The sequence below is a fragment of the Podarcis melisellensis genome, assembly GCF_964234715.1.
Source record: "Podarcis melisellensis genome assembly, chromosome: 1".
Classification (NCBI taxonomy): Eukaryota; Metazoa; Chordata; class Lepidosauria; order Squamata; family Lacertidae; genus Podarcis; species Podarcis melisellensis.
In genome coordinates, this window is record NC_138528.1 from 101,328,217 (window position 1) to 101,472,395 (window position 144,179).

Sequence of the window (144,179 nt, forward strand, 5' to 3'; positions counted from 1 at the left end):
ATGGAAATTATTTCAATGTCGGCATGTGAGATGCCATTTCCCGTACTATAAAATTTCCAAAAAGAATTATGCATGAGGCTGTGTTAGTGGCAGCAGGCTAAGTGTCACTGTAGTTTCAATGAGTTCATCATTATCCTCATCAATCGCTTTAGTCTCTCCCACTAAAATGTTTTATTCAGGCTATTTTTACACTATGTTAAATTAAGTGCCAGAAAATATAATAGCCCTTTCTCAAAAGCTTGCCCCATGCCCTTTGATTCTCAGATTGGACACTGCGATATAGATAATTAGAGATCCCTTTGTGCATTTCAGAGGCATTTTAAATTCAGAAGGAAGTCCAGCTATAAAGCCACAGGAAATCTTCCGATTAATGTGTGCAGAGGAAAAGAGAGAAGCTATGGCACTATTAACGACAACGAAAAGGCAACAATGCACTTCCCCACTGAGATATATATATATATTCCTTACGAACAGTGCCTCCTAATGCCAGATGAAGACTGACATCCATCCTCTACAGAGGGCAAATATTATTAGCACTGTTTATGGATATAATCAATGAAAAAAGCATTCATCAATTTGAAATGTTGCTGCTGTGCATTGCCATATCATCTCTCCCTTATTCCCAGACAAAATATGCTTGTGCCCTTCTGCCTTGTAAGAAAAGGACAGTGAGAAAAGGAGGTGTAAAACTTTGGATGCAGTCCAAACTGTTTCCATTTCCAAAATTGATTAGAAAGAAATACATTTTAAAAAATTCAGGGGGGGGGGCTATTGACAAGTAACCTTAGCTTACAAAAACAAAGACACTAAATCCAAAGGAGTCCATTCCATGTACAGAATCAGCTTCTGTTTCAGGAACAAGAGGCTTCCGTGGAGAAATCTCCATGATCTAAACTCCTCTTTCAAAAAGAGAAGCAAGCACCTGATGTTTGTTGGACACAGCCATTGGATCCAACTCCTTGATTTCGTGGTTTTAATTTTAAGGTTGTTTTATTCATATAGCATGATCAGTGTGGACACATGCAAGTGAGCCCCCTGCATGACTTAAAGATGTGTGCATAAACACAGGATGGGGAAGAACAACTTTCCTTTCCAGCTGCTGACCTCCATGCAGAATGCTTCTCACAAAGGTCCCCTGACATTTATGTTTGTGTGGGTTTAGTAGAAAAGGCTGCAGGAGAGGCCTTTAAAAGTCCCAGTGCATGTACAAGCACATTGTATGAAGCCTGGCCTCTGATTTCACAACGTTCAGGGCCCTGCAGGCAGAGGCAGGCAGTCACCTGAGGCAGCAGATAATTGATGGTGTGGAGGCAGTGATGGCAGCCTCAAGCCTTTTCTCTTGGCCTCCACTGGCCATTCCCCTCAGTCAGAGGACAGAGCTGGGTCTGTCCATGTCCCCTGAAGTAGCCTGTGAGTGAGCATGCTATTCCATTAGCAGTGTTGAACTGGATTTGATTACCAGCTAGATGGCTCCTCCTGAATAAGGAATGCGAGGAGAACCACCATCTTGCCTTTTGTTTCAGGAAGTAAAGTAAGGGGAAGGGTCATTATCCAGCCATAGAGCAACTTCTTGGTATGCAGAAGGTCCTTGCTTCCATCCCTGGCATCTCTAGGTAGGATTGGATATCCTGGAGGGATGGGGCCAGTCAGTGTTGACAGTACTGATTTGGATGGGCCAATGGTCTAAGTCACTGTAAGATGGTTTCCTATGTTTGTCTTGTGAATGTTGAGCTTGTAATTTTGCCTTCTGGCCTTTAGTGATGGTAATGAAAATGTTTTACCTAGAGATTGGTTTTTAAAAAATATGCCTACTGGTAGTAATTTTGATACAGATAAGCAATGCACATACATTTGCAGTGTATTTATTTTAAATAAATAAACACTGCCAAGCTCGGCATTGTGGAATATTGTTTTATAACTCTGTGTGGCTTTAAAGCTCCAGAATGCCTGCTGACGTCTCATAAATAGTAAGTTTGCCCCGTCTAGCTCAATCATAAACCAGTAATGGAAGTGGTGATAATTTCCAAAGATGTCTATGAAGCAGAACAAGAGGTCATTCCTAGACTCTTGAAAGCAGAAAGTTTATCATAATTAGTTTTGGCTTTGCCATACACAGCTACTGTAATTTGGCAAAAGAAGGAATATTTTTGCACTTGGTTAATGAGTTCACATTGGCAGAAGCTCAAGTTCGTAAAAATATTTCTCATCCAAAATGTATTCTACTAATGAGCATTTGTCTCCTGGGATGGTTTCTATTGTGTGGAAAAAATGGTCCATGAAACTCTGTCAGTAGCCAGCATCAACTGAACCTCTTCTTGTGCCGGTAATAAAGCATGAGTAACCCACTTTGTCTGTGAACTTATAAAGGAACTAAGTTTTGAAACAAAGTTAGCACTCAGATTCTCAACAGTCCTTGACCTTCAATAATTCAGAGTGATGATCATTTTCATTGAATGCTTTGGATACCATGCCATGGGGGCAACCTTCAGTGAAGTGTGAAGATACAGCTATATAGTGTTAAATATCAGGTGGAAAAGATAGAATGGACAACTGGTAAAGGGGAATGGAAAGGAGTATTCTGGATTAGAATTTAGCTGGATGGTGGGAAAGGAGCACTCCTTTAGGATGTGATGATAGACTGCAAGAAAAATGTCCCATGTGTAATATGCAGAGCTTCAACCTGAAAGCTTTGCTTTTATTGATGAGCGGCTTAGAAATACTTGTTCTGCAGGGGTTACTTTAATTGGGATAAAACATTTGGATTTTTATTCTCCAAAGCTGTCTAGAAAACCAAATTAATCATCAATGCATTCCTGAAGAAGAGCCTCACTAAGTTTAGAACATAAATTGCATGCTGCAGATTTTGCACGTCTTTCATTATTTCCGTGGCAGTCTTTCTGCACTTTGCCTTCTCTACTTGGCCGTTTCTTGCAAGTCAGAATTGAACTCAAGTTCTTCCTGTTTCCCGTACAAGCTGCCAATGGAGAGTGCTGATTGATTGGCCCTTGTGGCAATCTCTCTCTCTCTCTCTCTCTCTCTCTCTCTCTCTCTCTCTCTCTCTCTCTCTCTCTCTCTCACACACACACACACACACACACACACACACACACACACTCCTTGCAGCATTGTAAGAGAAAGAAAGATTGCCTTTAAAACAAAAAGTTCTGAGGTGAAAACATAGCTGGATCAACAAGTCCAGCAAGAAAAGCAAACACACACATTAGATTCAGAGCCTGGCACATGTGTCATTAGAGAAAAAAGATGGAAGAAAGCAGAATTCTGCAGGTATGTAGATTGTACACACCCATAGCTACTTTGAGATATTTTACCCTCTAATTATTTTAACACCACAGGAAAACCACCGTATTCCACAAGGCCTTAAGAAGGATATATCAAAAAGTTGCTGCTTCTGCAATAGTAATTTTAAAAACAGGGAGGCGTTTTTAATTCTAAGATGAAACTTTACCTGAAGTGGAGGATTGTGTTAGATTTTGCCTCTGGCTGTTAAAAGAAAATGTTCCTATGGTGCCAGTCCATTGCTTTCTGGATCTTAAAGATGAAGGGACATGGAGGCTCTGTTTATGACTTGGCTAGAAAGAAAAAATGTAATACACGTAACTTGATTTGGCTTTGATAGATACATTTATGGGGCCACCACAGTGCATCCTGGCTATAATTGACACAATCAAAACCCAGTAATAAATTGCGACACCCGCTGTGTTCATGGCTAGTTGTTGCATTGTCCTATTGGCCCGTACGCAGTCCCACATGACTGCAGCCAATATGATACTTTTCCCAGGTGACTTCAGCCAATAGGGCTGCTTTGTTTGTGGGATAGTAGCATTTATTAATGGGGGTATGGTCTTACATAGATTGTTAAAGAGAGAAGTACCAACATCTATAAACATACCCCTTAATTGGTAATATATTTTCCACACTTCATTGTACACCAGTATTTATAACCTTTCTTTCTTCCTCTGCTTCACCATGTCCCCACTATCTGGAAAAGACACAAACCATCTTTCAGCACTGCCTAGCTGTAGGAGGCTCAGGTCTGGATTTCAGTAAGGTCATCCATTTTTGTCTTTTACAGGACAAATGATTTCATCAGGCACAGAGTAGGAGCCAGTTTTCTGTCTTTGCTATCTGACACATCTACAGACTTCTTCATATTAGGGCTAAAGATGGCCAAGTAGTGAAGGCAAAGTGCAAAAATACTGCCATGGAAATAATGAAAGGCATGCCAAATCTTCAGCAGGCGATTTATGCTCTGAATCGAATGAAGCTCTTCTTCAGGAATGCATTGGTAATGAATTTTGTTCTCCAGACAGCCTTGGAGAGTAAAAAATCCTAATGCTTTATCCAAATTAAAGCAACTCTACCAGAACAAGCGTTTCAATGCCACTCATCAATAAAAGCAAAGCGTTCAGGTTGAAAGTATGTGCATTACACAGGAGACATTTTTCTTGCTGTGGATCTTCACATCCTAATGGGAGCATTCCTTTTTGGGTGGCAATCAGCCAACTAGCCAGGAGTGCCAATATTACAGGAGTGTTCAGTATTAGTACTCTTTCCTCATGCTGTTGCATCATATGTTCCCAAAACACAGTGGGTCCCTCTGGACTGCTGTGTGTTTTCTTTTGCTGCCATTGCAATGTTAGTGGTGGACCACATCATTCCAATTTATTGGTGGTTCTGAGATGCTTCTCCGTTGTCATGGCCTTATTGTCATCTACAGGGGTGCTCTTTGCACCATGGAGCAACAGAACCAAGGCGAAACATCTGGAATATTTGTTGTATGAAAAAGACATGATTTCAGCAGGAAGTTACTGGGATAGACACAGAAATGAAGCAGTATGTCTGTGCTGAAACTTTTGCAGATGCAAACAAGTATGCATTGAAAGTGGGATTGCCTATAAACCCTGCAGTGCCATGGGGAGCACAAACGGTCATGAATCCACAATAAAAAGGGTCTCTGGAGGTGCCTCTTGTCCCCATCCTCCTATTGCAAGACATGCTTTGCTGTTCATTGCTTTGCTAGCATTTCACAGCCTCACTTATGCTGAAAAGCGCATTAGTTATAAAACTGAAAAAGATACTGTTTGGCTGATGGAAAAGTAAGTACCTGAAAAATAGGCATCCAGCGTGATTCTTTTGGGCCAGAGAAACGTGACTGAATAAAATAAATAATTCTAAGTCATGTGAAAGTCTTTAAAAATAAAATTGTCAGCAGCAGATGGTTAGAGACTTCCATGTGGCTCACGACTCACTGATTTCAAGCCAGCATCTTCTCCCCTGGCTCTTCTGGCTTATGCAGCCCCATGGAGTGATGGGCCAGATGAAATAGATTATCTTGACTGAGCTTGAGATAAAACTAACGTGGGCCTTTTGGCAATGGGGTTGCGAATAAACATTTTTAATTGCTGAGCTGAAAGCAAACTTTCCATGGTGCCCATCATAAAATGCTCTATTCTGAGAGCCACTTCAGACTTGACAACACTTCAGCACAAAAGCACTTCTGTGTAGGGATTGAACAAATTTAGACACGACTTGCCATCCTATTTTTGTTTTTTGTTCGTTGCTTGTTTTTTTTTTTTTAAATACTGCTGTGAACAATGAAAATCACCAAGAGGTTTTTATGGAAATCAACAGAAGCCACACAATAACCTTCATTAAAGTTTCCTGAGTAACCATCTGTAAAAAGGTTACCCTGCAATGATGATATTGTAGATGCTGTGAAGTCTTGATTGCCCGTAGCTTCCCAATGCCATGTACCTCCTTGTCCTGATCCATTTGGGTTCTCACAGACCCCCTGGAACTGTGCGCACACACAACTCATCAATAAAAGCTAAAATCCCACCTATCAGTGGTTTGGCATGTGGCAGCCAATAGGTGGAATTCTTTGAACTCTTTAAAAAGGGGCATTGAATGTGTGTGGTTCTGCCACGCAGACATCAACTTTGTGTAGTGACCCTAGCTAGACAGTGCATATGTAAAGATGTATGTCAGCATATGCAATTGCCAAGTGATAATCTACATGTGGGACATATTATATTTTTCTATAGAGAAGTGCCTCCTTTGTGGTAACTTTGACCCATCAGTCCTTGGGCTCACTCCAGAATGAATGCAATTAATTTGCTCTTTTTTATTTTATTGTATTTGCAGCAGGGCTGGAGCAATCACAGTGGTAGAGAGGTAAAAATTTAACCTTTCCTTCCCTACTGTGGTTCTAATGAAAATAATCTCAGTGAAGCTGGTATTTGCACTGGAAGGGAAGCCTCCATTGATGCCAGTGTAGAAGCCAGCTTCAGGGAGATGGCTTTCATCAGGATCACAGTGGGGTAGGGATGGGGAGAGAGTTTAACTCTCCTTCTCCTTCTGCTGTGGTGCCACTACTCCCCCCCCCCCTTGCAGCTGCTATTAACTTTTTAAATACACACATTAATTGCATTTATGGGGTTAACATTTCGTCTAGGTTGGCTCTGAGAAATATTTTGCAGCTAGTGACATTTTGGCTGTGGCACTCCTTTTTAGAAAATAGGAAAATCAATTAACACGGGAAGCTGTCCTATATTGAGTGGGACCTTTGTTTAATCTCACTCTGTACCGTCTACACCAGGGGTCAGCAAACTTTTTCAGCAGAGGGCTGGTCCACTGTCCCTCAGACCATGTGGAGGGCTGGACTAGATTTTGAAAAAAAATATATGAACGTATTCCTATGCCCCACAAATAACCCAGAGATGCATTTTAAAATAAAAGGACACATTCTACTCATGTAAAAACACGCTGATTCCCGGACCGTTGGTGAGCCGGATTTAGAAGGCAATTGGGCCAGATCCGGCCCCTGGGCCTTAGTTTGCCTACCCATGGTCTACACTGATGGGTTCCTAGACAGGAAGTCTTTCCTAGTCCTACTTGGAGATGTCAGGGGTTGAACTTGGGACCTTCTGCATTCAAAGGCAGATGCTCCACCAATGAGCTGCATTTCTTTCCAAAGGACCATGCAGGAGCAGAAACACCATTTCTCATTTGAAGGAGATTCCCCACCAGTATAGTGGGTGCTTAATTTGAAGTGAGCTGGTGTCCATGCATTATCCTCCACCTGTCAACAGATGTATTGCCTTCCCTGGGAGCATTCTCTTCCATTCTTCTATCTTTCTATCCGTCAGTCAGTCAGTCATTTTCCTCGCCAGTTTGAACTTGCCTGCAGGAGGGACATCATCTCCTGCAATAAAACAGAGGGCCTGGCATTTCAAAGCATGCTCATTTAAGCATGAATATTTAAAGTAGTGTCATGAAAAATCAGTGTGATGTCATGGAGTGCATGTGGCAAAGAAATTAGTTTGTGCCTTTTGTGAAAGAGACTTGGGTTGCCTCCTGGAAATGGCAAAAAATAATAATCAAAAAATCATGCATTTGCAAAAGTACAGTGCTTCTACTTAGCCCCTGGTCGCTTATCCACCACTTTCCTTGCAGATATTATGTGCCTCACACTCTCTGTGCATCAGTAAAAATGCAAATGATTTCCAACCATCTGGCTCACACAGTGTTCCTGTAGTAATTGCTCAAATTGCCCATCCCTTACTGGGCATGCATATATATATATATATATATATATATATATATATATATGCAGGTTTTGGTGTCCTCGGGTGTCTTCCCGTGTAAAAGTTGGGGTGTCTAGGCGACGTTTCGACGAGGTCTCACTCGTCATCTTCAGGCTGGTGCTTTCGGCTTCTTGTTACTGGAACAGAGCAGGATCTCAGTGTTTGAGTTCCTATAAATACTGTTGAGGGGGTGTGGTGTATAGCCTCCAATGTTCTGGGCAGAGAGGAAGTTCCCAGGCTAGTGTGCCTTTTCTTCTTTTGTTCCTTAATTACTTGAGGGATATCTTGAGTGATTTCTTGAGTGATATCCTGAGTACCACTTAGGTGGGTCATTAGGTGTGGATTAGTTGCTAAAGTCTTTGTGTCTTGACCTCTTGAACTTTGTGAAGAGTTTTTCTGAGAAGATGGCTGTACTGCACTTAGTTGTGCTCTTAGTTGTGCTCAGAGCACAACTAAGTGCAGTACAGCCATCTTCTCAGAAAAACTCTTCACAAAGTTCAAGAGGTCAAGACACAAAGACTTTAGCAACTAATCCACACCTAATGACCCACCTAAGTGGTACTCAGGATATCACTCAAGAAATCACTCAAGATATCCCTCAAGTAATTAAGGAACAAAAGAAGAAAAGGCACACTAGCCTGGGAACTTCCTCTCTGCCCAGAACATTGGAGGCTATACACCACACCCCCTCAACAGTATTTATAGGAACTCAAACACTGAGATCCTGCTCTGTTCCAGTAACAAGAAGCCGAAAGCACCAGCCTGAAGATGACGAGTGAGACCTCGTCGAAACGTCGCCTAGACACCCCAACTTTTACACGGGAAGACACCCGAGGACACCAAAACCTGCATTCCTGTACCCGTGAAAATCTACGAAAGCATATATATATATATATATATATATGCAGGTTTTGGTGTCCTCGGGTGTCTTCCCGTGTAAAAGTTGGGGTGTCTAGGCGACGTTTCGACGAGGTCTCACTCGTCATCTTCAGGCTGGTGCTTTCGGCTTCTTGTTACTGGAACAGAGCCGAAAGCACCAGCCTGAAGATGACGAGTGAGACCTCGTCGAAACGTCGCCTAGACACCCCAACTTTTACACGGGAAGACACCCGAGGACACCAAAACCTGCATTCCTGTACCCGTGAAAATCTACGAAAGCATATATATATATATATATATATACTTGTAAATGACTTTTCCATTTATGTTATAAACCTCAGAAGCTTTCTATGGACTGGTTTTACTTTTCCAATGTTTATTCATACAGAGAACTCAGACTTCTAACTCTTGCATATACAAATACATGTCATTATGTAGCGCAAGCAGTTTTACCATCTCTGTTCCAGCAGGGCAACCAAACCTTAGTTTAATAGAGACTCCGTCCCACTTTATTATACTTCTATGTACAATTATTACATCTTCTTAATTTCTAAGCACAATCTTGCGGCTCATGATACTGTTCCAAGTCTTTCCTACCTTCTCCTCTGGCTGCCACTGTCATTACTTCATCAAAATACACTTAAGTCATTTTTCTCCCAGTGATCAATACTGCTCTCCTCTCACTCTGCTCTATAAGAGCACCTGCAGAATAATATGTGAGATTATGGGTGGTATTCAACCAACAATATAACAATGTCAGTAGGGCTTTTTCCCCAGCCAGAACTCACTGGAACTGGCACCTCTCAGAGGGGCACCATTGCCATTATAAGAGAATAAGGGAGGCATTTGTGGTGAGTTCTGGCACTTCTTTTTCTAGAAAAAAAGCACTGAGTAGGCACCTGGCAAGCTTCACTTGGGAGAGAATTCCAGAGGTGGTGTTCCACCACCAAGAGACTTCAGGCAGCTGTTGTTGTTGTTTAGTCATTTAGTCGTGTCCGACTCTTCGTGACCCCATGGACCAGAGCACACCAGGCACTCCTGTCTTCCACTGCCTCCCGCAGTTTGGTCAAACTCATGCTGGTAGCTTCGAGAACACTATCCAACCATCTCCTCCTCTGTCGTCCCCTTCTTGTGCCCTCCATCTTTCCCAACATCAGGGTCTTTTCCAGGGAGTCTTCTCTTCTCATGAGGTGGCCAAAGTATTGGAGCCTCAGCTTCAGGATCTGTCCTTCCAGTGAGCACTCAGGGCTGATTTCCTTCAGAATGGATAGGTTTGATCTTCTTGCAGTCCATGGGACTCTCCTCCAGCACCATAATTCAAAAGCATCAATTCTTCGGCGATCAGCCTTCTTTATGGTCCAGCGCTCACTTCCATACATCACTACTGGGAAAACCATAGCTTTAACTGTAGGGACCTTTGCTGGCAAGGTGATGTCTCTGCTTTTTAAGATGCTGTCCTACAGCCCTATAGGTGAGGACAAAGTTAAACAAATGAGCAAATGGATGGTGGCTTATGATCTCGCAGTATTCTGGGTTTTGTTGCCCCTATGGAATATGAAAGACGTTTCTGTTGCTTAAAACAATTATTCTTCCTACACGTGCCATTCTTTCTAACTGGTGGACCACAGTGAGAAAGACAAGCTAGGTAGTTTTTTTTGGGGGGGGGAAGGACATAGGAGATGCACATTCAAGAAATATATATTATGAAGGAAATAACTTTTGGGAGGCCAATGCCCAACTGAAGACGATGACAAGATAATTATAGTATCGGGCGGTATGAAGTAATGGCATAGACTGTGCAAGCAGCACAGGATCCAGTCTTGGAAGGTTTTACATTTCAGCAGGGTTAAAAGCCAATTTGAAACGAAACTTGACAGACAGTGTACAATAAGGAAAGACACTTCATGGTAAGATATTTGAACTCCAGGGCAGTTCTGATGTCTAATGGGATGCATAAAAGTAGGAAGAGATATTGGATATCCATGCAGGATACACAAGAAGCCGGCAATTAGTGCCATGCCTATGAAGGAACTCTGGGATTTGCCTTCCTTGATCTGCACCCTTCTCCAGGCACATTCGCTTTTTAAAAACAGAGGAAGCTACCTTATACCAGGTCAGATGATCAATATTGACTAATCTGATTGTAGGAATAAGCTGATAATTCTAAATTAAGTATGTGCCAATTTTACTTCCTTTTAAAGTCCATTCCATCCTGTTTCTACATTATTCTATGATCCTTCTTTTTTAAAAAAATGTGCCCCAAAATCTTTAAAATATGCTTACGATGTGATGCGAGGACTACCTTTGAATTTTTTTTTTTTAAAAAGCAGATAATAGAAGCTAGGAGGGCTAACAAGCATGGCTACTTCTGCTTGGGCTGAAAATAGGGCCACGATTAAGGTAAAGGGACCCCTCACCATTAAGTCTAGCCCCGGAAGACTCTGGGGTTGCGGTGCTCATCTCGCTTTATTGGCTGAGGAAGCCGGCGTTTGTCTGCAGACAGCTTCTGGGTCCTGTGGCCAGCATGACTAAGCCGCTTCTGGCGAACTAGAGCAGTGCATGGAAATGCCGTTTACTTTCCCGCTGGAGCGGTACCTGTTTATCTACTTGCACTTTGACGTGCTTTCGAACTGCTAGGTTGGCAGGAACAGGGACTGAGCAACGGGAGCTCAGCCCATCGCAGGGATTTGAACCGCTGACCTTCTGATTGGCAAGTTCTAGGCTCTGTGGTTTAGACCACAGTGCCACCCACACCCCGAGGGCCAGAATTACCCAGGGAGAAATGAGGCAGGATCACTTGTTATCCCATCCAGGGACATTTTACAGAAGAAAAATGGCTGCCCCAATGGACCTGTAGTGCTTTCTAGCAGTTCCAAATGGCTGTTACCTGTAATAGAAAAGAAAGGAAAATGCTTAAAAGGCAGCTCTAGATTTTTTTTTTAGAGTGTAGTTTCAAAATAGGATCATATTCCTGTCCACATTTTAATCCACTTCAGAATGCAGATCAACTGAATCCTCCTATCTGAATGGAAGTGGCTCGCCTAGATTTCAGTCAGAAGTCTATCACCTTTTGACTGGTTCTTCTCCATTAGAGATTGAACCTGAGACCATCATGTGCAAAGTATTTATGTTATCACCGAGCTATATCTCCTTCCCACTTATGAAATGGGCTGATGTCCTCAAAATGCATATCTATAGTACTTCATACATGCACACACATCCCTAATGGAGATCTCTGAACCCAGCCCATAAAATTCAGACAGAAACAAGAAAGTTTTGTGCAGCAACTCCTACAAAGGACTTTTATTTATTTCTAATATTTTAGCCGCCTCCTTTTTACTATAAACAAGCCAACACTGCCAGGCGACTATGGAATAGATTGTTTTATTATTGTCGTATTACCTTTTGGCAATGGTTAAGGCAGCAGCATAGTCTGAAAAGGTCAGCAGCATTCAACGTATTGTAAAACAGATAATAATAATTTTAAAATTTACCTGAAAAGGAGTAATATTTTGTGCCTTGTGAACCTCTCTGGGAAGTTACAGGTAGGTAGCCATGTTGGTCTGCTGTAGTCGAAACAAAATTAAAAAGTTAGTTGGTCTCTAGGGTGCTACTGGAAAGATTTTTTTTATTCTCTCTGGGAAGGTAATTCAGGACTGCGGCACCACTACAAAGAAGGCTCTGTCCCCAGTTGCCAACAGCCTTATCTCCAAAGGTGTAGTTACCTGGGACAGGGTCCCTGAAGATGATCTCAACATTTGGGCAGATCACAGATGAGAATTATAACCCGTCACCTAGTTTATTCAGAAATAAGTTTCATAGATTTTTTTAAATGAATATTTATTGAGATTTCAAAAATAATACATTATAAAAAACAAAAAGAAAAAATAACAAAAATACTAAATAAAAACAATTAGAAACACATAAAATTTCCATTTACTTATTTTCTTTTAACTTATTTCCCAGACCTCCTCTCACCTCCCCTTTTTGTATTCCAATTCAAATTTTTAGCTCAGCAAATCCTCACCATTAGTTATTACTTATTTCTAAAACCCTGATTTTCATAGTCTCTTAAAGCATTACAGCTGGAAACCACTTAATTTCTATCCAACATCATTCTAACATTCATTAATTTTACAATATTTCTGTAAATAGTCCTTAAATTTCTTCCAATCTTCTTCCGCCGACTCTTCTCCCTGGTCTCGGATTCTGCCGGTCATTTCTGCCAGTCCCATATAGTCTATCACCTTCATCTGCCATTCTTCCAGAGTGGGTAGATCTTGTGTCTTCCAGTATTTTGCAAGAAGTATTCTTGCTGCCGTTGTAGCATACATAAAAAAAGTTCTATCCTTCTTTGGCACCAATTGGCCGACCATGCCCAGGAGAAAGGCCTCTGGTTTCTTCAAGAAGGTATATTTAAATACCTTTTTCATTTCATTATATATCATTTCCCAGAAAGCCTTAATCCTTGGGCACGTCCACCAAAGGTGAAAGAATGTTCCTTCAGTTTCTTTACATTTCCAACATTTATTATCGGGATTTTATTGAGACATGTTTCAAGTAAATGTGCTTAGGATTCCAACCTTAAGCATGATTTGTATTAAATCAGTTTTATTGCAATTGAAAAACTGTAACTTCCACAGAGAGCAACATGACTGTCTGTGTGTTTCTGTCTGCCATCGGTATATTCAAACCCATCATTATGCCTGTATTCTAGTGAAGCATCTTTGGAATTTTTCTAGCCTTAGGCGGGCTATCTTTGAGCTCCCTTAATTGATCTTTAACCTTTGTCTGCCGCTCTGCGATTGGAAGTGCATTTTGTTTGAATATAACACGCATGGATAATTTTCACCAGGACCAAAGATAGTCAAATTACAGATTGCCTGAAGTTAGGGAAGCCATGAGATCTCTCGTAAAAAAACCACCATCATTAATCATGGAGATGAGGTAATAGTTTTATCAATGAAAAAGCAAGGGACCCTCATCCACTCTTGCTTTCCAGATTTATGGATCCTTCAGAGCTGTAAGGTACCAATGCAATCCTGTACTGGCCTAGTCATGTGCTGGCAAATAGGAATGTGCATTAGCTGCCAGGCCCAGAGCTCTGTTCTAGTTGCAGAAGTGCAAACAGGTTGATGGATCAGGTTTGTTTGTGGATACCCAAGGGTCATAGCTTTGTGGTGGAACATCAGCCTTGCATGCAGAAGGTCTCAGGTTCAATCCCCGCCATCATCAAATCGAGAGAGAACTCTGCCTGAAACTCTGGATAGCTGCTGCCACTGAGTGTATGGCAGCTTCCTGTGTTCCCCAAATGTTTAAACCAAGGTTTCCCAAACTTGGGTCTTCAGCTGTTTTAGGACTACAACTCCCATCATCCCTAGCTGGCAGGATCAGTGGTCAGGGATGATGGGAATTGTAGTCCAAAAACAGCTGGGACCCAAGTTTGAGAAACCCTGGTTTACAATAATAACTCTAAAGCCAGTCTTCTATGGAATTGGTTTCTCCTGTGTGAGGGGAGTGTACTGGAAATGCATAGCTTGCATGCTGTTAACAAAAATACATGCAGAGACGAGAGCAATAGGAATGGTGGAGAATGAGATTTGGTCAGTGTTTAAAAGTGAACTTACCTCATTCTCACTTTCTGAAACAATATGTTAACTGAAACACAGCCACCCCCTGAAATTTATGCTTCTCTGAATTTTGTAACCCAGTTCTCTGGCCAAGTAATGTGTACACAAATGCATATACAAGTGAAACTTGGAAAATTAGAATATCGTGGAAAAGTTCATTTATTTCAGTAATTCAACTTAAAAGGTGAGATAGACCAGCTGATGACATGGCTCCCCAAATCTCTGTATTGCTTAAAACAACAAAAAAATATTGTCTTGGGGAAATGGCTTTGCAAAGAAGGGTATATTATGTGAAAATTGCACAAAACACACATTTTCACAAGGCCTTCTACTGTAAAAAGTAATAATTTGCAAGCTGGTGTGGAAATGTGGAGAATTGACCTTAAGATTGCAGAAATGAGAAACTGAGAAGAATACAAAAATTGACAAATTTGCCCATCCCTAGGGAGTAGGTAGATACTCATATTCATTAATATGAGTGAGTGAGTGAGTGAGTGAATACCCCTATTCATTAATTAATTAAGAATATGGATAGCCTACATCTCCCTGATCCCAGGGCATGGGTTCCAAGTACAAATTACAAATTCACATTAAAACAGAGTAATAAATCTCACACAATCAGCAACACCATCCAAAACCAGAGACCAGAATAACCAGTGGCGTAGCGTGGGGGGTGCAGGGGGGGCCGGCCGCACCGGGCGCAACATCTGGGGTTAGGGTTAGGGGGCGCAAATCCACGGGTTAGGGAGCGCAAATCCACGGGTTAGGGGGCGCAAATTACTTGCCTTGCCCTGGGTGCTGACAACCCACGCTACGCCACTGAGAATAACCTACCAGCAGGTAACTAACTGCCGAGTGGGATGCAAACAACACCTGAACATTTCTTGCCACCTGAGATTCCAATATGCTAAAACGCTTCCTTGGGCCCTCAATTCATACAGGTGAGGTTGCATGCATCCAGTATTCACCACTGATTTTAATTTACGTAAGTGATGGGGAGAAAAATGTAGGTTCTGTTATTTCAGTGTTACTCCATGGTTCCTGTTTATTTCTCTACCGAAAGCAAAAATATTTTTAATGAAAGAAAATGAGCTAACTGAAACCAAAAGCTAAATATAAAAACAGTGCAGGGACCACTCAGAAGTTCTTACATCTTTTTCTCATCTGCGGTATAGATAGGAAGGTTCCATAAGTTACGCATATGAACTTAGATGCATTAAATGACTGCATCTAACCTTCCCTTGTTTTTTTTGTAGTTTCTTTTGTTGACTGACCATTTAAAAAAGAGAGAAATAATAACAAATGAGCTGAGGTCTCTTTGCTAGATGATTAATGGAAGGTTCATTGCATGCTTGCTTCATGTTTTGTACAATAAGGACGTTGAAATGTCATTTCTTCTTCTGGAACCTTTAAGTGCATCGCAATTACATTACATTTGCTTGGCTCTGCCGATAGCCTTTGAAGTGGAAGCGAAGAGGAAGGTAGCAGTAGACACTGCAGTCGATAGCATCTGTGATACACCAGACAGCTCAATAGCTCTGTGTTCTGCCTTTTGCATGTCTTCAATATTCCCATTGTTACGGTTTTGCTGGTAAATGCAAGGAGATAATACAAATGGAAGACGGCATTTTTTTAAAAAAACCAAAACAAAACCCAAAGCCATGGAGATATGATACAACTTTGCATCTGGCCATGACAAATGAAAGATATAATCCTGTGTCATGAATAATGGAATGATTACTTCCCAAAATTATACCCTCTGTCCCAGAGATGTGTGATTGCATGGCAATTCTAAATTAAAATAAAATAGTGCTTCTGTAGCCTTCCCAACCTCTGTGGAATGCATTAGGGCTTCCCCAGAGGTCCATTTTTGTTATGCATTCATGGTTATATGTGCTATCAGGTATATGTGGTATCAGATATCATTATGTGTGTTTGTACCTGAAAAGGTTTTGAGGAGGACATACTGCTTTGTTTCAGATTAGAGCAAGTTTCATAGCTTCCTGCTGAAATCCTGTAACTTTTCATAGAATCCTAGAGTAGAAAGGGGCTCATGGGTCATCTAGTCCAACCCCTCCAGTGCTGGAATCTCAGCTACAGCATCCGTGACCGATGGCCATCCAACCTCTGCTTAAAAATCTCCAAGGAAGGAGAGTCCATACCCTCTCAAGGGAGGCTATTCCACTGTTGAACAGCTCTTATGTTCTAACTGCATCTGAAGTGTCAGAGGTTTTCCATTCCTGATGCAGAATCCTGGTCTTCTCTATCTTGGCTTCTTATGATTTCTGTGGGTCAATGTGTGACTTCAGCTTCTGTAATGGGACGTCATCTTAGTACACCCCTGTAGTCCCTGCACATCCTGTGCACCCTAAGAATCTGCTCCACGGGGTATGGGGACCCTCCAGAGCAGATTTAGGGGACACATGGGAGGCTGCAGAGGAAGGAGAACAGTCTCGCACAAATGTTGCATTCTTCTTTCCATAATCTGTTCAGGAAGATGACAGGGAATCTACAAACCCTGCTGTGCTCACGGTTTTATGGAGAAAAACTATGGCTTTCCTTTTTTAACAACAACAACAACAACAACAACCCTCAGTATATTAAATGAGATTCACACTCAGTGCCAATTCCCCACTTTAACAGTCAACAGAGTTTACACAATGCTTTCTTGATGCTGTGAATATTCCATACCTTCTGACCTTGCAGTGACACATCTCTAACTTGCGTGGCCTCCATCCAGCATTCCTTGTATAAGCACATTATCCCACTGCAATTTCTGTGTCCTTCTAGTTGCTAGTACTGCACAAAAGCAGTTAATGAGGCCACATATTCTGCCAGACAAGCAATCTGGGTCCCAGTCCAGGTACGCATGTGAATACATTTAAGCATATGACTAAACCAGGGATTCCATGCGGAAATTGAGATGCAGTTTTTGTTATTGTGCATGGGTAAATGTGAAATATGTGGTTGAAGAGAGACACAAGTTTGCTAGCCCCTGTCCTAATTTAATGTACATTATTCCCCATCCCTAGCAGGGCATTTGCAAAAAAACCTTAGGTTCCATTAATTTGCCTTACTATCAATATCCCTTAGATGTATTGTTATGCTGATGCCAATTCAGTGTGTGCTGAGAACTCCAGAGACACAGTGTGTAGCCAGGTTCCTTTGGAGGCTTGCGTTATGTTGGCGGTTTATGGTCTATTTACATGCAAGTAAATGATATGATGGGACGCGGGTGGTGCTGTGGGTTAAACCACAGAGCCTAGGACTTGCCGATCAGAAGGTCGGTGGTTCGATTCCCTGTGATAGGGTGAGCTCCCGTTGCTCGGTCCCTGCTCATGCCAACCTAGCAGTTCAAAAGCACGTCAAAGTGCAAGTAGATAAATAGGTATCACTCCGGCGGGAAGGTAAACGGCGTTTCCGTGTGCTGCTCTGGTTCACCAGAAGCGGCTTAGTCATGCTGGCCAAATGACCCGGAAGCTGTACACTGGCTCCCTCAGCCAATAAAGCGAGATGAGTGCCACAACCCCAGAGTCGGCCACGACTGGACCTAATGGTCAGGGGTCCCTTTATCTTTATGACTAAGTGAAAGGTTCAGAGCATTAACACTCCGATATATCCTATTAGATTTTCAGGGGGCAGAGGCAGAATGTCCTGTTTCGCTGCTTGAGGAGAAACTGCCGCCTTGCCTTCCCCTGCCCTGCCACTGCTACCGCTACTGCCATATCTGCTGCCGCTGCCACTGCTTCTCCACCCGCCCTGCCACCGCTGCCAATTTGGGCCAATATCAGCACCACTTCTTCACTGGTGTTCTGAGGGCTCCTCTAGATGACCTGTTTATTGAGCATTCATGCTTGCACAAAGCTCACCGGGAGGTTAGACGATGTCAGCTTCTTATTGGGCGTTTGTTCTGATTTATTTGTGGGGCAGTTAGAAGCCTCCTTCCAGATTTGCTTGCACAGTGTTTATACGTTGTCATCTTTCCCATTGATCATTTATTCATCCCACATTTCCCCATGCATTTCCAGGTTACTTTCTGAACAGCCAAAAGTCCAATTCTTTTAAAAACTGTGTTTGTTGTGGTAGCTTGAGAGAGAGCGTTAATCAAATTTAATTGTGCTGATCTAAAGTTCCCATATGCACTTGAATCTTTCACGTGAAATACTGGCAGTCTGGAGGCAACCTGGATGCCAGCTTAGCTTACTGTGCCCTCAAAGGAGAAAAGGACAAACCATTTCCCTCCTGCTTCTTCTTTTTTTACCCATTAAACAAAGGTATCATCTGAGCAGATAACTTTGCTCAGGGGCAGTAAATGTGATTCCATCCAGATGTTGCTAAACTACTATTTCCCTGGCTATTGGCCATGGTGGCTGAGGGCAATGGAAGTTGGAGCCCAACATCTGGAGGGCACCATATTGGCTACACCTTGCTAAACCTGGATCTTTTACAGTCGAATCCTTGAGGAATCAGTCAGACCAACAAACCCCCCTCTCATTAGTATAACCAGATCCTTCATTATGTTGTGCTGAAAGGGAATAACTGCATGGCATTTTCAGGTGGCAAGTGAGCCTAAGTTAAAATAAATGACTGTCTGCTGTCAACTGCATTATGAATACTAGTTAGCTCAGTTGGTTAGAGCATGGTGCTGATAATGCCAAGGTTGTGAGTTTGATCCCATATGGGCCAACTGCATAAGGTTGGATGAAATGACTCTCAGGGCCTGTTCCAACTCTTTGATTCTGTGCCAACAAAGAAACTATTTACTTCTTGTGATACCTGATGTAAAGGCTAGAAAAAACACTAGAACGATGACTGAAAAGAAACTTGAGTTGTTCTTTTTCTGCTCAACAGTAATAAATCTTTCCATTTTTTGATGAGATAATATGTTGCTTTATTATTTCTTCCTGTAGTTCTTAGAGCCAAAACCTATTAATCACAATTAATGTTTTGCACCCATAATTATAAAACCATTCATCCCAGGTTTTGCGGAAGCATATCACGAACAATAATTAGGAAATTAATTAATAGAATGTGCTTAGCAATATCTAGCAGCCTTGGCTCCCTGTGCTATTTCCTGAGTTTGTTTGCACATACATGCACTCTTCCAAGATGGGAATAAATAGTGATTTGGGTCTGATAGGTAGCATAGGATGTTGAGCTGTCACTCACGGATACTGGAGTCATAATGTGATTTACTGTTACGGCGCGCTTTCTTCCGAAGCTCTCTGGAGTTGATAAATATTACCATGACCTTAAACATTCCTTGAATTGCTACGCCTCGTCCTTTGCATTCAAAACTGAAATAACTGTTTATAAAGTGTGACATACTTTTAACACGTTTGTAAACTTCCCTTCCTCCTCATCCATTTTAACCGATCCCTTCTTTAGCAGAAATTTGACTATTGCTCCTCTGGAAGTGTGATGTACTTTATGAATCCATCTCAGGCTGCATACATGCCAGAACTTCAAAGCACATTCGAAGCACATTTCTTCCCTCAAATCACTATGGGCACTGTAGTTTGTTATGAGCTGCTGGGAATTATAATTCTGTGAGGTGTAAACCCAGAGCTCTTTCAGGGGAGTGTGCACCTCAGATGTGTTTTAAAGGTATAGTACAGGCATAGGCAAACTCGGCCCTCCAGATGCTTTGGGATTACAACTCCCATCATCCCTAGCTAACAGGACCAGTGGTCAGGGGTGATGGGAATTGTAGTCTCAAAATACACAGAGGGCTGAGTTTGCCTGTGCCTGGTATAGTGTGTATGCAGTCTGAATCCAGCTTCTGGCCTGGTTTGGTGAAGGAACCTGTTCTGAGTGCCCTGGTACTATACTTGCTTTGGGAGAAAGTGAGAAGGACTGGGTTTTTCTTTTGGTTCATTCTGCTTGAATGTCATACCTAGTCCTGACCTGGTACTGGATTCAGAGGCCTTAGAGGATGAACCCAAGTCCCTGCAGGCTAAGCACCTAGGAGAGCAGTAAGCCCCCCTGGAACTGGCACAGAGAGGCTTTCTATGAAGAGACTCGCTGAAAAACCCTTAGTGCTTTCTAAGGAGGCGGCCAAGCCACCCTCCAGCCCGCAAGAATGCTGCTGCCAGAAAGACTGGCTCCAGACCAAAGAGCAATGACTTCTACAAACCCAACCTGGTTTGTAGTGGTCTCCTTGAGAGCAAGCAATCCCTGAGACACCTTCATCACCAGCAGCTGTAGCTGTGATCTAGGGGGGCAGAGTATATAAGGCTTCCCTCGGGAGTCTTTTAGTTTGTGGGAAAATATATACCGTAGATTCCGGCATATAAGATGACTTTTTAACCCTGGAAAATCCTCTAAAAAGTCGGGGGTCGTCTTATACACCGGATATGGGTTCGCTGGGCAGCAGCAGTGGGTGGCGGGCTCTGCTCCGCGCTGGGAGGAAGCTGCCCAGTGAAGCCGGCTGGGCAGCTTCCTCCCGGCGCGGAGCCTGCCGCCCACTGCCCAGCAAAGCTGCTGTGTATAAGACTGGGCATATAAGTTGACCCCCCCCCCAAATTGGCAGTTGCCAATTTGGGAGGTCGTCTTATACACCCAGTCGCCTAATACGCCAGAATCTACGGTAGGTGATATATATAAATGATATATATAGGTGATAAATAAACAGTGGTACCTCGGGTTAAGAACTTAATTTGTTCCAGAGGTCTGTTCTTAACCTGAGGTACCACTTTAGTTAATGGAGCCTTCCGCTGCCACCGCGCCGCCGTCATGCGATTTCTGTTCTCATCCTGAAGCAAAGTTCTTAAACCGAAGGTAATATTTCTGGGTTAGCGGAGTCTGTAACTTGAAACGTCTGTAACCTGAAGCGTCTGTAACCCAAGGTACCACTGTACAGCCTTATCTGGCTGTTGTGTGATAGCCACTTTGCCTTGTATGTTCTGGACCTAGGCTGATTCCCAGTGTTTGAATTTGGCTTGCTTGAAGTAAGCTGACCGGTTGCCCTTGCTTTCCTTCGTAAGTGATCTGGATCAGAGGCTTAGAACTCCTGGGACTGAGATCCTATCCCCTGAGGGTATCTGCTAGAGCCTGACATAGAATCAAATCGGTTCATTATGTCCCGCCCCCGCCCCCGTAATGTTCAAGTTCCCTTATGACATTGTGTTGTATTTGTATCGCATTTTTATGCTATACAGTTGTACCTTGGAAGTCGAACAGAATCTATTCCGGAAGTCCATTTGACTTCCAAAACGTTCAGAAACCAGGAAGCTCCTTCAGCCAATCGGAAGCTGTGGAAGCCCCATCGGACTTTCGGGTTCCAAAGAACGTTCACAAACTGGAACACTCACTTCCAGGTTTGCAGCGTTCAGGAGCCAAAACATCCGAATACCAAGGCGTTTGGGATCCAAGGTACAACTGTATATTAATTGTCCAGGGTGGATTTAGGTCAGAAAGGAATATTTAAACAAAATGAACAAGCTACCCAACCTCTACAAAATAGCAGAATCACTCTCAGGGTGGATCCAGACACAGGAAACCCCCCCCCCCGCTACAAATAAGTCAGAAATTAGATCTTTATAACAAAACAAAAAAAATCTCGATGGGAAATAGTGTTTGAAAATTTCCTGCTCTCTGGCGCCATCTGTTGTTGCATGTTTATAGCGCATTCAAACCACTGTTCCTTTACTAATGTAGTTGTCCTCAACCCAAGTGGCAAGCTGGAACCATGGTCAACTGTCATGAAAATGACTGGAAGGTCTAGAACAGGGGTGGGGAAACTATGACCGTCCAGATATTGCTCGACTAGAACTCTTCTCATCCATGCCTATTGGCTATAGGGATGGGGGAGAAATTTGATTTTGTTCTCATTTAAAGGCAAATCTATCAGATGCACACTTTCTGAAACATTAAGCAAATTGAAGCATGACATATATTAGGGGACAGGGTGCATAAAAGTAAATATATTAGTCAAAACCACATACATTGAAACGGTTAATTTTCACCCCAGGGAACAGTGTCAGGTGGGAGAAGGAGAATGGAGGTCTGTCAAAAAGAGGGAGTAGCTTGTTCCTTAGAATTTCATCTTCCATCTGCCATTATACAGCTATAAAATTATCAGGTTTGGAGTCAGCAGCCCTCTTACAATACATAGCACATCAGGAGAAGGTCTCAGTGGTAGTGGTCGGAAGTGTAGTTTATTTTTAATTTTATTATTGTGTTTATTCCTTGGCTCCAAAGAGCTCAAGGTGGCCTATATTATTCTTATCCTTGCAAGAACCTTGTAAATTGCATTTGGTTAAGTGACAGTGACTAACCCAAGGCTACCAAGCGAGTGTCTTTCTGAGTGGGGATTTGAATCCAGGTCCGAGTTCAACACCAGCCACTACATCCTATCGGCTACCTCATTTTCACTCCTCCTTATGCTTCTCCAGTGTGCCAGTGTGGTGTAGTGGTTAAGAGCGGTGGACTCATAATCTGGTGAACCGGGTTCGCTTTCCTGCTCCTCCACATGCAGCTGCTGGGTGACCTTGGGCTAGTCACACTTCTCTGAAGTCTCTCAGCGCCGCTCACCTCACAGAGTGTTTGTTGTGGGGGAGGAAGGGAAAGGAGAATGTTAGCCGCTTTGAGACTCCTTAGGGTAGTGATAAAGCGGGATATCAAATCCAAACTCCTCTTCTTCTTCTTCTCCTCCCTTGAATAGCACTATAAAGCTGCTGTTCTGTGTTGATTGGATCCCTGAATATATACTCCAACCTTGTGTTACAGGTCCTGCATGATGTTAATAATAATTATGATATAATGGTTAAGAGCTCATAAAATAGGAATTTTTACCCTGTTTTACTAGCCCTAAAAACAACAGTGATGTTTCATTTTGCTCGTGAAATAAAGAGGGCTCAAAAAGTCCTCAACTTTGCCTGGGCTTGATGGTGTTCTTTTTGTTAACATTTTTTAAGACACCCACATTATGGTTGGGAACAGTTTATGATGATTCACATAGCCAATTCCACATGCCACGACAAATGAACAATAATTTGTGCATACTTGGTGTGTGAAGCTCTTATTGGCATTTAACCTTGTTAATCAAAGCTAACTGGTGGGTCCTTTGGCATAATAACGGCTTTTCTGGAAATCAGATATGGTGAGCCAGTGGCTCATATGTGGGGCAGGAGAATGGCAAAATCCGCACCAGATGTTTATGTTCCATTAATTTCACAAGTGCTGGTCCCAGTCCAGTCAGCATTGGGTAGAATTAGCTCATCTGGTGAAAAGCTGGGGCTGTGTTCACTGGTCTGCTATAGGTGATCTAGAGCCAGCGATAGATGTGCTTCATTTTTCCTGCCTAAGTTAACATAGTAAATGGCTCAAGTTGAAACTATTGAGCTGTGAAATATGATTCACCACTGCCTATCCCTTTCTGTCTCATGGCATAATTATTCTTTCCATTTAAAGACCATTTAAAGGTGAAATTAAGAAAACAAAGATGTAATCCTCGACGAACTTCGCCTAATGAGATCTTTACAGCCTTTCTGAAGCTCCTCATTAATTTGCACCAATCACAGATTCCAGTTCTGCAAAATACTTTCCTCCCACGGACTGTAGTGATCCTCGCTTAGAAATATTTTACATTGTCCCAGCGTTTTCTGGCATGTTTCCAGAGCTGCTTCTTTTTGTGTATTCTATAATCAATGGAGGAAAACAGAAGGAATTAAGTGCATTTCCCCAAAACAAAACAAATAAGTCCTGTGTGGGCATTCAGAAGAACTCACAAAATAAACAATTTTTTTAAAATGGAAGCTTAGAGCATGACATGCAGTGAAGAATATTCTGTTTTCTTTAAAAAAAATTATTTCTTAGCTTCACTCTTCCCAAAAATTCTTATACTAAGTCAAAGACTGCAATCGGTTGGATTAAGTTAGGCTGCAATCCTAACTCTTTCTCCTCAGAAAGAAGTTCCATTTGATTCAGTGGGGCTTACTCCCAGGTAAATGAGGTTAGGATTGCATGGGCAGTCATTAATAGGTGTACTCCATTGTTTTTAAAAGTAATTAACACCATAAGAAGCAATATATAATCCTCAACACTTAATACACATTCATTCTAGATGAGAGATTTCCAGCCAGCGATGCACTCATAATTTTAGACTGAATTAAATGATCGTAATGTTATTGCTTCACTTACTTCAAAAGGTCTTACTCTGGTGGTGTGCACCAGCCACAATATTTGACTTGCATCTGTAGCTTTGGGAAGCAACCTGATCTGTTTCAGAGCCACACTGTTTATTTCCAATTTGTGTTGGGCCAGACTCAGCCCCACTTGTCATTACCGGGACATCCTCTTTTTCCAGCTGCTGCTGCTGCCCGAGTTGATTTAAACTATTCTTTGTTTAGCAGCCACCACAGTATTGAGGATTTTACAAAGGACATTTCATTAAAACTTCAAACAGGATGAATGGAGTTGCCGCACTCACCTCATAGGAAGAGCCAGTTTGGCCAACAGAACTTTGCCGTTTTCCATTTGCATGCACTGTCCCTGTTTGATGGGAAATTAATCCAATCGTCTCTTTGAAAACTTGAAAAATGTCAAAGCATAAAAAAGTCAGAAACGGCAAGTGCAAGCCATAAAAAGTTTAAATCTGGCATGAGCATTACAGATGATGGCAATAGCAGTTCCTGCTGCTAATGATTCGATCCACTGTTGTATAAGCAAAACTCTTCTTTTGAAAGAGGTGCACTGAAGCCCCTGAAAGGCATCTTGTGAGGCAAGGGGGGGGGTTAGCAAGCCCTGAAATGTATGGTGGGGGGGGTGCAGTGGCACAATAACAGTGTTTCTGATCACAGGGGGGGTTCCAAGTGCACTTTGCATGCACAGGGATGTTGCTCCCCCCCCCCATTGCCTGGTTTCAGCTGTCAAGTGTTCTCTCTGAACATCTGAAAAAAGAGTGTTAAAGTTGGTTGGAACTGCAACACTTTAAATATTTTGTTTATTTAGTGTCAACACCAAACTGTGGCTGGAATGAGTCCTTGATGCTTGCCTGGATCAAGAACAGACAGATGTATGTGTGGAGACCTCTTAGTTTTGCAAAGCTGGAATGTAGTCTACTATAAAAGGGTAAGAGTCCTAGCCATTGCTCTACTCACTTTCATCTTTCTGGTCTCTCTTCTGCATTTGTCTCTTGCCATTCCCACAACCCCTAGAAGGCTGTCCATGAAGGAATGTGGTTCTTGGACTGAAAAGGTTCCTCACCCCAGTTTAAGACTTTAAAGGACATAATCAGCACGTTGAATTGAACCCAAAACCAAATTGGAAGCCAATGGATGTGGTCTAATGCATGATCTAACCTGCTAGACCCATGTAAAACCATGTCAATTAATGCATTAAAAAAATTGCATTGAGCATGGGAAAATTCTGAATATAGCAGACTTTTACTTCAAGTGAACCAAGACTGAACAACAAGCACTGTGCCAAAGATCTGCACTTGTTTTGTGTCCAATTTAATTAACATTTATGGAGTATGAAGTAAACAATGAGCAAGACTTACCCCTAAATTCCCCTTGCCTGTTGGCTCCACTGTTCTGCCACATGCTGGAGATCTGTAACTTCATTTGTGAGAGGAAACTAGAGAAATCCCTGCAGCCTAGTTGTGAAACCTGGCTGGCTTCCTGTCTTGATTTATTCCACAGCCAATGAATTGTTCACACTCGTCTACACTGTCTGGATTGAATTACATATTGCTAAATATGCATAGCTGAAAACTCTGGTTATTTAGGGCTGCCTTTAGTGAATATTTTTAGTGTCTGGAGAACACGTAACTACTGTATCCTAGTCACAAGAAATGTGGAAAGATAGGTGTCAGGATTCAAAACCCACCTAGGAGTTATTTCAGGAGATAGGCCAATGGTAGTAAAAAAATCAAATACTATGCTAAATAATTGATATTTTGATAGCATTCAGTGGTCTCCTAAATCTGTTGCTTCAGCCCACCCGCCACCCCTGCAGCCTGCCTTTCATCCTCGGTGTGCAGTAACGACATCTATCTATCTATCTATCTATCTATCTATCTATCTATCTATCTATCTACCTATCTATCTATCTATCATCTATCTATCTATCTCTGAATCCTGGACTGGCAAACTATCTCTGGGCCCAGCTGAATGTGATAGCAAACACTCCATTTGTTGCTGCTTTTCTTGAAACACACCTGAATCTCATTGGGACTGTAGTGTCGAGGTTCAATAACCTTTTTGCCATGGCTTTGCCAAAAAATCCAACCCCCTTCCAACATTCCTAGTATTAGTCCTGAGAGAGAAGCTTCCATTGGTGTCCCTTCTTGCTTCTGTTACTGTTTAAAAAAGGCAGGGGAGAGAGAGAAGATCACGTGATGCATTCAGGCTATATACACACTATCCCTTTAAGGCACATTCTCAGCCAGGAGCAGGTGAGGGAGAGCTTCATGGAGGCCCCTCCAGTGGTGGGGAGGGGGGTTGCTGCTTCTGTAGGGCATCCGGTCATAGCTGTCAAGTGTCCCTTATTTGAAGGGACAGTCCCTTATTCCAGCGCCATGTCCCGCTGCTGTCCCTTATTGATGGATGTCCCTTAAATGTCCCTTAAATGATGCTTCTTAAATTTCAAAGGAAGCAGCTCCTCTCCCTCCCTCCTTGCCGGCCAGGGAGGAGGAAGGCTCCAGCTGTGTTGCTCACCCAATAAGAAGTCTAAGAACAACTGGGGGGTGGAGCTTGCATGCCTTGTGTGTGGCTAGTTAATGCAAGCTGAGGGGTTTTTTGAATGCTGGATGCCATTTTGTTGCACGTGCTGCTGCTGCAAACTTTGCAGTGCAAAGCCAGGCCGGGGAGCCATCTTAAGTTGAGGCTGCATAGGCCTTGTGGTGCATGTGATTCAGATTCTATTAAGCTGAACCTCTGGTTACAAAGTTGGTGGGACAGTGTTCTCGAAGCTACCAGCATGAGTTTGACCAGACTGCAGGAGGACAGGAAGACTGGAGTGCCCAGAACAGGTGATGCTGCAGGTCCCTTATTTTGGCTGGTGGTCCCTTATTTTCAAGGCTGGTGGTCCCTTATTTTCAAATCTGTAAGTTGACAGCTATGCATCTGGTCAGAATTTGGCACTCCCTGAAGCACTGAAGCAATGGTTCCTGATGGACCCTGACCCTGTTTTGAAGAATCACAGTACAGTGGTACCTTGGGTTAAGTACTTAATTCGTTCTGAAGGTCCGTTCTTAACCTGAAACTGTTCTTAACCTGAAGCACCACTTTAGCTAATGGGGCCTCCCACTGCTGCCGCACCGCAGGAGCACGATTTCTGTTCTTATCCTGAAGCAAAGTTCTTAACCTGAAGCACTATTTCTGGGTTAGCGGAGTCTGTAACCTGAAGCATATGTAACCTGAGGAACCACTGTATTCGTTTTAGGTTGCCCAGGTGATATCTATCATTCATGGAGGTCAATCACAGGTCAATCATGAAAGCATCTGCAGATGTCTGGGACGAGGACCAAAGAGATACAGTGGGTGAGGGAAGTAATGTGTCTTACTATTGGGGGGCGGGAGGACTGAGAGGGCAAAAACCATACTCTGACTGTAAGGGGGCAACAGGTGGAGCTGCCCATAGGAGAGCAGCAGAGGATGGGAGGTTAAGGTAGCATAGGAATAGGGGAAGGAAATGGCAGAAGGAAGGCATCCCACTTGTTTCCTAAGATGTGGGACCCAATCACAGGTGGCCTGTCACATAAGGAAAGTTGGGCCTTTGGGGGCATATTTTGCCACAAACCTTCAGTGGCAATGGTGGTTTCTTTTCCAGCTACTGGAAAAAGCAGCCCAGTCCTGTGTTCAGGTTTGCTGCCTGCATTCTAGCAGCATTTTGTTGTCGTGGTGCTGTTGGGAGAGGGTTTGGGTTCTAAAGCTCTTTTTGGAGTGCGGGAAACAGAAACGCTTTGGTGACTGGGGAAGTCTGGCAGGCATCAGAGTGAACTCCTAGGGACCAAGGTCCCTTCAGCTCCCCCCAAATATTTGAGGGGGCTGCCCCCCAAAGTTAATGGGCATTGCCATCATTCAAATGCCGTGCATGTGCCATGTCCTGTGATCGATTATGCGGGGAGGGGCTTGCTTGCTCCCCCCAACATATTTTATTGAAGTTGGCCCTCCTGGTGGCAGGGGGTTCCACAGACGCCCCAGAAGGATCTGGGAAACATTCCATGGATTCTGTGTGACATGTAACCCCAAAGCGATGGGCACAAGGGGTGATCTCTCGTGACCTGTGGAGGAACCCCCAGGTGGGTCGAAGGGCTGCGTGGCGAAGCCAAGGCTGCTTCTCCTCCTTTCTTCGGCTCTCTCTCGCTCTCTCCCTCCGCCTTGCAACGCGGGCGACCAGCCCTGCAGCTCGTCTCAACCCCTCTGATCAGCCAAGCCACGCTAATTGGCTAGCCAATGGCGAGGCAGCCCAAGAATTTAGCGCGGCTTCCGGCGCTCTCATTGGCTGGCGGGAGTGTCGGGGAGGCTGAGCGTTCCAGAGCAGGACTGCAGTGCACGCCGCCAGCCTCGCTCGCTGCATTGTGCGCTCGTGGGATGGGGCGGCTGGCCCGAGGCGGGCGGCTGGCCACGCAAGCGGTGAGTAGCCCGGGTTCCCCCCACCTTGATGACTGTTTTTAAATAGGGGGGAAAGGAGGGTCCCCGTGTGGAGGAGGAGGCACAGCGCTGCGCGCGAGAGGCGCGGAGTCTCAGGCGAGGCTTTTGTTGTGCGTTGCTCGCTGCAAGCGCTGGGGATCTGCAGCAACAGATGAAATGTTTGGGGAATTGATCGGCGCGCTTTGCAAGTGCACGATCACGAGCGCGCTAGTTTCCCCCCTTCCTGGGTCTGGTCTTCCCTCCTCGTCGGCGAGAGTGTCATGGTCAGTCCATCGCCCCCAAGGATCAAGAGCTGGCGAGCTTTCAGAGGGCAGGAAATAAAATAGGCGCTTCGCTGGGGGGAAGTTTCCGAGCTGGAGATAATACAGACGGATTCGAGACGGGAGGCTTACCTACGAAATACAGATGTATTTCTTTGCTAAATGAAGTGGACTTAAAAAAACAAACAAGCCTCTCCCCCGCACCCCCACCCCCAGTGACCGCAGAATACTTTGCAGCCTGGTGGTTGATCCCCACAGATGAAATACTTAAAATAAATATCTACGTGGATCTTCGCTGTTTTGTGGTATTCGAATTAAAGCTACATCCTAGTTTTAAATATTACAGCAGAAACTCTATTAAGAGGAACAAACCAGGCCTTGTAGTTGAATATCTAGAACAGCTCCGTTGAGATGCTTAGGTTAAAGTTGATTCAGTTCTATTGATTTTTGGTCAGACCGTTTAGCGTGTTAAGTGTGAATAAATGGGATGCATTTGGTGGTATACTGAGGATGCAGAACTCCTTTTTATTTAACAGGCTCAAGAGTTTACATTTTTTGAGGCTCCTTTTCTACTAATGTGACATACACACAAAGTTAATAGGCCTGCCTTAAGTACTCAAATGTTATGTAAATGCATTTTGCTGTGAATTCCAATAGTTGCTTCTCATAGTTGCAAAGCATTTTGTCTGTAGAGTGATGCTCTTTTCATTGGATGGACATGTGTCTAGAACTGCTAAAAATTGATAGGTAAAGCCGGTACTTGCTGAGAAAATCTCTTAAGGGAAGATGGAAGTCCAAGTCTAAGTTTAATCTTATGCATGTTTGCCCAGGAGAAAACCCATGGGACTTAACTCCCAGGAAATCATGCAAATTGCAATCACTGGCTGTAATCTTTTGCACACTTACTTGGGAGTAAGTACCATTGAACACATTGGGACTTACTTTTGAATAAACATACAAAGCTGTTAGATCATAAGTACATTTACTAGTGGTCTGTATTGGTAATACAAGCGGAGTGATTCACACATTTATTTTAATGTGGTAGTCTAGATAATGTTGCACATTCTAGCCTGAATGCCGTCTTGCCACTTAAAAATGAAAAAATTATTTCAGTCCTGAGATTTGCTTGCTTGTTTGTTTTTGTAAAAAGAAAATATATTGTGAACTTCAAAAGGTTTTCCTTTGGAATTGTTCATTTACCATAAAAACTTTCATAACTTTAATGACTCAAGAAAAATTGCAATTACTTTAATTCATCTAAGTCTGTCATTTTGGGCATTTGCTAGAATGACTGTTTTTGAAGTGATTCTTTGATTTCAAAATTGGTCTCGTTGACTGACTTCTGAGTTAACATGCATAGCATCAAGTAATTCCACATGTGTGTTGTGAGAGCCAGTGTGGTGGTGGTGTGAGAGTGTCGGAGTAAGACCTGGGAGACAAGGGTTCAAATCCCCACTCAGCTATGAAACTAACTGGGTGTGGCCAGCCATACCTACCTCACAGGGTTGATGTGGGGATTGATTGAAGAAGAGGCAAAAAAGGTGGGATAGATAGGCAATAAATAAATAAAACCGTTTAATAAGTACAACATCAAATAATTTACACATGGATGAAAAGGGGCGAAGATGCTTTGAACTGGTCTTCCATAAATGCATGATGCTTATAAATTACCTGATGTGTTTCAGGAAAAACAAGAGTAGGGCAAAGAATATTGATGTGTCGTGGCTTGGTAAGGTAACTAGAGGGTTATATCTTCAATAAATATTCCCACTTCTTACCTTTCTCTTTTCTTTTTAAAAATCTGTCTCATTCCATTTTGCGAGTTTGAATAAGCTATTTCGAGATTTATTATTATAGATAGAACGTCTACAGCTTGTGATCTCAAGCTGTAACATTCATTGAATGTGATGCATATCCAAGATTTGAAGTCAAACGATGAGATGTGATTTAAAGGATATTAATCTTTCTTAAATTCACTTTAAGTCCAGGTGGTATGGCTTGACAGGTTTGTGGATTGCTGCCACAGTTGGCAGCAAGATATGTAGCCTTAAAGTCGAGGCAAGTTAAACGTGAGGAAATTATTGTGTGATCGACTTTGTTTTTTTGTAAGAATCCTGACGTCCATCTATCATAGATGGTTACAAAAAATGGCTTATAGGAGCAAAGCTAGATCCAAAAAGGTGGCCGAGAGATGGAGCTAATTATCTACAGTGCACACTGGGACAACTTACACACATAAGATGCATTTCTGCATATGGAGGGGTACCAATGGGAACCTTTTTGTTGCTACCGCACTTGGGAGTTGGGCACCCTAGAAATCATCCAAACATCTACAACTAGATCACACTCCCATTGTAAGGATTTTGAATTGTTTCCACATGAGGAAATATTGGTTGATTATTTCGAACAAATATTTCTTTTTCTCTTTTAAAATTTATATCCCACCCATCTGGCTGGGTTTCCCCTGCCACTCTGGGCGGCTTACAACATATATAAAAACACAACAAAACATCAAACATTGAAAAACAAAATATCCTATATAAGCAACCAACCAACCAATAAATAAATAAATAAATCAGCAGAAATCAATAATAACAGTGACGACAACAACAAAAATAGTAATAAACAGTTTACAGTTATACCCAAATTAAAATAACCACCAACTCCACCTAAACATTTAACCAACACCAACCCGACAAAAACAAAACAGAGGAACCAAAATTAGAACCGTTTAAAACAATTTAAACATTTTAGCAAGTTGCCCCAAACCAAGAGTTGTTCCAGCAATGTCCCAGTGGCCTCCCAAGAGCCTCTTTTAGCCGTTCAGGGTGAGTCTGGGCCCCCTCCCTAGACCAGGTGGAAATGGGCCTTGCAGCAGGGAGCAGGTCTTCCTTCTAGCACTCATGGCAGCAGCAATGGTTATTTATCGAAACAAATTTCTCTGCCCTACTTAGTGTAGTTACTTGGATATATGTGCACGTAAATACAAATATTCAAATAGGAATAATGAAGCAAAAGTGGTTAGCTGTTGATCAGTATGTATTTGGCAGTGCAGTCTGGTCTGCATGTGCTTGGAAGTTATTCCCACGGGGTTCAGTGGGGCTCAGTCCTAGGCAAGTTGCATAGGACCACCCCTTGTTAAAATCAGTGGCATTTATAACTGCTTTCTGTCCTTTTCCGTGTACAAGACTAGGGTTTTTTCTTTAAAAATCATGCCAAGAGATGGGGGTCGTCTTATACATGGGTCGTGCATAGGGTGGATGTTTGATTGGTTGCTGCCACGGCTGTTAGCGGCTATTGTGCGTGTGATTGGTTTCTGTGTTAAATGGATGGTGTTGATTGGCTGAAGCTGCGGCAATTGGGCGTGCGATTGGCAGCTTCTACCGGCGAGGGGACGGACGAGGCAGATTTTGCGCTGGGTGCAGGTGAGCGATTTTCTGCAATCCCCTCCCAAAGCTCAACAACTCCGTGCCATCTCCCCTCCATTTTCTTAAATTTGAGTCCCCCAAAATAGGGGGCGTCTTATACATGGGGGGATCTTGTACACGGAAAAGTATGGTAACTATGGCTGGAAGGGTGATACCCATTTGTTTTTAGTGTCTACAATTCATTTTAGAGCTTTCTTGAAGAAATACATTTATGCTGTCCATTTCTAGCAAACTATATTTAGTTTCTGGAACTGTTTTCATAGAATAATGGAGTTGTAGAGTTGAAAGGGACCACGAGGGTCATCTAGTCCAACCCATTGCGATGCAGGAATCTTTTGTCCTACGTGAGGCTTGAACCCACGACCCTGAAATTCAGAGTCTCCTGCTCTACCGACTAAGCCATCTTTTATTTATTTTATTATCACGCTGCTGGAGAACCATTAATCCAGTGTCAAGAGTCCAGTAACACCGATAGCGCTGTAGAATCAAGTGTGGGGGTGTGGCCATGCTTGTTACTGTCTATGATTACTGAATATGTGATATTGAATTCGATGATGATTCTGATAGAACTGGATAATCCCTGAGAATATGCTTCAGTACCTAAAATTATTATTTTGACTGTGTGTTAGGTTTACTGGTTTCATAGCTTACATAGTAGCTTTATTTTCTCAAATAAAATCAACCTTCTATGAATCAAGTCTCTGTGTGTGAATATGGCACTAAGATTATATCTAGTGGTAGCCTTGCACCAGCAGAAAGCACTTCTACTTGGACAAGGCAGGGCACCCAATATTTTCTGGCCTCTGCAATGACTACATCCTCTACGGACCCATGAAAAGTTGTTCTAGAGCACTGGGAGATCTGCCAGGAGAGAATGAGAGAACTGTGATAAGAGGGGATTGGTGTAAATTGAATGTCTCACCTCACACAAGTAAAAGTGCTTTACACTAGCACAAATACAGCAAATACACAAATACAGATTTCTTTCTGTGACACATAATTGAAATCAATGAGCATTATTCCACTGGGTAGGATTTATGCAACATGTTCACAAAGCCATCCGTCCTCCATTTTCGGTATTTGCAGTGTAAATGGGAAATGGAACAGGATTCTTCTGGAGTTGATAAGCTATAGCTTACACAGATGACATGCAAAGTTGAACTATTAGCTTCTATATGCACTTTTCAATAATTAAATGGTTAGACTGGTAAGAAGGAAATACTAAACTCATTTAATTGTGCATGCGCATACACACACACAGTATGTGCAACTGTTGTACATGTATATTGTTCAGGGTACTCATTGCATGTCCAATATGTGGAGGAAAGAACATTTCTATAAAGCTATGGCTTTGTGCAGTTTCTATGGGCTTTTAAGATAAAAGACCTATAAGCTTTGTTGATATATCCTAAGCATGATAACAATGGTTCCTCCAGTCCCATATTGAAAACTGGCTCATAACCAATAAATACTTTTTTATGTCTGTGTTAAGTTCGGTTCTTAGGAAATGCTGCTGTCATAACTCTCAGTCTAGCAAATGTATGTGGTAATAGGTTGCTGCGGGTACATTTATTACAAAGTCTGCAGTAATGGTTTAAGAGTACTGTATCCAGCATGGGATAATATATGCACAATCCCAAGCATTTCTTAATAGAATCTCTCTCAAATGCTACCAGCTTGTGTCTTAGGTACTGGCCTGGTTCATTAAACTATAGGCTTCTGTGTTCTCCTCCCCTGCCAGTACAGCTGTGAGGAGTTCAGAAGCTTCTGCTTCCTTTATAGATTAACCACAGTTTACCTTTACTGCTGAACCCTAAACCGTGGTCAGTCTTAATTGTGTTTAGTGACAAGCCAGCTTTATAAAATATGGTTTGAAGTTGGCTGGTTTCCACAGAGTCCTTAAAATGTAACACTAAACCATAGCTGGCCATTATATGTATGAACCGCAACAAGGAAGATTTTGAAAGCGTTTGTTTCCTTTTTAGTTTAACCATACTTTGCATCATTGAATCCAGAAAACTATGGTTTATGAAGCTGGCTTGTTTCAATAAACTGTAGTTAAGAGTACCCACAGTTCAGGTTTGGATGCAATGCTAAATAGTGGATAATTTAAAAAGGGATGGAAAACTTACGATTGCCTTGTGGCAGTGGAAGAGAGGGGAGCGTATGAGCCGCAGGCTCATTCATGTAATGGTAAGCCATATTTATTGTTGCTTCCAAAGCAGGCTTGTGGAGTGACAAGCCTAGTCTTGGTAGTAACTCTATGCCTGCACTTGACCCTGTAGGAAGTTCCTGAAATGCGTGAACAACCATTGAATGGATATATGTGCATTTGGCAAAGCAATCAGATGACTGCATTTGTTGCATGTGTAGCAGCATTCCTCATGTGTCAGTTTAGAAATTGCTTGGGTTGCTGATTCCCCGTGGCTTCCTTCCATAGGGAGGCCTTTAAATATTTGAATTTAATACACATGGAATGAGCAAATCCTGTGGGATGCAACAACACTCAACTTCAATGAATAGCAGTTGCATACAACTTTTGATTTGATAAGCCTAAATTAATCAGCATAGTTTTGGGGTGGTTTGTGTTTTATCCAATGCTTTTTCCCGCAACAAGAAAAAAGCACTATAGCATTTGTGTGTTGATTCTTAAACACTTACATTTCAAAAATATATATGCATTTCAGTCTTTATGCTGCAGATCTAAAGGGAGCTTTCAAATAGATCTAAATCAGTGAGACAGTTTTCTTTATCATAAAATTAAGAGTAAATAGATGTCGACCATAATTGTTCTATTTAGAACGCATTCTTAGCACTATTGTTAAAATCCTTGGCACGGGTGCAGACTAAAGCTTTGATTGTGCTCAACAAGTTTACATATGTTGTTCCCTTTCATGTGGCAAACACTTTGAATCAGTTGAGTAATCTTGTAGTTGTGTTTCAGAGCTGCAGGAATGTTTACCATTAGTGAAAATTTATTCCATCCTGCTGCATAAATGCTTGGAACTAAAACATTCGGTACGTTACGCTACTTCACCCAAGCGTTCTAATGCTATAAGTAACCTTTGGGATGCCTAAACAGAAATATTGTATTGTTCCCGTATCCCAGCCAAAATATTATTTGATCATTTGGGACAGTGGTAAAATCCTGTCTTATGAACAATACTCCCTTGAGCTATATGAGATGAGAGTGGGTGTAATGCCTTGCATTTGCTTGGAGGGGAGGGAAATAAGGCACAAGCTCATGTCAGCAATGGATTGTGCAATTTGTCTACTTTTATCCTTGAAGCTGTTTCCAGGCACCAGTAGGCTAGCCTGGACCACCCCTGTGGGAGACCTGCACGGGGCTGGAAAATTTGGAGATGAAAGCAATACATACTTTAAAAGCATTAAATTCCTCCTTGATTCCACTGTTATCTGTAAAGTGAGCAAAGGAGATCAGTTACAAAAGAGAGAAACTTGATAATCAAACAAAGGTACTCCTTTTTCTCACTTGTTTGGGAAAAATGTTTACCTCGTAATGTTACCTTTCCTATTAATTCCCTTTTCAAACATAATCTTCCTATGTTGGTGTCATTTTATTTGTTTTCTCTCTCTCTTTCCTGCATGTAATGTTCCTGTAGAACAACTGTTCCATTGCATATCTTCTGAGAACTCCACTATCCTGAGTTGCACCTCATTGGTTTTCTGGAGCATCCAGTTACCTAAATGAGCATTATCAAGTGCCAGTTAATTGTGTGGCTTGCAACTGAGGCTAATGGCTGCATTACCTAAATAGTAAACCAGCACAGAATTTCTATCTTGGTGAAAATAAGGTAGGTAAGTAGCGGGGAGCAAAGGTGCTTAAGGATACATTCTTTATACAGTAATTGACTTTTTAAAATCCTTTGAAATTTATGTGGTACGACAAGGTAAAGATTAATAAAATGTTTAAAAACCATATTGTCAGAAAAGCAATATTTATGGTCTGGACAAAATATAAAGACTTATTAGAAAGCAAGACACCGAGATGGTTATCACCAATGGAGGCTAAGGCCCGGAAAAGACTCAATATGGAGGCATGTTGGCCGAAATATTGGGAAATAATAGAAAGAATTGGAGATAATTGGAGGTTGCAGAGCTTGGGGAAATTAAAGAATAAGGTGCAAGATTGGTTACATTACGCTCAAATTCAAGAGGTTTTTAAATTAGATAAAAAGATAGGATTCCAGGTGGAGAAGTCGAAATTAGAGACAGAGCTGTTGGAACCAAAGACTAAGGTGCTTTCGAGAATGTATAACTTGCTGCTTAAATGGAATACACAGGATGAGACTGTTAAATCAGCCATGATAAAATGGGCTCAGGATATTGGGCATAACATCGTGTTTGAGGACTGGGAAAGGTTATGGACCACCGGAATAAAATTCACGGCATGTAATGCCTTGAAGGAGAATATTATGAAAATGATATACAGGTGGTACATGACCCCAGTTAAGCTTGCAAAAATATATCATCTTTCTGACAATAAATGCTGGAAATGTAGAGAGGCTGAGGGGACATTCTTCCATCTCTGGTGGACATGCCCAAAAGTGAGGGCCTTCTGGGAAACGATTTATAATGAACTAAAAAAGGTATTTAAATATACCTTCGCTAAGAAACCGGAGGCCTTCCTCTTGGGCATTGTCGGCCAGAAAGTGTTAAAGAAGGACAGAAGTTTCTTTATGTATGCGACAACAGCAGCAAGAATACTTATCGCAAAGTATTGGAAGACACAAGACTTGCCAACACTGGAGGAGTGGCAGACGCAATTGATGGACTATATGGAACTGGCTGAAATGACTGGCAGAATCCGAGACTTGGGAGAAGAAACAATGGAAGAGGACTGGAAGAAGGTTTAAGGACTATTTACAAAAACAATATAAGTTGTATGAATGTTAAATAGCTGCACGATTTAGAAAATATCAGCTCCAGCAAACAGAACTCGCAAAATAGAAAACTAAGTTATAAGTAAGAAAAGGTTGAATTTTAAGGTAACACTATGTTTAAATTTAAGGTATGAGCAATTGAAAAAATTGGGAAAGTACAAAATAAGGTATGAAACAAGGTAATAATTTGCTGATATTTTTTATTATAAATAATGCAGGGTAAAGGAGATGTGAGGAAGTCCAGTTAGTTATACAAAAAATTTTATTGAAAGGTTGGTTTCTCTTTCTTTTTCTCTCTATTTTTTTATTTTTCTCTTTCTATATTGATCTTTGGGGTATTTGTTCTGGCTTTTTTATGTATTATTTCTTGGTGAAGGGTTTTTTATGTATATTGTTTACTATATATTTGAAAACTTAATAAAATATTATCATAAAAAATAATAATAAAATCCTTTGAAATTTAGTGTACCTTCCTAAATATTTTTTCAGTTGTTCTGTATTCTCCAGCCAAGCCTTCAGTATGGGACAATTGCACCTTAGTTCATGGCTTTGTAATGTTTTTCTCTCTGCTCTTGAATAGCACAGAACAAGATAATTGGTTGATACTGGTAGCACTGATTTCCTCCTCCTGTGTGAAGAATTTCTCCCTCTTATTTTTATACCCAGTGTCAGCTCCTTCAAATTAATTCATTCTGTCTCCTGCGCTGGGTTGAGCTTAGCTTATATAGAGATGAACTTAAATTAAAACTATTGAGTTGAGGTGTAAGACATAACACAATGGTCCTGAGCACAGTTGTTTGGAAGGGTCGTTAATTACAACAGAATTCAGTTCCAAAACCCTCCAGTCCAGATTGCAAATACTTTAGGCGCCATATTTATTACGGATCTGAGGTTAATTTGAATTTATCTGTACCTATCCATCTTTTTGGGGGAAACTACATGGTAGTTTGGGGACAGTATAATCCTTTGTCTCTGTTTCCAAGATAGTGAATCAGGATCTTGAAGGCTTTGAAAACCTATACAAGTCTTCAAGCAGTGGTTGCTGGAGCCTTTAATGACATATGACTGAAAAGGGGTTGAGATTAAGAGAGTTTAGCAGCAAAATGTCAGTCCAGGCAATAAGATCATAGATGGAATTCTAAGGTTTGATAACCAGTGACATACATGCCTTCTCATGACTCAAAGGACAATATTTATTTACATTCTCTATATTTGAACCACGCTTGTCTTCTAGTTATATGCAATGTTCTCCTGGGCATGTTTCCTTTAAGTCAGGGATGCAGAACTAGGGTTGTTGGACTACAACTTCCATCAGCCCCAGCCAGCATGGCCCATGATGAAGGATGTTGGGAATTGTAGTCAAGCAACATCTGGAGGACCATGGGTTTCTGAGCTCTTATTGAAGTGAATTTTTTTTAGGGGGAAATTTCAGTTGGAGGATTTGCGAGATGCCATTATCTTGCCACTAGATCTTTGCTTCAGGGCTGCATATTTGAGGTTAAAAATATTTTGGAGTAGAAATGATATGTAGTTGAAAAGAAAATTTACGGAACCAGGGGTGGAGGGAAGTCACAGGATTCGGAGAATCCCCATTTTATGGATTTGATATTGTTTTTGTGTATATTTTTCTGCGTTTGTTGTTGTATATATTATTTTTTCTGTTTTTGTTATTTTTGTTGAAATTTTAATAATATATATATTTTTAAAGGACTGCATATGGTTGCACTGCCGCAAGAGTAATAAGATACAGAGGGTAGTGCTGAATACGTACGTCTTGCAGGTGTCATTGAAAAGTTGATAATACAGCCACATTTGCTCATCCCAGATAATTTTGTCCTGGCATTGACATCAAGGGCAGCACTTGGAATGACAGGCTCCTCTTGGAGCAGGAAGCTCATTATGCTTTAGGCTTTACACTCCTGAAACTGGCACAGAATTTATATGACATCACATAGCTGGCAAGATAGTAGCTCTGCTCCACAGGCTGTATGGAAACACAGCCTGTGTACAAATAATTCATGTAAGGGCTCCTTTTTTTTTCAGCCGAAGAGGGAATATTAACTTTTATCAACCGGTAGTAGGGTGTCATCTTGGAAAACAGAGTCATATGTTTTCCTGTAGCCCTTTTCCATTTGTGAGGCGAGTTTTTTCCCCCCCCTTCCTAGAGAAGCAAATCTTTGTCTCTTTCATTTTTTTTTTTAAATAGTGGAACTGCTCCAGAACTAAATGGAATGTGGTTTTGAAGAACTATACCATTGGTAGCCCTTTTTGGATGAAGAACATGAGCAGGTTGGAAAAGAGCTCAGTGTCCCAAGTGACCCTTTCCATAAATCAGCAGGAGCTTTGTCGTAGATATCAATTTGTGGTAAATCTCAATGGGCCATGTGAATTAGACCTCAGTATATGAGCTGCAGTGATTTCCTTGCGGCCATAAAATTTGTCCTTTTTTTCATCTGGAGGGCAAAAAGGGATAGACAGAAAATAAAGCTCTTCTCCTTTATTTTGGAGCTAAGACAAGCTAAAGACAACTTGGGTTTGGCTTTTCTGGTTTCGGTTCTTAAATACTTGTTCGAATCTCAGTGTTCCTTGTTTTGTATTCTCTCCCCCCCCCCCAATTCTCCTTCCATGGCTACAACTGTTTTGTTAACTAGGTTCAAATCCTTGCTTGCCTATGAGGCTCACTTGTTGCGGCTAATCGCTATCAACATTTAGTCCAGGCAAAACAGAACTACGGCTAGTGGATAGGCCATTTGACTCTGGTTTGAGTTTACAGTTTGTCCTGGAAGGGGGTTGCATCCCCCCTGAACAGGGGTGAGCCGCCCATGAGGCTAGGTGAGGCTGTTAGCCTCGGGTGGTGGATCCCTCTCCCTGCCCCTGCTATTGTTCTGCTGCCAGCCCTGCTGGGGCTTTGCCCTCAATGCTGGTGCAGCGCTGTTGCCTTCACGGTCCTCACCTCTGTTGCTGCGTCATGGTGATAGCATGGGCACAGCCTCAGGCAAGACTGCAGTTGTGGGACCAGTGGCAATATGGGTGGGGCAGTGGAAGAAAGCCCAGATCTGTGGAGGGGGGGAGTTGGCATGGAGGAAGGGGCATAATCATGGTGTTTTGCCCATAGCAGCAAAATGTCCTGATCCAGCCATGCCCCTGAATTTATAGTTTGGGAGTACCTTCACATGGTACTCTTGTTAGATGCATCAGTGGTGCTGGGTTCCTTTTTCCAGCTTCAGCTGGCTCACTCACCAAGACCCTTCCTTGCTGTCATCATGTATGTCCTTGAAACCTCCAGAATTGATTTGGGTGGGTCAACCCTTAAATTGTTCAGAAACTTCAGCTGGTGCAAAGTGCCGCAGGTAGGTTGCTGATGGGTGATAGCCAGTTTTGTGAGTTCTACCCCAGCTGCTGATCTGTTTCTGTGGTCAACTCAGGCTGCTGATCTTAACCCTTTAAAGCCCTCAACACTTTGGGACCTGTATGCCTCGAGGACCACTGTCTTCCATATGAGCCTCCAAACCCAATTCAGTGATTGTCTGGGACTTATTAATGAGTAAGCCCCATTGGACATGAGTATCATGCCTGATATATTGTATTCTGTTGGAAGCCACACAAAGTGGCTGGGGCGCCCCAGTCAGATGGGCGGGGTACAAGTAAGAAATTAGTAGTATTCTTACTACTACTACTACTATTAGTAAATAGACATAGAATTGCAGTGTTGCATTTCTGTGCTGCTTGACTTTTTTAAATAGTGTTCTTATTCCACATCCATAGCATTTGTCTTGTTATCTCACTCTTTGCTTGCTGTGTTGCTCTTTATTTATTTATTTTTTTTATTATTATTTTTATAAAGAAACATTTCAGAGCACCAGTAGAGAGCAGTTTTATGCAACAGGCTAGACCTCTGCAGATGTGTATTTCCCCAGCTCTCCCCAGCTGTAGCAGAAAGAGGGCACATGACCAGCCTTTGGAGCAACTGCACCGAAACCTGCCCTCTAATTAATCCCCGGTACCTTTAACACTGTGGTCTAATTTGGTAAGAAGTTCAAAGGGATACAGTTTCACCTCTTGGCTCCTGGGCTGTAACTAGATAGCCTTATAGACAACATTGTTGAAACATGTATCTTGTGTCCATGTGTAAACTGAAGAGCGCTGCAGACCATGATCTAACTGTGAGGAACCTCCTTTGTGACAAGGAAACATGCCAACATTAAGACATCAGCACTACTTAAGTTTAGTTCTGATTTTCACATGATGTTGCTGATGGAGGTGGTGGTGGTGTTGATGATGATGATAGTAAGAATAATAATAAAATTGGAACTTAATGTAGCATTATGTACACAGGAAATGAGGTCTGCTCATGTATTTAAACTCCCCCCTTCCTTCCTCCTGTTCCTCCTAAAACCTCCCTGTGGTTCCCCTAATCTCCAGAACAGTTTTAGGGGGAGGAGAATCCCAAATGTGAGCAGAACTCATTCCATGCACACAGCAACTTAGTTGAATCCCATCCAGTGTGCCTTCTAGAATGCATAGGCTTACACTAGAATAAAGCTTTGTTCTTTAGACAGCTATTCCCTAGAAAGAGTTATGTTTTGCTTGAAACTGTGTTGGGACTTCTCTATAAATGCTGTTTTATGCAGCTGTGGGTTTTTCATGTTTGCATCTCTTTCTACTGTACTGCGGTTACTCCGTACTGGTGGTTTCTTAAATGTCAGATCTGCATTACGTATGGGTAGCGTGAGTGCATCTTCTTTGCTTTTAATGTGATGTTTGCATTATGCATGATACTACTGAAGAATAACATGGAGGACAGTGAGATAAATGAACAGAGCTCTTGTTCCATCTCCTCTGTAGCATTTTAACCCTATTGGAGGTGTTGTTTTGAATCTGCCCACTGTTGGGTCAGAATGTTTGCACTCTGAAAATGCAGTGATGTTAAATAAAGGAGTACAGTACATTGGATGGTGAAGCAGACTTCTGAGAGGGTTTATTTAGGCAAAAAGCCCACTGAATTCAATGAGGCTTGCTTCTTAAGTGTGCATTGGATTGTATTCTAAATTACTGGCAATTGGAGAGAGCCTATATCACTTGATGGGGCTCATTGGGGTTCCATTAAGGCCTGTCCACAGTGCTGAAAATCACCTTATGGAAATGAAATAATATTTTAATAAAATGTTTTGGCTGGATACTGCAAGAACCAGTAGGGATTCAGAAGCTGGTACATATGTGAGAGTTATGAATGTTACTGATGTATGTCTCACTGAAATGCTTTTGATGTCGTAAGGAATAAGTAATTTAACAGGTGCCAAAGATGTATAATTAGGAGACATCTATTTTGTCAGTGTTCACAGTGAGCCAATTGCCACTTCTGCATTTGTAGGATTTTAAATACACAGAGCTGTGATATTGACTGGACAGATCCTCTTATGGTCATTATTGGCATTAACCCCCAATTTTCAGTTACAGATAGGTAGCCGTGTTGGTCTGCCATAGTCAAAACAAAAAAAATTCCTTCCAGTAGCACCTTAAAGACCAACTAAGTTATTTCTTGGTATGAGCTTTCGTGTGCATGCACACTTTTTCAGATACCTGAAGAAGTGTGCATGCACACGAAAGCTCATACCAAGAAATAACCCCAATTTTCAGACATTCACCTGATAGGCTTTCTCATGGGTGTCCACAGCCTTTGCATTTTAGGTGTTCACTGTAACACAAATGAAATATGAACATATTTTCTGCCCTTCAGCTGAGTTTGTGAGAGTATCTAGTTTCAGGTACCTAGGCTCGGCCAGTACTGTGCTTTCCTTGTCAGGACTTAGTCCTGTGGAACATTTGAAGTAAAAAGATAAAATAAAACTGCAAAACCTCGTTTCTCTTATCACTGTGTGACCAAAACCAACCCCCCCCAACTTGGAAAAAGGGGCATATTCAGTGCAAGCTTAAATATTGGTGCAAGGTACTCTAATGGGCCCTCTCAACCTTGAAGAGATCACGATGTAGATACCAATAATTATTTAATGGTGTCTTTAATAATGTCTTTCTTGACGCTCTGGGCAAAATGGGAATTGGGGTGATGGTGTTTGGCAATTTGATGGTGTTGGGGAAACAATCATATATCTGCTCTCACCATCCTCTTGCAACTGGTTCATAGTGTATCTATGTACATCACAGCCTTCACTCTCACTCTGCTCAGAAAATCATAGTGGGGGAGTTGGGATACAGTAGACACCCCTAGCAGAAAGAATTCTCAACACATTTGCCAAGTTTCCAATTCTTGGGATTCGTCGTGGGCAGTCCATGGCGCTTAAACTTCTAAGCTGGCTTTTTTGGTAGTTCTTCTGCCTTGAAACAAGTCAACTGGCAAGGTAGATTTTCTTTATGCAGATGGAGCATAGTTGCCTCCAGGAGAAACACGCTGTATATTTGCTGAGCTTTTATAACTTGGACAAAAACAAAACTCATGATGTTTCACACTGGTTAATTATTACTTGGCACCCTTCATCTTCAAATACCTTTATGAATGTTCATGAATAATCACAGAAGGTGGTATTTATTATTGCCATGTAGCACATCAGACTATAAAGACATTGATTTATTTCTTTAATTTCTCTCTCCAGACTACGAATGATAATCGAGATTAGATTTGAGAGGTTGATGTCTTGTCTGATCTCCCCCACCCCGTAGAAGTCTTGGCTACATAGTCTTGCTCTGTACTAGACTCCTAATGGGGTTATTTCTGGCTGGGTGAGGATAAATTTATTGTGATGGATGGAACTATAAATTATCCGTTTGCCCTCATTTACAAATTAATGGCTTGGGTCCCGAAATAAAAGTGGAAAGTCAAATTAAGTGGAGTCGGTCATCACCATGTCTGAGACCTGTTCAGCTTCTTTGCTTCTCTCCAGTTCCTCTTTCATTACCTTCCTCAGCAGTCCAACATGCCTCTGCAAGTATTGCAAAGTAAGCAGACAGGACAGTTAGTTAACTAAGAAGGAAGGTTTATGGTGGCAGAATCGTTCTCAGTTCTAAGGTTCTCTTAGTGAAGGAGTGATCTGGATAGCGGTGGCCTGATAATAACCAAACAAAAAGCTAGCCACACTTTGCCTTTTAAATAGTTGCTTACCTAGCTTGCCCAATCGGCTGTAGGTACTAACTGTTGAAGGGCAATGCAAGGAAGCAGAACATGCCACTATATTAACTGAAGTGGCTAATCTAGCCGACTGAAAGGTCATTCTGTCTTTTGGACAGTAGAAATCGGTACAGCTCCAATCTTCTTATGATTTTTAAAGAGTATCATCCCACCTCACTCTCAGAGAGCTACTAAATATTTCTTGCACTGTTTGAAAGTAATACTCCCTCTTAGAGAAGTTAGACTGGCTCCTTCCTTGCTATCTTCCTGCTGGCAGGTAAAGGCCTTTCTATTCCAACAGGGCTTTGGGGACTGATTGTTTTTGAGGACAGAGCAGGTGCTGTGATTTTTAAAAAATGATTATTGGATTTTTAAACATTAAAACAACACTAATTGAATTATAATAATTATTGCTTTCCCCCATGTTCTTAGCTGGTTCTGTTTTATCTGTGTAAGCTTCCTTGAGTCCCGAACTGGAAAGTGGCAGGGTATAAATAAATATAATAACAATACAGTTGAAAGTTTTTCTTTTGGGCTTTATTCTGCAGAATGCGGTATGAATAAGCGCAGTGACGCCCTGGATGATAGGTCTTCAGTTGGGCCCCCTGCTGCGCACTCTAAACAGCAGGGCTCCCACCAAAACAAACAAGCTTTTCATCATAGTAAAATGTCCTAGTGTTTTGACAGCTTTGTCTGGACATCACATTACACTGTACTGAAAATGGAAGCGTTTGAGCCAATGAGAGTGCAGGGGTGGTGTTCAGTTATTGACCCGGCACTTCATAGTTTACATTTTCAGTTAGGTGGATCCCCTGAACTCTTTCTGACTCAAGACATCGGATGGGCATGAAGCTTCTCTTGTCATCGCTTGATGTGCATCACACATTATGCAAATCCTTTAGCGCTTACTGGTTCCATGCTCTGCATCTTACAGAATCTCTGAGTCTTTTGAAAGTAGTACTTAATGCAGGTGGATCTCTGTTCAGCTTTATGGAAGTCAAAAACAAGTCACAAATAGTTGTCATGGGACTAGGCCCTTCCTTAACAAACCTTTAGTTGCTGGAAGGTTGATACATTTTGCAGAACTAAAGGTGTGGGGAAAGGATAAGATTGTGAGTTCGTATTTCTCTCACTCCCTCACACACACTTATTTAGGGTTATTTTTCCCAAACAAAAAGTATGTATATCCCACTTTTTAATCAGTCTTCAAGGTTACCAACAGCAAATAGTGATCATAAAAAGGAAATATGAAAGTGGTGAAGAATAACAGTGCCCCAGACCAGAAATTAGCTGGACTGGTCTCTGCTCTCCAACTTAGATCAGTGAATTTCCCAAAGTCACATTAAAAGAAGAATTGGGTTTTGCCATGCTCTAGAAAGCAGATGGTGATTGATTGATTGTTAAATATGATAGAACTTACTTCTGACCAGACAAGGAGTAACCCATTGATTATTTTGCCCTCTTTGGAATTGGTGTGTAACATCTCAGCTCTGTCCTTAGACATTGCTACACGAGGAGCACGCAAGCGCGAATGGCCAGCTCTTTATGCAATAAAGTATATTTCTCTATTCTCCAGGCTCCTGTTTTACCCAGACAATGTTCCAAAAGCAAGCTTTGGTTCAGTACAAGTGGCAACCCATGCTTGGCAGCCGTTCCTGAATTCTTCTGCCTATAGTGGGAATGTGTGTAGTTCAGTTGCAACCTGCCTTCAAGTCAAGTGTGGCTGAAGGGCAGGTTTGGTAGCTCCTGACATCTTCTGGTGTCCCAGGGTAGGTGAGGGGAAACAATGGATCTCCCTATTAACAGTTCACGATAGGTGCCAGAAATGCCACCTGTCCACATGAAATGGGTGGGGTTAGCCGCACTGTGTTTATCCTTTTTTACTACCTCAGTTAAGATGAAGCAAAGGAGATGTGTACTCTTGCAGTGGGGAGAGTGAGAACACATTCTTTTGAGGCAGTAAGAGAAGCACATGGAAGCTCTGAAAATACATAAGGGAGATTGGCTCTGAAGGTGCGTTTCCTGAGTTTAATTCCTCTTCTCATCACCATCTCCTTTGGTAAGAGGCAGCCTCCCTCTTAAAGGATTGTACGAGACTGGTGGTTCATCACAGGTGATCTTAGGATGCAGGGATGGCCTCACAGGGATGGTGCCCTGTGTTGGCAGAATGAGATGTGAGCATACACGCACCCATCCCTGTCTGTTTCACCCCTTTCTACTGCTGTCAACAAATGAGTAAGATAAAAATCTTACTAATGAAATTTTGGAGTAGGATAAGGGAGTTGTGCATGCACTGTCAGGACAATTGTCATCATAGGCCGGCTTGAGAGGTGGAGGCAGACCACCTGTTTATCTCCTCTCTGTTCATTTGGCATGTATAGGAAACAATAAGAACTCTCAGAATAGAGTGGGATGGTTGTTCTTTGTGTCTGTGTGTGTGTGTGTTAACAGCTCCTTCTGTTGTCCTGTGTGGTAGCCAACATTTCTCTAGAAATGTTCCCCCAAAGTGTAGTAAGCAGAACAGAATTCTAATTAAGGACATTGCATATTTGCACAGTCAGTTAATTGTTCAGAGAATATTTTTGAAAAAGAGTTTTAATTTAAATAGCTTCTGCTGTTGGCAAATCTGTTTGCTTATGTTTGTGTGTGTGTGTGTGTGTGTGTGTGTTTAATGGTAAAATAATAATGTCTCCAATTTAACAATAATGTCCTGGGAACCTAAAATAGAAATGTTTGTTTACAGTGTATTTATGCAGTTTGTTTATGAGAAGGTCACACTGCTCTGTAACTTGTTCTGATTGTTTCCAGATTTCTGTGTTGTAATAAATTGTATACTATGTTGAACTAAATATTCCCCCCCTGCAATACAGAGTTGTATCCAGTTCAGCCATTTAAGAATGCCCAAATTTAGGATGCTTTGGAAATGTTTATTTCTTTTAGCCTATTTGAAACCAAGGGCATTCAATGTGCAAGACTGTGATAAACAGACCAATAATAGAGGAACTGGTGGGGCTTCAGATGTTGCTGGACTACAACTCCCAGCATTCCCAGCAGCATGGCCAATAGGGATGCTGGGAGTTTTGGTCCTACAGCATATGGAGCCCCACAGATTCCCCATCCTTGAAATATACCAAGAAAGCTTGCTAGCAAAGGGGTTCCCAGGTTTGCCGGTAGAGTCCTATAATCTGTGGCTGTGAGGTGTTCCCACTTGGCTTTTAATTAGAATTTCATCACTTTCCTCAGAGCTATTGTAATGACTGGTTACAGTGCAAGAAGATTTACGGGCATAAACGTAAGGCATAAAGTTCAACAGCCAAAAATTGCAATAAGGAATGTAGAGTGTAAACTCTTTTTTCCCCTTATCAGCAAGTGCAATTAAGACAGATGATTTCCATAGTTGTAAGCATCCTACAAAACCTGTCTGTTACTAATGTTAAACTTGGCTACTCTGAAAGTGCTAATCTTGAATTTCTTGATGGTCTGAACTCTTGCCCTCCACCTCTGCCCAAGAGAGCTATATTTGGTCCTAGCAGATTATTTCTTGCACAGCTTACCTTCTGCATTTGCTGTTTTTATTGAAGTAATATTGGTCAAGAAATCAGTCAAACTTTGAAATTTTAGAGGAAGCACTTTTGATTAAATGTTATTGGGAGGGAAATGCCCCCAGAGCTAGGAGATGATAGGAGCAGAAATATGGCTGATCTGACAGATATGTTCACTATTCATGCTTGTGTATTCAGAACAATGGAACTGGCACCGGATAAAGACATGGGGAGGAAATGGAGTCTAGGATGGTGCTCATCTGACATGGCTAATGTAGTTTTAGCCTTCAGTGAATAGAACCATAATTTCCAGGTCGTGGGAAGGAACCCTTCCACTTGGTTTTGCTCTAGTCAGACTTCAGCTGTAGTTCTCTGTCCGGTTCTGGGAGACACACTTGAAAAAGGATACAGGCATAATGGAATGGGTTTAGGGAAGGGCAGAGAAGGTCAGTAGTATGGAAAACAAGACTTCTGAAGGAACTGGGTATATATAGCCTAGAGAAGAGAAAACTGAGGAAAGGCGCTTTAAGAGCACTCTTCAAATAAAGGGTTGCTGATACAATAAAGGCCAAAGCCTTGTTCTTTACTGCTTCAGCAGACAGGATTAGAGCTTGCTGGCTTTAGCTGAAAGAGGTCAGACTTTGGTTGAGCACCAAGAAATCTACTTGATGGTAAGAACAGTTTGGAACCAATTCCTAGTGGGTTTGCACACTGTCCCTTGCTGCAGGTCTTTGGGTGATAGCGTGCTCTGACAGTTGGGCAAAATTGTTCCCTCCAGCCTGTGTTTCCCAGTTTAGCCTGAATTTGTTGATTTGGCCCCTGTTTTCTGACTTGCAGTTGCACTCGTTGACTTGCCCAATGGAAATTACCAATATGGATGCCAGCAGGGATTGGCAAGAGAGAAGTAGGTGGCAGCATATGCCATGCTTGAGCTGTGTTCATTCTGTCTGCAAAGCTGCCCTTAAATGGAAAGCTTAAGCTTGTTTATGTAGGAAACCTACTCTTCTGTGCGTGGATGGGGAGGTGGGCTGCTTGAGTACCCTGGGATTCTCCCCTGTTCTCCCTACGGGTCCATCCAGCTCAGCATTCAGTGTTTGGGGTCGGCTGATGTTTGTGTAGGGTCCAATTCCATGCTGCATTCCACGTTCTGTTTCTGCCTGCGTTGAGGTACTTTCTCGTTTTCTCAAAATAATTTGTATGTCGCTAGAAGCAGTTGAGTGTGTGGCCCATGCCAAAGACTTGCAGTGTTTTGCGAGCCTTTGGTATTATATTGCATGCTCTTTCTCTCTTAAGTTAAATTCATCAAAAAGAAAAAAGTAGTTTTATAGTAGTCAAGTCTGAAAGCTATTAGTCAACTCTGAAATTTGCTAATCTTGTCTGCCGTCAGAAACTAAACAACCAGCGATACTGATTTTCTGATTTCCTTCCTTTTTTTCTGGCGCACAGTCGTAAATGGGTGAATTTATCCAATGAAATGCCACTAAACCCAAAGCTGTCTTGGGATGGAGGGCAAGTATATGAAAATAGCCCGAAATCAGCGAAAAGTTTATAGCAAAAAGACACTGGCCCAATCCAGACCTGCTTAGTTTCAGCCCCTCTGTTGCCTCATCTGCCTCCAGGCTGTGCCTTGTTTGCTAATAATTATTTGCAAGGGAGTCCTTTTTCAGTGTATCTTGTGTGATTTTGGGTTTTTTTAAATGTGTGTTTGTTTGTTTTCATTGTGTATCTGAGCTGCATAGAATTCAGGGGAAGGTAGGGTATTTATTATTATTATTGTTGTTGTTGTTGTTGTTGTTGTTGTTTTGTTGTTGTTGTTGTTAGAATATTCTTTTATGGGAAAGGCCCAGTAATGGAGTACTGGTGAATCCATGCTTTCTAGCTCTCGTCCTTCCCCACAACAATATTTAACATATTTTCCTACATGCAGTGGGGATTAGATTAGAAAATGGGGAGCGGTTCTATACTCATCTCATACTTGACAATAAGATAGAAGCACTTCAGTGTATAAGCCCCCAAAGAAAAGGTATGACATATATAGTGCCTAAGTAATTTTTGGAACTTTGTGTAGTGAACAATTTGTGACTGTACTTCAGTGGGTGGATTTGGAAGTCATGCACCCTGCCTCAGATTTTTCAGGTCTTTGCAAGTGAACAGAAGCAGTTGAAGAGAGGGTCTGTTGTTGTTTTGTTTCCTGCCAAACCTAAGACTGAAAAAAAATATAGGTAAAGGTAAAGAAAATACATACAGATGTTTGAGAAACATGCCAGTGTGCTGATTTGCCATTTAAAAGCTGTTCTGGAAATCTGTGAACCAAACACTTTAGCAATATGATTGTTCCTCTGTCTTTGAACATGGGCCTTGTGAAGGGGTAAGTGTTTAAATCTGTACCCTGCATTATTTATTTATTAACAAAGCACCCTAAAAATGGTTTATACCACATAAAGCAAGATAAACCAACATTAAAACAACATTCGCAAGCAGAGCAATCAATAAAAGCTGCAGATCGCTCAGCATTTTTTGAATGTCAGAACGCCTAAAAAAAGGAGCAGCCTGATGAATCTCCGCTTGGAGGGGATTTCCACACAGAAGGTATTCTAACATTTGGGATGGAGGGATTTAAATGTGACTTTATATTTCTGCCTTCCCCTTGTTGGTATTTTCCTTTCTTGGTGTTTTCACGTGCCTTTAGGCTGTTCCAGCAAAACCCTTTTTCATTGTACGCTGTGCTGAGATTATTGACGGCCATTGTGGAGCAGTGGTGGTTGAGGTTTCTACGCAATATGGGAGGCAGTGGGTTGAGGGGATAGAAAATGGCACCCAGTTATCCTGCTAGAGCATGGCTGTGCTGACAGCCTCTCTTTCCACCACTCTAAGCCAGCATTCAACACTCCCATTGTTGTAGGCGTGTTTTGCGACAGGGAATTTCATAAACGCGAGCAGTTTCTGAGCTCTGGGCGCAGTACTGCGCCGAAGATTTCAGGTTAAAATTGCCACTGTTACTCGGAAGTAAATCCCAGCTGAGTTCAATGGGGCTTCCTCCCAATTAAAATGTGCATGGATTGGGGACTTGAAAACTTTCTTTTCTTTTAACCGCAACATGTTTTGTTTAGGTTTTAGTTGCCTTGTTTAATGTACTTTTAATGTACGATGTCCTTTTAATTTAATTTTATTTATGATGGTTTAAGCAGTGCATGTTAAAGTGTTGTCTATCTCAGACTCTGCTTAAAATCAAAACAAATTTTGGAGTGGGATCATTGAAGGACACTTAAGTCTTAGGTTTGCGAACTGGACACTCAAGGTGGATGTCTCTGTCATCAGTTGTGTAGGCCTTTAATATGTGTTAATTGTGGTGCCAAAAAGATATATTTATATGAAGGAAAGGGAGTGTAAGGGGAATCCAGTGCTTGTCTGCAGAGTGGAAGGAAAGGAGGACCTTTTTCTGCCTTCCCACTTCCAGCCGCTCTCTAAAGAATGGAGAAGAGACCCTCTTAAGTATTTTAGCGGGGAGGGGAAGCATGGCTTTGTTTTTTGCAGTCTTCAGATGAAAACTAGACCATGTGATAAATGAACATAAGATTTTAGCTGCAGTTCATTCATTTTCAGCTTTGTATTCTTGTTATTAAAAAGTGCGGCTAGACATTCGGTTGCTGCGCCCATAACCTAGGTTTAAGGTGCCATTTAGCTCCTAGCTTTCATAGCTCAGTTTCTAACACTGCTCTAACCAATGATGCTGTTGGCATGCAGCAAAGCCAGTTACTGCTCTGGTTCAGTGTGCCAGCAAGTACCTATGCCGGGTAAACTCACCCACATACCTCTCAGTATTTTTGGTAAATGCTCTGCGGGGAAAATAGAGGTTAGCAGGGGCATCACTGCACAGGTTGTGCTATATAAATGTGTGAAGCAAGCATGGCTCTTGGTGCAGCAATTTAGCAGGTATAAGATGCAGAATTATCGCAGAGGAATGATGCAAAACTTCTTTTAATGAAAAAAATCGTTACCTCATTGACTCCCTTTTGCATGTCAGTACATTTGTCCTAGGGCACTTACCTGAAACATGTCAAGCTTGAAATCTGAGCCTAAGGACAATGCTCATAGAGGAAGTTAACAAATTATAGGCCTTGATCTGTTGGGACAAATGACATTCTGGTTTTCATTTTCTCTCCAGATCTCTTTGCAGTGGGCTGTTGTTTGATCCTGAAGCTTATTTCTAATAGGCAGCAGGGACAGGTTTGATCTTTTCTCCACCTTCGGTAGCTGCTTGTAATGTGTTGCAAACCACGAGGACCTGATAATTGCCAAATTTGTGTTATAACTAGTGCCACCTTGGAGAAAAATGTAATTCTAGGTATATCGCACAGTATGAACACTAACATTGCTTAGTGGCGGAGAACGTGGTGGACAGACCATAGGGTCCAGTGGGTGCCTTGTGCAAGTATCGTTAATGCGTTTGGTTCAGAGACATTTTGGTGGCCGTTCTCATAACCACATATCTGCCAAGCAGCTGCTTAGTGGTAGTAGGGCAGGGGGAATTTCGGAGTAGAGAAGTGGAGGGAGGGCTGCTTAACCCCATCCTGCCCGCTGCTTTACCCCACCCTGGGTTGGTTTATTTCTGCTGTTTTTAGCCCACGCTTCGTTAAAACCATTAACTGGGTGGGTGGGTTCTGGACCCATACATGCACCACTGCAAGGCAAAGTGGTTGAACGCAGGAAGTCTCGGCTTCCATGACTTATGAAGGCAAGTTACAGATAGGTAGCCATGTTGGTCTGCCATAGTCAAAACAAAAAAAATTCCTTCCAGTAGCACCTTAAAGACCAACTAAGTTAGTTCTTGGTATGAGCTTTCGTGTGCATGCACACTTCTTCAGATACACTGAAACAGAAGTTTCCAGACCCTTCTATATAGTGAGAAGGTGGGGAGGGGTATTACTCAGAAGGGTGGTGGGAATGGGTGATTGGCAGATAGCTGTGATGAGCCTGTTGACGACTCTTAACGACTGCAATAGGTCTTACAAGAAAAAGCAAGGGGTGAGAAGGTGAAAAGTGGCTTTGTCATGTATAATGAGATAAGAATCCAATGTCTTTGTTCAGGCCAGGTTTCTCCATGGTTTTAAGTTTGGTGATAACTAGAGGTGTTCTGTTATTTTCTTTTTTGGGTCCTCAACAGGCTCATCACAGCTATCTGCCAATCACCCATTCCCACCACCCTTCTGAGTAATACCCCTCCCCACCTTCTCACTATATAGAAGGGTCTGGAAACTTCTGTTTCAGTGTATCTGAAGAAGTGTGCATGCACACAAAAGCTCATACCAAGAACTAACTTAGTTGGTCTTTAAGGTGCTACTGGAAGGAATTTTTTTTGTTATGAAGGCAAGTATCTTATTTGCAGACATGTCAAGGATTATTATTTTTTACACATTTCAGAATATGTCATCAAAAAATATTGTTGAACAAAGACAGCATGCTCACCAGCTGTAGGCTCCCCCACCCCCCATATTTTGCAAAACTGTGTTGTGAAAGCAGGTAGTGCAAATTTGCTAAATTGTGCTCCAGACTGAATATAGTTGTTCTCTTTGCAACCCATTTTCTGCATCTAATGTGGCCCTGCAGTACAACCCAAATTGCTTACGTGTGTATTTGAGTTGAGAGTATTGGGTTGAGGCTTCATTTCAAGAACTAACATGCATTTAAGTTGGCGTTTGTGTTCAAATAGGTGCTATCATGTTCAATATTTCAGTGCCTTGATCTAGCTTGAAGGAATGTCGGCTTAAACTCATTCTTCCATGCTTCCAGAGGCAGCACCAGAAAGATCAGCTCAGCTGAAGCTGCCATTGCTGGCTGGCTGCGTCAGGATGTTGTTTTAAAGGTTTCTGAATCAGTGAGTATGGGCTCCTCTCTCCCCACCTGCTCTTTTTGCTCCAGGGCTGTGTTAACAAATATAAAATATTCATTTGATTCTTGCTTTCTGGAAATGAAGCTCCCAAATTATTAATGTGATAAGACCAGGGGTACAGTCAAAAAAGGTTATATATATATATATATATATATATATATATATATATATATATATATGCAGGTTTTGGTGTCCTCGGGTGTCTTCCCGTGTAAAAGTTGGGGTGTCTAGGCGACGTTTCGACGAGGTCTCACTCGTCATCTTCAGGCTGGTGCTTTCGGCTTCTTGTTACTGGAACAGAGCAGGATCTCAGTGTTTGAGTTCCTATAAATACTGTTGAGGGGGTGTGGTGTATAGCCTCCAATGTTCTGGGCAGAGAGGAAGTTCCCAGGCTAGTGTGCCTTTTCTTCTTTTGTTCCTTAATTACTTGAGGGATATCTTGAGTGATTTCTTGAGTGATATCCTGAGTACCACTTAGGTGGGTCATTAGGTGTGGATTAGTTGCTAAAGTCTTTGTGTCTTGACCTCTTGAACTTTGTGAAGAGTTTTTCTGAGAAGATGGCTGTACTACACTTAGTTGTGCTCTGGCTTGGCTTCGTGTATAGGGGCGAGCTGTGGTTTTGTGGCCTGTGTCAGCCAGATCTGTGTAGGGATTGCAGGGGGGTGCAGCATCCGGAGGTGCCACCATGGTTTGGCTACTGGATGGTGTCTGTAATTTATCTGTGGAGAGGGTCTGGGTTTGGGTCTGGTGTGGTTGATTGGTGATGGCGTTCTGTGTGCCTCTGGATCTGGTGTCAGTTTTTGTGGGGAGGGCTAATTTCCAGATGTCTGGCAAGCGGGATGTGTCGTCACGCTTGTTCATGTTGTGAGGGTGTTTCTCTATCTCGATGGCTTCCATGATTATTCTCTTGTGGTGATGTTCCATGTTAAAGAGCAATTTGGAATCTGCAAAATTAATTTCGTGTCCTGTTTCTTTCATGTGTTGGAAAAGAGAGGAAGTTTTTTCTTCTTTTTTGACGGCATTCTTGTGTTCTGCGATACGTGCATTTATTCGTCTGTTTGTTTGTCCAATGTACGTGGCTGGGCAGACTTTGCAGGGTATTTCATAGACCCCTTGGTTTTCCAACTGGATTTTATCCTTGGGGTTTCTGAGGATATTGGCTATTTTTTGGTTGGTGCAAAAGGCTGTTTTGATATTGTGTTTATGGAGGATTTTGCTAATTTTATCTGTAGTGCCCTTGATATAAGGAAGGAGGGCCATGCCATTGTTTTCTTCTGTGTCTTGGTTTTTGGGGGGTGTTTCTTTTTGGATTAGCTTCGTAACTCTGTTTTGCTGGTATCCATTGGCAATTAACACATTTGAGAGATTCTGTAACTCAGTTGTCAAGTGGTCTTTGTCAGCCAGGCGTTTGGTTCTGGAGATGAGAGTCTTGGCTACGGAGTTTATTTGTGCAGGGTGGTGGTGTGATTGTGCATGTAAGTAGCGGTTGGTGTGTGTTTTTTTCCGGATGCTGCACCCCCCTGCAATCCCTACACAGATCTGGCTGACACAGGCCACAAAACCACAGCTCGCCCCTATACACGAAGCCAAGCCAGAGCACAACTAAGTGTAGTACAGCCATCTTCTCAGAAAAACTCTTCACAAAGTTCAAGAGGTCAAGACACAAAGACTTTAGCAACTAATCCACACCTAATGACCCACCTAAGTGGTACTCAGGATATCACTCAAGAAATCACTCAAGATATCCCTCAAGTAATTAAGGAACAAAAGAAGAAAAGGCACACTAGCCTGGGAACTTCCTCTCTGCCCAGAACATTGGAGGCTATACACCACACCCCCTCAACAGTATTTATAGGAACTCAAACACTGAGATCCTGCTCTGTTCCAGTAACAAGAAGCCGAAAGCACCAGCCTGAAGATGACGAGTGAGACCTCGTCGAAACGTCGCCTAGACACCCCAACTTTTACACGGGAAGACACCCGAGGACACCAAAACCTGCATTCCTGTACCCGTGAAAATCTACGAAAGCAAATATATATATATATATATATATATATATATATATATATATATATATATATGCAGGTTTTGGTGTCCTCGGGTGTCTTCCCGTGTAAAAGTTGGGGTGTCTAGGCGACGTTTCGACGAGGTCTCACTCGTCATCTTCAGGCTGGTGCTTTCGGCTTCTTGTTACTGGAACAGAGCAAGATCTCAGTGTTTGAGTTCCTATAAATACTGTTGAGGGGGTGTGGTGTATAGCCTCCAATGTTCTGGGCAGAGAGGAAGTTCCCAGGCTAGTGTGCCTTTTCTTCTTTTGTTCCTTAATTACTTGAGGGATATCTTGAGTGATTTCTTGAGTGATATCCTGAGTACCACTTAGGTGGGTCATTAGGTGTGGATTAGTTGCTAAAGTCTTTGTGTCTTAACCTCTTGAACTTTGTGAAGAGTTTTTCTGAGAAGATGGCTGTACTGCACTTAGTTGTGCTCTGGCTTGGCTTCGTGTATAGGGGCGAGCTGTGGTTTTGTGGCCTGTGTCAGCCAGATCTGTGTAGGGATTGCAGGGGGGTGCAGCATCCGGAGGTGCCACCATGGTTTGGCTACTGGATGGTGTCTGTAATTTATCTGTGGAGAGGGTCTGGGTTTGGGTCTGGTGTGGTTGATTGGTGATAGCGTTCTGTGTGCCTCTGGATCTGGTGTCAGTTTTTGTGGGGAGGGCTAATTTCCAGATGTCTGGCAAGCGGGATGTGTCGTCACGCTTGTTCATGTTGTGAGGGTGTTTCTCTATCTCGATGGCTTCCATGATTATTCTCTTGTGGTGATGTTCCATGTTAAAGAGCAATTTGGAATCTGCAAAATTAATTTCGTGTCCTGTTTCTTTCATGTGTTGGAAAAGAGAGGAAGTTTTTTCTTCTTTTTTGACGGCATTCTTGTGTTCTGCGATACGTGCATTTATTCGTCTGTTTGTTTGTCCAATGTACGTGGCTGGGCAGACTTTGCAGGGTATTTCATAGACCCCTTGGTTTTCCAACTGGATTTTATCCTTGGGGTTTCTGAGGATATTGGCTATTTTTTGGTTGGTGCAAAAGGCTGTTTTGATATTGTGTTTATGGAGGATTTTGCTAATTTTATCTGTAGTGCCCTTGATATAAGGAAGGAGGGCCATGCCATTGTTTTCTTCTGTGTCTTGGTTTTTGGGGGGTGTTTCTTTTTGGATTAGCTTCGTAACCCTGTTTTGCTGGTATCCATTGGCAATTAACACATTTGAGAGATTCTGTAACTCAGTTGTCAAGTGGTCTTTGTCAGCCAGGCGTTTGGTTCTGGAGATGAGAGTCTTGGCTACGGAGTTTATTTGTGCAGGGTGGTGGTGTGATTGTGCATGTAAGTAGCGGTTGGTGTGTGTTTTTTTCCGGTAGATAGTGTGTCCTAGGGAGCCATCAGGTTTTTTGTAGATTAGGACGTCAAGAAAGGGAAGTTGGTTGTTGGCTTCTATTTCCATAGTGAATTGTATTTTGGGGTGTAGGCTGTTGAGATGTGTGAGGAAGCTATCCAGTTTTTCCTTCCCGTGTGGCCAAATTACAAAGGTGTCGTCAACATATCTGAGCCAAAGTTTGGGTTTGTGTTCTGACTTGTCTAAAGCATTGGTTTCAAAGTGTTCCATGTACAGGTTTGCGATGACCGGTGAGAGGGGTGATCCCATAGGTGCTCCTTCTATCTGTTTGTATCTTTGTCCATTGTGGATGAAGTACGTGTTGGTTAGGCAGTGGTTGGTCAGGTCCAAGATGTATTCGGGGGGATTGTATTTGTTTTGAATGGCTGTCAAGGCTTCATTAATGGGCACTTGTGTGAAGAGAGATACAACATCGAAGCTCACAAGTAGGTCATTAGGATGTAGGTTTTGCTTCTTTATTGTTTCTATGAACTGGAAGGAGTTTGGAACGTGTGAAGAGATGGATTCTGCATAGGGCTGAAGTTGCTTGGCGAGAAATTTAGCGAGATTTTGTAGAGGTGAGCCTATGGAGCTGACTATTGGTCTGAGTGGTGTTCCTTCTTTGTGTATCTTGGGGAGGCCGTAGAGTTTGGGGCATCTGGATGATTTTTCTCTGGGGATGATTCTTAGCTGGATTTCTTCACTGATAGGAGAGGCTTTTATTTTGGATTTGGTGGTTTTTTCCAGATAGGTGGTGGGATCTGTTTTTATAGGTTGGTAGGTAGGATCTTGGAGTAGGTTTGATAGTTTTGCTTGGTAGTCCGATGTGTTCATCACAACAGTGGCATTACCTTTGTCTGCTGGGAGAATGATAATGTTGTTGTCTTTCCTCAGGTTGGTGAGTGCTTTCTGTTCTTCTTTGTGTAAATTGCTTCTGGGTGGTTTGCTGGAGCAGAGGATGTTGGTGACTTCAAGTCTGATTTTATTGGCTTCATCTGGGTTGATTTTGGTTAGGCTAGCTTCGACTCCGCATATGATGTTTTCCGTGGGGATGCGTCTCGGGGCGACTGCAAAGTTGAAACCTTTGGAGAGTACTTTGGTTTCAGTTGTGGTGAGGATCCTGTCTGATATGTTATGTACCAACCTATAAAAACAGATCCCACCACCTATCTGGAAAAAAACCACCAAATCCAAAATAAAAGCCTCTCCTATCAGTGAAGAAATCCAGCTAAGAATCATCCCCAGAGAAAAATCATCCAGATGCCCCAAACTCTACGGCCTCCCCAAGATACACAAAGAAGGAACACCACTCAGACCAATAGTCAGCTCCATAGGCTCACCTCTACAAAATCTCGCTAAATTTCTCGCCAAGCAACTTCAGCCCTATGCAGAATCCATCTCTTCACACGTTCCAAACTCCTTCCAGTTCATAGAAACAATAAAGAAGCAAAACCTACATCCTAATGACCTACTTGTGAGCTTCGATGTTGTATCTCTCTTCACACAAGTGCCCATTAATGAAGCCTTGACAGCCATTCAAAACAAATACAATCCCCCCGAATACATCTTGGACCTGACCAACCACTGCCTAACCAACACGTACTTCATCCACAATGGACAAAGATACAAACAGATAGAAGGAGCACCTATGGGATCACCCCTCTCACCGGTCATCGCAAACCTGTACATGGAACACTTTGAAACCAATGCTTTAGACAAGTCAGAACACAAACCCAAACTTTGGCTCAGATATGTTGACGACACCTTTGTAATTTGGCCACACGGGAAGGAAAAACTGGATAGCTTCCTCACACATCTCAACAGCCTACACCCCAAAATACAATTCACTATGGAAATAGAAGCCAACAACCAACTTCCCTTTCTTGACGTCCTAATCTACAAAAAACCTGATGGCTCCCTAGGACACACTATCTACCGGAAAAAAACACACACCAACCGCTACTTACATGCACAATCACACCACCACCCTGCACAAATAAACTCCGTAGCCAAGACTCTCATCTCCAGAACCAAACGCCTGGCTGACAAAGACCACTTGACAACTGAGTTACAGAATCTCTCAAATGTGTTAATTGCCAATGGATACCAGCAAAACAGGGTTACGAAGCTAATCCAAAAAGAAACACCCCCCAAAAACCAAGACACAGAAGAAAACAATGGCATGGCCCTCCTTCCTTATATCAAGGGCACTACAGATAAAATTAGCAAAATCCTCCATAAACACAATATCAAAACAGCCTTTTGCACCAACCAAAAAATAGCCAATATCCTCAGAAACCCCAAGGATAAAATCCAGTTGGAAAACCAAGGGGTCTATGAAATACCCTGCAAAGTCTGCCCAGCCACGTACATTGGACAAACAAACAGACGAATAAATGCACGTATCGCAGAACACAAGAATGCCGTCAAAAAAGAAGAAAAAACTTCCTCTCTTTTCCAACACATGAAAGAAACAGGACACGAAATTAATTTTGCAGATTCCAAATTGCTCTTTAACATGGAACATCACCACAAGAGAATAATCATGGAAGCCATCGAGATAGAGAAACACCCTCACAACATGAACAAGCGTGACGACACATCCCGCTTGCCAGACATCTGGAAATTAGCCCTCCCCACAAAAACTGACACCAGATCCAGAGGCACACAGAACGCTATCACCAATCAACCACACCAGACCCAAACCCAGACCCTCTCCACAGATAAATTACAGACACCATCCAGTAGCCAAACCATGGTGGCACCTCCGGATGCTGCACCCCCCTGCAATCCCTACACAGATCTGGCTGACACAGGCCACAAAACCACAGCTCGCCCCTATACACGAAGCCAAGCCAGAGCACAACTAAGTGCAGTACAGCCATCTTCTCAGAAAAACTCTTCACAAAGTTCAAGAGGTCAAGACACAAAGACTTTAGCAACTAATCCACACCTAATGACCCACCTAAGTGGTACTCAGGATATCACTCAAGAAATCACTCAAGATATCCCTCAAGTAATTAAGGAACAAAAGAAGAAAAGGCACACTAGCCTGGGAACTTCCTCTCTGCCCAGAACATTGGAGGCTATACACCACACCCCCTCAACAGTATTTATAGGAACTCAAACACTGAGATCTTGCTCTGTTCCAGTAACAAGAAGCCGAAAGCACCAGCCTGAAGATGACGAGTGAGACCTCGTCGAAACGTCGCCTAGACACCCCAACTTTTACACGGGAAGACACCCGAGGACACCAAAACCTGCATTCCTGTACCCGTGAAAATCTACGAAAGCATATATATATATATATATATATATATATATATATATATATATAGCCCCCAATATGTGTGTACACTAAACTTGTGTTTGTGGGATCTCTAAGGCCATATGCACATGTTAAAGGCTGCCATGTGGCGATCTTAACTGCAATTATTGTTTTTATGAGCTGTGAAGGAGGCTGTTTAATTACAAACTCATAAAGCATTTAGAACAGTTATCGGGGAAGTCTGTTGTTGTTGTCACCTGCCCTTCACCACATGCTCTTGGGGCAGGAACATTGGCTGATGAGCACAGAGTCATAGAGTCGTAGACCTGGAAGGGACCCTGAGGGTCATCTACTCCAAGCCCCTGAAATGCAGGATTCCTGCCCACAGCCGTCTCTGCAGGTGCTCAAACCACCAACCTTCTGGTTACCAGCCAGACCCACTGTGCCACATAGGACTATCAACGGGTTACATTTCTGACAACAGCCTCTTACTGCCAGGAGCTCCATAAGTTAAAAAAAGAAAGAAAGGTAAAGGACCCCTGGACAGTTAAGTCCAGTCAAAGATGACTATGGGGTTGTGGCGCTCATGTTGCTTTCAGGCCGAGGGAGCTGGTGTTTGTTCACAGACAGCTTTCCATGTCATGTGACCAGCATGACTAAACCGCTTGTGGTGGAACGGAACACAGTGACAGAAGCCAGAGTGCACAGAAATGCCATTTACCTTCCTGCCACAGCAGTACCTATTTATCTACTTGCACTGGTGTGCTTTCGAACTGCTAGGTTGGCAGGAGCTGGGACAGAGCTCACTCCATCATGGGGATTCAAACAGCTGACCTTCCGAATGGCAAGCCGAAGAGGCTCAGTGGTTTAGGCCACATCACCACCCACGTCCCATATAAGTACAGAGCTTCTCTCAAGGGGAGGGGTAGTGGCAACCTTAAACAATGTAATTTTATAATAATCTGAATAAAGTCGCCTTATTTTTGAGGAGCCTGAATTCAGATTTGGTTGCCTTCATTGGAATATTCTGACCTAGTAAATATTGGATATGGGGACTATTTTTGGATGAGGTTATACTCTGTGTGTTTGTGTGTGTGTGTGTGTGTGTGTGTGTGTGTGCTTGCTTGCTTGTTTGTTCCCCAAGCAACGCCTTTCCTCTTAACACTTGATTCTGGTTCAGCTACACCTCTGCTTGATCTTCTAACCATCCATGGTTGGGTATGTGGCCCTCCCTCCTTCCACTTTTCAGAACCTCATGACAGTTACTGTTATGTCTGCACCAGACACTTTACCTATTGATAGCTGAAAGTGGATTTTCAGGCTGTGTTTAGTTTTGTGGAAATGCCAGCACAGTTGTACCATACTTTTCTGTGTCTTAAGCTCCAAAAAAATGAAAGAGAGGAGAATTTGGAGGGCATTGGGTGCCATCCTAAACATGGCAAGAAGACCAGGCAGCATTATATTCGCACTGTTTTGTACTCTCTGCATAAGAGCTGTACTGTCTCATTATCCAAGTTCCCATTGAGCTTTATGTACTTGGAAATAGAGTCACATGAACTCCTGAGTTCTGGTATTCTCATGATGAAGAAATAGCAAGTGGCATTGTCCTTAACTGCCATGTTAAGTAAGTATTGTTTTGGGGAGGGGGTGGCTGTATGCCTGAGTCCCCTTCTAATTCCTCAATCTAGCATGGCTTCAATTCCTGGAATAGCCAGGCTAGCTTCCTGGTGAGGTCATGGTCCTTGAAGGATAGGTAAAGGTAAAGGTACCCCTGCCCGTACGGGCCAGTCTTGACAGACTCTGGGGTTGTGCGCCCATCTCACTTAAGAGGCCAGGGGCCAGCGCTGTCCGAAGACACTTCCGGGTCACGTGGCCAGCGTGACATCGCTGCTCTGGTGAGCCAGAGCCGCAAACGGAAACGCCGTTTACCTTCCCGCTGGTAAGCGGTCCCTATTTATCTACTTGCACCCGGAGGTGCTTTCGAACTGCTAGGTTGGCAGGCGCTGGGACCGAGCAGCGGGAGCGCACCCCGCCGCGGGGATTCGAACCGCCGACCTTTCGATCGGCAAGTCCTAGGCACTGAGGCTTTAACCCACAGCGCCACCTGCGTCCCAGAAGGATAGACCATCTAATAATAATAATAATAATAATAATAATAATAATAATAAATTTATTTATATCCTGCCCTCCCCAGCCAAAGCTGGGCTCGGGGCGGCTGACAACAATAAAACAGTACAAAAGTTCAAAAGATAATGAAGGAAGTCACTTTGTAGCAGAAGTGAGACCCTGTGCAGGAGTCCCTGGTTGGCCTGGGCCTTTCTATGCATGGTAGCAAAAATCTGGCAGGCCCCTGACCAATACCCCTCCTGCAGGGCTTGGGCCTCTGAGGCCTGGGGCAAGTGTATCTGTCTTCTCTGTACCGGCCTGGCAGAAGGAAAATGAGATGGCCACCCTCCTTAAGCTCTCTGGTAGTTTGAAAGAAAAAGGCAGAGTTGGGAGTTGAGTTATGTTCACTAGAAGCTGGAAGGCTGCAGGCTGGGCAGCTGGGAGAAAAGCCATGCCTGATTTCTGCTTGAAACCAAGGCATTGGCTATGGAAGAACAAGATCCTCTTGTGGTGTTAAGATTGAATATACCATATTTTTCGCCCTATAGGACGCACCGTCCCATAAGGCGCACCTAGTTTTTTGGGGGGGAAATAAAGGGGGAAAAATATTTTTCCCCCAGGCGGGGGAGGCCTGGCCGAGTTTCCCCCGACCCCAGTCCCCAAACAGGCAGCTCTCTGCAAGCCATGGGAGTCCAGCGCTGGCTCCCGCTGCTTGCGGAGAGGTCCGCGAAGCCTGGACACGCTGATCTCAGTGCGCGCAGGCTTCAACATGCAGGCAACTCTCCGCAAGCAGCGGGAGCGCTCCCGCTGCTTGCGGAGAGGTCGGTGAAGCCTGGAGAGCGAGAGGAGCCTGCATTCGCCCCATAGGACGCACACACATTTCCCCTTCATTTTTGGAGGGGGAAAAGTGCGTCCTATAGGGCGAAAAATACGGTACGTGTAAATAAACCATATATCCTAAAGACACCACGGTCTCCACCAGGCCTGTGCAGGCATTGGGGCAGCCAGGTACATTTGGCCCGGGCCTCTGAAGCCTAAGTTGGCTGGGGTCCTCCACCAGGGGCCTACCAGAGTTGCACTGTCATGCAAAGAACTTCCCATGCCTCCCAGCCAACAAGGAACACTTGCCCTTGGCCTCAGACAAGCTCTGCATGGGCCTGGTCTCCACTTTCCTTCATTCCCAGGAAACCGATCCCTTGGTTAGTGTCTAGAACCCCTGGAATCTTGCATCATTCGGAGGCTGGGGTGGCGCGGAACAGTATTAAACTGTTGTGGAATGGTCCTTCCTGGTAGCTTATATGCATGTCTTGGGACGCTGTTTTAATGTTTCTTGTTCATCATTATCATCGTCGGTTTATTTATATACTGCTTTTTGGGCAAGGCCCTTAAACAGACTACAAAAGAAAATACAGTTAAGGTGTGTGGTAGAGGCAAATACAATAAATCAATAAAAGTATGCATCACTTTTGTTCTTGCAAAGAATGCACTGCAACATCAATTTGCAATCAAGTAGATGATCGGATTCCTGTTTCAGATGACTGCCAGCTCCTAGAGATTTGTTGTTGTGGCTGTGTTTGTGTTTCGCTTTCCCTCCCAGAAAACTGTGTATATCCCAGGGGTGAATGCTGCTTGTAAAGAGATCCATTTCCAAGCAGGAGGGCTGCAGCTTGTAGCCTGCCATGTTGTGACAAGCTGGAGAACTCCTTATTAGTAAGTCTCTTGGCAGGGAAAAGTTCCGGTGTTCACCTGGTAGGCTGGAAACACTGTTAGCAAGGAGAAGCACCTGGGGGAAAAGGCAGTTGTCTGCTCTTCTCGCCGTGGAATTATTTGCAGCCTCGAGCTCTTCTGAGCCAGCCAGTCTGCTTGGAAGAAACTGCCCCGGTTTGCCTTAGTGTCAGTCTGGGTATCACCTTCCATCTGATTTTACAATAGATGAGCAAAGTACTTCCTTTCTTTCTTTTTTTTTAATGAATTTTTATTGTTTTCCTTACATATTCTTTTCCAACAAACCATAATAATACCATACATTCCCTTTGACTCTGCCTAGTCGCGACTCCCCTCCCTCCCTAAAATTGGTATATTTAACCCCTTTCTATCGCGCACATCATTCTCACAATAATACTATTATACACTGCAGGTATTATGTCAATCCTGATAGTGTCTTAACCTCTTTACAATTCTTCTTTAAATATTCAATAAATTTATTCCAATTATTTTAGTATCTTGGATCTTCCTGGTCCCGGATCCTCCCTGACAATTTGGCAAGTTCTGCATATTCTATCAACTTCACCTGCCACTCCTGGATGGTTGGTATGTCTTGTAATTTCCATCTTTGGGCCAGGAGGGTTCTTGCGGCAGCCATAGCATACATAAACAAATTTTGGTCTTGCATTTTGATTTCTGTTCCTATTAAACCTAATAGACACGATTCCAGTCTTTTGGGGAAAGTATACCTAATTTTTTTTTGAGTTCATTATAAATAGATTCCCAATTTTTTTTAACCTTATCACAGGTCCACCACATATGAAAATAATCCCCATCTACCTTTTTGCATTTCCAACGTTTTCTTTCTCTTTTTCTATACATTTTAGCTAATTTTACTGGCGTCAAGATGGCACTTGGTGCCAGATGAGCAAAGTACTTTTTAAGTGGCAGGAAGAATAACCATCCTTAGATCAGTCTGTGTCCAGATGTTACCAGTTTTGCATATGTTCATCCCATCCTGTTTCCACAATTATCTGTGTAGTGGCAACAACTGATTTATGCACATACAATTGATGTGCAATTGCACACATGTGCATTGCAGCAACCCAGAAGTTGCTGGAAAAGGGGCTGTAATGGGAGGCATATTGAGGTGGAGTGGGTTTATGTTCACTCCATGAACACACACGGGGGTCAGGAACATAAGTCTCACACAAATCGGTTGTTGCCTATATATTAAAACACATATTTATGAGTTTCAACACAAAGATCACATTGAAATATGCATTTTAACTCAATTACATGCGTTTCATCATAAAATATACATTTTAATTCACCTTGGCACTTTTTTAAACCAGGTGCCGAATCGCAAAATTCAAAGAAGTGCAAAAATGGAAGAATAATTGCATCTAATCCACCCATTAGTCCATGGAGCTGCTGTTTCCATCAGAGTTCACAGTAATTGAATTCATCAAGTATTTGTACCCATGAGAAGAGCCCTGCTAAATCAGCCCAAAGGCTTTGGGTTCAGGTTCTGGGTATTGCTGGGAACAGAGAAGTTAAGTTCCCAGAAGGCAATACTTGGGAACTGTAAAGTTGGTGACTTCAAGAAGTATGCATTTTGTTCTATTTGAAACTGAGTGTTGTAGTTAATAGATAAAATGTATATTTTTATTTTCATATTTGATTTACAAAAGATACGGTGTTATCTTGACAAACTTCAGAGCCCTGCAAAATGGAAATGGGAAAATCTTTTGGAGGATATGAATAACTTGTCAGTGGTTAAGTGTGCAAGTAGAAGTACAAACCAGGTTATCAGATTAATTCGGGAACAAGGCCTTTTTCTATGATGATGCCGCATCTCTGGAGAGATGTCTGCTTGAGTTTGTTGTTGCTCAGGTACCAAGAGAAGGTTACAGTATCTTGTTTTCTTGGGCCTTGAAAAAAAATCCTCTTCAAGGGTTAACTAATTATTATTGCTTCTGCTTTTACTTTTGGCTACTTGTTACTTTATTGATGATTACTCTTCTAGAATATTCACGCCTCATGAAATAAGCTGCTTTGGAACACTAATGGTGGGGGAAAAACAGGACAGGATACAAATTTGGTTAGATTAGAAAGGTTGCAAACACACTTTGAAGCATGCCTCACCCTAAAAAGAAACCTGTAATTTGTTAAGGGTGTTGGGAATTGTATTTATGTGAGGGACAAGCTATAGTTTTCAGGATTCTTTGATGGTTTTGTGTGTGTGTCTTTGTGTGTGTGTCTGTAGAATATACTTTAAAAGTATGGTGTGTATGTAGCCAAAGAGAGCACATTCATGAGCGCTTGAAAAAATGCTGCCCTTTTTAGCTCCATGAACTCCCCTTGCAACTTGTAATTAGCAGCAAGACTAGATGGTCCACTTTTTCATGGAGTAATTAGTACACTAATTGTGTTTGACTGTTTGACCATACTTGCCCGCTGTAATTGAGGTAGGATGGTGAACTCCTTCACCATGTCTGCTCTGGGTCTTAACCGATGACTATGTGATATAATGAAGCCTGCAAAGACGTCAAAGCAGCTAGAGTGTGTTTGACCTTTCCCAAGGCTTGGGAGAAAGGGGTGGGGGTGGGGGACAGGAAAGGAAAAAAAAATGAGTGGAGGTCTTGGGGAGGGAGATTTGTCGAGAAGAGAAAGACATGGAATGATTTTTGTCAGTTTAAAATGTCAGCCAGCCCAGGCATGGAGAAAAAGTGGGAGTGAAACTGAGCACCAACACAGAATACAAGAATGAGCAAAAACATAAACAAGCAGTCCTGTGTAATTCTATTTACAGGTAGGCCCCATAGAATCCAATTGTGTACAGTGGTACCTCGGGTTACATACGCTTCAGGTTGCATACGCTTCAGGTTACAGACTCCGCTAACTCAGAAATACTACCTTGGGTTAAGAACTTTGCTTCAGGATGAGAACAGAAATTGTGCAGCGGCGGAAGAGCGGCAGCGGGAGGCCCCATTAGCTAAAGTGGTGCTTCAGGTTAAGAACAGTTTCAGGTTAAGAACAGACCTCCAGAACAAATTAAGTTCTTAACCCGAGGTACCACTGTAATCTTAAAGTGCAGGAGAATTATGGAATCTAACATCACTGGTGCAATATCCCATCAACTCGTGACTAGAGGCAAAAGGATGATTTGCTTACATATATATATTTTTATAAGTATGAAAAAGAAAAGGGAATTTCAGCAGATAGATTCCTTTTTCCTCAATACTGGATGACAAGCTAGTTTGACGTCTTATGGGGAGGTCCATAGCTGAGTGGTTGAGCATCTGCTTTGCATGCTGAAGGTTTCAAGTTCCATGTCCTGCATTTTAAGAGACCCTTCCCAAAACTTGGAGAGCCTCTGTCAGTAGTGACAATACTGAGCTTGATGGACCAATGGCCTAGCACAGTGTCTTCCAAAGCTGTACCAACATTCCATCTGCTGCGCAGGTCGGCAGTTCAGATCCACGCGACGGGGTGAGCTCCCGTTGCTTTGTCCCAGCTCCTGCCAACCTAGCAGTTCGAAAGCATACCAGTGTGAGTAGATAAATAGGTACCATTGCGGTGGGAAGGTAAACAGCATTTCTGTGTGCTCCAGCACCAGAAGCTGTTTAGTCATGCTGGCCACATGACCTGGAAAACCTTTCTGCGGACAAACGCCAGCACCCTCGGCCTGAAAGTGGAGATGAGCACAATACCCCATAGTCGAATTTGACTGGAGTTAACTGTCCAGGGGTCCTTTACCTTACCTGAACCACTTCACATAAACCACTTCTAGTGCTGTGCAAATAATAGTAGTAGTGATATAGTTGAAAAATGGCTTCAGGACCTTAGTGATGCTAAATCAGGACCAGTGTGAGATTAGCACTTGAAATATTTATGTGTTAAACATATGGAAAAACTCTCCTTATTTAGCTGGTCATCAGCATTGACCTTTCGCGTCCTGTTTCTGCATCGCTGCTTACCAGGCATATGTTTCTCAAGTAGTAAATACAATTTTGGTGGTTTTAATTCTGGGCCTCCTCTTTATCCTTATCAAATTTCATCCAATTTATTCCTGGCTGTTGCTTTCCAATTTATACATGCTTTTGTCCTTACCTTTGGTGAAAACAAAACGAAACTCTTCCAAATACAACAGTAACAGGAAAAGTCTTGGTACGTGCTGTGAAACTGCACCATGTGATTATTACTACAGAGGGGATTTTTTGGTCTCTGTTTTCTGTAGTTCCAGTGATGATTACAGCAAGGTACAGCGAAAAGTGAGATTCTGAGAAATGATATGGCAGGATGAATTTTGTGTTGTTCTGGGAACAGTTGCTTCCATTGCATTGCAGCGTTCCACTCCATCACAGCAATTTTTTGTTTCTGCTTCCCAAATCAAATTTGCACCAAGATTGCTGTATCCAAAACAATGTCAGTTGTTGCCTAACAGGAGTGAGGTAGGGGCTCAAGGACTATAGTGGGATTGCAGAGTGTGCTGTCAAATTATTTACTGTTCAAGTCCATTGCATGGCATCTGACGGGCTCATTCACAATGCTTGGATTACTTCTCATTGCCACATATTTTTCCACTGTAAGCATGTTCCACAGCAAAGCTGCCGGAGGCCTGATTCAGACATGCAAATACTATTGTGACTTGGTGTGTGTGTTTGGGGGGGGGGGTTGAGATTGAAAATTTGACCTGCCTGGAGGTTGCCCCACTTGACAAAGGGTGTGTGAGATGTTGCTTGCTGAGGTACCTTGGATAGCTTTCACCACCCCACCCCCAAAATGATATTTAGAAAGGATTGTGGAAGCGGCTTCATTTTAAGGGATTGCTATGCTAGTGTTGCAGATGGCGCCCTCACTGGACGCCATCTGCAACACTAGCAGGATCACTAGCCATTTGAACTTACTTCTAAGCCGCCACCTCCTACAAGATGTATCAAGGTGGTGTACAGCTATGTGTACAAGTGCAATGGAGCATAAAATTCCATAGAACAATGCAAATTTAAATGTTGGGATCTGGACGGCATCATGTTGACTCCTTTTGTGCTAAGTCAGGCTTCCTCAAACTAGGCCCTCCAGATGTTTTGAGACTACAATTCCCATCATCCCTGACCACCGGTCCTGCTAGCTAGGGATCGTGGGAGTTGTAGGCCAAAAACATCTGGAGGTCCGGGTCTGAGGAAGCCTGTACTAAGTCATGCTTTAGCAACACATGGAAGGAAAAGTCTGGGCAACAGGGCTTGTCCTCCTTTTGGCACTGCTGCATGGTGGAATTTGAAAATCCTTTGGTTTCTTTTAGAACTCATCTTGTTGCAATGTCTGAACCCAGACAAATTGCTATTAGTCTTCACAATGGTTTACGAAAATAAGCCAACATTAAATTATGGTTAATGGAGCTAGCTTCCTTTCATAAATAATAGTTAAGATTGACCACTGTTTAGGGTTCAGATGTAATGCTATAAACTGTGGTTAAATGGAAATGGAAGCTTCCCATTACCTTGTCGAACAAGAGAGGGAGCATGGAAGCCAGAGGCTTATCATAATGGCTTAGGGTTACATGCTTACTTATTTATTTATTTGTTCATCTCACTTATGAATCACTTCCCACAAGGTATTTCAAACTGATTTATAATATAAAAACATTTCTATAAAAACAGTTGAAATACAATGGTTGCATTCATATTTTGTTTAGATTCAATACAATTGTGTTGCATCATGTTAGAATTCTGTATGCAAAGCCTTAGCTTCTGTTTTTACAAATGAATTTAAGTTTCTGGAGCCAACTATGTGTTGCAAACAAATGAATGTAACTGAGTCAAAGCAGAAGAAGAAAAAAATAACAAGAGGACATTTGAGTGGAGAAGCAGTGGATGATGTGAACATTCCTGACTTAAATCAGGAATGAAGGATATCTGCACACCACATGTTCTTAGATATCTCCAACTCCCATCAACCCCAGCTAGCAAGGTCAGAGATGATGGGAGCCTCAAACCTTTCCTCCACCTTTTCCCACTCAAAATCACCTTCTTTCCCCTCTTTCCCAGTGCCGTTTGAAATGCATGTTCATAAACAAGAAAATTGCTACTTCTGGATAGTTTTCCTCTGTCTTCTGCATTCTGCTGCTTTGATACCAATCATAGACCATAGAAATGTTTATTAAATCACCTTACACATGTGAAAAATAAGCCACATAGGAATAATAATGTCAGAATATGGCATTATTTATGGATTAATGTTTTTAGGCAATTGTGTTGTTGAGTTCAAATTCCTATTTCTGCACCTTGATAAATTATCTTAATTTTATTCTGAGGGTGCTGTGTGAGTGGTTTCTGTTACATAAAAAAAAAAATTTTTCCACACCAAAAGCCATGTGAATTCCTGGTAATCTGCCTGACCAAGTACTGCAGTGCCACTAGGAAGAAAAATATTTCTTAGACTTCAAGATGAACATCTTAGGTGATTAATTATTAGATTGGATGAACTAAATTATTACTTGAAAGCCTAAAACAGGTATTTTTAGGAAGGCTTTGGTAATCGTTGAAGGGAAAGAAGTTGATAATATACACCACAACCTTTTCACACAAGATCCTGTGAAATCCTTAATGCATGCAAGAGTTTAGATCATAAGAGACTGACAGAACAATCCTGCATTATTATGACACTTAGGGGTAATAAGGCAAAGAGAGAATTCTGCTTGAATCTCTCTGTAATGTGACTAGAGGAATATTTGGATGGGCCAATGATAAGATTAAAAATAAGACTCATTCAAGTTGGGTATACTTCTGATGATTAACCATGGTCTTCTATACTAGAACAGTGTAGGAGCCTGGTGTCACATTTGGAAATCTAAAATTCTGGATGTCACAAAATACCCATTTCGCAAAAGAAAAACTGGTGCTGCTCAGAACCCTCCCACCCTGCAAAACAACCCAAGGGGTGAAACAACCACAACTCCCAAAACAGAAAAGTAGGTAGCACCCCCTGTAATGAATCTTCAAACCAAACAAAAAAAATATTTTTAAAAATATTTGGAGGTGCTGGTGCCCAGGAGGCTGTTTGAAGATGCTGTGCCCTGGAACGTTCCCATTTCTGCAAATGCGTTGTGGACCAGACTCTTAGCAAAGGACCATCTGAGGGTAACAAATCAAAGGCCGGTTCTGGGAATGGGTCTGACGGGGTGCCACGAGACACTCTGCAAGTCCTGTCCAGCATTCAAGAGGGATTAAAAGTTTCATTACAGTTGATGTTGTTAGTGCAGCACATGAAGGAAGTCTCTTCTGCAGTTTATTATCCCCAGCCTTCTATTGTTTCCTGAGCTGGTGATAGCAAAGACAACATGTCGCCATCTTAATCAGATCTGACAAATGGACAATTATGTTGCTGCTTGGCGAATTTGCTGGGTGACTTCAGTAGCTCCATTTTCGGAGCAAAAGGCCAAGGGAGGGGGAACAAGCCTGCCTAATGTTGGGGAAGATGTGTTGCTGCTTGCTGCAAGCTGGGTGAGGATGAGGGAATTTCAAGTTAGCTGGGATTTCATGCCAGAATGTTAGGAACAGTGCATGCAGGCTGAAGGAACTAAGCATTGTACGGTATTTTTTGTTTTCCTTTAAAAACCTACTGTTGCTGTACTGATAATTACCCCTATAGCTCCCTTTCTTGATTATGGATTGATTGCTTTTTGAAACAGTTATAAACCACTTGATATTTTACAACTCTCTAAGCAGTGTACAGTGTAAAACAAAAATAATTTTTAAAAATGGCACGAAGCAAGGAAAAAGTAATATAGAAGTATATAAAAACAAATAAAACAGGTTTTGGGGGGATTCAAACACATAAATCAGGCCCAATCTTATGAGTCAGGGAAAGTCTATAACTGAATATATTTGTTTTGGAGATACCATTATTTGGCACACTTTAGTGTGGCCCAGTTCTCTGCGTAAATTATACAATAATTTGGGTGGTGTGGACTAATTTGTTAGATATTTTAACATAAGCACTTTGCCTCTCTATATAGAGGGCTTGATGACCTTCCTTTCCTCTCCAGCTACAAAGTCACAATTAGTGATGCTGAACATCAGGGATAGCTAACCTGTGGCCCTCCAGATGTTATTGAACTCCCAACTCTCATCAGTCCTAGCATGTAGGGATAATGGTTGCGATGAGAGTTGTAGGGCAACCATATTTTGAAGGCCAGAGGTTTCCTGCTCCTGCTGTACATAACAATAGGTTAGGGTTAGTGTAGGGTCTGGGTTACTTTGGTGGGTGAGTTCATATATTACAAGGGAAAGAAGGAACCCTGGATCTCCACCATGGGTTGACCATGTGATCTTTGGAAGGATAGTTTGATATCTCTGGTCACAGTCAGTAATACACTTTCATTTCAATGCGCCTGAAATCCTTCAAGACTAGGTTGGTGTGTTTTTTTAAGCAACATGGACTCTTCTTAGAGGCTTATAATATTTTCAAGGACAAGACGTAGTAGGGAAGAAGAAGAAAAGGATGAATCAATCAGGAAAAGTGAGAATTAAAAATGTGTATTGGGGAGGTGCTTGATTGAAATGATAGAGGAATAAAGGGTTTGATGTTGGGTGGTAGGAAACAGCAAGAGAAGGAGGGAATCGATTGGTACCAATAGAGGGAGAAGACAAGGTGGATATACAGTAGCCATGTTCCAAAGGTAAGTGATGCTGAGGAGAAAAAAGTCAGTGAAGAAGAGAGTGAACTGAGAAATGAGTAGAAAATAATGGATCAATAAGCAGCATTTTAGATGATGGTAGAGGCTTCCGAGGAAAAAGAGCAGTGCTTGTGGAGAGAGTAGTGATTCTAGCTGTATCGATCAATTGAAAAGGAGAGGACTCGTCAAGAATATGGATATACGGCAGAGGAAAACAAGGGATGTTCAGAAATTCAAACCCCAGCAGTCTCATTTGATTGAAAAGAGTGAAAAACAGGTTTGAGAGGATCAAGAAGTTGTCAGAAAAGGAAATGAGACACAGAGAGAATACTACAGGGTGACAGATGACAATCGGAACGCAAGCTTTTAAGAACAGAATAGGTGTAACATAAGCGAAGGGGACGCAGTAAGTGAGAGTGAATCCAGGGGACAGTAGATTTGCAAAGATCTGTGCATTTGATAGGAGTTGGAGCCCCAAAGCCTGTCAGGCACCAGGTTGAGAATGCCCTAGGGCAGTGCCCCTTTGGTGGAAATTTCAAGGTTGATTGCGAGAAGCATTATATTAGGGGATTGGACAGATAGAAGAATTTAAACACTCAGAATTCTGGAAAATCCACCTCTTTCCTCTGACAGTTGGCTACGTTGGGCTCCCTTTGAAACACAGTCTCAGATTTTAAATTTCTTTTTAATGATTGATTTGAAGTTGCTCTAGGATCATTAAGGATGTGGTAGGCTTTCCACATACTGTACTATTTTTTGGTGCTCTATCTTCTTGGTTAAAAAATGCTTCAGCCAGCACTGTTACTCAAAAACTGGTTATAATTTTTGTTTGTTTTTCTTAGTTTTCTGTTTTTGTTGTTGTTTTGTTTTGTTTGTTGACACTACATAAGTGGACATACTTTCCCCCACAATGCTTTAAGTCAACAAAATATCTGAATCACATGCAGTGAATAACTGGCATCTACTAACCCCTTGGTTTCTCTCCCCCCCTTCCAGTTCTTGCTTTGTTTACTTCATAAAAGGAACCCTCTTGCAAATATGAATTGCAAATAGATAACCCTCCATAGTTAAGTATGTAAATGTGCTTTCGCTATGAAAGCAGCTGTGACTAAGACCCAGATGACTTGTCTGCTTGGCCCGGGGAGCTGGTGGTAATATGCATGCAGTATGTTAGAACAGCTCTGCCCGAGGGCAATTTTAGTGTATTCACAGCTCCCTACTCTATCCCTCGAGAGTTTGTAGCTTGCTCTTTTGATCTGCCTTTTATCTCTCCAGTTTCTACCTCCTGCACTTTCAAGCTTCCTAGGGCACAGCTGTAAAGAGGGACTTGGTGGCCATGTTTCCAGTCATAGTCATTTTACTGGTTTATTCTGGGCTGGAGAAACCATGTTGACATACGCACTCACAGAGCAGCAGATTGCATTGGATTGGGCATCCTTCCTTGAACCTGGACTAATTGCATTAGCATTAACTCTTGTGATAACAGCTGTGGTGACTCTTGCACTGCACCCTGTAATTTCTTGCCTAATACAATTGTTCATTTGCACTGTGGTCATTTGTTTGCCACCCAGAGAACTATTGTTACAGCGGGCAGCTTACAGAATGAGTGGAGGAATAAATAAAGAACACATCCCCTGTATTTCCTATTATGTAACATACAAGATACTGTACAAATGGCTGGGGGTTTTTTGGCAATGACAGGACAAAACTCCCAAGTCTGGAACTGTGCATCGGCCTTTGCAGTATGTTACTGGGATAAATAAATCATCTTCTATATTTTCTGGTGTTGGTTTATTTTGATCTGGGATGGCAAATTTGGTGTCTGCCGGGCAGTGTTGGGATTCTAGTTCCCTTCAGCCCCAGCCAGCCTGACCAGTCATCAGTAAATGGAGTCTCAACATCTGTAGGGCCACAGTTTTCCTAACTCTGTAATACTAGAACCTCACTGGAACTCAACCTCCGGGTATCGGGCGGTATATAAATTCAACAAATAATAACAAAAACTTGGGGAACCACCAGCAACCATTTGTAGCATTCAGGCCTGCCACAAGGATACCAACACATCCTTCCATTATGTTTATGCAGGGCCATTCCCTGTGTGTGCCCCCTTTTGTACTTTGTTCTAACATCTGAGGCCCTATTATATGAAGTCGTGTGAAGATTGGCAGGTATCGAAAAGGAGCAGGGCCTTTTTTTTCATGTCCTTCTGATGCCGAGTTAAAACATGGCTCTTCAGTGAAGTCTTTGGGCCTGGTTGATAACCTCATTTATTTGCTTTTCCTGGTCATTGATTTCTATCCTGAATTTTGCATCTTTGAGAAGCTTTTGGTGTAATGTTTCAACCTTTTTAAGAGAAGGGAGATGGCTTTAGTTCTGCTAGCACTTCTTTCAATGCCCTGTTCTCCATTGGACTGATGTCTGAAAACAGGAGCCAGCTGTATGTCTGCCCTAAAGGCTGGCACCAGCTCTGTCGCAACATTTCTTACTAGCATTATGGATTGGAAGGATGAGGCTTTTAGAAGAATATAAGGAGGCCATTCACTTTCTGTTGAGGAGCAGGGAGAAGAATGTGATCGCTGCCAGGTAGGTAGGAGGGTGCTGGAGATCTGCTTGCCAACCCTCCAGAACAGCCAAGCTCTCCTGGCAGAGAGAGAGAGAGAGAACTGATCAGGCTTCTGTATTTGTTGATAAAGCTCTCATATTAGCCATATTCACTTTTCCCCTCAGACCTGTATGGGTGAGGAGTAGGGATATTGGAGAAGTCCAAGGAAAATGGGAGCAAGCAGAAGTGGCCAATGTTGGCTTATGCATCATGTGTCCAGAATGGAAGCCAACTCAGTGAATATGATTGGTATTTGCTGTCGTAGCTTTCAGTCCACAAACGATACATAATTGATTGCATTCCCCCACTTCCTTTGCATTGCATTTGCATTATAATGAATGGAGTGGAATAAAGTAATGTCAATGAAACAGTGCTATGTGCAGTGAATATGAGCGGAAGGGGGAACAGTGCCTTCTTCCATACGTAGTGAAAAGCGAGTGGGGTTGTCCACTACCCCTTCCTCCCTTGATGCACATGTGAGTGGGAAGCTTCTCCCATCAGTGTGGCTTTGCCCATGGCTTCATCAGGTGCAGTTCCATTCATCCCTCCAGAATAGGATGGGATGTGTTATTTGAATGGGATTTGGAGGTGTAAACATAACTATGGCCATTGTACCCCATGTAATCTACTCCATGTTCTCTTCAATGCAAGAGACAAGGAGTGCTGCAAGGTACTTAAAGAACTTTGGACTCAAGCTCCTGACACAGATTGGCATGAAAAGACACAGTGCCTCTGGGCAAATTAAGGTAGTGAGTGGCTGGGGTGTCAATGGCACTCTGTGTTATAACACATCCTGCAAGAATTTTTCTTTTTAAAGCTTTGAGAAAAGGATGGGGCAAGAGATTTGGGAGCAATCCTAGAAGGTCTGGGGTTCCAGGTTCCTTGGTTGCCCCCTACTGAAACCCTTGGAAGAGACGATAGATGTAAAATAGAATTAAATTCTTTATATGGCTCCAGAAAAGAATGTCAAAGAGAGCAGCTGTAGTATTAGAGCAAGGATAAAAGTATTATAATGAATATGTTGCTTTAAAGATTGTGTGTGAGGGAGGGGAGAATATATATCTTCTGCTCATCTTTAAATAATAATAATAATAATATAATAATAATTGTTCCCTATCTCTCATAGCTTTCATGTTCAACTTGGTAGGGGTGATTTTAGAAGGCTACTCTGTGTGTCTTCTTAGGAGTGTAAATGGGGATGGAAAGACTTTGGTATAATTGCCTGCTTCAGATAGTCTAAACAATTGCTGCTCTATATTTTCTTCCCATTATGTCTGTTGGCACCATTTGTTGGATAAGCTAGATCTTCTTCTGTTTACAAAAAAGTTGTCCAACAAGTGGGTATAGCTAGATGCCATCATTTGTGTGGCACCTCTTCAAGCAACTTATTCTCCTTTAATTACTTCTCCAGTAATTACTTTGTTGTCTCAAGGGGAAAGGATGGATCTGTTTATCTCAGTCTGAAAGACTGGCTACGCTGCAGAATATGCCAGGTGAATCAGTTTATGGACTTGAACATAACTGCTTAGAAAGAGCAGGCTGGTAGTTTTGATGAGAGGGCCTGAAGGGCCACAGATCTTAGTGTAAAAAAAAATGTATTACATTACAGCACATTACATGACAACACATCAAGCAACTTGGTGTGATGATCCTTACAGTTTCATAAGGCACACATTTTACTGTGGCTGAGACCACATTCTGTGAACAATGGTTTTCTTGGTTTCATTGGCAACTGCCCAAGAATCTCACGATAGGATCTCACGGTAACAATCTCTCCTGATTAAAAATAAATTGTAGCTGGCATATTAAAGGGGATAGCCCTCGGTGGACTGTAGGGCCTTGTATAATAAATAAGTGGCTGTGTGGATTTTTACCAAGTGTTCTAAACTTACACCTTTGTGCCACTTTTCCGGTGCCAAAGACTTTTGGCGTCAGTTCAGTTCCAAGCCCTGACTCAGGTTGGTGCTTCAAGCATTATGGTACAAAGTTGTTGTTTTTTATAATTGCATGAAGAAAACAGAGATAGTTGTACTGATCTTATTCTAATGAAATAAAAATGTACCGATTTGATTGAAATCCAGATGACCTCTGAAATGTACCTTCTGCAAAGGAATCTTTTATATGCAAGATTTCCTTTAGTTGGGTGTAGATGGGTGCATGCGTTGGCTGTGCATATAGTAAAATAAACCTGCACAGTCATAAAATATGAGGACCAATGCATGATGATGTGCACAGGGGAAACAACTTTCATGGTAACTTGAATCAGGCCACTGGTTCCATTACTTCCTGTACTGTTTCTGGCCTTTCTGAGTAAGCAGATGAGAACTGAAAGCCTCTTCTAGCTTTGCTACGCAAGATTTGTTAACTGGAGATGCAAGAGATAAGATCTGGGAAAGCATGTGCTGCCTCTTTACCTTTTTTTGAAAGTAAGAGGTTGGGCCATAATTATCGCTGTGTTTTGGCAATCCAGTTTTGGAGTATAAGGTATGGCAGAGATCCCAAATTATTTGCGTTCTGTACTCATTGCTTGGGAATAGCACTGGATTTAGGGTGGCATGGGCATTCCCCCCAACCAAGTTGAGGGGGTACAAAAGAAATCCATTTTGGGGTGCCAAATTTGGAGCTCAGACAGGGTGCCATATTATGAAAGATGATCAGAGTCTGCCGCTGCTGGGAATAGTTTAATTGAGTTTACTGACTGACCAGTGTTGTGTGCTTTCTTTTTTTCTGTCCCTCCAGGTGCACATCTCTTCCAGATACAAGGAGAACGAACTCACAAAAAATCCGCATGTTTGAGGCTCCCCCTCTGCAATGGCATCTTGGCCTGTGCTGGCCTGGGTCCTCCTCATCCGTTTCATTGCTGAATACCTGAATGGAATTCAAGCCCGGGAGTTCACAGTGAAAGATATTGTCTACCTTCATCCTTCAAGTAAGTCTCAAGGAGCAGCTTATTATATTAAGACAGGGGTCAGCAAACATTTTCAGCAGGGGGCCGGTCCACTGTCCCTCAGACCTTGTGGGGGACCGGACTATATTTTGAAGGGGAAAAAATGAACGAATTCCTAAGCCCCACAAATAACCCAGAGATGCATTTTAAATAAAAGCACGCATTCTACTCATGTAAAAACACGCTGATTCCCGGACCGTCCATGGGCCGGATTGAGAAGGCGATTGTGCCACACTTGGCCCATGGGCCTTAGGTTGCCTACCCATGTATTAAGATGTCCACTCAAGGAATATGAAAAAGAGGAGAGGAAGCTAACATTTCAAAGAGCATAAGCTCTTTACAAATAGCATTTTTTTTCCATTTTTGGATGTCAACACTAAAAAGAAAAAAAGCCATAAAGATCCCCCCAACAGAGAAGTACAGGATCTTAAAATAATGACAACTATTGATTAAGTCATTTCAGTTATTGAACAAAAGTGTCAGATCCCCATGTGGCGCTGCATCTCTTGAGTCCAAGCCTTCCCATTTCTCTCCACTGTGAACAGTAAAAGAAAACAGAACCGTAAAAAAAGCTAAAGCCACAAATGCTTCCAGAAACGCCATACAGTATTTACTATATCTGCTGGCACTGAAGTGGCTCATAGGAACAAATAAAATGCTTAATGTCTCTGTTCTGTCCTCCATCCAATGAAACAGACCCTATGAATCCAAAACAGCTCCCGAGAACAAGGTTGCTACTAATGCAAATAGCAGCAATTGCATAGATCTTGTAAATAATGAGGGGAAAGTGTTTTCTGGGATGGTAAAGCATATCTAACAATCTCCCACTTTCCCCCTCCCCTTAATGGCCTGGTTCAGCAAGCTCCAGTCTCCTCCTTGGGCATGGCCACCCACAAGCCAAGGTTTGGAAATACCTGCTTCTTGATTTAAAACTGCAGTTTACTGGGAACTCTGATTAGTCTAAACAAGCCAGAATCATAAACCATGGTAGGAATTCAATGTTGTGCATTTCTGCCTGTCAGGTGTGTTTCTTTCTTTCTTTCTTGGCCTGCGGGGTGGGAGTGGGGGACACAAAACCCAGGGGAATAAATGGCAAACCTTATTCATATTTTTAATCCAGAGTGAGCATGCAAGTTGTCCCAGAATCATTGAAAAGGAGCAGAATGAGCTTCTGCATGCAGGTGGGACAGAAAAAGCAAATGGCCTTGTACACATTACATATGTTGTATGTAATCTTACTGTCATCTGTGATCTCTTTCCACCCTCCTTGGCTTCTCTGGTCGTGTTGCTTCTTCCTGCTTTTATCCTGAGCTCTCACAGTTGGCATGAGCAAACCTTTCCCAAGCATTCCTTCATTAGAGCCTAGCCACATCTTATTTAGGTAGTATCTCTGTTCTAGTTTGTATTAAATTGCATTTATTGCACCTTATTGTTTGTGTTGTTCATTCTGCATTCTGTTGTATGCCACTTTATTTTATTTTTTTTGCAGATAGGTGGTCTATGAGTATCATAAAAGGGACGCAGGTGGCGCTGTGGGTTAAACCAGAGCCTAGGACTTGCCGATCAGAAGGTCGGTGGTTCAAATCCCTGCGACGGGGTGAGCTCCCATTGCTCGGTCCCTGCTTCTGCCAACCTAGCAGTTCGAAAGCATGTCAAAGTGCAAGTAGATAAATAGGTACTGCTCCAGCGGGAAGGTAAACGGTGTTTCCGTGTGCTGCTCTGGTTCGCCAGAAGCGGCTTAGTCACGCTGGCCACATGACCCGGAAGCTGTACGCCGGCTCCCTCTGCCAATAAATCGAGATGAGCGCTGCAACCCCAGAGTCGGCCACTACTGGACCTAATGGTCAGCGGTCCCTTTACCTTTACCTTTAAGTATCATAAAGCCAACAAGAACACACATTTTAAGGCAGGCTTACATTTTCACAGGTAGTTTTAAAAATGATGCTTGCACAACTATAAGCAACTTTTCTCGTTTCTTTCCACCTTTTTTTTTTACTTGCAGCTTCAATTTTGTTTTTAAACAAGGCACAAAGGTGGGGTGGGGAGTTGATTTCTGCTATTTTCTTTCAGTTTGGCATCGCCAGGTGCTTTCCTGTTGACCAAGAGAGTGAATTGCAAGATATAGTTACAGGCAAATTCTGGGCACTGGGCAGTTGCTTTTGATTTCCTTTAGAATAGTCCTCTTAGGGCATTGGGGCCTTTTGCTCTGAACCACAGTCTATCAGGCTTATTAACTTCTTAGATCGTGAGCCAAACAAATCTCGCTCACAGCTGTGGCTACTGCTTTTTGAAGCTTCCTTTCAGTTCAAGGGGGGCGGGGAACAGAAGCGAAGAAATTACCAGGCACCTCCTGGAGGTTTTTTCTTGCAGCCCATCTTAGCTTTGCATGTATCTCTCTTGCCTACAGAGTGGAGGGATAACATCAAGGAGTCACAATGCTGAGCAATATCTTCCCTCTAAACCCAGGAGAGGAGCAATGCTGCCCTTCTGCTTGAGCTCTGCTCTCTTAACATGCTTAATCCAAGTATTATAGGAAGAGTTGAAGACTGTGGAATCTGTGCTATTGGTCCAGGTCCCATGAACAGGGTTTCTGCATTCCAGGGGTTGGTAGGTGCTTTAAGAGACCCAGGCCCATGGCAACAATATACATAAAAACTGCATGCACTCATTTGTTACATAGATGCAAAAGGAGTCTGATGTGTAGAAGGAAAGCCACCCTGTTTAAGCAAAGTTTTCATAAAAAATCTGTCTCTTTGTGTGTTTTTAAGATGATAAGGGCAGAAGATTCAGAGGCCGATGCACAAAACCTGGACCTTGGGTCCCTTTGGACTGCCCCATACATTGTCCCCCTATGTATCCACGAAGGATGCACGATCCTCTCTGGTTATCCTTGCTATGGCCCAAAGCAGCTAGCTTTGTTGCAATCCCTGTGACCAAGACCTGGCTAGCATGTACATCCTACAATTAACTTGTGACATCTTGGAAAACAGGAGCTTGTTTGGCCTTCATGGGCACTTGAGAAATCCAGATCTGAATGAGCTCCCATTACATGAATAGTATACTGCTTGTAAAATACTTACAACAACCTTGCAAAGTGTGGCGGTATTTTCCCCATATTGTGAAAGTTTGGTCACAGTAGATTATCTGTGCCTGCATGCACATCACATTATGCAAAGCCAGTTTTTGAAAAGGGTGTTTGTTTGTTTTTACTATACTGGCACTAAAATTCTGAGCCTTAGCTTATGGGTACTGGAGAATGTAGGCGTCAAGGAATTTTTTCTAGGCTTTGTGTAACATAGAAAGACTTCGTTCCTTTCTTTCGTAAGATACTGGTTCATTCTCAGAACACAGAACGGAACTGTAGGAGTGTTTGCGTTCCAAGGCCCAAGGCACATTTTGTAAGCCAGCAATGGTAGTATGATATATGGAGTTGATATAGGCTGCTTGCCAATGTTACAATCACTGTAACAGGTTTTCATTTTTCCCAGGAGGAAGAAAGCAATCACTTTTGTGATGGCTTCTAGAGAACACAGTAGCAAAAGTCTATATGTTTTCATTTAGGCTTTTCGGAGGTTTGGGTTTGGGGAGACATAATCTGCCAGTGGCTGCGTAGTGAACAGTGTTCCTGAAAAGCAGAGATTAACTGTGATGCTTTATGTTGCTCAAGTTGTTTGAGAAGCAAATTTTGCATTTTTCTACCTCTTTCTTGAAAGCAAACGTAGCTCCCACATCTGCACAGCAATTTCGTCACTGTAGCCTAGTCCCCAAGTCTATATTGGCTATGACAAATGTGAGACTATGACATTTATCTCCCCCATCCCTTTTGAATGCTATTTATTTCTCTCAATTAACTGGCTAAATTAATGTAGAGGGGTCACTGTAGATGCATCATTAGGGTTCAGTTGCAAATGTACATTATCTTTTATATCTGTTTTAAGTTGTTTATTGATTTTCCTCAAAAAATTCTGGCACTCTGAGTACTGAATGCTGGACTAGATTAGTTGTTGACTGATCCGTCAGGGCACTTTTTAACAGGAGATGGTGAAGGTGTTGATAGTTTTCTGCTAGAGCTCCCTAGCGCACACTCTCCCCCAGTCCCACCTGAGCTGCAGTTTCCACGATTCCCAGAGACAGGAAATTACTATTGAACCAGTTTAAGGCTACAGTTCTATATACATTTACTTGGGAAGTCATCCTCCTTGAATTCAGTGGCACTTCACAGTAGACATGCATGGGCTTGTGCTGCTGGTCTGTAGTGCAGATATGCAGAGAGAATAAAATGTCACTTTCTGAATACAGGGATTGATTAGAGTCAGGAACAGTATCTACTGATCCTGCAGATTGGTACTTGCTGTCGGTCCATTTCTCACTTTTCAGCTGCCCCCTGCTCTATTGCCTAATCCGGTGGCTCTTCAAGTTTGCTGCATTGAGGAGGGGTATTTGGATTGCTGCTTCCCCCTCCCTTTCAGTAGACCTTTCTTAACATTATGTCCATCATGTTGTTGGCTACTTGAAAGACTTCTGAATCCAAAAGGTTAGATTGACGCATGCCTTGAGTGGAATTCCACCCATGGAACTGCCTTGCTGGAGAAAGAAGCAGGGCAATTGCCTCTTGCAGAATGACATCTAACCAGCCTTCAATCAGCTGTTCCACTTAATATAGCTTATTTGGGGCAAGGAAGGTCTGCAGGAAAATCAGGCACACAGCTGGGGATCTATTTAATGTTTCTCCTGGAGTTGCTCATGTAGTTGTATAGCCAGCTGCTTTTCTCTTGCTTTGCAGTAGGTTTGAAAATTTCAAAGAGTGCTATAAAATACCACAAATGAGTGGGGAAGCATTTTGGGGTACACATGATCTGTTACGTTTGTTTTTCTCCTGTTCAGTTTCTCTCTTTCCCCTTCTATTCTTGTTGGGCACTTTTCGAACAGGTGCTGTTGCGCTTCTCTTCAATACAAATTCTATCTTGATTTGGATAGTGCCTGAAATGGCAGATCTGGAGCCATACCCTGAAAGATCAGCCCTTTCAGTTACTATACAAACTGGTTCTTGGAGGCTCAATCCCCAGAGCAGGAATAGCAGCACAGTGCAGCTTCTATGTGTTGATCTGCAGCTTCCATCACTCCCATGGCCCTTGCTGTCTGGGGCAGACAAGAAGGTACCATGTTATTTTTCTAGAAAAAGAGGTGCCAACATTCACCATGAACACCTTCCTCGGTCTCTTCTGATGGCAATGGCGCCCACCTGAGAGGTGCCGGAACTGAGTTCCAGCTGAAAATAAGCCCTGGTTACCCCTGCCATATATTATTTTTCTTTGGCCAAGAAAATACTGTTCTTGTTTTGGCTTGACATTCTTTTCATCTGAAGGTTTTTTTCTAAAGTTAAACGGCAAGGAAGAAACATGGAACTCCATATCACATCATCGATAACATTCAACTTTTGTGTAAATCTTGTACAAACATTTGGCACCATTTGTTTCTATTCTCAAACAATGTTCCAAATGGATTGATGATGTTAATGTAGCTGTGGCTTTTTTTGTTTTTGTTTCCCAGCTACTCCATATCCTGGGGGATTCAAGTGTTTCACCTGTGAAGAAGCAGTCGACAACTATGACTGCAACCAGTGGGCTCCAGATATCTATTGCCCAAGAGGTAAATGAACTGTGTGTTTGCAGTGAAGGTGTTTTCAGAATGTGCGTTCGTCTTAGATGTGGTTGAAACTTGCTACACAGATTATTCTAGCAGATATAGGCCTCCCTGCCACCTCTAAGGAATTGTACTGAGGACAGAATATTGCCCACCTGTGAATCACTCTGCATCATGATTTCAGGTGAGCTGGTTTTGCCTGCAGCAGGCATAGGCATCATCATGCACAAGCCTGACCATCAGTTCATTTCTTTGAGAACACTATGCAAGGCTTCACAGATCAGCTGATTGGCTGTGTCTGACAATCAGCTGATCAGCAGTTCCCACTTGGCTGAACCACGTCCTTACCTGTCCCATGCCTGACATTCTTTATGAAATGAGGTGTGGGACAGGAGGCATGGCCTGATTAGGCCCACAGTCCAGAGGTTCCTACCCTTGCAGTGCTAGATTTAGCTGAGAAGAGAAGTAGAGAAGACCTATCATTGAGAAGGTTCATTTGGGGGCACCCAATTTTGGGCTTGCTCAAGGTGCCCTACTACCACAGACTACCCCTGCACTATGGAGAAGGAAGCAGCTTCGAGGCCTTTTAAATAACTCATAATCTGGGCCTCTTGTGTCTCAGTTTTACTTTAATTTCAAATAGTTTTTATTACGTTATGTTGGCTTGCTTTTGCTTTTGTCCAGAGAACTGCTGTTATGGGAAGGCTGCGTACATAAACACAAACAAACCAATCCAATTTCATATTTAATTTGTATACTGTACCCTAGATGGTTTACACCTTAAATGTACAACAGTCACAATTGCCATCCCATAACATTTCAAAGTACAGCGGAACCTCAGTTTTCGAGCATCTTGGAAGCAGAATGATTTGGAACCAGAACACCAAAAACCCGGAAGGAATTGTTTCCTTTTTCGAACACGCCTCAGAAGTCGAACGGCTTCCGCTGCATGTTTTTCCATTTTTCCAATGGATTTTGCGGACTGCCCCATTGATCCTCAGTTTTCGAATGTTTCAGAAGTCGAATGGTCTTCTGGAACAGATTACCGTATTTTTCGCACCATAGGGTGCACCGGACGATAGGGCGCACCTAGTTTTGGGAGGTGGAAAACAAGAAAAAATTATTCTGAACCCCAGAAGCCAGAACAGCAAGAGGGATCTGGCTTCTGGGATACCGTGTGGCTGTTCTGGCTTCTGGAGTAACCGCACCAAGCCTCTTCAGGGCAGCAGGATGAAGGCTCCCCCTGCCCAAAGAGGCTGCGCAGGGCTAAAGCAGAAGCCAGGACAGACGCGTCGCTGAAGGGGCACTGCGCCTTCTCTCTCTCTGCGCAGCACCCCTCCTTCACAGGAGAGGTGCTGCGCAGAGAGGGAGAAGGGGCAGCGTCCTTCAGCGAAGCTGGAGAAGGAACAGAAGAAGACCCTTCTGTTCCTCCTCGGGCTTCGCTGGACAGGCGCGTTGCTCAAGGGGCGCTGCTCCTTCTCTCTCTCTCTCTGCGCAGCGCCTCTCCTTCACAGGAGAGGCGCTGAGCAGAGAGGGAGAAGGCACAGCGCCCTTCAGTGAAGCGGGAGGAGGAACAGAAGGAGACCCTTCTGTTCCTCCTCTGGCTTCCAGGACAGGTGCGTCGCGGCGAAGCCAAGGAGCCTGCATTCCCTCCATAGGACGCACACACATTTCCCCTTCATTTTTGGAGGGGAAAAAGTGCGTCCTATAGAGCGAAAAATACGGTATGTTCGAAAACAGAGGTTCCAGTGTTATAACAATTCAATAATACATTTCACATACAGTATTCCAAGACAATATTAACCAAATACCAGCAAACAAAGAAGCAAAATAATCCCACTGATTGCACATTACAAACAATTTGCAAATAGCCATTCTAGAAGTCCCTTTCACTGCTTCCTGTAGGATTCCTCTCATCATCCCCTGTGTATTCTTACCCCCATCTCTTTCAACTTGAGTCCACTCTCAAACACCCTGTGCAACCACTGCTCCTCTGCCTTCCCTCTCATCCCTTCAGACCCTTCACCCCAAAACCTCTCTTCACTTTCAAGCAACTCCCTCCCACATTCACATCCACCAGCCTATCTTTTATAAACAAATATGGAAGCAATCTTTCTCCTCAGTCTTATTTCAGACTTCAGTGCTTTGGAAGCTGGCCAGCAACATCTGCAGTCCCTTCTAGATCGGTGTAGAACTTCCACATGGTCTGGCCTTACCATTTAATCCGCTGGGATAGATTTGATGACCACAGACGGTGTTGTTGTTCTGCTCCCAACGACGAGACTATAGGGAAGAAGCAAATTTGTGGAAGCATTTTAATTCAAGTGAATATAGACGCTAGGGTTACCTCATCAAATATGAATCTGGTAGACACAGAGCAATTAAAACAGCCCAAAGATATGCCTGTTCCGATGTTTTATTCTAGTCCTGCTCAGAGTGTGGCAACTAGTTGGAAGGAAGCCAATGCGGTGGAAATCTAGTTTGAAGGGAGGAAGGGAAGGCAGACACCATGTTTTGCTCCCGCTATGGGAGAAGGATGCTGGGGGAATACTATGCTCTGCCAGGTTGCTTGAAAATGATGCTGCCCATGAGGAATGAAACTGGATTTTCTAAGCACTCAGCACACTTTTCTGAACAGAGCAAGATGGCAAAGTGGGTAAATGCATTTTATAGGGAGTTGAAGGACTGGTGTTGAAGGACTGGTGTCCTCTTTCTCAAGCTCTTCTAAAATGAATACCCTGCGGATACACAAGAGCAGGCCTTTTCTGTGGTGACTCTCCATTTGTGGAATGTTCTCACCAGGGAGGCTTGCCTGGTATCTAGGTGCCGTTCAAAGGCATTCCTTTTTCCCCAGGAATTTGGCTTATTAAACAATCTATGGCCATTTAAACTGGCGGGTGGGGGATTATTTGGGGGGACGTGTTGTATGTTATATATTTTTGTGTTTTTATATCGTAAACTGCCCTGTGATCCTCAGATGAAGGGTAGTATAGAAATTTAATTTATTACTATTATTAATAATACCTTAGATTCCAGCCAATTTACATGAACTTTCTATTTGGGGGCAGAATAACGATTTGTGGGAGCAGCCACACTGCCCAAAGCTGTATTACAAGGAGCTGCTCAATAAAACATAACAAAGTGAGCAGCAGCATATTTCCCAACTTCAAAGAGACATGATTTGGGGTATTAAAGGAGAGTGGCTAATTAGGCTGCACAACAGCTTACATTTTTGGACTCATGTTTCCATTACTCCCGTGAATTCATTAGTGTAGCTCATAAGCTACCTGCTTTTGATGATTTAGCTGAGATGCACTTGCCATAGTTAGGCTTCTATTAAAGCTCTTTTGTGTTATCTACTTTGAAAGATAGCGGGAGCCTTTTACATCTTCTCTCAGTGGGATTGCTGTACATCTGCAAAATATGGGATTTGGAGGCTGGAATCGACTGGGTGGAAAATCTAATCCATCTTTTAACTTTGCCGCAAAGGCTCCACAAGCTGCTTAGACTCACAGCTTTTGGATAACCTTTTTATTCTCATAGTCTTATGACTACATTAGCTGAACTATCAAAATACACGGCAAATGATGTACACGCTAGCTAGATATTAGTCCTAGCCAGAATCAGGTTCACCTACTTCTTAGAGAATGTGAAATCCCCAAAGACATTGAGAGAGTTTACAGAATAATGGAATGCTGTTAATGAGTAAATGGCTTCAGGATAGCAAGCTTTGAGGCATTGGACTGCAAAGTCTAGAGGCTTTTGTTTTTAAAAGAAAGGTTCGGTTTATGAAAATGTGTAAAGGAGATGTGCAAAATAGATGAAGGCAGAAGTTCTCTTGGAAGCTTCCCAAGATTTACATTTTGCACTCCATTTCTAGTGTTATGAAAGAGGGGGAAAAACCTTTTTATTTCCACTTTCTCCATGCCACGTACAATTTTATAAACTTCTACCATGTAACCTCTCGCTTGCCTTTTCTCCAAACAAAAAAGCCCTATGAAACCTCTTACAAACAGGAAAAATACAAAAACATTTTCCCCCCTGTCCTGGCAGCTACACGATATTGCTATACTCAACACACGCTGGAAGCCAATGGAAAGAGTGTATCTGTTACCAAGCGCTGTGTTCCTCTGGAGGATTGCCTGTCTACAGGATGCATAGATCTCCAGCATAAGGGTTTGAAGGTAAGAAGTGAAATGGACAATCCTTGGTCCACGCTCACTCCAACACAGAGCAGATCTTTTTCACACCACGTGTGTGTATCTACCCAACAAAATGGGGACATGGCCATTTTAGTTAGGATGATTTATTTTTGTGCCTTTGTTTTTGTATTCAGATAGGCACCAATTATTAAGCATTGCATAAAAGGAGGAACTGAGGTGAGGATTGTTGGCACCCCAAAATTAAATACTGTACAGTGGTGCTCCGCAAGACGAATGCCTCACAAGACGGAAAACCCGCAAGACGAAAGGGTTTTCCGTTTGCGAGTTGCTTCGCAAGACGAATTTCCCTATGGGCTTGCTTCGCAAGAAGAAAGCCCATAGGGAAATCTCCGGGGACCTCTTTTAAATGCTGGCGGTGGGGAGCAAAGCCTTTCCCCCCCCTCCGGCCTTCAGAAGAGGTCCAGGAAGGCCGGCGGGGGCCGAAAGGCTTTGCTCCCCACCGCCAGCATTTTAAAAGCGGTCCGGGATAGCAGGGAAGCACTTCCCGCTATCCCGGACGGCTTTTGAAGGCAGACGGGGGGGGGCAAAAGTCTTTGCTCCCCCCTGCCTGCCTTCCTGGGGGCTTTAAAATCGCCCCGGGACAGCGGAGAAGTCCGCTGTCCCGGGGCGATTTTAAAATGCTGGCGGGCGGCAGCGCTGCCACCCGCCAGCATTTTAAAAAACCCCGGGACAGCGGAGAAGTCCTCTGCTGTCCCGGGGTTTTTTAAAATGCTGGGGGTGGGAAGAAAAGCCCTTGTCCCCCCCCCAGCCTTCAGAAGAGGTCGGGGGACAGACTGTCCCCGGACCTGGCCTGAAGGCGGTTTCCATAGGAACGCATTGATTGATTTTCAATGCATTCCTATGGGAAACCGTGCTTCGCAAGACGAAAAACTCGCAAGACGAAAAAACTTGTGGAACGAATTAATTTCGTCTTGCGAGGCACCACTGTATTTTTCGCCCTATAGGACGCACTTTTTCCCCTCCAAAAAAGAAGGGAAAATGTGTGTGCGTCCTATGGGGCGAATGCAGGCATTCGCTGAAGCCTGGAGAGCGAGAGGGGTCGGTGCGCACTGACCCCTCTCGCTCTCCAGGCTTCGCGGACCTCTCCGCAAGCAGTGGAAGCACTCCCGCTGCTTGCGGAGAGTTGCCTATATGCCGAAGGCTGCGCGTGCTGAGCTCAGCGCGTCCAGGCTTCGCGGACCTCTCTGCAAGCAGCGGGAGCCAGCGCTGGGCTCCCACAGCTTGCAGAGAGCTGCCTGTTTGGGGGCTGGGGTCGGGGGAAGCTCGGGCCTCCCCAGCCCCGCGCCTGGGGGGAAAATAATTTTCCCCCCTTTATTTCCCCCCCAAAAAACTAGGTGCGTCCTATAGGGCGAAAAATACGGTAAGCATATTTGCTATTAAAACTGGATGGTTGTAAGTAAGCATTTATCAAGTGGAAGTTTGGGGAAATAGAAACCCCTTGACCCATAGTGCTTTTTTCCTAAAAGAAAAAAAGGGGGGAAATTTAAGGGGTATTCTCATTTTCCTACTCATATTGAAACCCTGCCCCTCAATGAGGCCAAACTTAGATTCACAAAATGTTTAGGGGTATGCATTCCCCTCCCCCCCCCAGTTAAAAAGCACTGCCTACATATGTTTCTCAACGTATGGGTGCTACCAAGATGGTTTTATGCATGTGATGGTAAGTTAACTTTTGGAAGTGGTTACCTGTAATCATGTGAATAAAACTGGTTCATTTTTAAAACACAGAAATATTGTACATACCAATCATATCTTCCATGGGGTTCTTGGGTGATTTTCTCCAAAGTTCACAACAGCTGGCCTTTTTTTTCTTTTGAAATTTGGAAATGATCTGGAAACAGATGAGGTTGCCTTTGTTATTAATTTCTTGAGACTGCAGCGGTACCTCTGGTTGCGAATGCCTCTGGTTGCACACACTGCGGTTATGAGCTCCGGTAACCTGGAAGTAGCTGCTCCCAGTTGTGAACTTTGCCCTGGGATGCAAGCAGAAATTGCGCACCAGAGAGACACACGCAGCGGGAGGCATGCTTTTGCTAATGGCGCCCCAGGTTATGACTGGTTCCCTGTTACGAATGGACCTCTGGAACAGATTCCGTTCGTAACCAGAGGTACCACTGTACACAGAAATTTTGTATTATGTGAGTTTTGGTTAGCCTTACATTTCACACCACAATACAACTCAGCTCCCAAAAAACTATTTTAGGCATGGTAGCAGCTTCTAGAGGGGTAGCACTTTCCACTTTAAGTTGCAAGTGGGGATTGTATTCAGCTGAATTTTCTCCCACCCTGAAAGGGCGTGGGTACATCCAGTGGGATTTTTAAAAACTTGGCTGTTTTTTCTTTAAAAACAAAACTTCAAGCCATAAATCCAAATGGCATCCTAAAGTCCTTCCTAGTTCCAAAAGTGGTGTGCAAGCACACAAAAACTTATACCAAGAACAAACTTAGCTGGTCTCTAAGGTGCTACTGGACAATTGTTTAATTTTTTTATATATTTCGACTGCATCAGACCAAAACGGCTACCTACCTGAATCTGGAAACAGGCAGATAAATTAGCCCTTTCCTGCAACTTCTGTAATCTAAATTTCCATTTTATTTTATATTTCCATTAGCATTTAAAAAACAAACCAACCAACCCAAAACCTGGAACTTGGAGTGTAACATGTAGTTATCTCAATATGACGAAGGTCTTTTCACATATGGAGCAGTTCTCTTGACCAATACTTTTTTTCCTTTTTCTAGGTCTGCACTTCGTGTTGTGAGGGAAACATCTGTAACTTGCCGTTACCCAGAAATTCAAGCGATGCCATATTTGCAACAACAACTCCCATAAATCACACACACGGACATTTGCAAAGTGTACCAGTCATAATGGCATGTCTCCTGCTAGTTTTTGCTACGTAGACATCCCAGGATAAAGTGCCACTTACATATTGAGAAAAGCATTCAAGGATGAAAGTATTTATGAATACATATGACTTTAATTTAATATATGTTTTTAAACCCTTCTTTCTTAGTGACATTTCTAAAGTCAGCTGTCTTGAATTCCTTTTAGCCTTGGCTGATTAAAAAGCCTTTGTTTTAATCTGTGTCTTTGGTTTAAAAAAGAAGACAGAATTTTGTTGTAACTCTAATAATTTGAAGGAAACCTTTTGTAATCAGAAGATTTTGGTCACTGCAAATACTTGATCGAAAAGGTATATTTCTTCCTAAGTAGTAGCTTTCAACTTCTGAAGGGAATATATCTAGAGTTTTGTACATAACAGTAAAGAAATTAAAACCAGGCCTCCCTAGTGAAGCCACTCCACTATGCAAAAAAAGGCTTTTGATTAATCAGCTGACAGCACTAAAGAAATATTAGTTGATTGATCATTCTAGTTTTAATAAACTGCATACGTTATTGCATATGAATGAAAAGATCCTCTTGAAGGAAAAGTATTCTTGATTCATGCATTTATGGAAAACAGGTACCAGCTTAGAGGCACTTCCTTATGTGTGATGAAGGAAGTCCATGGCTCTTCCAAGATGGTTCCTGCACCTTCTGCTTTTTGAAGGGTCAGTGTTTTCTTTTTTTACAAAATAAGTAGCATTTTCTTTCACACATCTGTTACCCAGTTAATTTGGGTCATTGTTTTAATACAGGCCTGTTTTAGGCATGTCCGATAATAATAATAATAATTTATCATTACTACCCTGCTCATCTGGCTGGGTTTCCCCAGCCACTCAGGGCGGATCCCAACAGAATATTAAAACCACGATAAAACATCAAACATTAAAAACTTCCCTAAACAGGGCTGCCTTCAGATGTCTTCTAAAAGTCAGATAGTTGTTCATTACCTTGACATCTGATGGGAGGGCATTCCACAGGGCGGGCGCCACTACCAAGAAGGCCCTCTGCCTGGTTCCCTGTAACTTCGCTTCTCACAGTAAAGGAACCGCCAGAAGGCCCTCGGCGCTGGACCTCAATGTCCAGGCAGAACGATGGGGGGTAGAGACGCTCCTTCAGGCATACTGGGCTGAGGCCACTTAGGGCAGCACACACATGCACAGCCCCAAACCTGGAAACGTCAGAAAGACATCACTAAAAACAGTGTGTTTGCAGGCTTTTTCAATGGGTTTCCAATTTCACGTGAATTCACGCAATGACCTGGAATGCCACCCCTGTTCAAACGGGGAACTGCCTGTATTTCAAAAGGCTTTAAATTTAACCAGTTCATAGAGTAAGACTTTCTGTCCTGTATACACTTCCCCAAGGGTGAAGACCATTGAACTCAATGAGGTTTTCTGAGTAGAGTCCAGCACACTCTGTGCACACCTCTCTGATCCAGTGGAACATTCCTCTGAGTAAACTTTCCCAGGAGGGCACTGCACATGTTGCAAACCCAGTTTTGATGTGCTTTACAGATACATCCCCATTTCCTTTGTGGATCTGTCCCCGTGATCGATGCTGGTTGTGTGCATTGGAGCCCCTTAAAAGCTGCACATTGGGCATTGTAAGGCTGCTGTCACGGGTCAGTAGGACTCACCTACAAAATGTCTAATGAGAATCCGAGTTTGGATCGGAACTTCTTGAGAGAGGAACGTTGTGGACAAATTTCTTTTCACTAAGGAAATGCTTCCACTGAAATGTGTTTTACTAATCCAGACAATACTTTTGGCACATCAGAGGGTTTATTTTACATACTAGATCACAGTATTTATTTTTTTATGACATGATCAGGATTGGTAGCACGTCTATTGTTAAGCAGCTATGCGCAGTGCATGGGCTGTTAGTATGTCATGGCAAACCATGGTTGATTGCTTACTGTGAAAGTGCAGAATGTGTAGCTCCCACTTCTTTCTTGTTCACTAGTGAGTGGAGGCAATGAGATGTGGTCCTCTGGTGTAACATTAAATCCTAACTGGAGCAAAACACCAGCTAACCTTGGTTCATATGTTGGGGATCATCACGGTTTGTCGCTCCCACTTGAGAAGTGGGTATCATGGTGTGTTCCCACAAAACAACCGTGACTTGCTATGATATGTGTTTTCAGCCTATATGTGACAATGACAATTTTTTTAGACTAGTGCTGTGGGGATAGGGAAGTAAAGCTGAAGCTAATTCAAATATGTGTCACTGCCTTATGACAGTATAAAGGATCAGTGGGATTTTATATACAATGAAAAGCCGTGTAATCATGAGTTATAGTGATTTTTATGAGTTGTCTTTGGCTTTTTATTATGTTTGGCTAATGCTGATCCACGGGGACCTGGCACTTTTCCAAGTTACAACGCATATTCTTGCTGTAAACCAAGGGGAGCGGGGAGGGGAAAATGGGAATAGGGAACTGTGATCAAATGTATTCCAATAAGAAACCTTTTCTAAATCCTAAGTGCTTCATAAAAACTTCTGTCCAAAGCAAACAAACCAGCATCTACCAGCCTCATATTCTGTGCTGTGTTTGTAGAAACACACCCAAATCCTAAAATATTTGTAATTCAGCTACTCTCGTATTTGTTGCAGGACTTTGTGTGTGGGATGTATGTGTATAAATAAATGTAAACCTGCTGCTTCTATTATAAGAACAGGCCATACTATCCATTTATGCATCAAGGCGCACACAGGAGTATGAACTGGAGGCAACTACCTGGAAGTAATTTTCACTGTTTTTTTTCAGCAGTCCTGGTTCAAAGTCCCATGTACACTGCATTTCATGGCTAGGGGGATCAGTTGGGTGTCAGATTCATTGGCAATGTGAGACATCATCATGTTGATAAAATTAGTCATGAAGTCCCATTGAATGCAATTTAGTTGTGTGACTAACGTTATTCAGCAGGGATAAATAGGGGTTATTGAAATTTCAATGAATATATTTGAAAACAAGGTGTCTCCATCCAGTTTTGGTCAATTCTCACTTACTCCATTTTAGAAGTCACCTTGACCCTCAGGAGTGGCTTTTTTGGAGGTGGGGGGCAGTAAAACTCGCCTCCCTCTTCTTGTTCCTGGGATCCAACCCAGCCATGTCTCTCTGCAAGCAATGGCTTGTTTTTTGTTTGTTCGTTTCTTACATCATATACATTTTAATCCGTAACCTCTAATTTCATACACCAGATCTGACATACCCTTTTCCTGAGGCCCCGTGTAAAATCTAGTTCAAATATAATTGCAATTCAAAGGGATGCAAGACTGACAATTGGGACTGCTCATCCAATGTTGCGGCATACCACTAAAACGGTTGCCATTGGACAGGAAGACGTCACTTCAGCCAGCTTTTAATCTTATGTACTACTCAGCTTGTTTCATAGAGTACCCCTCAACTTACCAAAGTCATGACTGGGGCTGAAACTGTGTGCCAAAATATATGTTCGATTTATATGCTCTTTAAGTCATGTTGCATCAGTAATTTGGAAAGCACTTTCCATATTATAGAAATGTGAAAGGATTACAAGGCACTTAGAAGTTATCTACATACCACACTTGTGCACTCACCATATGGAGGCAGATAGCAATGGCATCCCTTTGTGCCCTCGCCACACCTCTATGAAGTAATGTGACTAGGTCATATGGAGAGTTTCTGCACCAATATGGCACCATTCATGGCAATGGCTAGCATGAAACAGGTGAGTGCCATCCTACACATTAAGAGTGTAGCGAGTACCTCATGCGGATGCTATTTTAAACAGTCTCTATGTGATAGAGCTGGTCTACATGTTAATCACTAAGAGAATTGTTCGCATTGTGTCTTACAAAGAGATGTGTTGCATACATTGTGATCTCTGAAAAGGTAGTCAGTTGTTCGTTGTTGCACGATTGAACCATGTGGTTAAGCACTTCTTCACAAGCAAGAATGACTGAATTGTCCTGTCTGTGAAAGCTGTGGTTATTATAATGTGATACATCACTCAGGAAACTTATTATACTGCTCTGTAACCATTGAATTGGACCACACTTTGAAATCTTAATTTGAAAATTTTGCAGTCTAAGCATGATGGTGTTACTAAATTTGTATCTCTGCATTTGTATTTCATTCTGAATTTTAGATTTTTACGCTGTGAAAAAAAATATTGAAATGTGTCTAAGTAAAAAGCATGATCATCTGAAGCCATATTTGTGCAAAATCTCCTGGTTATTATCCTTTCTACTGTTTTTGTAACCTTCTGTGGATGTATTCCTGTGTAAATAGTGCTCAGACTTGTTAATGTTGTAAATTTTGTACATTCTATAAATAAATAATGTTTTAAACATGGCATGTTTGAATGATTTTTCTATCTATAATCCTCACACTCTCTTTGACGGTCTTTGTATTACTTAGCTCTAAGGAGCAAAGTTGTGTGCCAAGTTTTCTCTTTATTGTACAAATATACAGAGTAGCAACTAAGACCTGGTGTTTGCTTATTTATTTAAAATCATTTATACCTCTACAGGCACATACCCTCCACATATGGTGGGAATGCCCCCAAATCCAACCTTTCTGGACAGCAATCTTACAAGAAATAGGCAAAATATCCAAACAGATATTGGAACCCATCCCAGAACCATCCCTATTGCATATTTTCCAAGACAATAATGTGCACTCACACTATAAAGAGCTCATAACCCACCTAACTACAGCAGCCAGAAGCACTATAGCTAGACACTGAAGAGACTTGTCAGGAGTGAACATGGACCACTGGTATCAAATCGTATGGGAAAACAGCCTTACTAGAAAAGCTAACCTACAGACTGACATGGGGACAAATAAAAGAGGACACCTTACCCTCCCCTTTATTACATACATGGCCTGAAAAGCCAAAAACCCACCAATAGCATATGAATCAATATGGCTAACTTGACTCAACAATACTCCCCCCCCCCCGCACCACGCACAAACAAATCTTACTGCAGTCAACTAAAGATAACCAACTATGCCTTGCCCCCACCAACCTCTCTCACTGCCAAGGGAAATAACAAATGAATAGAAAGAGAACCTACCCAAGTGATGCTGACACAAAACCCCACACATACATTAAGTAAAAGAATGTAAGCTTTTCTACCCTCCCACTTCTCCACCAACTTATACTGTATACAACATTAATGTCTCACACTAAATGCAACTGATAATAGAAATGGTTCTATGGCCTGAAAAAAAGAGACAATGCACATACTATTGTAACCCAATAAAATCTTCAATAAAAATTACTAATATTTGTAAGTGATGGTACACAGCATGTAGATGTTAAACAGCACGGGGGATAGTACTGAATCCTACAGAAAGCTCCAAGGGCAGAGCAACACTTGCAAGCACCACTATCTGAAAATGGCCATCCAAGAAGGATTGGGAGCAACTCAAAGCAGTGCCCTCTACCCCAGCTCAGATAGCTGCTCCTGAAGGTACCATGGCTGATGGAGTCAAAAACTACAGAGACAACATTGAGAATAGACAGACACCCACTCCCCTTGTCTCTGTCCCAGCAAGGGTCATCATGCAAAGTGATCAATTTAGTTTCTGTGCCAAAATTGGGCTTTAACTCTTAATTGAAATGGATCTAGAAAATAAATCTCATCCAAGAATGCCTGGAACTGGTCCACAGCCAATGGAAAAGATTGATGCTTGCTTTCTTTTTTGTAAATATTGTGCTCCTACAATTTATATTAGTGGCTACAACCTGAGAAGAGTGATTTCAACCTAGCTCAAATATTACCATTAACACCAGAATAAAAAGAATGCTGGTTGGAAAACGCGGCAAAAGAGTGTGGCCTCCACAGAGAGAGAATTCTTTGCTCGGAAATGATTTTTGGAAGCAAACCAGAACATTCTGCAGGAAAATGCTAATATATTCTGGTTGGCATCCAAAAACTGTCCACAGATAGATCACAAAGCAGCTCAACCAGCTTAAAATATTCTGCTCTCCCTGCATTGTAGAGTTAATGCATAACATTGGGGATACTTAAGATGCCAAAAAACATGTGGAATTGATCGGTGCCCATTCTTGCCTGCTTACCTGTCGGTCTTAATTTGGCATTTCAACTCAGAGCCGCAAAAGGGAGGGAGGTCCCCCATAACTATTCTAGAAGAATTGTTAATAAATTGTGCAACATGGATAAAATGGGCAGATGATTAAATATACTATGTAGTTAATGAAAGCAGTGTGCCCATCGCATATATGCACACTCAGAATAGACAGTGCTTTTTTTCTTGAAAAATAGGTGCCGGTACTCACCACGAAGTTGTTTACAGTAAGTGCCACACTTTTTAACAACAACAACAAAAGAGGTGCCAGTTCTGCATGCTCTTGAGTACCCCCTGGAAAAGCAAAAGCACTGGGAATAGATGCTGTCACTTTTAGCAAAACACGTGCCTTATTTTATGGCATTTACCATGTTACGCAATGTTGTTTTCGTAGAAGCAAAGTATTAAGGCTGCCTGACCCTTGAGAGTTTTGTCTTGTGAGCTTGCTTCCTAACCTTATGCCCTGGTCCAGGGATAGGGAACTTCATACCTGGGGCAAATGCAGACCTCTATCTAGTCTTTGAAACTCCTCCTGAGCCACATCCCTCACCAACTCTGCTCCATTGCTCCGCAGAAATCTCTCCTGAAACTGTAATAACATTCTCCTGCTCGCCTGCATAGAGGATGGTGATGAGGTGTGTAAAAACCTCATAACTTGTGTGGATAAAATATAGCCCATTGTATAAAGGTAAGAGTCAAATCTCTTGCCCCTGCCCATTTTTACCTTGGGTCCCCACTGGCATGTGGCCCCTGGAAGTTTGCATACAAGGCAATGTGTCCCCCTGACTGGAAAGGGCTCCCCATCCCTGCCCTAGTATATTTTTACACTTTTATTTCTAATTACCATAGAGTGTCTTCCAGTGCAATGCAGAGCAGACTTCTGCTTTCACAGTGGGATTTCACTTTCCTGTCCACTGCCTGCAGCCCCATCATGTGCCCCTCAAAGTCTGCTTTTGTAGAAAACACTAAACAAGTTCCTCTCCTTCTCCGAAGGGGAAGCAATCCTAGGAGGTGACCTCAACCTAAATATGAAAGGCATATCCTTGAAAGGCATCCACCCTACAACCCCATGGGCAACCTTCCTGCAAAGGAAATCCCCCAACAACTAGGGACTCTTACAAATTACTAAAAATGTTTAAAAAACAGGGGTCTCTACAACATTTGGGGTGAGCAAAACCCGGGAGACACCAGCCACACATTCCAATCCGGTACAGTGTCCAGACTGGACAGCATTCTGCTTACACATGGTCTGATCCCCTCAGTGGAGTCAACATTCAGATCACAGATCACACCCCAGTAGAAGTCACCGTTAAAATAGGAGAGGAGACACAAACCACCCCAGCATGGTCCTTCAGTCCCATCCTAACTACAAACAAATTAGAGAGAGTCTCACCAAAACTACTTCAAGGAAAATGATGTAGACAATATAACAATCCCCCTCCTATGGGACGCAATGAAAGCGGTCACCAGAGGAGCTTTCATAAAAGAGAAAGCATTCCTTAAAAAACAAACCTCCTCAAAAATTAGCAAAATAGAACAAGACATCACAGCCCTCTCATTACACTACAAACAAACAGGTTCCAAAAAACTCCTTCAACTTATAGAACAAAAGAGGAGAGAACTAGACTCTCTATAAGTCAACAAAACAATGATCAGCATTCTATACTCTAAAGAACGCTTCTATGAATATGGAGGGAAAAACTCCAGACTACTAGCAAATAGATGTAGGAAAAGAACACTCAGAACAAGAATACACTGTGTCACCAAAAAAGATGGCAGCATAAATTTCTCCCCCAAAGAAATAACCTCAGAATTTGCAGAATTCTTCTCCAACCTATATACCTCCCATAACCCACCTGAGGAGGAAATCAGAAAAATTCCTAGCAGGACTGACTATGCCTTCCTTAACTGATGAGGAACAGGAATTCATAAACAGTCCTATCACCCCAGAGGAAATAGATGTGGTCCTCAAAAACCTGAAACCAAACCAAGCCCTAGGCCCAGATGGCTTTACAGCAGAATTCTATAAGAAATTCAAAAACACTGATGCCCTACATGACACGCCTATTTAATGATATCATAAAAGGGGGACCCATCCCCAAAATCTGGACCTACTCCAAAACAGTCTCCATCCCAAAACCACTGAAATACAGCCTCAAAATAGAATCATACTGCCCAATCTCATTAATAAACCAAGACTACAAGATATTCATATGAATCTTGGCCAACCACCTAAAAATCTTCTTACACAAGTTAATAGCCCCAGACCAGACTGGCTTTGTCCCTGGTCACAATATAACAGACCCCATCAGGACATTACTGAACCTGATCAAACACAGTAAGGCAACTAAACTCCCACTGGCAATTATGTCCCTAGACATCCTCAAAGCTTTTGATTGCTTAGAATGGAAATACCTGTTAGCAGTACTAACTAACATGAAATTTGGCCCCAACTTCCTACAAATTCTCAAACAAATATACTCCCAAGCCTCAGCAAAATGCAGGGCTAACAATATGGACTCTAATATTATAGCAATCCAAAGAGGCACAAAACAAGGATGCCCACTGTCTCCCTTCTTATTCATCCTGGCTCTGGAACCTTTAGCAATCCGAATCTGAGCAGCCATAGACATCAAGGGAATGGAAATAAAAGTCAGAACCTATAAATTAGAGCTCTTCACAGATGACCTAATGGTCACAACACCAGACCCCATAAACACAGCAACATCCCTATTCAGAGAACTCAACACATTCGCAATGGTATCGGGCCTACAGGTAAATTTTGCAAAGTCGGAGGCCATGTGCTTCAACACCCCTCCTCACATCCTAAAAAAATTAAACAATCCAGCAGTAAAACCCCTCCTCACATCCAAAAAACCCCCTCATTAACGCCACCAAGGTAAAACTTTGCCATACCAAGTTCAGATACCTAGGGGTACAAATAACCAGAAACCTCAATAAATTATACCTCCACAACTACAAGCCCCTGTGGTGACAAATTAACAAAGACCTAAAGAGATGGAACAACATAAACTTCACTCTCTCAGACAAAATAGCCATGATCAAAATGATCACCCTACCAAAACTAACCTACCTATTCCAAACCCTCCCAATCTGGATTCCCCCAACCCAACTCCGCAAATGGCAGAGAAAACTACACTCATTTATCTTCCCACATAAAAAACCAAGAATACTTGCACCTCCCCTCCTCAGAAGGAGGATGGGGAATCCCCAAAATAGAAGCATATTACATTGCCAACCAAGTACGTCATATAATCCTATACATACTAGAAGATGAGACAAAACAATGGATACCCCTAGAAAGAGACTTAGTTGAAAATACCTGCACCACAGCATACCCACTCCTCCCAAACAAAGGAAAATACCCACAACACTTAACAGGTACACACAGACCATGCTCAAAGCATGGAAAGCAGAAATAGGCATATTGTCCCCAACCCCATCCCCACTAATTTCCCTGGCGCACTATCCATTATTCCACCACACAGCACAAAACCTCCAGATAAAAACCTGGCACACCAAAGACTTATATCGCCTAATAGACGTCTATAAAAATAACAAACCCCTGTCAACACAAGAAATACAGGACAAACTAGAAGACACCCAAATGCCCTGGTTAACACACCATCAACTACATGCCCTTTTAAACAATCCAGCAGTAAAATCAGCAGCAACTAGGCCCCTGACAGCTTTCGAAAACCTCCTCCTAACAACAAAGGGACATGGCAAAGGGATGGTATCCACAATATACAAAATACTACTCCAAAATCCCACAAACCCCCTAGATGCAATCAAAAAACAATGGGAGGATGACATAGGCTATAAGATTAACCCCACCCAGTGGACCAGAATATGGTCTAAACCCCCCTTTATATCCATACAAACGAAAAGGAAAGAACTCACTCTGAAACTCACCCACAGGTGGTACCTAACACTAATAAAATTAGCGCTAATACGCCCAGGAACCTCACCTAAATGCTGGAGAGGGTGCACCTCCACAGGCACATATCTCCACATGTGGTGGGAATGCCCCAAAATCCAACTATTCTGCACAACAGCCATACAAGAAATATGTAAAATAACTAGGTGGGTTTTGAGTACTTTGTGATATAAATGGGCGTTATTGTCTTGGAAGATGTTTCGTAGGGCCAATTCTGGGGTGATTTCTAGTACTTGCTTACTTTCAGCAGCCAGAAACGTCATAACCAGACACTGGAGAGACCTGTCAGGAGTAAGTATGGATTAATGATACCAAATAGTATGGGAAACAGCCCTACTAGAAAAACTAACCAATAAACTGAAACTGACACAGGGACAAATAGAAGAAGATGCTTTCACCCTGGTATGGCTCCCCTTTATCACACACACAGCCCAACAAGACAATGACAAAAATCCACCAACAGCATACAAATTAATATGGCTAACTTGATCCAAACACCCAGCTACCCCACTCACACATGAAAACAAAGCTCACCACAGCCAATCACAAATGAACAACCACACCCTAGGCCAACCCCAACTTCTCTCAACCCCAAAGGAACACAAGCAAATAGCAGAGAACCTGCACAAGCGACGCTGACACCAAACCCCACGTATATTACCGTATTTTTATTTTTCGCTATATAAGACGCACCAGACGACAAGACGCACCTAGTTTTTGGAGGAGGAAAACAAGAAAAAAAATATTGTGAATCTCAGAAGCCAGAACAGCAAGAGGGATTGCTGCACAGTGAAAACAGCAATCCCTCTTGCTGTTCTGGCTTCTGTGATAGCTGCACAGCCTGCATTCGCTCCTTATGACGCACACACATTTCCCCTTACTTTTTAGGAGGAAAAAAGTGAGTCTTATAGAGCAAAAAATACGGTAAGTAAAATAGAAACATCGCCACCTGCCCCCACCCCACTCACCTTTTCCCCCTCCACCTCTTCCCCCCTTTTTCTTCCTAATGTAACACTAATGTCTCAACAAATGAAACTGATATGCAAAAATGTAACTTGGAAAAAAAGAGAGAGACATTGCTCATACTTTTGTAAACCCAGAAAATCTTTAATTTTAAAAAAAGTCTGTTTTTGTGGGGGTAAGCAGGGAGAGGAGAGGAAGGTGAGATTCTATTGCACTAGCAGAAGTGTGCTGTGCTTAGACATAGAAATGGACACAGACCTCCCCTTTATAATGCCAAGCATTTTAATGGTGACACAAAAGCAAATAATACAAAGCACATTTAAATTAATCTTTAAAATTATGAAGAATTGGCCTGTAAAAAACAACAACCTGCAAACAACTAGGAATCAGGGAGAACTACAACAAAGCTTGCAGGTAAAATAAACCTATAGTGCATGCAGATTGTACACTGGGGAAGGCTGGGAAATTTAGTCAGCCTGGTACCTAACACTCATCAAGCAGTGGGGTAGGGGGGCTCTCTGGGGAGAGTGTTTTACAATCAGGGAGCCACCACACAAAAGGCCCTTCCGCAGGATTGCCACCTCCAGAGGTCAGGCTTGTGGGATCTACTTTGATTTTTTTTTACTAGAACTCTGAGACCCACCAACCTGAGTCTGATGCAAGAGAAAGATGCTTAGAATTAAAGGATGCCGAGTTCAGGGACTTGTTCTGAGTACCAGAACTGAATGGAGCACACTGTCCTTCCACACACAAAAATACACTCCTAAATACCTCAGGCTTTCTTTATTTAAGCTTAGGGCAAGAGGTCATTTTGCTTCAGCTGCTGCTAAACCAATGCAAGTCAGAAATCCTTGCTGATCTATTATGAGTCAGCAATCCAGATCTATCTTCTGCCCATTGGTGCTCTAGGTCTAGGACACAGGAACTCCAGATTTGTGAAGTCGTGCTTTGTGACCAGGAACCACTCTATGTGTACTTATGAATGTCTCTGTATACATGCACACATTTCCACTCGTTCGCTTTTTAAAGCGAACACTTTAATGTGCAGCATGACGGCAACAAACAGGTGTTTCGTAACATAGGTCACGCAGCTGCAGCCATGAGAATCAGAACTGGTTTCAGCTGCTTTTTCGGATGTATAACCCTGTGCCAAACCTGAGTTTGTTGTTGTTTTGTGTGTACAATGGTTCTTAGTCTCATTGAATTCAGTGGGATTTGAATATGCAGTCTGGTAGTTAAATCATATTAATTGCAAAGACCTTTAAGAGAACCTAACAATTTTTAATATAAATTGAGCCCATAGGCAATGGTAATGTCTCAGAACTATACTTGGCCCCAACCAGTGCAAAGATTGAAGTCTTCAAGTTCCATAAATATCTGAAAAAGATAAGAAGCACAAGGCAGCTGAAAGACTTTGCCCCAGCATGTCCCATTACTGCCCTGGGCATTCTTCTGTGGGAGGGAGGAAGAAATCTCTTTGGTAATGGACTGGGTGGTTTAAAATTCCCTGGGAGTTTTTTTTTTGAGGGGGGGGAGTTAAATGAAAGACATTTTGTATGAGTGGGTTCTGCAAAATACATTTGCTTAGAGACAAAGGAGACTCGGAGCCCACCACAGAAGAATTTAACATACATTAGCAGTTAATCGAATATTACTGACTTGGGATTTGACTGTAAGTAGCAACACTAGTAAAAAAATAAACCAAAACCAATCACCACCACCCTTGAAAAACAGGACGAGAACAGAAATCATGCTCCGGCGGTGTGGCAGCAGCAGGAGCCCCATTAGCTAAAGTGGTGCTTCAGGTTAAGAACAGTTTCAGGTTAAGAACGGACCTCCGGAACAAATTAAGTACTTAACCCGAGGTACCACTGTATAGGGATGGGGGGGGGGTGCGAAAACTGTGGCCCTGGTCATTGGACCACGCTAGCTGGGGTTGATAGGAGTCAGTGTCTAGAAATATCTGGAGGGTCACAAATTCCCCAGATGCATGGCAGTGAAGGATCACCTACCTCCATATCAGTCTATATATTAAAGCACCTTCCCTAACCTGGTGCCCTCTAAGTGTGTTGGACTACAACTCCCATCAACCCCTGCCAACATGGTCAATGATCAGAAATGGAGTTGTAGTCCAGTACATCTGGAGGATCCCAGGTTAAAGAAGTCTACATTAAAGTTATAAAATGAAGGCTCTTCTATGGATGCCCTACCCAAAAGTAGATCGTTGTCACGTAGTAGGCTCACTTTGAAACTGCCATGCCAAGATTTCTTCATTGCCCTTGGCTTTCAAAGAACAACAACAACGAGTTTAAGTTTGGAATTTGATCTGTTCTTCTGCTGCAATATTTTTCTTGTTGTGACTTTGTATTCTAAGATGTTTCTTTTAATTCTGGAGTTTTGTCAGCCATCGTTATGCTTAAATTTCCCCAGAGTTTTTCTCTCTTCTGGACTTTCTATATGTACAACGAAAGTAAGCCAAACTTGTGAGGGATGAGTCATGCTTATCCTCTCAAACTTGGCAAGTCAATTTGTTTCCCAGGTTAGTCATACTCGAATGTTATTGGGATGAATGGAACAAGGTAGTCATAACTGTTGTATATTTTTTTTACATTGGTTTTAAGTGTGGCCTAAGATAGAGCTCCTCTCTCATGTGATCTAAAAGCACATACATTCAAGTATATTATTTAGAGTCAACTGCCCCAACACTACTCAATTCTTTTTAGCTTCTTGAAACTAATGAGAATCTCTAAACACTCCAAGGACAAGCTTGCTCTCTGTGTGGCTGTTATGGCTAATACCCTGGCTTAACCTATCAGGCTGCTCAGAGACATTATTTCCAATTTTCACAAATGCCAAAAGTACAATTCATGCAACTTGGTTGAAAAGTATGGAAGGCATTTGGGAGCAGAGATTGCTGATTTCAGTAGCAGTGGACTTTATTCCTTCCTCTTTGACATGGAAGGTGTCAGCCCAGGGGTCAGCAAGGTTTATCTTGCCTGGGCCCATGGAGATCCCTCCGTGGGCCGGATCGCATGTGAGCGATTTTCGGCATTTGTGCGTGTGCAGACATGATTTTTGGCATCTGCATCTGCGCAGACGTGATTTCCAGGGCCACGGAAGCGAGTCCCTGTGCCGCACTAGTTTAGCGCAGTATGCTAGTGGGCAGCTCGGTTTGGGGGCTGCTTGTGGGCTGGTCAAACGACCTCTGCGAGCTGCTTCCGGCCCATGGGCCTTAGGTTGCTGTGTTAACCCATTTGGGATGAGAGAGAGAGAGAGAGAGAGAGAGAGAGAGAGAGAGAGAGAGAGAGACTGACTTCAGGCATTAGACATGCCCAATTCATGGAAAAAAACTTTTCAGTTCTATTCTGGTTACTGGATTTGGGTGAAAAAGAAAAGAAAAAGAAAGAAAGCTCTAATGTGTGATATGTAAATCAGTAACTAAAAAAAGCGAAACACGCACACATGTTTTTAAGATGCTAAGATAAATTTTAATTATGCTAATACTGCCCTTCATAGATTGCAATCACTTTGCACGGGGGGGGGGGGGGAATCACACACTCTGTAACATTTAAAAAACACAGGAACATAAGCATCTGCCTTGCATTGAGTCAAACCACCAGTCCCATCTTCCACAGTATTGTCTACACTGACTGGCACTGGTTTTCCAGGGTCTCAGTTGTACCTGGAGGTGCCCAGAATTGGGACCATCTGCACACAGAACAGATGCTGTTCCACCAAATTACATGAATGCACCAGCTGCATAATGAATATGCCCAGCTGATGTTAGTGCTGGTTTTGACTTAAATGGTTCAGGACTGCATTATCTGAAGGACCGCTTTTACCCATATGAACCTGTGCTCATCACCTGTGGCTTTTCTTCATGTGCTTCCTCCATGAGAAGTCTGGAGGGTGGCAACATGAGAACAGGCCGTTTCACAATTTCCATTTGTGGAATGCTCTCCTCAGGAAGGCTTGCCTGGTGTCATCATTAGATATCTTTAGGCACCAGGCAAAACTTTCTTCTATAACAAGGCTTTTGGTTTTTAAGTATCTGTGGGCTTTTAGAAGTGGGGTGTTTTGAATGTATTTCTCTTTCCTCTTGGCTTTCATGTATCCACATGCTGTTTATTGTCTTTTCATTTCCCCTTCCCCCTTTTTTCTTTTAAGCCACTTTGGGTTGGGTTTATCTGGGCAAGATAAAACAAATGACAAATTTAATTTTAAAACAAGACATAACAATGGAATCTCTCCCTCCTTACCTCCTTCATGAAGCCCCTCACATCCTTACCTCACATGAGGCCCCTACTCTACATTGAGGGACCAGAATCTGGGGTGGGAAAAGAGAAAGCAGAAATCCCATTACACAAGTGAGTTTCCTCTGCACAAGCAGACAGAAATCACTGGATGTTGCCCTTACATTCCTGCTTTCAGCAGATTTTCTCATTGTGACGTGAAATAGTATTTAAACAGTCAGCCAAAAAATGCACTGTGAAGTAGACCTCAGCAATCCCCAGCCCCTCTGTTACAGTTGAGCTCTATGGTTTGGAGTTACTGACTTCATGAGTCACATAACACTGAGGAAATTTCATTCTGTTAATCCTGTTAGCCGCTCTCCCTAAGCATTCACAGTGATTAAAGCCTTACGTGCATGAAACTAGATGGTAGAATTTTAAATCATTCTCAAACTATTTTTAAAAAAGCGTAATCTCTGAGAGAGAGAGAGAGAAATGTTTGCACAGAAAGCAATCACATTATTTAAGTTAACATAGGAGACATGATTTGAAATAAAGGCTAGAAAACATTAAAATCCTGGGGTACTCCATAGAAAACTAAGCATAACCAGGACCTACACAGGACACATGCAACACAGCAGCCCCTTTTTTAAATGACAGAAATACTCCAAAAAGAAGGGTTTTTTTCTGGTGACATTAAAGAGTTTTTTGGTCAGTCATAGTTTTGGGAATATGCGAGGAATGATCTCTCCAGGCCAACTCCCTTCTGATTCACTAGTTTCCAAGCATAGTTTAGATATATTGTAAAACTTGCTATAAACTTCTCTCTCTCTCTTATCTAACTCAATCCATAAAACAGGAAGGAAGTTAGGGAAATTGTATGCTTATTTCTGGCTGCTCTTTAAAATCCAAAAAAAGCAGAGGATTTTTTTTAAAAAACACACATACGCAGCAAAGGATTTTCAGGGTGTTGGGCACATGTCCTCACCAATGTTCCCTTATCTTTGCTTGGGTAGAATTTCCTCTGGAGCCATATGTCTGTTTCCTTTGGTTAGACAGGAAACATTGGGGTTACAAATGTGCTAGCTAGCCAAAGTATATTGACCATTCACATAACAGGCCGAGATCTAGACTAGAATGTAATCTCTATTGTCACCCTGAAAGAAAGGATGATGGCCATGGGAAAGGGAGTGCTGAATTCCAAGGCTGATGTCCAGCTTGAAAGGGATGGAAGTCATTAGTTGATTAATTAGGAACATAGGCAGCCAGTGTGGTGTAGTGGTTAAGAGCGGTAGACTCGTAATCTGGGGAACCGGGTTCGATTCCCCGCTCCTCCACATGCAGCTGCTGGGTGACCTTGGGCCAGTCACACTTCTCTGAAGTCTCTCAGCCCCACTCACCTCACAGAGTGTTTGGTTGTGGGGGAGGAAGGGAAAGGAGAATGTTAGCCACTCTGAGACTCCATTGGGTAGTGATAAAGCAGGATATCAAATCCAAACTACTACTACTACTACTACTACTATTCTTCTTCTTCTTCTTCTTCTTCTTCTTCTTCTTCTTCTTCTTCTTCTTCTTCTTCTTCTTCTTCTACTGAGTCAGACCATTGACTTATCTGGTTCAGTATTGTCTATACTAGCAATGTGAGGAATTAAACCAGGGACTTTCCGTATGTAAAACAGATGCTCTGCTACTAAATGACAGCTTCGCCACTAGATTTGACACAGAACCGTAGAATTGTAGAGTCGGAAGGGACCCTGAGGATCATCTAGCTCAACCCCCTGCGAAGCAGGAATATGCAGCTGTCCCATACGGGGCTCAAACCTGCAACCTTGGTGTTATCAGCACCACGCTCTAACCACTGAGCTAGGTCTTTCTCTGGGAAACAGCAGTGGCAGCTTGAAAGGTGATGAACTTGGAAGAAATATCAATGCTCTCCATGCAGTTACTCCATATGGAATAAATTTATCTTTCGGTCCTCAGATTGGATCTTATGCAACCCTTGTAAAAGGACCCTAATAACTCGGGTAGCAATCTGAAGAAGCAGCCAAGGTAGACTAATCTCAAAATGATTATATCAGTTGAACACAGGGCTTGTTATTCTTCGCCTCGTCGTTTCTGGCAGCTAGTCGGTGTGAGCTTTCCTCCCCGCCCTCCTCCTTTTTACAGAGTAGTCTTGAATTTCCACCAGGATCAGCCTGCTATAATTGTGGTTTTGTTTGCTACAAAAATTGCAAATGCAACGAGAGCCTTGTGGCAAGGCTGGAAAAGTCACCCAGGTATAAATATGCTTTGAGCCTTAATCTCATTCCACCACAGGTGTAGCGCATACTTTAACAAGATTAACTTAAAGCGCCATCGCCATGTGGATCTGTAAAGATGAAAACCTTTGCCCTGATGGGCAAATGCAGATATATTTTTAATCAAACTCCTGGGAGGCTGCAAATCACTAGCAGCATATAAAATGAGAATTCAACAAAGGGAAAGGCTCGCTTCAGTGAAATGACTCCATCCTTATTACTTATGTAATGTAATCAACTCATGTTACCGGGCTGTTACAAGCATTCCAATCTATTTTAGGGTACTATAACTCAAAACTCATAAAACAACTATTCAGAATGAGTGTAAGCTTGCTTGCTGACTAAATACTCCCTATTCATTCTGCTCCAATAATGAGCTCACTTGTGATAGATTAGGCCATTTAGGAGATGTTGACTCGGCTATGCTACAGATGCTGCACTGAAATGGGCTTATGCAGGAAGTCTCAAACCTTGTCATAGCAAGCCTCTCGCAATCAAGGCACAAGCTGGTTGAGCTCTTTCCCGTACAGCTAAGGGAAAACAAGCTTGACTTGGGTAGTAGTGCTTATTGTTATCCTAGGCACAATGCCAAGCATCTCAGTGGAAAAGAAACAGAGCATGGCACGGTTTAAGGACTCTACGGGAAGCACTCCAGGGAACCAAAACAAATATCCTGCAAATAATAGGGGGTCAATTCACTGGGTTTTCAGAGCTAGCAATTAGTGCAAGGGAGAATGCATGGTGTTGCTTGGGCTGTTGACTGGGGCATTTGAAAGGTGTGTGCATGGGTTGTAAGCAAGTGTCAAGATGTACCCAACATTTGCATTGCTAGTCGAGGAAATTTACACCATGACTAGCAGCAGTTCCTATTTGCATAAGATGGTACACCTTGCACCTTCAGAATCCTGTCTTAAAATGGATCAACCATTTTACTTACAGCCTGTTTGAGAACAGAGGCAAACACATAAGGAGTGTTTAAAGCTTCTTCTTCTTCGGTGATCACACAGGAAGGTAGATTATACGATCTGTTAAAACATTTCCCCATTCTTCAAACTTTACTATGATAATCCATTGCTCCTTTGCAGCTGAATTGCTAACAACATAATTATGGCAATTATGGCTGCTCAGAACAAATGACATTTAATTCTTAATGTAGTTTAGGGGAAGCCAATGTGATGATGCCCTCCAGATGTCATTGGACTCTAACTTCCCTCAGCCCCAGCCAGACTAGTCAGTGATCAGGGATGAAGGGAGATGTTATCGAGCAAACATCTGGAGAGCACCGCATTGGCTGCTCCTGGTGTAGTTGAACTTGCCACCATTGCAGCACTGCTGACCTCTTGCACTCTTATAAACCCAGAGTGCAAACACTGCATTTCTGCTCCCAGGTAACTTGGCCAGATCATTCTCTCCACCTCATAGACCTTTTGATACACTGGATGTGAATTCAATCTACATTCTGCATTACCATCTACATCACATCAGTTGAAAATAAAATGGAAGATTGCAGGAAGCACATTTGAAAAGAGACATATCAGCATTCCCAAAGTCACAACAAAGAGGAAAACTGCTGAAGTGTGGATCTTCCCAGGCCAATTAAGGTTATTCTCCCTTTGTAAAAGTGCCTTCATCTCCCACCATGCAGAGAGGAACCTCAGCCAGGTAAGCAGGGAACCACTCTGAAAATTGTTATTTGAAAAACTCATGAATCTTTAGAGAAAAGTGTTAGTGATTTGGCATTATGGGGTCTGGTGCTAAAAGGTGCCTTGAGACATCAATGGACAGCCAAATACAAAAAAATAAAAATAAAAATTGAATTTTGCTACTTGGTAAGAGAAGCATTTACATTCTTTTCAGTCTGGTCAGTTTATGGTTGAGCTTATTATTATGCTGTGCAGACATCCACTGTGCTTTGGTTTACTAAAATTCAGCTGCTAGAGCAGGGGAACTTATTTCAGACCAAGGGCCATTCCCCCTTCTGGGCAACCTTTTGAGGGCCACATGCCAGTGGTGGGGCAGCAAATGTAAATTTTGTCTTTCTAAAGGAAGCTAGTTTCTACACAAACTCACATGCCCTTCCCTAGCCTGATGTGCTATATCAAGAATAAGCATTATTAGATGTGTTATAGGAACACATGAAAAAAAACCCACTACAGCCACACAAGAAATATGTAAAATAACTAAGCAAGTATTAGACATCACCCCAGAATTGGCCCTACTAAACATCTTCCTAGACAACAATGCCCATTTACACCACAAAGAACTCATAACCCACCTACTTTCATCACCCAGAAACACCATAACCAGACACTGGAGAGACCTGTCAGGAGTAAGCATGGACCAATGGTACCAAATAGCATGGGAAACAGCCCTACTAGAAAAATTAACCAATAAACTGAAACTGACACGGGGACAAACAGAAGAAGACGCCATTACCCTGGTATGGCTCCCCTTTCTCACATACACAGCCCAACAAGACAATGACAATAATCCACCAACAGCATACAAATCAATATGGCTAACCTGATCCAAAACACCCACCCACCCCACTCACACACAAAAACAAAGCTCACCACAGCCAATCACAAACAAACAACCACACCCTGGGCCAACCCCCAACCTCTCTCACCACCAGAGGAACACAAGTGAACAGCACAAGCAACACTGACACCAAACCCGACACACGGTACATTAAGCATAATAGAAACATCGCCACCTGACCTGACCCCCACCCATCTTCCCCCTCCCCCTTTCTTTTCTCCCCCTAATGTCTCAACAAATGAAACTGATTTGTAAAAATGTTACATGGAAAAAAATACGAGAGACATTACATATACTTCTGTAAAACAAGAAAATATTTAATAAAAACAAACAAACCCCCACTATCTATAGCATTACTGATCTGTAGAGATATTACGCTTGAACTTTACTGAAGCTAATAAACATCCTCCACCCTATTTGCCATCACATTAGCTCTGCTGTGTGTTTAAGAGCTAAACGCACATACTTCTTCAGCAGCTCTGCTGTCATGCAGCCTCAGGCCATACCAACTTCTTGTGGAATCTTTGACAGATATCATAACACTACCAAACAAAGCTTGGCCAAGTCAGTGCAAACGGTAAGACATTTTCTTGAGTAGGGGATGAATGGGAGGGGAGAAAGAAAATAAACACTGATGAAATACGATGTATACACAGCATATAAATTATTAGATTTTCTTGGAGATTGCTGACATACTTGAAAGGTACCTGTAAACATTATGCATGAGAATTGCTACTCTCTCTCTCTCTCTCTCTCTCTCTCTCTCTCTCTCTCTCTCTCTCTGTGTGTGTGTGTGTGTGTTGTCGTCACACACAGCAGCAATACTACCAGAGGCATGGAATGCCTTTCACTCAATGAAAATCAGGACATTTTCAACCTAGCAGGGCTATGAATTTTTAATCCCATTTTCAGAATTTATAGCAACGAAACTCTGGAGCCCTACAGGGAAGCAAGTCCAAATGCATGTTGCTGTCTCCAAGCCACAGGTAAACTGGAGAAGTCTAACTGATTTCAAAGAAGATTGTTTCAAATAATTTGCAAACTGGGTTGGTGCAGTATAAAAAGGAATGCCAGCTTGAACTGCAGTGATCGGGGATGAATGGGAAACATGCTAATGTCTGTTCCAATTACTTGCTTGGAAGAGTTGCCCACAACTGCACTTTTTCTTTAGTACTGTGTAAAATATACTAGGCATGTCAAATGTACCCTGCTCATGGAACAACTGGGAGGCACAGTTTTTCTGCTCCTAGCAAATAATCAACATCACCTAAAAAATGGAGGTACTTCAGCTGGGAGACACCACAGGACCACGGCTAAAATGCAGTCCTCCATGTTTCTGACCCTCCATAGGTCACATAGCCCCTCATGAGACTGCACCCCACTTCACTCTTCTTGAGTACCCTTGCCTGGCTAGGACATGTCACTGAACCTCTTTTGGATTGGATGACGGAGGTGTGTGTGTGTGTGTGTGTCTGTGTGTGTGTGTGTGTGTGTGTAAACCTCACCTTAACATGGCAGGAATGTAACCTAATCTACATAGCTCCAGCCGTTTTTGGCTCTTGCCCTGTCCATCACTAGCAGGACAGAGCTCAGCACAGGAGGAAACAAAATAGCTAACCTTTCCTCTTCTGCTTTGCTGGCAATTGGAACAAAAGCACAAACAGCCAGGCTTATTATTATTTGCTGGTTGACCCAGCTATTCTAAAACCACAGGATGTGATTTGCATAGCAAAACATGCCAAAGTCTATTTTGTTCTACAGCATCTTATCAGTGAGAACCTGCTACCACCACCAGAATGAACTGTGTTGGGGGAAAGGGTTGGAAGGAAGTTTCTACCTTCTTTCAAACTGCACTGTTTCAACAGGCCTTTACAATATGATTTTCCCCCTTAAAACCAACCAGTATCTATTAATGTTTGACTGATGCTTCTATGAGAGAGAGAGAGAGAGAGAGAGAGAGAGAGAGAGAGAGAGAGAGAGAGAGAGAGATTTTGTATGCTGTAAGGGGCTTTGTTCTATTTTAGGTTAAAATTTTCAAACCACAACAAAAAACCCTGCTTGTGTGGACACATGCACCCTACAGATTCACAAAGACAAAGGGTTATCAAATATGTCTTCCAATATGTTCACCTTTACCAGAGTTGTAGCTTTGTGTAATCATATAGCATAGTGCACTAAAGTATCTCCCCTCCCCTCACTTGTTAAGCAGAGATTGGATGGCTATCTGTCATGGATGCTTTAGCTGATATTCCTGCATTGCAGGCGGTTGGACTAGATGACCCATGGGGTCCCTTCCAATTCTACGATTGTATGATTCTACCTCAGAACTACTCTTAAGCTGAACCTCCAGCCTGGAAGACCTTCTGGCCTTTTCTGCGAAGGCAGACCACAACAGCTACCACCTCTCTGCTGCCCTCTGCCCCAGAGGTGCTTCGATTTCTCTGGTATTGTAGACACTAACTGATAGAGCCATATTTCTTTTCATTGCCTACTGCGGGCAGTCAGCAGGGAACCTCCTTTGGACTGTAGAAACTTCTTTTCAGATAGACATATGCTTTATGTCCCTCTTTGACAGTGTTTAGAATGATGTCAACATCCCCGATGTTAACATTTCGTTGGAAGTTTGGAAAGGGAGGAGGTAGGAAAAGAGGGTCCAATGACATTTAGAAACTGAACTCCACGAGTAATACGATCGTGCTTATAGGACATTGTCCCCCAGTAAATCTGTGGAGTTTGTTTAAAAAACACTTTCCCAAATGTCAATGTCTGGCTTTAGCCATCTCCCGACACTCCTAGATCTTGTCTGAAACCATAGGCTATGCCTGACAGGAGAAAAGACTATTAATTAGATGGTTGAGTAACACACAAAAAGCTTGTATATCATGTTTCTCCTGCTCAAGGAAAAACATGAACAAAACGCCTTACCACTGATGACTACTAATTTTTGAATACCAAGTTAGGTTGTTTGATAAGCTTCACCCAGGGGTGGTCCTGCCTTTAGGGAAAGTGAGATAACCTGCCTCAGTCAGCAGATATTGGAGGACAGCAGTGACAGTGCCAGGACTGTCCTTCCCAAGTCTCCCATCTATTCCCCTCTGTTGGTGGGCAGGTCTGTGTATGCTACATCCCATTTCTAAACTAGTTCGCTGCCTCAGGCAGAGAAGAGGACACTGCCCCAGCACTACAAATGGCTCTTGTTAGACCCATAGCATTATTTGCCATCACAGGAGGGAGGAAATAAATAAATAAATAAATAAATAAATAAATAATTTATTATTTATACCCCACCCCAGTCACTTTGGGCTGCCTTCAACAAAATACTAAAATACAATAGTCCATCAAACATTCCCTAAACAGGGCTGCCTTCAGATGTCTTCTAAAAGTCTGGTAGTTGTTTTTCTCTTTCACATCTGGTGGGAGGGCATTCCACAAGGTGGGTGCCACTACCGAGAAGGCCCTCTGCCTGGTTCCCTGTAACTTGGCTTCTTGCAGTGAGGGAACTGCCAGAAGGCCCTCGGAGCTGGACCTCAATATCAGGGCAGAAGGATGGGAGTGGAGACGTTCATTCAGGTATACTGGACAGAGATCGTTTAGGACTTTAAAAGGGGCACATTGGTGTGTTTTAATTCTGTATTGCCACCAGGAGGCTTTTCTCATATTTATAGTAGGCTGAGGTTTTTTCTTTTTTGCTGCCCATCCCCATTTCTTTTCAGTGATAAATCTGTGTTTAGTGTGGCCTGTGTGTAGCATTTAATGAACAGCTAACAAAAGCCTAATAATATTAATGACCAACTTTCATTAGCTGTTGTTCAGCAAGTATTCTGGCTGAATGTTACACAAGAATGAGTGATCAGCTAAGTGCACTTGAAATAAATATGAAACAAGGTGTGCAGAACGCTCAGATTCCTCCCGAGTCAAAAACTGTATTAGCTGTTCGCCGAGGTAGAAAAACAACACACCATGATTATTTGTTGCCTCTTTACAAGCGGAGCTCGCTGAAGAGAGACAGCGGCCAGAGAGAATACCAATGCAGTATGTGTCTGACATATTAAAAGTAGACATCCATTCCTTTATAGATGGGTCAGTTTTAGAACACTATTCTTCATAACAAAGTGGTACGAATGAGGCACTGAAAGAATCACTTGTTCCTACACTGTTTACATGGTCAAAATACAACAGCAATTTGTTCAGGAGCACCTAGATTTATAGCAATGGTGAAACGAAGATTTGGTCAGTGCCTTGAGGGGTGACCCATATAAGCTTCTATGAGCTTTCTAAAGGAAGACGAGGATAGAACTATATTCAAAGTGGCATGAAGGAGAACATTCTGTTCGTGAACTTCTGCTTGCAAGATGGAACATTCTCACACTCTCCTCCCCTTGTGTGCTGCCTAGTCCTCTGGAGCAATGAAGAGGGGAGCGGGAATCTTATTGATTCCACAAGGCTATCCTGATAAGAAACTGGACCATGAAGCCAAAAAGATTCCTCAGCCTTGTGCTGGCACTGATCACTGAGCTAGTGCAACTGTTCCAAGTTGAATACTTTGAACTTTTTCAAGTTGGCCATTTGAGCCTCCTCTTATTTTTAGAACTGGAAATCTCAGAGAAAGCTGAATATAGTATAGGCGACACGGCCTAGTCTACAGGGCTAAGAATGGCTTTTATAGATGGGAGTTTGTCTTTTGACACATGTCAAGAGGCCCCTTTAACCATGCACAGTCCCACAGCAGTGTTCGAGCAAGAGAGAGGAAAACCACACTCAGACCTTCTATCACCAGGGGGTGAGATTTCAATCTGGTTCTCTAGTTATCCAGGCAATGCACTTTCTTTAGAGAAGCTGAATTGCAGAGGAATCCAGGCATGCCATTTGTATGCAGGGTTGCTCACACAGAACTATGGCAACTGAGAATGCCCACGTAACGAGTGACTTCTTTTGGGCTGAATTATACTGACAAATTCTTCATACGAACAGTTACAATTGGGTACCTGCAAGAATCTGTTTCCTAGTGTTAACTAGGTCCTTGAGTTAATTGTTGAAGTGGTTCACTTCATGTTATCTAATTGCATCAACCCCGAAGAAACACTACCTGCATAATTTCTTGATGTCCCCCTCCCCCCATGAAACATGCTAGAAACTATTTCCAATTTTGAAAATAGGACTACTTATTTTTTCTATTCTACAGCTTTCTGCCTTATAAAGGATTTTGTGTGTTTTGCAATGCACGGCTTATTTCTGAGTTTTAAAGAAATCTTCCTTTTTTCGCCCATCATGTCTCTGCATAAACTGCAGAAATGAGTGTATGATAAAAGTTTCAATTCTAACAATACAAATGAAATCTGGAAGTATTTCGCTCTTACCACTTTAAGACTTAAATCATACTTATTTTTTTCTGCTTCAAAATCGTCCTTGGAGTTGTGTTGAGAATTACAGGGCAGTTATGGTAATACTGGTTGGTCCTAATGAAGCTATTATTTGACTGACCCCAGGAACACCTAGCATGCTTTCTTACACAATATCAAGGTATTGCTTAAAACTAATACAGTTCATTTAACAACTACTTATACGATTCTGAATTGCAGCAATTAGTTTTGGCTGACTCTGCAGAAGACTCTGAAGAATTGCAGAGTAATTAGAATCTACAATGACTGCTTTTGAGGACTTACCTGTCTTGGGCCGGCTGCTCAGCACTGTCTAAAATTACCAGTCTGCTCACTCAAAGTTTATTAACTACAATTTCACCTCAATTACTTCCAGAGGGCAAAAGGCCTGAAATGAAGATGGCAGGGAAAGACTAGAGACTCTCCCCTTGAATGTGCATCTTTGACCTTTTAGGTGTTTTGAGGGCTGCTTTCCTCGTGACAACAATAGCGAACAGTCAACAGAATCCTTCATCTTTACACTTATGAGGCCATACCGACTGCATAGATCTTTTTTAATGTTCCCTTGAACCACGCAGATGGAAAACACTAGACTACCCGACAACCGTCAGCATGCGATGCAAAACAATAATATCCAAAGGTGGCTTTAAAAAAATGATTTTACATGCAAGAATATGGGTAGATGATATACTACTTTTAAAAAACTTTACATCCGTGTTTTTTTGTTTTTTTATTTCTATACCGCCCTATACCTGAAGGTTCCGATGCTTTCAAATAACCATTTTCAAACTGCCCCCCCCATTGATGAGTGAATACGGAAAACAATCACTTACAGATTTTTTAAAAACGTATTTCTTCCATACCAGTAAGAAAGTGCACTAAGGTGATCCACATCCACTTAAGACTGAACATTTAAATTTCTATTATCCCATTGATTACTATATAACCTGATAATGAAGGAAGAAATGATTTCAGAGCTGCTCTTCTTCCATGATTTGCCTCACAACTATAGTTAAGCTTGGTTAATCCACTTTTAGGCCTAAATTTTTAGAGGGGGTTTGAACTAGTTCATGATGGACCTTGGAATTCCAAACCTGAACTAGTTTCAGAATACCCCAGTTTCGAACGTCACTGTTATCATTATCCCTGGAGATTTATATATTATTTTTCATATTATTTATATATTTTTAAAGAGTCATTTTAATTGGGAATGTTTTAATGTGCATTTTAATTGTATGCAATTGGTTTTATACTTGTAAATGGCTTAGAAACCATTTTGGCAATTAAGTGGCGTACTAATTAATAAATAATAGCTACTACTCTTCATTTCCAGCCTCTAATTAAAACCTTACAACTCTTCATGCTCACCATCTAATTAAACTTTGCACCAATACTATATTATTAGCAGAAAAGGACCCAAGGTTTAGAGATAAGCCTAAGGCCTGCCAGGAACTTCACAGCTGCGGTGAGATTTGAATCATGGAACTTCCTGGCTGAGCAGCAAAATTATTCTAGGAAAGGGAACACACAAGAATCCTATTCCACAATGGAATGAAGAGGAAGTACACAGGTTTAACCACATTTACTCATAATAAGCCAACGAGACCAAAATTGACTTAACTATTTTGTTAATAAACTGCTGATGCAAAGAAAGTATTTAGAATTCCTAAAACATGGTGTCAGATAATGAGATCTTTGAAACTAACCCATAAAACATAGTAGACATAAAGTACAAAACCACATGCAGAATTTTCTCAGACGAGATGTTTGTATCTCATTTTGTATTTTTTTTAAAGATATTGTGATGCAGATTTGTGAAATATGAATTCTGCACCTGTGAGGTTTTCCACATTTTCTCCCCCACCCCCTTTCGGAAAACCAGTGAAATTAACTTATTTCCAGTCACGTCTCTTGCATTCAGCACAAAGATCTTGGCAGCAGTGTCTGTTTATCACCTTAACACAGAGAGCACACTGCTCAGCTGTAGCTCATATTAGGACAGTCTTGAAGCCATAATGTTTTCCTCTAAGAGACAAGGAGACTGTGCTCATATAGAAGATTTCTAGCATATTTTCTTCCAATATCACTGCTGCGTAAATTATAAATAAAGTGTCAGCACTAATAACGAGCACTTTCACACATTGCTCCTTGGAGCATTTATTTCAGTGTAAAAAATAAATAAATGTGTGTACATATTTTCAATTGTGCCTAAATTCACAGTTGCTAAAACTTTCAATACCCCAGGCCTTAAAAAAATCCACTCTGAAGAGGCGAGCAGAGAAATAAATGCAAGTTAACAACATGAACATTTTACTTGAGCATTTTCTCCTTAACAAATTGTTTGTGCTCCAAATCGCACTGGGGCACAGGCTCTGTTGCCTCTTGCACCAACTTGTTATGTTCCAGCTACTGCTGCCACTGGTCCCGAGTCTTTAAAATTCTGGGAAATCTCTTGTGTCACAGATTTTTTGGGGAAGACAGGAATCGACCTTCAACTGAGCTGGTTATGCTGCTTCTCATGCCAGTGTTGCTTCAGAATTGGTGGCTTCTGCTAGTGATATCCTGCTGCTTTTCTCAATATGGCACCACAAAGTAAGGTGGCCGCTTAAGAGACCAGGCTGCCTTTATTCTTACTGAACTCATTCTTAACACAACAGCCGCCCATCAAAATGGAATGTTTGGACTGATCACTAAGAAAGCTGAGGCCTGGCTTATGCCTGCAGCAGGATGAGGCGACAGAAGAATGTATAACATCCAGTACAATTTCTTAATGCACACGCGCAAAATAAAATTACTCGCAAGTAAGAAGCAGATCAGGGAGGCACCCCACTACTGTTTTCTATTTGCTGCAAAGTTGTTTTGTTTTTACACAGGAAAGCATTCAAGCTGCAATTTCCTCACCTGTACTCTTAATTCATTAAAACATTTTAACACCACCTTTCAATTCAAAATGGCCAGGGGTGAGCTGCTGAACTGGATCCAGGGCTGCCTCTATTAACTCTCTTCTAGGGGTCAAATAAATCTGTAAGTTGCTAACAATCCCCCTCCTCAAGGTTGTGTGAATGGAGGTATTTCTCTGTAAAACTGAAACAACCTTCCTTTGGAAGCCTACCTTCCAAAGGTGGTATGACCAGGCAGATTAGGAAACTTAACTATGTAACTAGACAGAGGTGAAATAAAAAGTTCTTAGATTCATTACAAATCAGAAGAACCCAGGCCACCTCTCTCTATCATCCTTTTGGCAAAATGTGATTTTGTAGGCAGGGCAGCGCCATTTCGTATTATGTCCCACAGTGTGCACACCACCCCTTCTAAACTGTTGACACAAAAATGAAATTAAGAAATATTCCAGGCTGATAAGAAAAAGCTTTCTGCTATATCATTCTACTACTTGCACAAACCAGACTTTACATAATGGGAGCACAGGGCCACATATAGCACCTTTAGTCACTGTAAACGGGGGGGGGGGGGATGGCAAAAATTACAGCCAGCATTCAACTAACCTCGAATGTGCAGAAGGGGTTCCACTTGCACAGTGTGACTTTCCTCTCCTCTCATTCCCCTGCATGCAGCTAATGCCTTCCCCAAGTTGGCTCTGGAGGGTTGAGGGAACTTCTAGAACACAGGGGAGACTTCCTGCTGCTCATCAGGCAATGGCTTTTCCCACCTGTCTTGGCCCCACCCTCCAGCCCTAGAAGTCTTTCCCAGACCATGATTTTGAGAACATCAGAAGCAGCTGGGAAAAGAGGAGTTCAGGGACAGATAGATTATAAGTTGTGTGCCCTTGTTTCTCAATTTGATCCTTTTATTTGGTTTGTGGTATTTTATGCATTGTGACTTGCCATTGTTTTTCTTGATTATAGTTTAGTGATTCTTTATTATAATGGTAAGTGTTAACCGTTTAATTATCATTTGCTGGTATTTAATTTGACTGTTTACTATTATATTCTGGTGGATTCTTGAATATTGCTTTGCCTGATGGAAGTTGTTTATTTTAAAGTTACGGGGACTTCTTTGTATTGTATCAGATTGTTATTACATGCGGGATCTTTGCTGTCTGTTTTGTTGTTTCTTCAGCTTGTAAACCCCCTCGTGTATAGTAATATAGAAAGAGGCAGTGTAACAAATTAAAAATGAAGTAAAATATTTAGTGGGTGAGCAGATGGGAGGAAAGCCAGGCTGGGCAAGTAGAAGTCATTGTGCAAGTGGAAGTCATTCTGCACATGCAAGTAGTTAGCTGAGGACTGTCCTACAATAGAACCACTGCAACTGTGGATTTTGATGAAAGTCACCTGGAAAACAATTTCTTTCTTTAATCAACAGCGTTGGCACAACAGTAGGTATCCAGGGAAAGAATACTAACCAGAGAAACTCATGATGCTAGGCGATGTTTTAACAGGATCTGATGACTTGGCCTATAGTTCAATCACATTTTTGTATTGCATATATTCAAGGAAATAAAACAGCCTACTGCAACGTCTCAGCCAATATTCACAGAAACAAAATTCTACTGACAAGAATTCAACCCATACTTGCATTCAAACCAGATCCATGAAAATATGACACTGATTTCTTTTCTTTATCTTTTGGCAGTAATGAGATCTAGAAAGGGTCTTCAGTGCAGAAACAGTTTTGATTTACACTGATTTAATTCCTTTGACTACCATTCTTTAATTCATATTGTTGTGGCTAGCTTAGAGAGGAGGCCTGTTAGAAAGTCAGGCACACTTAGGTGTACTAGCTTCAAGCAAATCCAAACACAACTTTTAAAAATCGAGTTGGGATATATTTTGGAATATTGGGTTGCATCCAGACCTGGCATTCCACGAATGGAAGAGATCTTTCTGTTCATGGAGGATCCACAGACAGGATGAGATGTGAGTAGAGGCTATTTTTCTACGATTTCTCCTTCCCTCTGCATCCCCAAATGGGCACTTTGCATGCTGTTCTGGAAGGTTCCCCAACCTCCTGTAGCAAATTTTCAAAGCGTGGCAGATTCAGACAAGGCAGGGAAATTGGGAAATTGGGAAAAATCACCTCTTCCCTCACAGGAATATCCAGGTTGCATAAGGTACACGCCATTATGCTTTCTGAAAATCATGAAGTAGGCCACAAAATCTCCTGCTTGAAGTATATTCCAAATAAAACATGAAAAACAGAAAAACAGAAATAAGACAATACTGGTTCTTGCATAAAAGAATGACTGATATTATTTTCCTTTAATGGGATCTAACCAAACAAGTGGACTATCCCTACTTCAAAAATGTTTCTTTCAAAAATATAAAAAATGAAGATGTGAAATGATCATTGCTCTATTTCCAATCAATTTGCACCCTATGTCAGACAGACATTTATAAAATATATTGCAAGTAAATTAAATCTGACTTACCAGAATGAAAATGGGAAATGTTATAAAAGTGCTGAGGATTTGTGTTCCAGTGTAAGATTACTGTGGATGTTTCACTTTATTGAAAGTTTGGAAAAGTCATACTTTAGAATATCATACGCTATATATACACACATCTCTCAAGTAAAATGTTGGATTACCTTATAAATCGTGTATAGAGACTACATATCCGATGAAGACTAAAATAAATAACAGATCTTTTACTCTCTAGAAATCAGTGTAATTTATCGCTTGATATGTCCCAACAGTGTTTATTGGCCAATTCTTAAGCCTGAAGATGCGGTTAATTGCCACTCAGTTTCTTCATGATAGGGCTGTCAGGTGAAGCATTAGTGAAAATACTTCCGACCACCACGTGTGTTCCCCAGAGATTATGACGAATAACTTTACAGCAGCCAAGGTCCTCCACATAAAATCCTAAATGGCGGTAGCGTTCATCAGTTTCAAAAAGGGTGTTGTTTGTATAAGGGCCAAAAAACTGCAAAGAAAGCACAACAAAACAGAGTGTACGTTTATAGTAAGATTCCTGAATATATTTCAACATAATAGATCAAACTAGTTTTAAGTCTAAGCTTAAATACATTTAAATGTCATGGCAGAAAATGTACAACTGCTGGTTTTGCATTGACATTTCTATAGAGCGATAACTATACTGTTTATTATATCCCATGGCAACTGGAAATTCTGGAGCCCACATATCCAGCCCTCAAATTTACACTGTTACCAGGAAAGTGCACTTCTAATTCCTTGGATTTTATGAATCAATAGCCTGGACCCTGTGGCGCAATGGTTTAGTGTGTCTAGCTGCTAACCGGAAGGTTGATGGTTCAAGCCCACACAGGAACAGCTGTGAGCAGGATTCCCTTGCAATATTTATATGATTCTATATACTGCAACAGCAGATTCTAACAGTGCCCATGCAAAGACAGTAAAGATTCACCAACAAAAGTTGGGTAAAAAACTAGGTACACACTTAGTAGGAGAATATAACAGGTCTTAAAGGTAAAGGGACCCCTGGCAGTTAAGTCCAGTTGCGAATGACTCTGGGGTTGCGGCGCTCATCTCGCTTTACAGGCCAGGGAGCTGGTGTTTGTCTGTTCTGCAGACATTTTTTCTGGGTCATGTGGCCAGCATGACTAAGCTGCTTCTGGCGCAATGGAACACCGAAACGAGAGCAGCACATGGAAACACCGTTTACCTTCCCACTGGAGCAGTATCTATTTATCTGCTTGCACTTTTTGGCATGCTTTCAAACTGCTAGGTTGGCAGGAGCTGGGAGCGAGCAATGGGAGCTCACCCCGTCATAGGGATTTGAACTGCCGAACTTTTGATCGGCAAGCCCAAGGCTCAGTGGTTGAGACCGCAGCACCACCCACGTCCCTATAACAGGTCTTAGTGCTTTGCTATTCCATACTGACTAGCTTTTCAAATAATTTGGATCTAGGACATTTCTAAGGGCCCTGATGTGGGACATTTTTTTTTAACAATTAGAAATAATACTGATATGGTTGTGCATGAAAGAATTGTCAAAGGAACATCTCAAATACCTACAATCCATGACACACCACTATCCTGAAAGAACTAGGTTCTTTTTTTAAGAGTGTAAAAGGGGGGGGGGGGAGGTGAGAGACAGAGTGGTGTAGTGATTCCAGTGCTAAACTAGGACTAGTGTGACCCGGGTTCAAATTCCCACTCAGCCGTGAAGCTCACTAGGTGACCATGAGCCTATAATTCTCTCAGCCTATCCTAAGATTGTTGTAAGAATAAACTTGGGGCTGGGGAGAACTATGTGAACTGCTTTGAGCTCCTTGGAGGAGAAAATAGATGTAATAACTAAAACAAATAAAAACAGTCTTGCGTTCTTTTGTTTAACTGCCTCTTAAGGTGCCAGCTATGACAACGGTTTCTATGATATAGCCGAGAATTGAGAAAGACTGTCACGGACATTCCAGAAACAATTTTAGATAGCCTTTAAAATGGTTTCAAGTGGAACGAGCAGAAACTCGAGTAGGAGTTGTCATATTCCTTTTTTCCCCTTGTCTGAGACAGACGGTGCTCAGCCTCCCTCTTCTTGCTGTGCTTTGGTAGAAATACTTACTGCCAATCCTGAAGTTGGATCAATGAAATCTGCCCAATAGCCTTCGGCACACAAAGCATAGCAAATTTCCTTGGCACCACTGATAAACTAAGAAGAGAGGAAATAAAAGATGCTAAGCACACTTTTAAGGCTAATGCATATTCCATTTCCCCAGCAAACAAATGTGAAATTGAACACAGTACTGTTATTCAACTCTGTCAACCGAGACTAAGAGGATTAAAATTAAGAACCTATATTGAGATACGATGGTCACATGGAACCTAGAAGAAATTCTTTGTGATGGTCAGTGAAGCATTAATAGTTCTGCACAGGCAGGAAAATATAACTGATTGCTCGGGTTGGTTGCAGTGTTGCCATACCTGCAAATTCAAAAAATTAAACAAATCCATACCTTACCAATTGCCCACTTTTTTGCATGCTCCTTTTGCCTTAGGTTTGTTTCCTAGTCTCAACCTCCTGTATCTTGATCAGTAAAGCACTTTCTGCAGTTCTCTAATCCACAATGGCAACTCTGCCCAAAACCTATGCCAAGAAAATTATCGTCCAAACACAAAGCACAGATGCTCAAAACTCCTGCTAACCTCTAAATACATGGTGCTAATTTAGAAAGAAACAGCATCTAAAAAGGAGCTACACTAGAGTGTGGGATGAAACTGTGCACACAGATGGAACTCTCTTTTATTTTTGCCAGAATAGACTCTATTGTCAAAGAAAGTGACACTTCTTATTTTAAAAATTCAGTAGAAGCGTGCCTCTTCAACAAAAGGAATTGTGGAGGTTCTCACCAAATGCACTTGTATATCCTTTGCACTACGGCAAAAGATACTACATTTAACATATCAAATGGAAAAGCTAACTGTGGTTGGGCAGGCTGACCCTGTATGGGAAACATCACTTGAAACTGATTTTGCTAGTTTGCATTCCATTTGTTCAACACTTTGACACCTAAAACTATATAGTGAAGAAGCCAGGCGAACCTCCCCGGGGAGAGCATTCCACAAATGGGGGAGCCACTACAGAAAAGGCCGGTTTTCAGGTTGCCGCCCTCCGGACCTCTCGAGGCACACAATGTTGTACAGCTGCATCCCCTCATTTATTTGAAATCGATAAATACACACATTTCTTTCTTGAAGCATGTAAGCCAGAGATCTGGACCCTTTATCATAAGGGCTTACTCAGATTCTGAATAATCTTAAAAGAGAAGATTTACATTCAGTGTGGACCTATCTTTCCAATTAGTCAAAGGTCTACGTATCTGTTCATTTCAATTTCAGATTAAGCCAACGGAGCCCCAATAAACAGTCTAAACATGTTTATGCACTGACTCTTTTGATCCTGGTGATCTCACAGTAGCCACTCACCAAACAGATGTTAATTAAGACAACTTGAGTCTTCAATACAATAACACCTTCATTTGCCTGCCACTAACTCTCATTACTTTACTCCAAGTCTCTCATGTTAAGTTAAGTTCTCCTGAGATTGTCTACAATGCAAACAAACAGTCCATTCTATTGTGAATTTGCTGTTAGTAACCTTTAGGCCAGAAGGTTACGTCTACCATCCCAGCACCCTTGTGTTCAATATATTGGAATTGACAGGAAGGTGGACAAGGAAGGAGGAGGACAATTAAAATATAATTAGACCAGATTACAATGCCAAGGCCCAACAGACCATGACTAACACAGAGACACTGACACGCTAAAATGAGAGCTTTATTCTGTGTGCAGCTTTCATGGTGATGACTGAACACTGCACTCTCCTTCCTAACCCCTTGAAAACCTTTAGAACCCATATAAACGCTTATTTGTCATTGTGAAACTTTCTCAAATGGAGTTAAAGGAACTGCAGTGTGGCTGATGTTAACTAGAATCTGGTCTCAGATATATTAGCCAAAAAATCAAGTTGAAATAAAAGAAGCTGGCATTTTTAGGTTATTTTAAAAGCACTACTAAAGTACAGAACATTTTCAGAGAATAACATATGGGGAAAAATTCAGCAGCAGCAAAACACAGACATTTGTCGGGATACAACTATTGATTCCAAAGCCAAGCAAAAAACGTACATTTAAGAAAGGATGACCCCTAGTGGCAATTCTGCATATAATCACTTGGGCTGATTTATTTACTGCAATTATTAACAGATGTGGTATAAAAGGTTCAACTTAGTAAACTGAATGTAAAACATTACAGCATGTAGCTAGTGAGTATGCATAAAATATATTTAAAGTTACTATTTTTTAAAGTCAGGTAGACCGTGTTGGTCTGACGCAGTCGGAATAAATTAAAAAATTGTCCAGTAGCACCTTAGAGACCAAATAAGTTTGTTCTAGGTATAAGATTCCGTGTGCATGCACACCTCTTCAGATACACTTCAGATATGTGTATCTGAAGAAGTGTGCGTGCACATGAAAGCGACAGGGTGAGCTCCTGTTGCTCGGTCCCTGCTCCTGCCAACTTAGCAGTTCGAAAGCACATCAAGTGCAAGTAGATATGTAAATAGGCACCACTCCAGCGGGAAGGTAAACGGCATTTCCGTGCGCTGCTCTGGTTTGCCAGAAGCAGTTTAGTCATGCTGGTTACATGACCCGGAAAAACTGTCTGCGGACAAACGCTGGCTCCCTTGGCCTGTAGAGCGAGATGAGCACACAACCCCAGAGTTGTCCACGACTGGACCTAACGGTCAGTGGTACCTTTACCTTTCCTAAGGTGCTACTGGACAATTTTTTAATTTATCTTTTAAAAGGAAAAATCAAGATGGGCATTAAATGTTAAGGACCAAGCGTTAGTCGTGTATATCCAAATTCTTTCTAAGAGAGCTTCATTAACACTGGGTCACAAAATATTGGGTCACAACCTATAATGGTCATCCACTCTTAGGGCAGACTCCACATTCCTAAAGCATGATATCAAGAACTGAATCCAATACAACACACAAACGCACAGGGTCTCACCTCCAATGAGAACAGTATCATAATTTACTGCCGAAAGCTGATGAGACTTACATTTTCTATCAGATTTTCTCGCTCGTTTTCCACCTCTTCACTCCATGCAGTCATATCATTTATTGTCTTCTGTGTTACTGTTAGGACTGTGAGGTTATTGGAAGTTCCTTCTGGAAACATTGACTCAAAATCTACGAAGGAAGGAAGAAGTCAATGAAACTTAACTGCCCAATCTTAGCCAGGCCTACCCGAGAGCAAGTCCTACTGAATTCAGGTAAACAGGATGAGGACTGCAGCCTTAGGTGATTGTTACAGTTCTTTTGCTCCACCAGCAGTGGCGCCATGGTGGAATCAAGCTGCTTGCCTGAGCTCCACCTGGCTGAGTCACTGCAGCAAACCAGGAAAGAAAGAGGGAGGGACGAGGTAGCATGGTGTCAATGTGCCAATCTCACCCTTCCCTCTTTCCATTCTGGTTTGCTGCAGTGACTCAGTCAAGAAGATGAGAAGCACAGCCCCACCTCTCCGTCACCAGCTACCCTCCATCAACCCCATTTGTAAGCATGGGGAATTGCCACTGTGCTCTTCAACAGCTTGCACGCACAATGGAGATGCATTTACTACAGAAAGGACGACTGTCAGGTTCCCAGGCTAAAGGTTTTGCTCATCTGGAAAAGCGCACTGTTGCTTGCTTTTTTTTTAGAATAAAGACAAAAAGAGGGTTAATTTATGCAACTGAAAAGAAAACACTGCGATGCTCAAGCAAAAAAAAAAAAAAAGCGAAAAAAAGGGTCAAGGTATAAAGTCTACTGAGATAATGAAAATTTTGAAAAGGAGGATGAAGGCAGCAGCACCCATACCTTTGCGCAACAGCTCTGGACAGGGTTGTATTGCACATTCTACCTTAGTGGTTTCAAAGTAGGCCTTGGCATTACTAACTTCTTGTTTATGAGGAGGATTACTGTTCTGAAAACAAAAACAACAACAGGTAATTGTTCAGAGCTACGTACAACAGTAACGCCAGCAGTGTTATTTGAGATTTAACTTTGCCCCAGCTCTTATTCTTAAAATTAGCAAAAGGTTGTACCCTCTATGGCTGGGCGATACCTGGTTTTCAACACCGTGCTATATCATCAGCTAAACACAGAGAGATATACCGATACATCACAATGTCTGAAATAAGGATGAAGCTATGCAGAAGAGGCATTGGCTGGCTTCACGGTTTCCCCCACATTGTGCTTTTTAGCATAGCACACGCGCACACACCATGATTCGCAATATAATGCCAAGTCAAAAATTATGAAGCAATATCACGATATGGATTTCAAGCCAGTTTGGGGCCATATATCACCCAGTTCTAGTATCCTCAAGTTTCTGCACAGCTGAAGTACAATTCTATTCCAGACAATTCTATTCCAGGGCACCACTCCAAAAATACTATGATAGCCCATCTGAAACACAGGGGTGGGTGCTCATTTCAAAATCAGGAGAGAAAGACCATGTGCCTGCTTTTTTGCTAGGCAGGCCAGTTACTTTGGAGCTATGTTTTCCACTTGAGTTCTTACCTGGAACTCGTTGACGTACTGAGCCATCACAAATTCATGCCTTTCGCTTGCCAGGGGCTCCACTAATATGTCAGGCAGTTTTTTGTGCGCTTGTGTTGCCTTCTGAATCCCTGCACCGTTCAGGTGACAGTCAAAGCCTATGTTCCCCGGGAGCTGAAATCGTTGGTCTTGCGGACCAAAGGGTCCCATAGCCTCATCGGGCCACACAGTTCTTGGACCTGCCAAAAGTTAAGAGTTAAGTTGTTTAAACACACACATGTAATTGCACTGTTATAAAACACAAATGTTTTTTGCATGCTGCTCAGCAAGCTAGTAACTCAAGTTTAAGCAGAAAACGGGAAAACTAAGTTCCATTGAACTTCATGATACTTAATTCCAAGTATGTTATGACCAGAGGAACCATAAGATACAGATGATTTGAAATACATATTGTGTGTGGTATCCAACTAACACACCCTCTGAGTGGCAAGGATTTCTGCTTGTGCAACAGAGCTCCCCCCAGCTCCCCCCGCAAACCTGTTCCAGAGCTCTGGAGCAGATGTGGGAAGGGCGTGGGGTGCACCCAGGGGAGGAGGAGGAGGAGGAGGAGAGAAAGTCCACTGGACAAGCAAAAAGCCTTGTGCTGATGAGACACATTAGATGAATACAGCTGCATGTTTCCCCCCACAATACAGCTAATTTTAGATGTAAACACGGGTGAAACAAATTCTTGGAATGTTTCTTACATATGTCTGGGGGTGCAGCAGCAACGGAAGGCTCGTCTGAGCCAGAGGACCCTGCTGTGGAAAAGGCCTTGGGAGTTACAATCCTTCTAACCAAAGAATAAAATCCCGGAAGGTACGTCACCAGTCTAGCTCTGTTACAAAGTACCTAAAGGGGACACAAAGAGAACTGAATGTAGCATATATTGCACATCAAAACAACAAGTCAGTATCCAGAGACGCATTGCGTAGGGGTGGAGGAATCTTATTAGCTGAATTTTGCATCCCGACCTTCTATATTACCAATGTACTACGTTTCCTTTGGGTGTGGCTAAAAAAATTAAAAGTTTTAGTATGAAAAATCCTGCATGCTGGAATTTTTGCACGCCATTTGCCACATGGATAAAATGCTGCATTAAGTAAATGACACTTTTTATCTAGCAGAAGAAAAAAGAAAAGCGCCACAATACATACATGGAATGTGTTCAAACATCTGATAAGCAAAGCGTATTAAAAGAAAAAACACACGTGAGTCGGTTCTTTCTTCCGGCAAGGGTAGTTAAGAAGAGCAGACAAGTTAGTTCCTCTGGTTTATCAGGAGATGGCACATTTCCCACTGCAAAGCTGGCAAGCCACTTAGGGTAAGGCGACCATACTACTTGGCCATACTGTATGCATTCAATCCCAGACCCATGCAACTGTAGTGAGCTCACGCCTAAGATCAAAACTCTCATGACAACAAAACCGGGGGAAATCTTACAACACACGAACCGCAGGGAAAATGGCTTCAATTTCTCTTCCTGAATCTGAAAACAGCCTGAATCAACAGGGCTCAGATGTGCGATATCATCTTGGTGTAGTTTTATTCTGAAGCTTAACGACAACAAATGCCAACATTATTAAGTACTGCACCACTGATTAATTTGGCTGACACCGTGCTCAAGTGCTTGTCTTGCAATCCCAACCTCCCAGGTCTAACCTTTTGAAAAGTATTGCAAGATTATTAAGAGCTCACAAGGCAATTCTCTTCAGCGGATTTTTTTTTTTAAACAGTTCCACCATTCCGTTTAGAAATGCATCTGCAGCCAATGTGGGTTGGCATTTGTTTTGTTTTTTAAATAAAAAGCCTGGCTAGATATTGCATCAAAATCCAGAATGTTTTAGAAAGGAATCTAAAAGGCAAGGTGCTAAACAGGAAATGAAAACTCAGTGGTTTCTAAATTTGAAAGGTTGTTTTTTACAGGTTAGCTTCAAAAATTGTTATTTTTTTAATTTGGAGGTACACAATCTTTACACTAAGTTTTACAATTCTTATGATACATGCATCCTTTCCTAAAATAATGTGATAAATATAGCAATTTTATGTTACCTACGGCGTACTGCCCACAGCAACGTATGTTTCTGTGACCCACTGGCCCCAGTGAACCAATACTAGACTGCTACAATACCTAATCGCACATCCTAGCAAAAAGCAACCCTCTTCTTTGCACTGAATGCAATTTGCACAGTGCTAATATAAGGACAATAGTTGCAGCTATGGTTGCGTAGACACAACATGAAGTAATGCAATCTGAAATCACACTATGCATATGTTTACTCAACACTGAGCCTTTCTCGGTTTTCAGCTCATTCGCAGCTCTTTGCACTGCATTAGTGGGCACTGTCAAGAACGCCTGTTTTGAAAGCAGTTGGTCCAGTGGCAGCACAGAAAAAGAGGCAAGTAAGAAAAGGATCATAACTAGACAAACCAAATCAAAAGAAGGAAGGCAGTAACAGAAAAGGGCAAAACAATCTCAAGGATGCACAAATATGATGGTCTGTATTGGCCCAATGAGTTTCAAAGGATATTTCTTCTGCAGGGACACTGCCTATCACTAGTATACTGCCAAAACTTCATGTGGCTGTTATGGGAGTTGTTTCGTTCTGGTATACTTACGTTTCTGTTTTAAATGTGTTGTAAGTTTTCTGAACACCTTTGGGTAACAAGCAACAACAACAACAAGCACACCATTCTGTTCTCTAGTGTTATGGAGCACACTAAAAAACACACAGGTGTGCATTTTATGTGTCCTTAAGAAGTATATTTGGAAAGATGTTTAGCCAATAAAACATTTCACTTTTGTGCATGGTAGAGATTCTATCTCACCCTATTTCCACAAACAGAAAAGGACCTCTGAAGCCCTTATGGAAGCTCCATTCATGGATTTTATAGGTATATCAGTTTATATGATGAAAAATAGTAATTCCAATTCAAACTTGAATGGTGCAACATTTCATACAGTTGTAAATGTTCAGGCTTAATTGTGCTATTGCATCAAAGCCTAAGTTTTGAACCCAGAATATGAGCTTTCAAAAATGTATTAATGCTGTTATTATTATTCAAAATGCATATGCTCGCCTCTCTCATTATATCAGTAAGCTATCTGAGCCAACAGAAGTGTACAATAAGGAAATCTGTATAACTGATTTAAGATCACACTGGCTACACTCCTGCATATGTTCCCCTTTCTTGTTCCTTTTCCCTTTTGTTCATGTATTTTAGACTGTAGGCCTGCAGGAACTGTCTTGTCTTTTAATCCCTGAACAACCTGTAGAAAACTGTAGGCGTTTCATGCGTGATAAATAAACTGTTGTTAAATCTAACAGAAATAAATCAAATGTAACCAACTTAATTCTTAGTCCACAAGCCTACATACACTTTCGGAATGAATCTTGTTGAACTCGGTAGGACTGACTTCTGAGTACACCCACAAAGGATTGGGTTGCACTAGTTTCTACAATTACAGCCTTTATAATTTATAGGTTGGTGCCTAAGAACTGTGGGGAGTTTTCCTCAAGAGGAACAGGATTTGCCTCCCCAGACACCTCCCAAAGCAGCAGCAGATGCTGGCCTGAAGGGAGAAACTGGTGAAAATACCTTCCATGAACAAGAAGCCCATAGGATCCAATCCCACATCTTTACAGGCCCACACCCTCCAAATTCTTGTGTGTACCAAACACAATGTTTTAGGTATTTATAGGACAGTGGAAAATTCAGTTTGCCAGTGAATAATCCAGTGTTCTAGGTATTTCAGTAGTGATGCAAATTACTTCCTAAAGCATTCCATATTATGAAGCTGCACATCTTTTTTTTAACCTATCTAGTTCAGCTCAGTAGTGCATCATGATTTACATAATATTAAATACATACACCAGTCTAAGTGTTTCCATTTTTGACTTCACAAGTTTATACATCAAGAAACTTCATAAAGCACTATTCATATGTCATGTCACATAAGCTAAGGAACAAGAATAGAAACAGGAACACATTTAGAGACATTTGTATGACATTCTTAACAAACACTGAAAACAGCAATATTACTTACAGTGGCCATTTGCATGGGTATCTTCGTCTAAAGATTTTTCCTAAAACAGAGATATACACACCAGAGTGGCTGGTTATACAACGCGTTGGGCCTGAGCTGCAACTTGTTAAGGATCCATGCCCAAAACACTTCCGAGAACTGCCTGAACCAGCTGTTAGAACCTGTGCAAAACAAACCGGAACAATGTTTTTTTCACTTTACCGCAAAACTACAAAGGGATGTAGATATTATTTTGCTTCAGCAGGAGAGGAAAGTGTATGTCAATAGCTTATAAATAGTTGCATGACTACAGTTTCGGAATTTACATTCAGTTAAACATCTAAATCTCTAGCCTTTCCATTGTGCAGAGAATTTTTTTAATGCTAATGCAAACCTTAAAAAAAGCAGGCTCAGAAAGTAAAGAAACCTGTTTGTAAAATTTACACCCTGTTCAGTTGGAGATCTGTCTTTGTCACCTCCAGAGCACTAGTTAAAGCACTGTCTATGTGAATTTTAAATTATTTTAAAATTTTAACAGTAAAGTTGAAACACAAAAAGGAACTTGTGATTCTGAGATGCTAACGCATACTACTTTTGAATAATTTCCTAGAAACTCTTGACAGATGGGAGCTTATTTCTCTTTCACGCTTCCTTTTTAACACTGGCACACATTGCAGGCAATTCACAAGCTGCAGATGCCTGAAAAACTCTTTTAGGTTGTTAAGAGATCTGACCATTCTGGTGCCCATGAAAACAATTTTGAAGAGGACTAGGACAGCTTCATGATGACAGATGGGAAGAGACAAGAAACCAGAAACCTCCTTGCCCAATAACCCATTTTCTCCCCACCTCACTGCCAGGTAAAATTACCATTGCTGGCTTCACTCCCTTTAACCACCCCAGAATCAGGTTTCTTTCCAATCTCCTATACAGTACATACACAGAAAAATGTGGTGCTGTTTTCTGCCTCATGCTTAGCCAGTGCACAGCTCGGGCCGAAGTGATGCGTTAAGGGATTTCTTTTTTATTTTATTTAGATGATAATAGCCCCAGGCCCTCCAAGTGACCCTATTTTCCAGGAACAGTCCTGAACTTACAGAAGCTGTCCCGGTTTCTGACTTGATCCTGGAATGTCTTGCTTTTCCTTAGGATGTCCCTCTTTTCATCAGAGAAACGTTGGAGGGTATGGAGTTAAGTGACACCCCCCAGCCAAAGAGATAAGTACCTATACAACATAGGTACTTATGTTTAGAAGACATCTGAAGGCACCCTGTATAGGGAAGTGGTGGTTTTTAAGCAAAGTTCTTAACCCAAGTTACTATTTCTGGGTTAGCGGTGTCTGTAACCTGAAGCGTCTGTAACCTGAAGCGTATGCAACCCGAGGTACCACTGTAAAATAAAACCTACATACAGCAAGTCTTTTGTGTTGTGTATGGACCTATTAGGTCCATAAATTACCATACAGCATATATTCAACACAAAAAACAGCGACAATTTGTTGTTGACAAATTATAGCTGGACATATCAAGGGCCCCATTACCTTCAGTAGCTTAGGGCCCCATCAAACCTAAATCCGGCCCTACACCTGTTCCCCAACCCCCGTCTAGGGTCCAAGAGCGACGGGATGGTTTGAGACTGGGAACTGAAGCGGCTAGTCCGCATTGAGGAGCTGTGTGCGTAGGGCGTAAGTTTAAGCGGGGGGGGGGTGTCGGGAAGTTCCATTTGGCGGGGGGGGGGGAGCTGGAGGGAGGGAGACGCCGCTGACCGGGCTCGTTACCTCTTTCTTTTCACGTTCTGTTTGTTCCTGTAAAATGGCAACCCCCGGGCCAAAGCAATCGATCCTCGCCTCCGTCGCTTCCAAAGGGTGGGGGGAGGGGGGGGGGAGAAAGAGGGAAAATGTTTCGGCGGGGAGAGAAAACGAGACGCTCGACGCTCGACGCGCGAGTCCTCCCCCCTTTTTTTCCTGCTTAGCCGGCTTGCGGGCAGGCCGAAGCAATCGAGCCGACGTCTCTAACGACGGAGCAGCCGGCTGAGAGAGAGAGAGATTGTCGAATCCTCGAAAAGGCTTGCCTAGTCGAGTGCTTCCGCGTCGATGCGGAGAGTGGGCGGAGTCAGCAGAGAGGCTTTACCCGCGCGGGTTGGTCGGTGCAGTTTTGTTTAAGGCGCGCGGGGTGCAAAAGAGGCGCAACCCGAGTGGAGTAACTGGGTAGCCTCTCGAGCACCTTCTCAGCTCAGAGGTTTGCTTTCCGTATCAGAAATTCTTTCCTTTTCCTTTTCTTTATTCTCCCAGAGGGGCTGACAGTGTTAGGGTGTTTCCACTTAGTTTGCAAATGGGTAGCTGAGATATTATTGCAAACGGGACATGGGCAATTTTTGTCTAACTTATCTCATCTCCTTGCAAAAAGAGGGATAGATCCACGTTAAATGGTTAAAAAAAACATGGGGTGGCGTTTTAATGGCAAGGACGTCCTGTGAACACTGCAACACACAAACACACGGCATCTTCCGCACACCTTGTGATTTCAGCTGCTGCAGCCCATTCCTGCCAGTGGGTGGTAGTGCAGGGCTGTTTGGTCCTTGTTTTCTACAATCATAGACCATTCCTTTCCCGAAGGTTTCTCACCTGCTACTTATTTCACCTTGCAGAGCATGTGCCCAACTCACAAAGAGTGGCAGGATTTTAAAACTTGTGGGTTTTTTAAAATGGTCAGCCTGCGGGAAGTGTTGCTTGTTGTGGAATCGTCCTGAATTTCTTTGTGTAGTTTGTTCAGACACCAGCCATCTCTGGCCACCCATTGCTGGCCTGTAATTCTGCATCCCTTTGCACTTGAGGAGACTCATTTGGTGTATTATATGCATGCAACGTAGGTGTGTGTGTGTACACACACAAATTGGCATTACCAACTGTCTTATTTAACTTTAACATGCACAGACTTCACTTGTCCAACAAACTGTGGTGCAACCTGGTCTTCTGCCTGCAGATCTTTTACAGTACAGTGGTACCTCGGGTTACATACGCTTCAGGTTACATACGCTTCAGGTTACAGACTCCGCTAACCCAGAAATAGTACCTTGGGTTAAGAACTTTGCTTCAGGATGAGAACAGAAATTGTGCTCCGGCGGCGCGGCGGCAGCAGGAGGCCCCAGTAGCTAAAGTGGTGCTTCAGGTTAAGAACAGTTTCAGGTTAAGAACGGACCTCCGGAACAAATTATTATTATTTTTTTAATAGATATTTATTGGAGTTTTTAGAATAGAAATACAATAATAATAGACAGTGTTGCTTTGTTTTTACAAAATTTCATAACATCCTTAGACTTCCTCACGTCTCCCGCTCCCACTTGCATCATTAATAAATTTTTGTCAAGCAAATTATCATCTTATTTCCAAATTTATAACCACTTATTTAAATACAATAAAAAAAAATTCTCCTACAAATTTTGTTTCTCTTAATCTCTCTTATCATCAAATTCTGATCTATTTTAGTGATGGCCAATTATTTATAACCAAGCATCCTTCTTAACATTCCACTAAATCACAATGTTTTTGTAGATAAATCTTGAATTTCTTCCAATCTTCAATCCTTTCTTCTCCCAGGTCTCGGATTCTGCCAGTCATCTCCGCCAATTGCATATAGTCCATCAGTTGCATCTGCCATTCTTCCAGTGTGGGTAGATCTTGAGTTTTCCAGTTCTTAGCGAGTAGTATCCTTGCTGCTGTTGTTGCATACATGAAAAATGTTCTATCTTTCTTTAACACCTTCTGGTCGACAATGCCCAGAAGAAAGGCCTCTGGTTTCTTGGTGAAAGTATACTTAAATACCTTTTTCAGCTCATTATATATCATTTCCCAGAAGGCCTTCACTTTAGGGCAGGTCCACCAGAGGTGAAAGAATGTTCCTTCATTTTCTTTACATTTCCAACATTTATTATCAGACAAATGGTATATTTTGGCAAGTTTAACTGGGGTCATGTACCATCTGTATATCATTTTCATTACATTTTCATTCAAAGCATTACATGCAGTAAAGTTCAACCCAGTGGTCCACAACCTTTCCCAGTCCTCAAACATAATGTTATGCCCAATGTCCTGTGCCCATTTTATCATAGCCGACTTAACCATTTCGTCTTGTGTATTCCATTTCAGCAGCAAGTTATACATTCTTGAAAGTACCTTAGTCTTAGGTTCTAACAATTCTGTTTCCAACTTCGATTTCTCCACCTGGAACCCTAACTTCTTGTCACTTTTAAAAATTTCTTTAATCTGAGCGTAATGTAACCAGTCTCGCACTTTATCCTTCATTTTCTCCATACTCTGCAATTTTCAATTATCTCCGTCTTTTTCTAACAGTTCCCAATATTTTGGCCAGTAGGCTTCCATATTGGGTCTTTTCCAGGCCTTAGCTTCCAAAGGTGAGAGCCACCTTGGAGTTTTATTTTCCAGTAAGTCTTTATATTTTGTCCAGACATTAAACACTGCTTTTCTGACAATATGGTTCTTAAAGGCCTTATTGATCTTAACCTTATCATACCACAGGTATGCATGCCAACCAAAAGCATTGTTATAACCTTCCAGATCTAACACATCAGTGTCTTCGAGAAGTAGCCAATCTTTTAGCCAGCAGAAAGCTGCGGCTTCATAGTACAACCTTAAGTCTGGCAGGGCAAAGCCCCCTCTTTCCTTCGCATCTGTTAATATCTTAAACTTGATTCTGGGCTTTTTGCCCTGCCAGACAAATTTGGAACAAATTAAGTACTTAACCTAAGGTACCACTGTACACTTATCAACATGCCCATAGCAGCACACCTGGCCTATGTTCAAGTTGATTAGCCTTTTTTTATTTTTAACAGAACAAACCATGTGCAAAGTGGAGCTATGGTGCACCCTTGTGACAACTTGTAAAATAAAACCCTATTCTGTTTTTCGAGGTACAGCTGTACCAACTCCGGAGGTGCGTGCATCTGGAGAAGATTATACTAAAGCTGAACTGGGGCCAACAGAAGAACATGGTCCCTGTAAGCATCACCCAAAGATGCAGGCTGTGTTTATACAAAACAGAGTTCCCATGTGCAGTGGGACACTTCAGTGGAGGATCTCTTTGCCTATGTGGTGCCACAGGAGAAATGCCAACACCTTATGCTACATACTGTTTGAGATAACTTCAAGAGAGTAAGTATATCTCTTCTCCAGGAGAAGAGATATACTTACTCTCTTGCAGTTATCTTAAACAATATGTAGCATAAGGTGTTGGCATACCTGTGCCGTACTGTTTATACAGTTTCTCTCCAACAAAGGAGACCTGTATGAATTCAGATATAACCATGCAATTCTCTTGTCCTCCTTGCGGTTCCCAGCTGCCTTCACTGTAACATACCTTTCAGTCTTGTAGTACTTTAAAAATTGTGCTGTACTAATCGTGGCGCTGTGGGTAAAACCTCAGTGCCTAGGACTGACTTGCCGATTGCATGGTCGTCGGTTCGAATCCCTGCGGCGGGGTGCGCTCCCGCTGCTCGGTCCCAGCGCCTGCCAACCTAGCAGTTCGAAAGCACCCTCGGGTGCAAGTAGATAAATAGGGACCGCTTACCAGTGGGAAGGTAAACGGCGTTCTGTGTGCTGCGCTGGCTCGCCAGATGCAGCTTGTCACGCTGGCCACGTGACCCGGAAGTGTCTGCGGACAGCGCTGGCTCCCGGCCTCTAGAGTGAGATGAGCGCACAACCCTAGAGTCTGGCAAGACTGGCCCGTACGGGCAGGGGTACCTTTACCTTTTACTAATCGATGGATGACACTCTGATGTGCTTAACTACCAATTTAATATGGATATTAATGAAATACAACATTAACTAAGTACTGTAACACAGATAGTATTGTTGCAATTCTATATTTAAGATTGAAATGCCATAGTAGATATTACTGCAATGTTACATTCATAGTAACCTGACTCTCTCTTTTGATAAACAGTCTATGACATCCATCTTCATTTACATTATCTTGAGGAACATCTGAACCTGCTTTGTAAAATGCCTAGAATTTTTTTTTAAAAAAGTTTAAAGTGTAGCAGTGTGGTCTAAACCACTGAGCCTCTTGGGTTTGCCGATCAAAAGGTTGGCGGTTCGAATCCCCGCGACAGGGTGAGCTCCCGTTGCTCGGTCCCAGATCCTGCCAACCTAGCAGTTCGGAAGCACGCCAAAAAGTGCAAGTAGATAAATAGGGACCGCTCTGGGGGGGAAGGTAAATGGCGTTTCCGTGCACTGCTTTCGTTTTGGTGTTCTGTTGCACCAGAAGCAGCTTAGTCATGCTGGCCACATGACCCAGAAAAACTGCAGACAAACGTCAGCTACCTCAGCCTGTAAAGCAAGATGAGTGCCGCAACCCCAGAGTCATCTGTGACTGGACTTAACTGTCAGGGCTCCTTTACTTTTACCTTTTAGCTAACTTTGAAAAATCTTTTTAAAATGTACATTTGTTTTCCAAAAACGAATGCCAGTAGCTAATTAGTGAAAAATAAAACAATAATTTTAAGGGAACATGAATTTAAGGGTTGTAGATTGCAAGGACCTGTAAACAGAGCTTTTTTCCAGCCAGAACTTACAAGAATTCAGTTCTCAGGTGAGCACCATTGCCATTATAAGAGAACAAGGGAGGGGTTCATGGTGAGCTCTGGCACCTCTTTTATCCCACTCTGTAAACTGTTTATCTTCAGATATATAGTTATTGGGGTTCATTTCACATGTGTTTGTGTTTATGTGTCATGGTAGTTAAGCAGGGGAGCCAAGGTGTGTGTGGGATGTCATCCAGGCCATTTGCTTACTTGAACTGCAGCTTTAGTAAACTTTCACCCCAACTCTAAACCTGTTTATTCAGAAGCAAGCCACCCTGATTTCAGTGGGCTTTGTACCATTGGAGTGAGGACTGTGCAGCGGCTTTTCGCTACTAAAATGTGATGCTCTGCTGCTGATCTCCGCCAGATGGCAGCAATGATTTGTTTAAAATATTTCCTTTTTTTTTTATAAAGAAACCTGTATACTTTATATCTTTCCCTAGAAATCACACCTGAACTATAGCTGGGCATAGCTGAAGGAAAAAGCAAATGAGAGAAACAAAGCAGGCAATGTAAAATCTGATGAAAGTAGGGGTTGGTTGGTTTGTTTTTGAGGGGGAGATGCATTTCTAGAACTCTACTGTCAACCAAAGAGTAAAAATATAGCCAGCTCACACTTCCATGGAGCCAGGATATGTTAATGCAATTTACAGCTGAATCTAGATGTTGCCAGAGATGTGGAGGTCCCCTCCCTCTTGCAGATCTTTCATTTCCTCATAATGTTTAGTTCAAATGTTGCTGGACTACAACTCCTATTGTCCCTGACCGTTAGTCATGCTGGCTGGGCCTGATGGGGGCTGTAGTACAGAACATCTATAAGGCCACAGGTTCCCATCCCTGATTTAAGTAAAGGCAGCATGCGGCATGAAGTGGTGGGTCAATGGTGTTAACCATCATGGAACCAGCAACTTGTCTTGCTAAAACAAAAGTGGAAAGTACATCCTTGGCTTCCAATTCCCATGACACAGGTAAGGTGTGCCTAAGCATAGGTTTAGATCCAGATGACTAAATTCCCACAGATTGCAATGGGACTAGTCTAAGCATCACTAACATCTGGATCTAACCCACTATGGCAGGGGTGGGGATGCTGTGGCCCTCCAGATGTTGTTGGACTCCAGATCTCATTCATGATTGCTGGCCATGCTGTCTGGGGCTGATGGGAGTTGGAATCCATAGGTTCTCTATATCTGAATTATGCAGAGAGAGAAAGGACCATTAGTGGAACCTTTTAAATATATAAAACCGCCACTGTTCCTATGACATCAACTATGACAGTGTGATGTATGACATTAGCAGGGAATCATGTATTATTTTGTGCTGTAAATAAACACACTTTGCTGATTTTTGCACAAGTCTCAGTTAAAACCACAAGGAAAGGGCAGGCTGTTCCCCTGATAATCTTTATTGGACAACCTTTATGGGAACTCAGCAGGCGTGGACCTGCCGTGTTGAGAGTTGCTGAAAATATAAGGATATAGATTTTATTTTATTTATTTCATAGAATTAATCACACCCTTGGATTTTTTTTAAAAAAACTTAAAGTTGTTTACAAAAAGGTAAAACAATAAAATCAAGAAAAAAACCTACAACTATACTTAAAAACATAAAAGTTAAAGTACTAAAACAGTGTATTTTATCTCGACTTTCGAAGCATCTCTATTTGTTGGAAAATGTCATTACAAATGAGTTTTATATGTTATTTGATATAATACTATATGTTGTAGTATGTTCCATCCACTTTTTCAGTGCAACTAATCTTAAGGGTCTGTTTCTGTCTGGTTAAATGAATGGAATGCATGCTGCATGTGGTCTAAAAAATACAATTTTTTATTTTAATTGGATTGGATTGTGCATGTAACCTTGCAGAGGATTATGATTATTTGTTGCATTTCTTACCTGCCCTTCACCCAAAGCTCCCAGGATGTTGTAACATACAAAACCCCAATAAAAACAGGAAAAACCACCCTCATGACACACTCCCTGCCTCTTTAACAATCCTTGCAGTGCAATACAGAGAGGCCACCAAAACCAGTCCAGGATAAAGAGGTGTGTTTTCAGCAACTGATAAAGCTGTAAGGAGACGATCCCTGGCACATCTGTCTGGGGAGGAAATTGAACATTCTTGGGGCCATCAATGAGAAGATCTGGATCCATGAGTACCCCCAGGCTATGTACCAGCTCCTTCCAGGTGACTGTGACCCTGTCCAAGATAAAGACACAATGTTACACAATAGATAAAGACACAATAGCTGCCCAGAATGACTGGGGCAGCACCCAGATGGGGCACAAGTATACTAAAAGTTAGATGGTATCAGGCCTATTGCTTCATATCCTCCCTAAAAATCTGTTTTGTGAATTCCTAAAATTAGTTTCAAATGTGCTGCAATCCAACCCAATGGCGAAGTTATCATGTATATCTTTGACTCAGGTGCCCTTCTTCAGGGACTGGGGAAGCCATTAGCAGCTATCTTTTCCTTGTAGAGCAATGCTCTTTGGACATGAGAATGAGCTTTGGCTCCAGAAGTCCTTATAAAGACAATCTGTATCCAAACATTATGCTTAAACTTGTTTGTAATGTAGGGGCTGCAGTTCAAATGTAAGGTGACTGCTTTGTAATCTCTCTCTCTCTCTCTCTCTCTCTCTCTCTCTCTCTCTCTCTCTCTCTCTCTCTCATCTCTATCTCTCTCTCTCTCTCTCTCTCTCTCCTTGCCCCCCACCACACAATCCCCATTTTTTTATCTCTGGCATTTCCAGTTGAGGTCAATAGAACCAGGCATCAATAGCACAGTGGCATCTAGCTCACAATTCGCCAAATGCTCGGATTTACTCCAATGCTCCACAGGCACTCTGACATGCGAAAATAAGAGAAATAAATTTTTCGCTCCATTTTTTCCAATTCATTATACCGTATTTTTCACTCTGTAAGACGCACCTGACCGTAAGATGCACCTAGTTTTTAGAGGAATAAAACAAGAAAAAAATATTCTTGATGAAACAGTGGATGTATGATTTTTTTGTTTCATTCTGTGGCCACAGACATGCTATGTGATCTGATGGTGAATTTGGGGTGACCCAGTGCAAAAATCCTGAGGATCCATGTGGATCCGTGCTTTGTAACCACCTTTTTGTGCCATTGCAGCCCCACGAAACAGTGGATGCGTGTGGTTTTTGGTGCACGCTGTAGCCATGGACATGCTATGTGATCTGATGGAGAATTTGGGGTGATCCAATGCAAAAATCCTGAGCATCCATGTGCTTTTACCTCCCCCCTCCCAGGCAGCCTCCTTTATCCCCTCTTGATTGCTTAGTGCTCAGCTGCTCAGTGGCTTTTTTTCAACATCCCCTTCCCTCTTTCTTAAAAAAAGAGAACAGTCTGCTTTTTGCCCCGGGCAATTCAGCTCCATGAGATGCACAGACATTTCCCATTACTTTTTAGGAAGAAAAAATGCGTCTTATGTAGTGAAAAATACGGTAATTCCTGGAACGCTAAAAGTTCCCCATGAACTGCAGTCCTGGGGGCAGCTGTGTGTGTGCACTGTGAGTTATCAGTCTATACCCGCTTGCTTCTTTCATGAGATCTCTGCACGGCAGCAAGTAAAAAGGCATCCGAAAGCCTCTGAAACATGAAGCATGCTGGATGTTTTGATCGAATAGCATGACAAGTTGAGGTCTTTTCAATAAATAAATGCATATGCAGAGTTCAAGTGTATATATTGATGGGAAACATGGAAGCGGTGAGGTAGATAGACCGTTGTGAATAAGCCTGCAGCTATTTTACAGAGGTGAGCCACAGATTGAAAACCATACACTTACTTACTGTCTTCCTTTTATGAAGTGGAACGGTGAGGGCAAGCATTCATGGATGATTTTAGTTTGGAAGCAGTTAGCTCACTGCTCATAAACTCCAGGCATCCAGGAAATTTGCTAGGAGCATCTATGTTTATTATATTAGCTGCCTGGGCCCACTTAAACCAACCAAGCGGTCTCTCTTTGATTGCAGCGGGAAGTGGATGGGTGTCTTTCACAAGGTTTCCTGCCAAAATGCAAAGTCAAGCACATGGCACATGTTTCTAGCCGTAACAAAGTTGGTATCAAGTTAGCGTATCACAATTACCTGTTTCCTTGTCGTCCAGGTCATTAGCTGCCTAGATCACAGGCTGTAAAAGAAGCGGAGGCCAACTTCACCTTAAGTGTTTCCTGCCTGCTTGGGGCATTTGCTTTCGTTCTGAAGACTAGCAAACGCTATGGAGCCACTGGGCAAGATCAGGATGATGTGCTATAAATACAGCGAGGCAGGGAATTGAAGGCACCAGTGAAGAGGAAAGAAGCAGCAGAGTGGTAGGTGGATGACAAAACAGGGGTACCATGAAGAATCAGTAGTATAGGAAAGTATCACTCCGCCACTGGCTGCTTGGAAGGAGTTACCAGAACATTCCACTAACTTACAGGGAAGCTGCAAGCCAGGGTTGGGGAACCTCAGGCCTGGGGCCAAATGCAACTATCCCATACCCTCCAACACACTGAGAGCAAAATCTGGGACCCAAACCTTCCCAGATGCCATCTTCCCGTTTTTTCTCGCGTGACAATGGCAGCCATTTTGGATGTCGTGACCTCGCACAATTTCATGCTGCGATTCCCCCTGAAAAACACTCATTTTCTTGGGCTCGATGCCCCAAAACATGTGTTGCAGCGGAAATTGCATGAGAACACAGCATCCAAAAGAGCC

At 42.3% G+C, this 144,179-nt stretch overlaps 2 protein-coding genes across 4 annotated transcripts; one reads left to right on the forward strand and one right to left on the reverse strand.

Annotated features, from left to right (window-relative positions):
- Nucleotides 1-28,584: 28,584 nt before the first annotated feature.
- On the forward strand, nucleotides 28,585-95,820 carry LYPD6 (LY6/PLAUR domain containing 6). 3 transcript variants are annotated; one of them, XM_081930101.1, is made up of 5 exons: nucleotides 28,585-28,698; nucleotides 78,389-78,578; nucleotides 84,147-84,245; nucleotides 88,293-88,423; nucleotides 91,205-95,820. In XM_081930101.1, the coding sequence occupies exons 2-5, from the start codon at nucleotides 78,461-78,463 to the stop codon at nucleotides 91,364-91,366; spliced, it is 510 nt and encodes a 169-aa protein (XP_081786227.1). In that variant the 5' UTR covers nucleotides 28,585-28,698; nucleotides 78,389-78,460; the 3' UTR covers nucleotides 91,367-95,820. The 3 variants fall into 3 exon arrangements, with proteins under 3 accessions (XP_081786227.1, XP_081786228.1, XP_081786229.1); XM_081930102.1 differs by lacking the exon at nucleotides 28,585-28,698 and adding an exon at nucleotides 53,759-53,845; XM_081930103.1 differs by lacking the exon at nucleotides 28,585-28,698 and adding an exon at nucleotides 67,904-67,922.
- Nucleotides 95,821-122,244: 26,424 nt separating this feature from the next.
- Nucleotides 122,245-134,519, reverse strand: MMADHC (metabolism of cobalamin associated D). Its single transcript, XM_081927555.1, has 8 exons — nucleotides 134,397-134,519; nucleotides 132,878-133,038; nucleotides 129,537-129,681; nucleotides 128,812-129,029; nucleotides 128,107-128,212; nucleotides 127,310-127,440; nucleotides 124,309-124,395; nucleotides 122,245-122,688 (listed from the first exon to the last, which is right to left on the reverse strand). The coding sequence occupies exons 2-8, from the start codon at nucleotides 132,890-132,892 to the stop codon at nucleotides 122,494-122,496; spliced, it is 897 nt and encodes a 298-aa protein (XP_081783681.1). The 5' UTR covers nucleotides 132,893-133,038; nucleotides 134,397-134,519; the 3' UTR covers nucleotides 122,245-122,493.
- Nucleotides 134,520-144,179: the final 9,660 nt, after the last annotated feature.

Bases quoted from the DNA above. Each gene is read 5' to 3' on its own strand.
- LYPD6 (XM_081930101.1), top strand. From the start codon at position 78,461: ATGGCATCTTGGCCTGTGCTGGCCTGGGTCCTCCTCATCCGTTTCATT. The intron at 78,579-84,146 runs GTAAGTCTCAAG...TTTGTTTCCCAG, and splicing joins TGTCTACCTTCATCCTTCAA to CTACTCCATATCCTGGGGGA. The intron at 84,246-88,292 runs GTAAATGAACTG...CTGTCCTGGCAG, and splicing joins AGATATCTATTGCCCAAGAG to CTACACGATATTGCTATACT.
- MMADHC (XM_081927555.1), bottom strand. The intron at 127,441-128,106 runs GTATGGGTGCTG...CTTCCTTCGTAG, and splicing joins TCCAGAGCTGTTGCGCAAAG to ATTTTGAGTCAATGTTTCCA. The intron at 124,396-127,309 runs GTAAGTCTCATC...CTCTCTTCTTAG, and splicing joins GAGAAAATCTGATAGAAAAT to TTTATCAGTGGTGCCAAGGA.